General features: G+C 45.1%; 6 protein-coding genes and 4 non-coding genes across 15 annotated transcripts in view; 6 read left to right on the top strand and 4 right to left on the bottom strand.

The window, feature by feature from the left end:
* slc2a6 (solute carrier family 2 member 6) overlaps positions 1 to 3,465 on the bottom strand; it is a 19,281-nt gene extending 15,816 nt beyond the window's left edge. The window contains exons 1-2 of the mRNA XM_063073141.1: positions 3,130 to 3,465; positions 681 to 843 (exon numbers count right to left, since the gene is read on the bottom strand). Of these exons, the coding sequence (XP_062929211.1) occupies positions 681 to 843; positions 3,130 to 3,215 (249 nt within the window). The 5' untranslated portion in view covers positions 3,216 to 3,465. The remainder of the gene's footprint in view (positions 1 to 680; positions 844 to 3,129) is intronic.
* A 28,343-nt stretch (positions 3,466 to 31,808) lies between these two features.
* Positions 31,809 to 43,198, top strand: LOC134359647 (piercer of microtubule wall 1 protein-like). The gene is made up of 3 exons (XM_063073142.1): positions 31,809 to 31,963; positions 42,342 to 42,420; positions 42,889 to 43,198. Exons 1-3 carry the CDS (start codon positions 31,809 to 31,811, stop codon positions 43,075 to 43,077), a joined length of 423 nt encoding a protein of 140 aa, XP_062929212.1. The 3' UTR covers positions 43,078 to 43,198.
* A 1,322-nt stretch (positions 43,199 to 44,520) lies between these two features.
* med22 (mediator complex subunit 22) lies at positions 44,521 to 68,796 on the bottom strand. Of its 6 annotated transcripts, none has more exons than XM_063073750.1 (6): positions 68,723 to 68,796; positions 67,335 to 67,404; positions 64,883 to 65,022; positions 54,074 to 54,154; positions 51,479 to 51,687; positions 44,522 to 46,854 (listed from the first exon to the last, which is right to left on the bottom strand). In XM_063073750.1, the coding sequence occupies exons 3-6, from the start codon at positions 65,003 to 65,005 to the stop codon at positions 46,641 to 46,643; spliced, it is 627 nt and encodes a 208-aa protein (XP_062929820.1). In that variant the 5' UTR covers positions 65,006 to 65,022; positions 67,335 to 67,404; positions 68,723 to 68,796; the 3' UTR covers positions 44,522 to 46,640. The 6 variants fall into 6 exon arrangements, with proteins under 6 accessions (XP_062929818.1, XP_062929819.1, XP_062929820.1 ...); XM_063073746.1 differs by having other exon boundaries at positions 44,522 to 46,860; XM_063073747.1 differs by having other exon boundaries at positions 44,522 to 46,860; positions 67,335 to 67,422; positions 68,723 to 68,768.
* A 4,519-nt stretch (positions 68,797 to 73,315) lies between these two features.
* Positions 73,316 to 81,451, bottom strand: dnlz (DNL-type zinc finger). The gene is made up of 3 exons (XM_063073143.1): positions 81,187 to 81,451; positions 79,622 to 79,761; positions 73,316 to 74,351 (listed from the first exon to the last, which is right to left on the bottom strand). Exons 1-3 carry the CDS (start codon positions 81,400 to 81,402, stop codon positions 74,186 to 74,188), a joined length of 522 nt encoding a protein of 173 aa, XP_062929213.1. The 5' UTR covers positions 81,403 to 81,451; the 3' UTR covers positions 73,316 to 74,185.
* A 7,295-nt stretch (positions 81,452 to 88,746) lies between these two features.
* rpl7a (ribosomal protein L7a) lies at positions 88,747 to 95,451 on the top strand. Its single transcript, XM_063074169.1, has 8 exons — positions 88,747 to 88,840; positions 89,763 to 89,921; positions 91,174 to 91,323; positions 91,684 to 91,824; positions 93,222 to 93,301; positions 94,204 to 94,334; positions 94,788 to 94,857; positions 95,289 to 95,451. Exons 1-8 carry the CDS (start codon positions 88,747 to 88,749, stop codon positions 95,391 to 95,393), a joined length of 930 nt encoding a protein of 309 aa, XP_062930239.1. The 3' UTR covers positions 95,394 to 95,451.
* LOC134360120 (small nucleolar RNA SNORD24) lies at positions 91,497 to 91,570 on the top strand. The gene has a single exon (XR_010021263.1). It is a non-coding gene; the product is annotated as a small nucleolar RNA SNORD24 (small nucleolar RNA).
* LOC134360117 (small nucleolar RNA SNORD36) lies at positions 92,509 to 92,585 on the top strand. Its single transcript, XR_010021260.1, has one exon. It is a non-coding gene; the product is annotated as a small nucleolar RNA SNORD36 (small nucleolar RNA).
* On the top strand, positions 93,697 to 93,775 carry LOC134360119 (small nucleolar RNA SNORD36). Its single transcript, XR_010021262.1, has one exon. It is a non-coding gene; the product is annotated as a small nucleolar RNA SNORD36 (small nucleolar RNA).
* On the top strand, positions 94,640 to 94,712 carry LOC134360118 (small nucleolar RNA SNORD36). The gene has a single exon (XR_010021261.1). It is a non-coding gene; the product is annotated as a small nucleolar RNA SNORD36 (small nucleolar RNA).
* Positions 95,452 to 96,747: 1,296 nt separating the features above from the next.
* Positions 96,748 to 110,581, bottom strand: LOC134359649 (surfeit locus protein 1). The gene is made up of 9 exons (XM_063073144.1): positions 110,264 to 110,581; positions 105,855 to 105,918; positions 104,781 to 104,908; positions 101,794 to 101,876; positions 100,912 to 101,103; positions 100,238 to 100,310; positions 99,310 to 99,472; positions 97,493 to 97,574; positions 96,748 to 96,935 (listed from the first exon to the last, which is right to left on the bottom strand). Exons 1-9 carry the CDS (start codon positions 110,303 to 110,305, stop codon positions 96,869 to 96,871), a joined length of 894 nt encoding a protein of 297 aa, XP_062929214.1. The 5' UTR covers positions 110,306 to 110,581; the 3' UTR covers positions 96,748 to 96,868.
* Between the last annotated feature and the right edge of the window lie 16,400 nt (positions 110,582 to 126,981).

Here is a 126,981-nt window from a genome sequence, read left to right on the forward strand (position 1 = left end):
CACAGACTGTTGTGGAGGCCAGGACTGTGTGTATATTTAAGGAGGAAGTTGATTGTTTCCTGATCGGTCAGGGTTTCAAAGATATGGTGAGAAGGCAGGTGTATGGGGTTGAATAGGATCCGGGATCAGCCATGATGGAATTGCAGAGCAGACTCGATGGGCTGAATGGCCTGATTCTGCTCCTATTTCTTATGGTTTACAGTACGGGTGATCCGGGTTCCATTCCTGACACTGTCTGTGAGGAATTGTACGTTCTCCCACTGACCACATGGGTTTCATCCTAATGCTCTGGTTTCTCCTCACACTTGAAAGATGTACCGGTTGGTAGGTTAATTAGTAACGCTGGCCAGCAATTCCCCCGATCTAACCCTCGCCCGTGATTGGCGGACTTGCTGGCTGGCATTACTCAAAGGGCTGGAAGGGCCTATTCTGCACTGTATCACAACCAATAAATCAATCAATCAATCAATAAATCAAACAATCATGAACTACACAGACTAGATACAGAGTAAAACTTCTCCTTCAATGTCTCATTAATCATTGGCATGGCAAAGATAACACAGGCTAGATGCAGGTTAGAGTTTCACCTATCCTGTCCCATCAAACATTCCTGAGGCAGATACAGCACAGGTTAGCTGCAGAGTAAAGTCCCCTCTGTGATAATCATCGTAAGCTCCTACCTCAAACAGCGATGCTGATTGGGTATTCATTTTAAGATTCAGGTTTGGAGAATGTTCCAGTTCCGGGACCACAGGGGAAGTGTAGACCATTGCATAACCAAAGCTTACATTTCCCAAGACTGCTGTGAATACGGCCAGGAACATCCGCCTGTTGTTGGCTTTCCTGCAAGGAAAAAGTAGATGAATCTCTCAGCGTGCAGTAAAGCATTGGATCTTCAACCTTCCTATTCCAGTCCAGTGAATCCATCTCCAGGATTCATACCAGCATGTTACCCACCTGTCCTGTGGTTTCCTTAAGCGCATGGAAGTCAATTGCATGAGCCACTCATTGTAACAGGTATCTTATCTGTCAACACTCTCCAGTAACAGTGCTTCTCCTGCGCCCCTTACTGAATTGTAAATGACTATTTTATATCCTTTTCCCCTGGTTTTATACACCCATACTTCCTGTACATGGCCCTCAGTAATCGTTATCTCCTTTTGGATGCTGTTGAGGGGGGTGACGTGACAGAGGACGACCACGACAATTGGGTCTCTGGCACTGAGCCTGGTTCTGTGGTGCAGAAGAGAGAGAAGAAGATGAGGACATCCTGTACCCACACTTCCTCTACAGCTTTCTGTCAGAACATTGCATCACCTTAAAGATCTCTATTAGATAGTTTAGTGGTCATTCGTTGAGGAAGTATTGCCGATCTGTGATCTTTCCCAACCTCTTGATTCCCATAAGAAATCTGCGAGTTATTTTTGCACCTTCTCTAGAACCTCTCAATTCCCTTTTTAATAGCAAGTCTAGAATTCTACTTACGATTTCACAAGCGTGCTCTCCCCGAATATCCAGGAATGATCCAGTTCCCTGCTTTTCATAATCACCTCTCCAGAAATGAACCCAATTGCACAGCTGCATCATTATGACTCTATCACGAGGGAATTGTGTCCCCTTCTCCAAGTACACACAGTTCCCAAGGCACACACAGGCTCCCTAGAGCCCTTACTGAGATGTCACCTCACCATCAGCTACACTGTAGGCCACGACCTCCGGAAAGTTTATTTCTGCCAGTATTCTTCAATCAGCTCAGACCTCCTTATTGCTCAATTTCAGATTCTTATCCGGATAGAGAAATGGGGAAGCACAGCATTTCTGCTGGTTTTTTACTTTATATTTCCTTACAATGTAGTAGACCATAAGGACACAGGACCACAATGATGCCATTTGACCCTTCAAGTCTGTTTCACTATTCCACCAAGGCTTATTTATTATACCTCTCAACCCCATTCTCCTGTCTTCTCCTTGTAAACTTTGATGACCTTATTAACCAAAAACCTATAAATATACCCAATGACGTGACCTTCATGGACATCTGTAGCAATGAATTCCACAAATTCACCACACTCTGCTAAAAGAAAAAAATTTCCTCCTCATCTCTGTTCTCAGGTTGTGCCCTCAGGTCCAAGAGCCCACCACAGTAGGAAACATCCTCTCCACGTCCAGTCTATCTAAGCCTTTCAATACTCGATAGGTTTTAATCAGGTCTCCCCTCATTCTTCTAAACTGCAGTGAGTACGGGCCCAGAACCATCAAATGCTCTTCATACATTATCCATTTCATTCTGGATCATTCTTGTGAACGTACAGCCATTCAGCCCAGTGACTCTATGACAGCCACTAGAACATTTTCAATAGGTTTCAAAGTTACATTTAATGTCAGAGAAATGTATACAATATACATCCTGAAATTCTTCTTTTTCGCAAACATCCACGAAAACAGAGGAGTGCCTCAAAGAATGAATGACAGTTAAATATTAGAACCCCAAAGCCCCCCCAGCCTCCCTCACACACAAGCAGCAGCAAAGCAACGAGCCCCTCCACCAGCAAAAGAGTATCTGCCCCCTCCACTGAGCACTCAAGCATGCAGCAAAGACACAGACTTGCACTACTCGTTCACCCGGTAATTCGACATACCACAGGCACTCTCTGTCCCTAATAAGAGAAAAAGAGGTGTCCCCCTTTTCACAGCGAGAGGGAAGACATGACAAAAACAACTCACTAATTTATGATTTTAAAGTTCTTTTGCATTGCTTTTTCCGAGCTCTGTGTCCAAAGAATTCAGGTCTGTGGGCACACAGCCACTTTCGATCTTCCACGTACTCCCACGACACATTAGATACTGCCCGATGGTGATTTGCAGCATTTTCTGGTTATATTTCAGATTTCCAACATCTGCGGTATTTTGCTCTAATGTCTCCTGCAGTCGGGCAAGTACTGAATTTTGTCTGGTGCAGCTTATGTGAAAGTAGACAAGGACATCTTACAACATCAAGATGTAAATTCTTACTCCTTTCCTACTAAATATCCAGTTTTAAAAAATAAACACAACATTTACACAAAGCATATTTTAACTTCAGCTTTGCTTAATTTCATCTGATTTAGAAAGCTTAATTCCAGCTCTTACCCTGTTTGCTGCTGCTGTTCTCTTTCAACATCACGGAAGGTGTTATACTGTGGAGGAGAGGCTTTCGTGATCAATGCGTTCCTCATGCTGGGATGGAGTGGAGTACCTCTTGGTTCCTCACTGGGCTTTTATTCTGTCGTTTCCTCTACGGGTTTCCTCTTTACCCTGCTTCACCAGTTGTTGAAATGACTCATCTTGGATAGCTGCTACAGAATTTATTCTATTTAATTTTTGTCATGAGATGATCAGGATTTCCGTATTGACGTCAGCCCATGGGAGGAGCTTAAACCAGCAAGTAGACCTTGGAAACAATCAGTAGGAGGAAAATGGGTGTATGAGAAAAAGGACTGGTTTAAGCTGGTGATACTGAAGTTGGGTGACAGCTTACTGGTGGTTCATAGATCAAGAAATACCGGGCTTTGAGTCTGCAAGCTGCGCGGCCATTTGCCCCGCTGTCTGATAAACTGAGGCAGGGTGATCTGATAGTTTTTGTGCGAGTGTTGTTTGCAAGTTTTTGTTTCTTTTTCTTTTCGTGCAGGGGGAGATTGATGTCTTTCTTTCAACTACTTCTATGGTTTTGCGTATTTTATGGCTATCTGGAGAAGACAAATCTCAAAGTTGTAATTTGCATACATACTTCAATAATGAAATGAACCTTTGAACCTTTGATCCTTTATACAGTCTTGCAGTCTGATGCCTCGCAATCCCCATACCACATAATGATGACCCAGACAGCCCCCGTACCACACAATGATGACCCAGACAGCCCCCATACCATACAGTGATGACCCAGACAGCCCCCATACCACACAATGATGACCCAGACAGTCCCCATACCACACAATGATGACCCAGACAGCCCCCATACCATACAGTGATGACCCAGACAGCCCCCATACCACATAATGATGACCCAGACAGCCCCCGTACCACACAATGATGACCCAGACAGCCCCCGTACCACACAATGATGACCCAGACAGCCCCCATACCACACAATGATGACCCAGACAGTCCCCATACCACACAATGATGACCCAGACAATCCCCATACCACACAATGATGACCCAGACAGCCCCCATAACACACAATGATGACCCAGACAGCCCCCATACCATACAGTGATGACCCAGACAGCTCCCATACCACACAATGATGACCCAGACAGTCCCCATACCACACAATGATGACCCAGACAGCCCCCATACCATACAGTGATGACCCAGACAGCTCCCATACCACATAATGATGACCCAGACAATCCCCATACCACACAATGATGACCCAGACAGCCCCCGTACCACATAATGATGACCCAGACAGCCTCCATACCACACAATGATGACCCAGACAGCCCTCACACCACACAATGATGACCCAGACAGCCCCCATACCACACAATGATGACCCAGACAGCCCCCATACCATACAGTGATGACCCAGACAGCTCCCATACCACACAATGATGACCCAGACAGTCCCCATACCACACAATGATGACCCAGACAGCCCCCATACCATACAGTGATGACCCAGACAGCCCCCATACCACACAATGATGACCCAGACAGCCCCCATACCACACAATGATGACCCAGACAGTCCCCATACCACACAATGATGACCCAGACAGCCCCCCATACCACACAATGATGACCCAGACAGCCCCCATACCATACAATGATGACCCAGACAGTCCCCATACCTCTTCCTGGAGATGCTACCTGGCCTGTTGCATTCACCAGCAACTTTGATGTGTGTTGCTTGAATTTCCAGCATCAGCAGAATTCCTGTTGTTTACGTTTTTAAATTCACTACTGCGAAGCCTCTTCCGGTGATGCCTACACCGAAGAAGTTTAGATCCTCTCTTCGACGGGAATTCAGTGAAACCATCTCTCACTGCTCCCCATCTGTAATTTCTTCGGCTCTTCAACTTTTCGACCACATTTTGACTCAGACTCGCTATCACAGCCATATATCCTTTCTTGGAACGTGCCTCCGTCGCCAACTTACTCCAGTTGGCTTTAGGATTCGTTTCCGAGCCTCTCAATTTGGACCTTCTGAGGATCCCAGGTACTCACATTTTATTGACTCCGCCTCTCGTCGCTTCTCCCGTCAAGTTCTGAAGGCGACTCTCTCCACCATGAGGAGGTATTTGGTGTCCCTATCCCAGAACCTTCCACACATTTGGGACACTTTCTTCGCCGTCTGTAATGGTCCTACCCGTTATTTCATCCTCTGTCGGATCCACGCCTGCAATCACTGTTTTTTTGACTTTGTCATGTTAGGCAAAGATCGCAAGATCCTACATCTACGGACTCCAGAGCCTGCTGGCCATGAAACTAGCAGGCATGAACTTTAGATTGCCTCTGCCATTGATCTCGCCGGCTGCAACACCTCAGGGCATATTCAAAACCCGGACTCCAGCAACGACCATGGACACCTTCACAGCGATTACACAACCACCAACTGCGACTCCAGCCTTGAACTCCAGGCCGGGTCTTTATGTGCTGCTATTGTGACTCCCGTCTCCCCTTCCCCCACCACCACTCCACAGCCCCGTCTTCCTCAGGTCCCACCGTCAGCTCCTGGGTCCTCAGAGGCTCCATCTTCCTCTCACCCCAACCCTCCCCTCTCCACTGACATCCCCAGCCTCCCCCCTCCCCCCTCTGTTCCCAGCTCTCATCCGTGCCGGGTCTTTACCATCCCCTCCGACCTTCAACTGTCGGAGGCAGAACGCTCTGTTCTCAGTAAGGGCCTCACGTTTGTCCCCCTTCGCCCACACCTCAGCGAGTTCCGTGTTCGCCACGATGCTGAACTTTTCTTCCGCCGTCTCCGTCTCCGAGCCTACTTCTTCAGCAAGGACTCTTCCACCCCCACCGATGACCCCTTCTCCCGTCTTCAACCCTCCTCTTCTTCATGGACACCCCGCTCTGGTCTTCTGCCTGCTCTGGATCTCTTTATTGCCAACTGCCGACGGGACATCAACCGTCTCGACTTCACTGCACCTTGTCCCCATTCCAACCTCACTCCTTCGGAACGCTCTGCTCTCCACTCCCTCCGCACTAATCCTAACATTATTATTAAACCCGCCGATAAGGGGGGTGCTGTTGTAGTCTGGCGTACTGACCTCTACCTTGCCGAGGCACAGCGACAACTCGCGGACACCTCCTCTTATCTACCCCTCGATCGTGACCCCGCTAAGGAGCACCAGGCCATTGTCTCCCACACCATCACCGACTTTATCCGCTCAGGGGATCTCCCATCCACTGCTACCAACCTTATAGTTCCCACACCCCGCACTTCCCGTTTCTACCTCCTACCCAAGATCCACAAACCTGCCTGTCCTGGCCGACCTATTGTCTCAGCTTGCTCCTGCCCCACCGAACTCGTTTCTGCATACCTCGACACTGTTTTATCACCCCATGTTCAATCCCTTCCGACCTATGTTCGTGACACTTCTCACGCTCTTAAACTTTTCGATGATTTTAAGTTCCCTGGCCCCCACCGCTTTATTTTCACCATGGATGTCCAGTCCCTATATACTTCCATCCCCCATCAGGAAGGTCTCAAAGCTCTCCGCTTCTTTTTGGATTCCAGACCTAATCAGTTCCCCTCTACCACCACTCTGCTCCATCTAACGGAATTAGTCCTTACCCTTAATAATTTCTCCTTGCCTTCTCCCACTTCCTCCAAACTAAAGGTGTAGCTATGGGCACCCGTATGGGTCCTAGCTATGCCTGCCTTTTTGTTGGCTTTGTGGAACAATCTATGTTCCGTACCTATTCTGGTATCTGTCCCCCACTTTTCCTTCGCTACATCGACGATTACATTGCCGCTGCTTCCTGCACGCATGCTGAGCTCGTTGACTTTATTAATTTTGCCTCCAACTTTCACCCTGCCCTCAAGTTTACCTGGTCCATTTCCGACACCTCCCTCCCCTTTCTAGATCTTTCTGTCTCTATCTCTGGAGACAGCTTATCCACTGATGTCTACTATAAGCCTACTGACTCTCACAGCTATCTGGACTATTCCTCTTCTCACCCTGTCTGTTGCAAAAATGCCATCCCCTTCTCGCAATTCCTCCGTCTCCGCCGCATCTGCTCTCAGGATGAGGCTTTTCATTCCAGGACAAGGGAGATGTCCTCTTTTTTTAAAGAAAGGGGCTTCCCTTCCTCCACCATCAACTCTGCTCTCAAACGCATCTCCCCCATTTCACGCACATTTGCTCTCACTCCATCCTCCCGCCACCCCACTAGGAATAGGGTTCCCCTGGTCCTCACCTACCACCCCACCAGCCTCCGGGTCCAACATATTATTCTCCGTAACTTCCGCCACCTCCAACGGGATCCCACCACTAAGCACATCTTTCCCTCCCCCCCCCCCGCTTTCCGCAGGGATCGCTCCCTACGTGACTCCCTTGTCCATTCGTCCCCCCATCCCTCCCCACTGATCTCCCTCCTGGCACTTATCCTTGTAAGCGGAACAAGTGCTACACATGCCCTTACACTTCCTCCCTTACCACCATTCAGGGCCCCAGACAGTCCTTCCAGGCGACACTTCACCTGTGAGTCGACTGGGGTGATATACTGTGTCCGGTGCTCCCGATGTGGCCTTCTATATATTGGCGAGACCCGACGCAGACTGGGAGACCACTTTGCCGAACACCTACGCTCTGTCCACCAGAGAAAGCAGGATCTCCCAGTGGCCACACATTTTAATCCACATCCCATTCCCATTCTGACATGTCTATCCACGGCCTCCTCTACTGTAAAGATGAAGCCACACTCAGGTTGGAGGAACAACACCTTATATTCCGTCTGGGTAGCCTCCAACCTGATGGCATGAATATTGATTTCTCAAACTTCCGCTAATGCCCCACGTCCCCCTCGTACCCCATCCGTTATTTATTTTTATACATACATTCTTTCTCTCACTCTCCTTTTTCTCCCTCTGTCCCTCTGACTATACCCCTTGCCCATCCTCTGGGTTTCCCCCACCCCCCTTGTCTTTCTCCCTGGGCCTCCTGTCCCATGATCCTCTCGTATCCCCTTTGCCAATCACCTGTCCAGCTCTTGGCTCCATCCCTCCCCCTCCTGTCTTCTATCATTTTGGATCTCTCCCTCCCCCTCCCACTTTCAAATCTCTTACTAACTCTTCCTTCAGCTAGTCCTGACGAAGGGTCTCATCCTGAAACGTCTACTGTACCTCTTCCTAGAGATGCTGCCTGGCCTGCTGCGTTCACCAGCAACTTTGATGTGTGTTGCTAGTCCCCATACCACACAATGATGACCCAGACAGGACACTCGGTGGTGTTCCTGTAGAAACTTGTTAGATTGGGGGTGGGGAGAGAGGGCCAGTCCAGGACCAGAGGACACCACCTCAGAATAGAAGGATGTAACTTTAGAAGAGAGATGAAGAGGAATTTCCTTAGCCAGGGAGTGGTGAATCTGTGGAATTCATTGCCGCAGACAGCTGTGGAGGCCATGTCATTAGGTACACTTAAAATGGAGATTAACAGGTTCTTGATTAGTAAGGGTGTCAAAAGTTACAGGGAGAAGGCAGGAGAATGGGGTTGAGATGGATAATAAGTCAGTCATGATGAAATGGTAGAGCAGACTCAATGGGCCAATTGGCCGACTGCCTCTCCTATGCCTTATGGTCTTGTGGCAATTTATCTCCCCCACCCGCCACCTACTTCAATTTTATGCAGATGTTAACAAAGGGAAAATATTGTAGAGAGGGCCTTTACATGGCACGGACTGCTTTAAGTCCTGCTGACACAATTGTATTTCTATGTTATATTGACTATCCTGTTGTGCATAATATTTATTATAAATTACTATAATTGCACATTGCACAGTTGAATGGAGACGTAATGTAAAGATTTTTACTCCTCGTGTATATGAAGAATGTAAGTAATAAAGTCAATTCAATTCATTGGATGGTGATAAGCTTGCCTTGCATACTGTTCATGCAGATCAAATCATTACTCAGTGCATTGGGCTAGAATAAGGAAAAACAATAACAATGCAGAATAAAGTGTAAAATCTATCAAAAATGTGCAGTGCAGATTATCGATGAAGTGCAAGATGGTGATTGGTAGGTTGTGCAGACGAGGTAGATTGTGAGGTGAAGAGTCCGCCTCATTGTACAAGAAGTCCTCTCGTAGCTTGGTGGTATGTTCTGTCGGGCCTTTCCATCTTCTGCTCAGTGGGAGAGGGGAGAAGAGGGAATGTATGGGGAGGGTGGGATTTTTGCTTCTGCTGCCTGTATTGCGAAGGCAGTGACAAATAAAGACGGAATCCACAGAGGGGAAGTTGGTTTCCCAGATATGCTGAGCTGTGTCCACAAATGTAGTAATCATGTGCAGAGCCATTACCATACCAAGCCATTACTCATCCAGAAAGGATACTTTCTATAATGCACTGATTAGAAATTGGTAAGGGTTGGGCCAACTTTCTTTAGCCTTCTGGTGACCCTGATTATAAGAAATTCTATGTTTTCAAGTAATTCCCAGATCGCTGGCTGTGGGGGTCGATAGTTTAATTTAATATCAGAGAATGTGTATGGTATCACAAACAATTGAGAAAATCTGCAGATGCTGGTAGTCAAAGCAACACACACAAAATGCTGGAGGAACTCAGCAGGCCAGGCAGCATCTGTGGAAAAGAGCAAACAGTCGACGTTTCGGGCCGAGACCCTTCATCAGGACTGCAAAAAAAGATGAGAAGTCAGAGTATGAAGGTGGGGGGCGGGAAGAAGAAGAAATAAAAGGTAGTAGGCGATGGGTGAAACTGGGAGGGGGGGTGAAGTAAAGAGCTGAGAAATTGAATGGTGAAAGAGATAAAAAGGCTGGAGGAGGGGGAGCCTGATAGGAGAGGGCTGAAGACAATAGGAAAAAGGAAAGTGGGAGGAGCACCAGAGGGTAAGGGGAATGGTGAAGGGGTGGAGGGGGCAATAACTGGAAGCTGGAGAAATCAATGTTTGTACCATCAGGTTGGAGGCTACCTAGATGGAATATAAGGTGTTGCTTCTCCAACCTGAGTGTGCCCTCATTGTGGCAGGAGAGCCAACGGACAGACATGTCGGAATGAGAATGAGTAGCCACCGGGAGATCCTGCTTTTTCTGGTGGGCGGAGTCCAGGTGCTCAGCAAAGCGTTCCCCCATTCTATGTGGGGTCTTACAGGAGGCCACACCGGGAGCACCGGATACAGTAGATGACCCCAACAGACTCACAGGTGAAGCATCGCCTCACCTGGAAGGATTTTTGGGGCCCTGAATGGTAGTGAGGGAGGAGGTGTAAGGGCAGGTGTGGCAATTGTTCTGCTTGCGAGGAGGGAGATCAGTCGGGAGGGATGAATGGACAAGGGAGTCACGTAGGGAGCAATCCCTGTAGAAAGTGGCGGGGGGAGGGAAAGATGTGCTTGGGTGGGATCCCTTTGGAGATGGCAGAGGTTATGGAGAATTATATGCTGGACGCGGAGGTTAGTGGGGTGGTAGGTGGGAACAAGAGGAACCATATCCCTGGTGGGGTGGCGGGTGGATGGGATGAGGGCAGATGTGCGCAAAATTGAAGAGATGTAGGTAAGGGCAGCATTGATAGTGGAGGAAGGAAAGCCCCTTTCTTTGAAGAAAGAGGGCATCTCACTAGTTGTGGAATGAAAAGCCTCATCCTGAGAGCAGATGCAGCGAATACAGAGGAACTGAGGGAAGGGGGTGGCGTTTTCACAAGTGACAGGATGGGAAGAGGTGTAGTCCAGGTAGCTGTGAGAATCAGTGAGTTTATAAAAGACATCAGTAGAAAAACTGTCTGCAAAGATAGAGACAGAGAGATCGAGAAAGGGGAGGGAGGTGTCAGAAATGTTCCATGTAAATTTGAGGGCAGGGTGGAAGTTAGAGGCAAAGATGATGAAGTCGATGAGCTCAGCACGGGCAGCACCAATGCAGTCAGCGATATAGTGTAGGAAAAGTTGGGGAGTGATACTGGTGTAGGCTTGGACCATAGACTGTTCCACGTACAGGCAGGCATAGTTGGGACCCATGTGAGTGCCCATGGCTACACCTTTGGTTTGAAGGAAGTGGGAGGAGCTGAAGAAGAAATCATTGTGAGAGTGAGGACCAGTTCCACCAGATGGAGGAGAGTGGTGGTGGAGGGGGGCAGCTAGAAAGAAGTGGAGTGCTTCAAGGCCCACCCGAAGGGGAATGTATAAGAACTGTATGGAGCTATATTTCCATGGTGAAAATGAAAATGAGACAAACAGGGCCAGAGAATTTGGAGTCATTGAAAAGATTGAGAGCATGTGAAATGTCAGGTACGTAGATAAGAAGGGACGGAACCAGGGGAGACAAAACAGATTCAAGGTATCGGAACCATGGGGGATAAAACAGAGTCAGGTACCTAATGTAGAAAGGGAGACTGCTTCGCTGAGCACCTATGCTCTGCCCACATCTTCAAGAATTCAAGCAATTACTACAAACAAGTAGCAGTGTGAATATTTGAACCCAGGACTTTGTCAGTCAGAAACTTAGGCTCAATGTATTCAGATATATTTGCAATTTTGCTTTTGGGAGAGAAATGTACCTTAAGTTTGAGAGGATGATCAAATGAGGACATGTAATTACCACAGTTTGCTGCATATCCAGAAATAACGTTTTAAATGTGAAAAACTGAACTCTGAGGTGATATGTCAGCCCAATATATCTTTAGTAATGGGAAAAGTAAATAAGGCACAATATACTTTTAGCATCTGTAGGTTTTTATTATCTTCACAAAACTTTGGATATGTTTGCACATACCTGCAATTCAAATCACTCTTAGTAATGTAATGCTTTAATACTTTAGTATAAGTTCTGTAGAGTACTGTTAAAAGTTTCCAGAGCACCTGAATTAAAGAAAATGATAATTTCAATTGTATATTCTCAATCATAAATGGTACTCCACTAACTGGGTACTTTTTCAAAAATATTTGTGAATGTTATTAATTTGCCTGAATAACTGCATGATTCATAAACGGGTAAGTTTGGTTTTGATATCAGTGAGAAAAAGTGTCATTAAGGACAATTCATAATTACTCGAACTGAACAGTTTGTGTCCCTATTTATCAATGACAACATGACCACCATCTGAGTGGTGAACAGAAGCCTTGATCTCCAGTGATTTGGTGTTCCTTTGAAGATCACCTGAAAGCTGAAGGCTGGTTTGCAGTGGATCAGACGGGGGACATGATACTAGGATGCCACAATGAGAGTGCCGAATAAATTGGATGTGAGGGAGACAACATACCGTGGAAATATCAGGTGAATTTGCACTGAAAATTGAGTCTCTGACTTATATATATGGAATAGTTAATATGGCTTCAAAAAGTTATTTGAACTATCAAGGCATTGACAGAAGCCCCATAGACTAGAAGCAGGTGGTATTTTAGTCAAAACATTTTTTAAGAAAAATCGAAATTGGGACGAAGAAAGAGAAGGATGTTTCGAAAGGAGAAGGCAAAGAAGAAACAATATTTTGTAATAAACATCCCAGAGGTGGAAATGTTTAGCCAAGAGCAATGAAAAGTCATTTATGCCTGTGTTTGCAATAGACCCCTGTGACCTTCTATGTTTGCACATCAGTTATAACTTTTAGTTGAGAAAATTAGGAAGTGAACTTATGAACCAGAGGTGGCTAATCCCCGTTGAGCAATCAATAAATATCTATCATGACAATGAGGAACTACATCATAATTAGTTAAGGTCAGTTCAGAAGCATGAATGTCACAAGGTAGGAGATAGAAGTCATTGGAGCCAGTGTTAGAAATTTCCAGTGTAATGTAGATATAGTCTTGGTAAAATGGTGATTGGGACATGAGGAAACACATGGTAACCTTCCTCTGGATTACAATTCAAAGCTTTCAATTGAGAAACTTGGGATGTGAACATATGATCCAGAAATGGCTAATCCCCTCTGAGCAATCAATAAACATCTATCATGAAAACGAAGAACTACATAATGATTAGTTATCTGACCAAGGTAACTAGAGTATCAGTTACAAGGTATCAGAAGCATGAATGTCACAAGGTAGGAGATGGAAGTCATTGGAAATGTCCAGATACAGACTTGGTGAAGGGGGTAGCAACATGTGGACTTTTTATTCTGGATTACAATAGTTTCAGAATTATTGATTATAACCCATGTCACTCAGACACATGATGCATCAAACAAGGTCACAAGTAAATATAATTACAACACCAGTCCTACCAACCACACGAGGTGCAGCTTACAGAGAGGCTGCCTCACATCTCCGGGCAATCCTGATCTCAGTGCTGTCCATGCAGAGTGTGCATTCCCTCCCCGTGAACGTCTGGGTTTCCACATTCCAAGGACGTGCAGGCTTGGTTGACCGCTGGATGGCTGCCAGTACGCTGCTGAGCGAATGTGTGTAGTAGAACCTGGAGGGAGTTGACAGGGTCTTGGAGAGCACAGGATTAGTGAACAGCTAGTGTTTGAGGGTTGGTGTTCTCATGTTCTATGACTCTATGATTCAAAGGTTATAAAATCCCTGCAGGCTGGAACAGAGCATGAGCATCAGGTATACCAGGAGCACGCTGACAAAATATGTTGCCCAATGCAGGGCCAGAACACTGACGCGGACGATGAGAGGAAGAGAACAAATGGAGCGTCGAAACATCCTAGCCAGCATCTTGTTGAAACCAGCAACACTGAGACATAGCTTGAGGAGTAGCCCAGTCTGAGAAACGGTAAATAAGAGAGAGAAAGTATGACTGAAACTGCAAAACAGAGGGGATTGGGAGTAAATGAAATATTAAATGCAACTTTGAAAGGAATAAGATTGTTTGTAGACAACAAGTAAGATAAAAGAGAAATAGAATTTAGACTGTACAGAGAGAGATCGGGAGATATATATAGATAGATAGATATAAATATAAATATAGATAGATAGATATATATAGAGAGAAAAATTAAAAATTAAAAAAAGAATAATTGAAATGAAGAAAAGCTACGATCAACAAGAAGGGGAAAAGAGGAAAAGAGATCCACACCAGGGTAAGTCAAAGGACTGTGTATCTTCTTTATTGAGTTTCGTTTCTTTCAAGTTCAAATCCAGTTGAGTTTATTGTCATGTGCACAAGTAAGGTGAGATTAGAGGACGGGGGAAAAGCTTGCTTGTAGCAGGATCACAGGTACATGGGTACAGATAACACACAGAGTGTAAATTATGCTTAAAATTAGAGCATACAGTTGAAAAAATGACTAAAGGTAAGACAGTGCAAAATAAAACAAAGACAAAATCAAATGAATAATTCATGAATAATTGTTCCACTTATAACCACATTATTCATAACATTTAGTTGAGAAACTTAGGAGGCGAACAGAATGGTTTGTTTAGTCATAGAGTTGGAGTGGCGTAAAGCACAGAAATAGACACTGGCTCACCATAACATACTGATCCCACTTTCCAGTACATGATCTGTAGCTTACCATACTTTGACAATTCAAGTGTTCGTCCTGATACTTTGTAAATATTGTGAGAGTACCTGTCTCCACCACTTTCACAGGTAGTGTGTTCCAGAACAAGTCTTGTTGAGTTAAAATGAAATTAACTACCATTTGGCAAACTTTCATGGCACGTAGCAACCGATGAAGCACTTTCCAGTGTAGTCTACACATGCCCTTACACTTCCTCCCTCACCACCATTCAGGGCCCCAGACAGTCCTTCCAGGTGAGGCAATACTTCACCTGTGAGTCAGCTAGGGTGATATACTGCGTCCGGTGCTCCCGATGTGGCCTTCTATATATTGGCGAGACCCGACGCAGACTGGGAGATCGTTTCGCTGAACACCAACGCTCTGTCCGCCAGAGAAGGCAGGATCTCCCAGTGGCCACACATTTTAATTCCACGTCCCATTCCCATTCTGATATGTCTATCCACGGCCTCCTCTACTGTAAAGATGAAGCCATACTCAGATTGGAGGAACAACACCTTATATTCCGTCTGGGTAGCCTCCAACCTGATGGCATGAACATTGACTTCTCAAACTTCCACTAATGCCCCACGTCCCCCTCGTACCCCATCCATTATTTATTTATATACACACATTCTTTTTTTCTCTCTCCTTTTTCTCCCTCTGTCCCTCTCACTATACCCGTTGCCCATCCTCTGGGCCTTCCCCCACCCTTTTTCTTCCTCCCTAGGCCTCCTGTCCCATGATCCTCTCGTATCCCTTTTGCCCATCACCTGTTCAGCTCTTGGCTCCATCCCTCTCCCTCCTGTCTTCTCCTATCATTTTGGATCTCCCCCTCCCCCTCTCACTTTCAAATCTCTTACTAGCTCTTCTTTCAGTTAGTCCTGACGAAGGGTCTCGGCCTGAAACGTCAACTGTACCTCTTTCTAGAGATGCTGCCTGGCCTGCTGCGTTCACCAGCAACTTTTATGTGTGTTGCTTGAAATTCCAGCATCTGCAGATTTCCTTGTGTTTCCAGTGTAGTTCCTGCTTTGATATAGGAACCCATTTCACACAACAAATCACCCAACCAATAAAGTGAGAACAATCAGATCATTTCTTCATTTAGTGACAGTACCTGAAGAATAAGCATTCATCAGGCCACTAGGGATGAGCACCTTTAAAGCAATACCACAGGACCTTTGATATCACACAAGGAGCAGGTAGCTTCCTGACCTAACATCTCATCTCAAAAAGACTACCTCCAACAACTTTGCAATCCCTTGGAGGAGAGCCTGCCTATATTTGTCAGTTCAATGTCCAAGACGTGGATTTGAACCTACAACTAAGAAGCATAAGAGCTGTGCAAGGAGCCTAATTTCACACAGAGGGTAACGTGAGTCCGGTCTTGCTCCTCCTGGACAGGGCAGTGTTTAATAAGATGCTCACTGAGTGACTCTCTGAAGTGACAGAAGGGGTCAAAACCATTGATAGAGAAAATTTTTGTATGAAATATATTAAATAGCTGATATTTTCTTAAAAATTTAAAATCCTACAGTTCAGATAGAAACCATAAAGCTTAAAGCGGGGCTGAACCTTTCTGGGACGATGTCTGGCAGTTCTTCACAGGATAGTGGAAATCTGGAATTTCTATAAATATCACTGGATACGTGGAAATATTTAGAACATTTGATATTGTATTGGGATTGCTTCTGGTACAGAATATGGAGAAAATGTAGTTGAAGAATGGTGAGATAAGGATCAGCAGCAGCCTGATAAATTGCTTCACTTCGGGTCAAATGCTCCTCCTCTTTCTCTGTTGTGGATGTAGAAGAAATTCACCGGGACCTTGTTTGGACTGGAGCGTTTCAGTTATAAAGAGAGGTTTGATAGACTTGGTTTGTTTTCCCTGGAGGCTGATGAGGGACCAGATAGAGGTAGACGAGATTATGAGGGGGATAGAAAGGGAAAGTAGTAAGATTCTTCTTCCCATGATGACAGTGTCTAAGAGGAGAGCACGTAGTTTTAAGGTGAGAGGTAGAAGGTTTAGGGGGTGATCGAAGAGGATTTCTTCCACAAGATCATATGATATAGGAGCAGGGGTAGGCCATTCAGTCATGGCTGATTTATTTCCCCTCTCAACCACGTTCTTCTGCCTTCTTCTCATAACATTTGACACCCTTATTAATCAAGAACATATCAACCTCTGCTTTAAAAATACCCAATAACTAGGTGTCCACAGCCACCTGTAGCAGTGAATTCCACAAATTCACCACCCTCAGGGTAAAGAAAATTCTTCCTCATCTCTTTTCTAAAGGGATGTCCTTTTACTCTGAGGTTGTACCCTCACATCCTAAACTCTCCATAAGGTCATAAGACATAGGAGCAAAATTAGGCCATTCAGCCCATCAGGTTTGCTCCACCATTCTATCACGACGCTCTCACTATTTGAAACATCTTCTCTATCTGGGACTTTCAATATTCAGTAGGACCTGCTGAGTTCCTCTAGCATTTTGTGTGTTTCGCCAGATATCCAACATCTATAACCTTTCTTGCATCTTCAAGAAATTATTTAAGGACACGTGGCTGTGGTGGCAGGTCTGGGTAGGTACATGGCTGAGGAGCTGGAGAGCTCCAGAGATCACAGAAGCAGAAAAGTGAGAGAAGGTCTCACAGATGAACTAATGAAGTTGTTGACCTGAAATGTTGACTGTCCATTCCCCTCCATAGATGCTGCCTGACCTGCTGAATTCCTCCAATATTTTGTGTGTTGCTCCTTGATCAAATGGCCCTGGGTTACCATGTCTTTGTCCCACCCCAGTATATCATTAAGTCCCTCATTTCCCTTAGATCTGCCGAAAAAAGATCATAAGGTGTCATGGTCTGGTCCGTGACGTCCGTATTCCAGTTCATGGTCCGGTCCATTGACTCTTGCTCCAGGTTTTCCTATCTACCCTGTTTCTGTTCTTGTTGAGCTAATTGAGGCTGCTGATGCTCGTTGGGGCTGGCTGCATAAATACCTTCAGAGACCAGGGTGTGGCTGCTGGATTGTTCTCGTCCTTACTCCTTGTATCCCTTCCCCTGCCTTCTGTTTCCTTGCCTGAAGCCCTGCCTTGTCTTGCTGGTAATTCTCGCCTCACCTGAAGTTCTGTCTTGCCTTGATTTGCCTGAAGTCTTGCCTTGTCTTGCTGTCTTGACCTGGAGCCACCCTGTACCTAGCTCCCTTCCTGTCCCTTGCCTCCGCCCAGGTGAGCTAGGCTGTCTTGCCGTTACCTGTGGTTGGTTCTGTCCCTTCCTGTCCCTTGCCTCTGTCGGGTAAGCCAGGCTGTCTTGCCGTTACCTGCGGTTGGTTCTGTCCCTTGCCTCCGTCAGGTGACGATCCGTGCCCTGCCCAGATGATCCACGCCCTGCCCAGATGATCCACGCCCTGCCCAGATGATCCACGCCCTGCCCAGGAGGAGCCAAGCCTCGCCTCAAGTCTCCTGCCTCCAGCCTCGCCTTACCTCAAGTCTCCTGCCTCCAGCCTCGCCTCGCCTCAAGTCTCCTGCCTCCAGCCTCGCCTCACCTCGTCTCCTGCCTCCAGCCTCGCCTCACCTCGTCTCCTGCCTCCAGCCTCCAGCCTTGCCTCGCCTCAAGTCTCCAGCTTCCAGCCTCCAGCCTCGCCTCACCTCAAGTCTTCTGCCTCCAGCTTCGCCTCAAGTCTCCTGCCTCCAGCCTCCAGTCTCGCCTCACCTCAAGTCTCCTGCCTCGCCTCGCCTCAAGTCTCCTGCCTCCAGCCTCGTCTTGCCTCGAGTCTCCTGCCTCCAGCCTCACCTCGCCTCGTCTCCTGCCTAGCCAAGACAAGTTTCTAGCCTCTTGCCAAACCAAGCCAAGTCTCTAGCCTCTAGCCTCGCCTGAAGACTCCAGCCTCATGCCTCCTGCCAAGCCTTGCCTCTAATCTCTAGCCTCAAGCCTGAAGACTCCAGCCTCGTCCTGCCTGCCTGTCAAGCCTCATCCTTGCCTAGTTCTGGGGTCCGAGCCAGAGGCAAGACCCAGGTACTGGGACCTTGTCCAGTCTCTGGCTCGGAGTCCAAGCCCGGGCTCCTAGCTCTCTTGTCCAGTCCTGTTCCAGGTTCCTGGTTCTCCTGTCCATGTCCTTGCCATCGCCCTGTATCCTAGTCCTGTCCCTAGTACTTCAGTGTCTGTCTCTTGCACTTGGGTCCGTTCCCAGCCACCACCATATGACCTAAGGACCATCAACCAAAGTATGAAATACTTTGCCAACTGTACATCCACAGCTCTGCGTGCTAGAGGACTTCAAGCATTTTCACCCACCTCAGGAAAGGAATTTCTCCTCATTTTAGCATAGCTGGCCAAACTTTCACCTTGAATATCTAACCTCAACATCTATTGCCAAGTCCTTTTTCACACATTTCTGCCAGGTCATCTTATTCTTTAGTAAATGGTCAGGGTTACTTTACCCAAGCTTTCTTCTGAGGAACATTTTCTTGCCCCAACAATCCCTCCTTCAAAGGTTTTAAAGGTATCAAAGGTACATTTACTGCCAGAGAAATGTTTACAATATACAATATACATCCTGAAATTCTTTCTCTTCGCAACCATCCACGAAAACAGAGGAGTGCCCCCAAAGAATGGATGACAGTTAAATGTTAAAACCCCAAAGTCCCCCCCCAGCTCCCCTCCCTCCTGCGCGTAAACAGCAGCAAAGCAACAAATCCCCCCCGCCACCAGCAAAAAAAATTAAATTAAATAATACAACTTTAATACAACTCCTCTGATTCTTCCTCATATACTGGAGACCAAAACAGGATATGATTTTGCCTGACGCCCATCACCAATTAAACCATGAACAAATGTGTTACACTGTATTTCGAGCAACAGCAGACTGTCCACCAGTCAATCACAACAATGTTCTGTCCTGGTAACAGGAGTTTCTCCATCAGATACTTTCAGTTTAAGTCCTGCATAGCTGGCTACAGAGTAACTCCCAGTGACAGTATAGATAGAAAACAACATAAAACCAACCATCAGTGGCATTCTGAAAATAGAAAAGCATTGTGTTCAATGGTTTCAATTAGTATCAGAGAATGTATACAATATACAACATGAAACTCTTACTCTCCACTGACAACCATGAATCAGGAAAACCCAAAGGAATGAATGACAGAAAAAAATGTAAGAACCCCAAAGCCCCCACCCCCTCCCATACACAAGCAACAGCAAAAACATCAACCCTCATCCCTCTTATCTCAATAGAAATCATTAGCACTCACCCCTCTTATCCCAGCGGAAAGCATCAACACTTCCATTCCTTTCCCACAGAAAGCATCAACCCTCCCCCTCTTATCCCAATAGAAATCATCAGCCCTCCCCCTCTTATCCCAATAGAAATCATCAACCCTCCCCCTTATCCCAATAGAAATCAACCCTCCCCTCTTATCCCAATAGAAATCATCAACCCTCCCCCCTTATCCCAATAGAAATCATCAACCTTCCCCCTCTTATCCCAATAGAAATCATCAGCCCTCCCCCTTATCCCAGTAGAAATCATCAACCCTCCCCCCTTATCCCAATAGAAATCATCAACCCTCCCCCCTATCCCAATAAAAATCATCAACCCTCCCCCTCTTATCCCAATAGAAATCATCAACCTTCCCCCTCTTATCCCAATAGAAATCATCAGCCCTCCCCCTTATCCCAGTAGAAATCATCAACCCTCCCCCTCTTATCCCAATAGAAATCATCAACCCTCCCCCTCTTATCCCAATAGAAATCATCAACCCTCCCCCTCTTATCCCAATAGAAATCATCAACCCTCCCCCCATCCCAATAAAAATCATCAACCCTCCCCCCCTATCCCACTAAAAATCAACCCTCCCCCTCTTATCCCAATAGAAATCATCAACCCTCCCTTCCTCTTATCCCAATAGAAATCATCAACCCTCCCCCCCTTATCCCAATAGAAATCATCAACCCTCCCCCTCTTAGCCCAATAGAGAACATCAGCCCGCCCCCCTTATCCCAATAGAAATCATCAACCCTCCCCCCCCATATCAATAGAAAGCATCAGCTTCTATGAGGCTTCTATTTCTTTAATTCTTAAAAAAGATAAAGATCCTACTGACTGTGCTTCATATAGACCTATTTCATTACTGAATGTTGATACTAAGATTCTGTCAAAGATAATGGCCAATCGGTTGGAGAATATTTTGGGTAAAATTATCTTTAAAGATCAAACAGGCTTTATAAAGGGTCGTTATTCCTTTTCAAATGTTCGGAGACTATTTAACATTATATATTCATCCTCTTTTAAAACTCCACAATGTGTTGTATCTTTGGATGCTGAAAAAGTATTTGATCGAGTCAAATGGAAATATTTATTTAATGTTTTAGAGAAATTTGGCTTTGGTGCTAATTTTAATAATTGGATTAAAATAATATATCAAGCTCCTATTGCTACTGTTGTCACTAACAATTGTAGGTCTCCTTTTTTTCAGCTTTCACAGGGGACAAGGCAAGGCTGTCCATTAAGTCCTTTGTTATTTAATTTAATATTAGAACCCCTTGCTATTGCTCTTCATGAGGCTAAAAATATCCATGGGATTTTTGTGAATGAGACCATGCATAAGATCACTCTCTATGCTGACGTTTACATTGGTTTATATATCCAATCCTGATGAATCTGTTCTTGCCTTGCTAAAATTATTCAATGAATTTGGAGATTTTTCAGGGTATAAAATAAATTTCAGTAAAAGCGAACTGTTTCCTTTAAATGATTCTGTCTCTATATATGATAATACTCCTTTTAAAGTCACAGGTTCTTTTAGATATTTAGGTATTATAATTACTAAAAAATATAAGGATCTTTATAAATCCAAATTTGTTCCTTTAGTAGACTCTATGAAGTATTTATTTAGTAGATGGAGTCCACTTACATTTTCACTTGTTGGTGGTATTCATATAGTTAAAATGATGATTTTTCCAAAATGTTTATATTTATTTCAGAATATCCCTGTTTTTTTTTTGACTAGGAAGTTTTTTGATCGGATTGATTCTATTATTTTATCTTTTATTTGGAATAATAAAAGACCAAGAATTAGTAAATGTCACTTACAAAAATTGAAAAAGGATGGAGGTCTTGTTTTGCCTAATCTAAGAATGTATTATTGGGCTGTTAATGTGCAATACATGTCCTTTTAGTTATATTGGGTTGATAAGAGTGATCAGCCAATTTGGGTTGACCTGGAACTGAAAGTTGTAAAACAGTTTTATTTAACCTCGTTATTGGGAGCTGCTTTACCTAGACATTTAGCTAAAGTTGCTAATTTAAACCTATATCCTGTGATAAAGTATTCTTTACAAATTTGGTTCCAGTTCCACAATTTTTTTAATCTTAAAAATTTAAACTTTGTAGATTAATTTATCAAAATTACTTTCTTAAGCCTTCTTTGAGTGATCCAATTTTTTTAATTTGGAAAAATAAAGGTATTAATTATTTTTTGGATTTATTTAAAGAAGATAGATTGATGTCTTTTGAACAATGGATAAATATTCTCTTTCATACTCACACTTTCTGCAATACCTTCAAGTTACACATTTTTTACAAAAATATTTAAGTAATTTTCCTTACATATTGGAGGCTGACCTGTTAGATACTGTTATGAGTATGAACCCTTTGATCAAGGGTTCTATTGGAAGAATTTATAATTTATTATTACAATGGGATAAGCGTCCTTTATCTAAGGTTAAACAGGATTGGGAAAAGGAACTCAATTTGACTTTCATGACGGAGGATTGGACGTGGATTTTGAAGTTGGTTAACTCTTCTATTTGTGCTAGCCATTCACTGATTCAGTTTTAAATTGTACATCATTATCATTTGACGAAGGAGAGACTTTCTAAAATATTTTCTAATGTTGATAGTTGTTGTGATAGATGTAAAACTGAGATAGCTACACTGACACATATGTTTTGGTCTTGTTCTATATTGGAACAGTTCTGGAAGTCAGTTTTTTCAACAATTTATAAATCACTTAAAATTAATCTACAACCTAATAAATTAACTGTGCTTTTTGGAATAATTCCTCAAAATATTCATGGTATTTCTGTGTCTGACCAACATGTTATTACATTTGTTACATTGATAGCTAGGAGGGCCATTTTGTTGAAGTGGAAGGACACATCAGCTCCCACTTTGTCACAATGGTTCTCTCAAATGATGCTATGTCTTAATTTGGAGAAAATTAGAAGTCGAACCTTTGAACCTTTATTTGATTTTGCGAAAAGATGGGGCTCATTTACTCATTATTATCATTTGAGCTAATTGATCGATTCTTTCCATGATCTAATTGTAAATTTTTTGGTGTATTTTCTTTTCTTGCTGGCGGTTTGATGTTTATTTTTAGAAGCTTTTCGTATGACGCATGGCTCTGGGGTTGTACACCTAATGGTTTTTATTCCCCACTTTTTCTGCTTAGTAGGTTTTTTTTGTTATCACAAATTGTTTTTCAATCTTTAAGATAATGTCTTTTTTGAGACATTGTAAGTGTTGTTACTTCAATGTACTCGTGTTATTTCTTTTGTATAATATAACAATAAAGAAAGAAAGCCTCAGCCCTCCCCCTCTTATCCCAATAGAAATCATCAGCATTCCCCCTTATCCCAATAGAAATCATCAAACCTCCCCCCTCTTATCCCAATAGAATTCATCAGCCCTCCCCCCTTTATCCCAGTAGTAATCATCAACCCTGCCCCCTCTTATCCCAATAGAAATCATCACCCCTCCCCTCTTATCCCATTAGAAATCATCAACTCCCCCCATCCCAGTAGAAATAATCAACCCTCCCCCTCTTATCCCAGTAGAAATCATCAACCCTCCCCCATCTTATCCCAATAGGATTCATCAACCCTCCCCCCTCTTATCCCAGTAGAAATCATCAACCCTCCCCCATCTTATCCCAATAGAATTCATTAACCCTCCCCCCTTATCCCAATAGAAATCATCAGCCCTCCCCCCTTATCCCAATAAAAATCATCAGCCCTCCCCCTTATCCCAGTAGAAATCATCAACCCTCCCCCCTTATCCCAATAGAAATCATCAGCCCTCCCCCTTATCCCAGTAGAAATCATCAACCCTCCCCCTTTATCCCAATAGAAATGATCAACTCTCCCCCTCTTATCCCAATAGAAATCATCAACCCTCCCCCTCTTATCCCAATAGAAATCATCACCCCTCCCCCTCTTATCCCATTAGAAATCATCAACTCCCCCATCCCAGTAGAAATAATCAACCCTCCCCTCTTATCCCAGTAGAAATCATCAACCCTCCCCATCTTATCCCAATAGAATTCATCAACCCTCCCCCCCTTATCCCAATAGAAATCATCAGCCCTCCCCCCTTATCCCAATAAAAATCATCAGCCCTCCCCCTTATCCCAGTAGAAATCATCAACCCTCCCCCCTTATCCCAATAGAAATCATCAGCCCTCCCCCTTATCCCAGTAGAAATCATCAACCCTCCCCCCTTTATCCCAATAGAAATGATCAACTCTCCCCCTCTTATCCCAATAGAAATCATCAACCCTCCCCCCTCTTATCCCAATAGAAATCATCAGCCCTCCCCCCTTATCCCAATAAAAATCATCAGCCCTCCCCCTTATCCCAGTAGAAATCATCAACCCTCCCCGCTCTTATCCCAAAAGTAATCATCAGCACTCCCCCCTCATTGCAACAGAAAACATCAGCCCTCCCACCACCCACCATGCAAGCAACAGCAAAGCCCCCAAAGGGAGACCATGGTCCACCACAATCCATCAAAAGCCACCGTTCGTCCCAACAGGTGGACATGCTACAGGCTGTTTCTCCCTCTCTTACCCTGGGGATATCTCCCCTTCCAGAGCGAGAGGGGAGACAAACAGATCACCGTTTCAATGTTACAGTCTGAAGTGCCCGCTTTTATTTTGAGTTCCAAGCACCCCACCTCAATTCGAGAATCAGCAGCAAACCCACACTCACCATTGAGCGATAGAGAGAGAGACAGCAATTGCCCAAACTTCTGACAGCAGACGCCATTTCATTTCCTCTTCAGTCAGCTCTGGAACACCTGAGCAATGAAGGTGCTTACATCAGGATGTTCCTCATTGACATTCAACACTATCTTCCCTTCAAAACTTACCACTAGGCACCGAGATCTGGACCTCGGTATATGGGTCCTCAATTTTTTCTCCGTCAGACCTTACTTAGTTTGGATTAGCAACATCTCCTTCACTCCCTGCATCAGCACAGCTGCACTGCGGGGCTGTGTGCTTTGCCCTCTGCTTTACTCACCTTATACTTAATGATGCGTGGCTAAGCACTGCTCCAAATCCATACTGAGGAGCTGACGACACCATTGTTTTTGGTCGAAGCAGAGGTTCTGACAAATCAGCATATAGGAGGGAGACCATAAATGGTACCACAACAACGGCCTCTCACTCAGCGTCAGCGAACGCAGAGTTGATTATTGACTACAGGAGGAGGAAGCCAGAGGTTCGTGAGCCAGTCATCATTGGGAGAAAAGAGGTGGAGAGAGTCAGAAGCTTTAAATTCCTTGGAATTAACATATCAGAGGGTCTGTCCAGGGCAAAGCACGGAGGGGTCATCACAGGCACAACAGCACTTCTAGTTTCTTAGAAGTTTTGCAGATTCAGCGTGTCATCAAAACCTTTGACAAACTTCTATAGATATACAGTGCAGAGTATCCTAACTGGTTGCATCACAGCCTGGTGTGGAGACGCCAACGCCCAGGAATGGAAAAGGCTACATAAAGTGGTGAATACATCCCAGTCCATCACAGGCAAAGCCCTTCCCACCACTGAGCACATGTACAAGGAGTGCTGTCACAAGAAAGCAGCGTCTCTCCTCAGAGACCACCACCTTCCAGGCTATGCCTTCATCTCATTAAGGGTTAGAAGGTCCAGAAGCCTTGAGTCTCATACCCTGGGTTCACAAACAGTAATTATCAAACAACCATCAGGCTCCTGAACCGGTGTGGATAACTTCACTCACCGATTCTATGACCTACTTTCAAGGACTCTTTCCAACTCTTGTTGTCAGGAGTGTTTCTATTTGCTCAGTTTGTCTTCTTTTGCACATTGGCTGTTTATGTGCAGCTCTTTAGTAAATTCTATTGTATTTCTTTTGCCATGGTAAAATAACTCTCAAGGTAGTATATGGGATTGTGCGTGTACTTCAACAATAAATGTACTTTTGAACTTTGAAAATAGAAATTTGCTGATTCCATTATTGGAAAGCAGGGTTGTGAAATGTTGGGAGGTTTCTGAAACAATTCGTAGCCAAGGGCAGCATTTCTCATTTTGCATCATCCACGTGAATTAAGAAACCTGAAAATCAGCAGCATTTTTTATTGATGAGCATGAGAAAGGGAAATGATATGAAGAAGTGATTGGATTGGCAGGAGTTGTTTTTCCCTTTGGGAGGTTGAGGCTGAGAGGTCCCTGATAATGACAGACAAATCCATAGGAGCAATAATCTTTTTATTTTACTTTTTGCCTGGTGGTGACAATAGGACAGAGGTTTGAGGTGGGAGATTGGAAGTTTAGAGGGCTGGAGAGGAATTTATTTTTTACACAAAGAGTGACTGGGATCCGGAATGTACTGCCCGAAGAAGTGGTAGAAGCAGATAGTCTCACACTTAAAGAAGCATCTGGACAGGCAAGGCACCACAGTGTTATAGACCTAACTCAAATAAATGGGGACTTGTCAATGTGGGGTGGAGAGCAAGTCTGTAAAGCTGGTGGGAGTAAATGATGTTGGGAATGGAGAGGGTGGAACGCCATTCCCTCTTCTTTTCCCAACCATGATTCCCCTCTCCCTGCCCCCTTCCCACTCTCAGTCCACAATGAGGACCCATATCAGATTCAGGTTTATCATCACTCACATGTATCATAAAATTTGTTTTCTTTTGTAGCAGCTGTACGGTGCAATACATAAATTTACTCCAGTACTGTGCAAAGGTCTGAGGGACCCCAGCTATATGTGTCAAAGAACTTTGCACAGTCCTGTCAGCATTGGAACAGTGGGCCAAAGGACCTGATTTTTTGCTCTGTTACCCTGTGACCAAATTCTCAGAATCAGAATCAGGTTTATTATCACCGGCATGTGATGTGAAATTTGTTAACTTAGCAGCAGCAGTTCAATGCAATACATAATCTGGCAGACAGAGAAAAAAATAATAAGAAGAAATAAAATAAAACATAATAATAAATAAACAAGTAAATCAATTACGTATATTGAATAGATTTTTTAAATGAGCAAAAACAGAAAACTGTATATTAAAAGAAGTGAGGTAGCATCCACAGCTTCAAAGTCCAATCAGGAATCGGATGACGGAGGGGAAGAAGCTGTTCCTGAATCTCTGAGTGTGTGCCTTCGGCTTCTGTACCTCCTACCTGACGGTAACAGTGGGAAAAGGGCATGTCCTGGGTTCTGGAAGTCCTTAATAATGGACGCTACCTTTCTGAGACACCACTCCCTAAAGATATCCTGAGTACTTTGTAGTCTAGTACCCAAGATGGAGCCGACTAGATTTACAACGTTCTGCAGCTTCTTTCGGTCCTGTGCAGTAGCCCCTCCATACCAGACAGTGATGCAGCCTGTCAGAATGCTCTCCACGGTGCAACTATAGAAGTTTTTGAGTGTATTTGTTGACATGCCAAATCTCTTCAAACTCCTAATAAAGAATAGCTGCTGTTTTCCTTCTTTATAACTACATTGATATGTTGGGTCCAGGTTAAATCCTCAGAGATTGTGACACCCAGGATCTTGAAACTGCTCACTCTCTCCACTTCTGATCCCTCTATGAGGATTGGTATGTGTTCCTTCATCTTACCCTTCCTGAAGTCCACAATCAGCTCTTTCGTCTTACTGATGTCGAGTGCCAGGTTGTTGCTGTAGCACCACTCCACTAGTTGGCATATCTCACTCCTGTACGCCCTCTCATAACCACCTGAGATTCTACCAACAATGGTTGTATCGTCAGCAAATTTATAGCTGGTATTTGAGCTATGCCTAGCCACACAGTCATGTCTATACAGGGAGTAGAGCAGTGGGCTAAGCACATACCCCTGAGGTGCGCCAGTGTTGATCGTCAGCGAAGAGGAGATGTTATCACCAATCCGCACAGACTGTGGTCTTCCGGTTAGGAAGGTGAGGATCCAATTACAGAGGGAGGTACAGAGGCCCAGGTTCTGCAACTTCTGAATCAGGATTGTGGGAATGATGGTATTAAATGCTGAGCTATAGTCGATGAACAGCATCCTGGTATAGCTATTTGTGTTGTCCAGGTGGTCTAAAGCCGTGTGGAGAGCCATTAAGATTGCCTCTGCCATTGACCTATTATATCGATAGGCAAATTGCAATGGGTCCAGGTCCTTACTGAGGCAGGAGTTCAGTCTAGTCAAAGCTGACCTCTCAAAGCCAACCCACATCACTGTCAATGTGAGTGCTATCGGGCGATATTAATTAAGGCAGCCCACATTATTCTTCTTAGGTACTGGTATAATTGTTGCCTTTTTGAAGTAAGTGGGAACTTCTGTCTGTAGCAGTGAGAGGTTGAAAATGTCCTTGAGTACTCCCGCTCACTCCCTATTTGGGCAAGACTCACCATGCATGCCAGGCAATCAAATTACCCTGCCAACTTTGGGAATAGTAGGCAGCTTACTTTAGTGAGCACAGTGGCCCTATCAGTGAGTTGCTGGACAGCCCCATCATGGGCACTAGCCCCCACAGTATCCAGGACATCTTCAGGGAGTGATACCTCAAAAAGGTGGCATTCACCTTTAAGGACCCCCATCACCCAGAACAAGCCGTATTTTCATTGCTACCATCAGGATGGAGGTACAGAAACCTGAAGGCACACACTCAACAATTCAGGAACAACTCCTTCCCCAATGCCATCCAATTTCTGAATGGACATTGAACACTCGAACACTTCCTCACTAACTTTTTATTTCCATTTTGCACTACTTATTTAAATTAACTATTATATATATATATATATATACTTAACGTAATTCACACTTTTTCTCTTTATTAGGTATTGCATTGCACACCTGCCACAAAGACGACAAATTTCACGACATATACCAGTGAAATTAAAGCTGGTTCTGATTCTGACATTGAGAGCAGCAACAAATAACTCTAAAGTGCAAGGGTGTGTGGCAGCAAATAACCGTTCACCTTCAGAGAGCAGAGATGATGGACAATGTATGACCAGCAGCCAGGGACAGAACAAGATTGACAGCTATTGGAGAGGCATGCATTAAATCCACGACACTATTGAGCAATGCCACATGTCACAATATTGCACTTTCTCTTGGATAATTACTGGCAGGCAGAAGACATAGTCTCAAGGACAGACAGCAGCAGACTTGAGTTTGACAAAATTGGGGAACAGAAAGGAGGAACTCCTGGGAAGGTGCCAAGCAAAGTACGCCCAGTGTCAGGAAGAAATAGCGGAACCCGTCCCCCAGTGTGGTTCAGTGTGCGTGGGACCTGTCTCCCAGTGAGTGTCAGTGTGCATGGGACCCGTCTCCCAGTGAGTGTCAGTGTGTGTGTGGGACCCGTCTCCCAGTGAGTGTCAGTGTGTGTGTGGGACCCGTCTCCCAGTGAGGGTCAGTGTGTGTGGGACCCGTCCCCCAGTGAGTGTCAGTGTGTGTGGGACCCGTCCCCCAGTGAGGGTCAGTGTGTGTGGGACCCGTCCCCCAGTGTGGTTTAGTGTGTGTGGGACCCGTCTCCCAGTGAGTGTCAGTGTGTGTGGGACCCGTCCCCCAGTGAGGGTCAGTGTGTGTGGGACCCGTCCCCCCAGTGAGGGTCAGTGTGTATGGGACCCGTCCCCCAGTGTGGTTCAGTGTGCGTGGGACCCATCTCCCAGTGAGTGTCAGTGTGTGTGGGACCCGTCCCCCAGTGAGGGTCAGTGTGTGTGGGACCCGTCCCCCAGTATGGTTTAGTGTGTGTGGGACCCGTCTCCCAGTGAGTGTCAGTGTGTGTGGGACCCGTCCCCCAGTGAGGGTCAGTGTGTGTGTGGGATCCGTCTCACAGTGAGGGTCAGTGTGTGTGGGACCCGTCCCCCAGTGAGGGTCAGTGTGTGTGGGACCCGTCCCCCCAGTGAGGGTCAGTGTGTTGGGACCCATCCCCCACTGAGGGTCAGTGTGTGTGTGGGACCTGTCCCCCAGTGACGGTCAGTGTGTGTGGGACCCGTCCCCCCAGTGTGGTTCAGTGTGCGTGGGACCCATCTCCCAGTGAGTGTCAGTGTGTGTGGGACCCGTCCCCCAGTGAGGGTCAGTGTGTGTGGGACCCGTCCCCCAGTGTGGTTTAGTGTGTGTGGGACCCGTCTCCCAGTGAGTGTCAGTGTGTGTGGGACCCATCCCCCAGTGAGGGTCAGTGTGTGTGGGACCTGTCCCCCCAGTGAGGGTCAGTGTGTGTGGGACCCGTCCCCCCAGTGAGGGTCAGTGTGTTGGGACCCATCCCCCACTGAGGGTCAGTGTGTGTGTGGGACCTGTCCCCCAGTGACGGTCAGTGTGTGTGGGACCTGTCCCCCAGTGAGTGTCAGTGTGTGTGGGACCCGTCCCCCAGTGAGGGTCAGTGTGTGTGTGGGACCCGTCCCCCAGTGAGGGTCAGTGTGTGTGTGGGATCCGTCTCACAGTGAGGGTCAGTGTGTGTGGGACCCGTCCCCCAGTGAGGGTCAGTGTGTGTGGGACCCATCCCCCAGTGAGGGTCAGTGTGTGTGGGACCCGTCCCCCCAGTGAGGGTCAGTGTGTTGGGACCCATCCCCCACTGAGGGTCAGTGTGTGTGTGGGACCCGTCTCCCAGTGAGGGTCAGTATGTGTGTGGGACCTGTCCCCCAGTGACGGTCAGTGTGTGTGGGACCTGTCCCCCAGTGAGTGTCAGTGTGTGTGGGACCCGTCTCCCAGTGAGGGTCAGTATGTGTGTGGGACCCGTCCCCCAGTGAGGGTCAGTGTGTGTGTGGGATCCGTCTCACAGTGAGGGTCAGTGTGTGTGGGACCCGTCCCCCAGTGAGGGTCAGTGTGTGTGGGACCCATCCCCCAGTGAGGGTCAGTGCGTTGGGACCCGTCCCCCAATGAGGGTCAGTGTGTTGGGACCCATCCCCCACTGAGGGTCAGTGTGTGTGTGGGACCTGTCCCCCAGTGACGGTCAGTGTGTGTGGGACCTGTCCCCCAGTGAGTGTCAGTGTGTGTGGGACCCGTCTCCCAGTGAGGGTCAGTGTGTGTGTGGGATCCGTCTCACAGTGAGGGTCAGTGTGTGTGGGACCCGTCCCCCAGTGAGGGTCAGTGTGTGTGGGACCCGTCCCCCCAGTGACGGTCAGTGTGTGTGGGACCTGTCCCCCAGTGAGTGTCAGTGTGTGTGGGACCCGTCTCCCAGTGAGGGTCAGTGTGTGTGTGGGATCCGTCTCACAGTGAGGGTCAGTGTGTGTGGGACCCGTCTCCCCAGTGAGGGTCAGTGTGTGTGGAATCCGTCCCCCACTGAGGGTCAGTGTGTGTGTGGGACCTGTCCCCCAGTGACGGTCAGTGTGTGTGGGACCCGTCCCCCAGTGAAGGTCAGTGTGTGTGTGGGACCCGTCTCCCAGTGAGGGTCAGTATGTGTGTGGGACCCGTCCCCCAGTGAGGGTCAGTGTGTGTGGGACCCGTCCCCCAGTGAGGGTCAGTGTGTGTGGGACCCGTCCCCCCAGTGAGGGTCAGTGTGTGTGGAATCCGTCCCCCACTGAGGGTCAGTGTGTGTGTGGGACCTGTCCCCCAGTGACGGTCAGTGTGTGTGGGACCCGTCCCCCAGTGAAGGACAGTGTGTGTGTGGGACCCGTCTCTCAGTGAAGGTCAGTGTGTGTGGGACCCGTCTCTCAGTGAGGGTCAGGGTGTGTGGGACCCGTCTCCAGTGAAGGTCAGTGTGTATGGGACCCGTCTCCAGTGAAGGTCAGTGTGTGTGGGACCCGTCTCCAGTGAAGGTCAGTGTGTGTGGGACCCGTCTCCAGTGAAGGTCAGTGTGTGTGTGTGGGACCCGTCTCTCAGTGAGGGTCAGGGTGTGTGGGACCCGTCCCCCAGAGAGGGTCAGTACCTCCACATGACGCTCTCCCATTGGATGGTGCGCCACTTCCTGCCTAATGACGCGTGGGAGGTTGCCCGGTAACGGCGCTTGTTGTGGTTCCTAGCACCATGGACTTGTGTGGAGTGAAGGAGCCCACGGTGAAATATTTGGAGCCGGTGCCGGAGCCCGAGCCTCCCGTCCCGCCACGGACCAGCCAGTATTACCAAGTGCACCCGGGCGTCCCCGACAGATTCGAGCATCCGGACTGTTTCCAGGGTTATAGGTACTGGGAGGCATTTCATTCCAGGAAATCCCGGGATTGGAATTCCGGTGGAAGGGACTGGAAATGGGATCCCCATGGAAGGGTTTTGGACGTGGTTCCGCCTAATGGAGGGCGATCTTCGGAACGATCATCCATGGAATCTGGGAGCGTGATCCCAGCAAAGAGATGTAGTCAAATCCCGAGCTGGGGTTGCAATGGGATTGAATCGGCGGGATCCATTGTATGGAAGGGAAATCAAGGGAGAAAAGGAATGGGATCCCGGGAGAACGGTTATATCAAATGGAATTCGGGTGAACGGGATATAGCGGGAACAAGGGTCTGTAACCTCAGATAAAGAACCCAGGAGAGCATAATCCAAGAAGTGAATAAGATCAGAGAACTGATAATTTGGTGAAGAGATCCACGACAACGCACACAAAATGCTGGAGGGACTCAGCAGGCCAGGCAGCATCTATGGAAAAGAGTACAGTCGATGTTTCAGGCCGAGACCCTTCATCAGGACAGGAGAAAAAAGGGCTGATAACATCGACTGTGTACTCTTTTCCGTAGATGCTGCCTGGCCTGCTGAATTCCTCCAGCATTTTGCGTGCGTGTGTTACTCGGATTTCCAGCATCTGCAGACTTTCTCCACATCGTGAAGGGATCCAGGGTATTTGTTTCAGAAAATGGAATCTAGGGAACATGCTAGCAACAACAGGGAATGGCAGAATGTTCATGCCAAGCAGAATCTGTGGAGGGAGGTCTTGGAGCTGGGAGAGAAATAAATGAGCAGAGACGGTGGGAGGGGAAGGGATGAGTAAGATATCCACGATAGGGTGAATGCAAATGTGACAGGAAAGGTGAGCAAATGTGATTGGTGTGGCGGGATAATGTGAGCAAATGTGATTGGTGTGGCGGGATAATGTGAGCAAATGTGATTGGTGTGGCGGGATAATGTGAGCAAATGTGATTGGTGTGGCGGGATAATGTGAGCAAATGTGATTGGTGTAGATATCTTCCTCATGGTTGGCATGGATGAGGTGAGCTGAGGGGGGCCATTTCTGCATTGTTCCCTTCTACGGTTCTACAGTTCTGTGACTTATTTATCACGTGTACATCAAAAACATACAGTGAAATGTGTTGTCAACTAGCACAACCTAAGGATGAGCTGGTGGCAGTCGGCAAAGTGATCTTTTTTTGTTAGTGTAATGTGCTACTAATAGCAAGGCTGAAGAATGTGGGGGGGGGGGAGAGAGAGGAGGAGGAGGAGGAGGGAGAGAGGGTGAGAGGGAGGGAAGAAAAAAAACACGAGAACCAATATCACAGATTGACGACAAGCAGAAGTGGCCAGTTCCGTTACAGGCAGAGAGTGGGAGCTACCTAAAGTTGGAGACTTTAATACCATGTCTAGAAAGCTGCAATGTATCCAGATCACAGTTCAAAGTAAATTTATTATTAAAATATTTATATGTTACTATATACAGTACTACCTTGAGACGCATTTTCCTGCAGGCATTTACAGGGAAAATACCATGGAATTTTACAAGAGCTATCTATAAATGGCAAAGTCTGACAAGCAACCAATGTGCAAAAGAAGGCAGGCTGTGAAAAGAAAAATAATCCTGTGAACATGAGTTGTAAAGAGTCTTTGAAAGTGAGTCTGTAGGTGGTAGAATTGCGGTGAGTGAAGTTATCCACACTGGTTATACGGTATTGAAAATGAGTTGGTAAGTCGTAGAATCAGATCAGTGTAGTGGTGAATGAAGAGGAACTTGATGGCTGTAGGGTAATTGTTAGAAAGGAGTGGTTCCATTAGACAGACGCAGCATGGATTCAGAAGGGGAAGGTCCTGTTTGACAAATTTACTGGGATTCTTTGAGGACATAATGAGTGCAGTGGATAGAGGGGAACAGGTGGATGTCGTATACTTGGATTCCAGAAGGCGTTCGATAAGGTGCCACACAAGAGACTAATAAATAAGATACGGATGCATGGAGTCAGAGGAAGTGTATTGGCATGGATAGTGGATTGGTTAACCAATAGAAGGCAGAGAGTTGGTATAAATGGGCGTTTCTCCGGTTGGCAGGTCAGTGGTGAGTGGGGTGCCACAGGGGGTCAGTTCTGGGCCCGCAGCTGTTTACCATTTACATTGACAATTTGGAAGAGGGGACTGAGTGTAGCATAGCAAAATTTGATGATGACACTAAACTGAGTGGAAAAGCAAATTGTACAGAGGATGTGGAGAGTCTGCAGAGGGATATAGATAGGTTAAGTGAGTGGGCCAGGGTCTGGCAGATGGGATACAATGTTGGTAATCATCCACTTTGGAAGGAATAATAGAAGAGCGGATTATTATTTAAATGGTAAAAGATTGCAGCATGCTATTATGCAGAGGGACTTAGGAGTGCTTGTTCATGAATCGCAAAAAGTTGGCTTGCAGGTACCAACACACATCAAAGTTGCTGGTGAACGCAGCAGGCCAGGCAGCATCTCTAGGAAGAGGTACAGTCGACGTTTCAGGCCGAGACCCTTCGTCAGGACTAACTGAAGGAAGAGTTAGTAAGAGCTCTTACTAACTCTTCCTTCAGTTAGTCCTGACGAAGGGTCTCGGCCTGAAACGTCGACTGTACCTCTTCCTAGAGATGCTGCCTGGCCTGCTGCATTCACCAGCAACTTTGATGTGTGTTGCTTGAATTTCCAGCATCTGCAGAATTCCTGTGGCTTGCAAGTACAAGAGGTTATTAAGAGGGCAAACGAAATGTTTGCTAGAGGGATTGAATTCAAGAGCAGGGAGGTCATGCTGCAAGTGGTACTGGTGAGACCGCACCTGGAGTACTGTGTGCAGTTCTGGTCTCCATACTTGAGGAAGGATATACTGGTTTTGGAGGTAGTGCAGAGGAGGTTCACCAGGTTGATTCCAGAGATGAAGGGGTTAACCTATGAGGAGAGATTGAGTCGCCTGGGACTATACTCTCTGGAATTCAGAAGAATGAGAGAGGATCTTATAGAAACATACAACATTTTGAAAGGGCTGGATAAGATAGAAGCAGGAAAGTTGTTTCCATTGGTAGGTGAGACTAGAACTAGGGGACATTGCCTCAAGATTCAGAGGAGAAGCTTTAGGACAGAGATGAGGAGAAACTGTTTTTCCAAAGAGTGGTGAATCTGTGGAATTCTCTGCCCAGGGAAGCAGTTGAGGCTTCTTCACTAAATATATTTAAGATACAGTTAGATAGGTTTTTACATAGTCAGGGAATTAAGGGTTACAGGGAAAAGGCAGGTAGATGGAGCTGAGTTTACGGACAGATCAGTCATGATCTTGTTGAATGGCGGGGCAGGCTCGATGGGCCAGATGGCCTACTCCTGCTCCTATTTCTTATGTCCTTAACCTGTTAGTGTGGGACCCAAAGCTCCCGTACCTCCTGCCTGATGGTTGTAGCGAGAACTGAGCATGGCCTGGATAGTGAGGGTCTTTGATAACAGATAATAGTGTGGGCACGTGGCCAAGTGGTTAAGGCATTGGACTAGCAACCTGAAGGTCGTGAGTTCGAGCCCCAGCCGAGGCAACGTGTTGTGTCCTTGAGCAAGGCACTTAATCACACGGTGCTCTGCGACGACACTGGTGCCAAGCTCTATGGGTCCTAATGCCCTTCCCTTGGACAACATCGGTGTCGTGGAGAGGGGAGACTTGCAGCATGGGCAACTGCTGGTCTTCCATACAACCTTGCCCAGGCCTGTGCCCTGGAGAGTGAAGACTTTCCAGGAGCAGATCCATGGTCTCGCAAGACTAATGGATGCCTAATATGATAATAGATCTTGCTTTCAAGTGGCAGAGCTCACTGTATTTTATTGAAGATTTCTAGCATCTGCAGTGCCTTGATTTTTATGTTTTGTTGAGAATAAGTTGCTTATAATGCAATGATTGACATGCAGAGCAGATTCTGAGTCAGATGCAGGGTGGCAGACAGGGGCTGCTATTTTCATAGATCCCAAAGCTTCAAGTTGTGTTCGATCACTGAATGTCTTAGTCTCCTGTTTTCATTATCATGTTTCCAGCTGGACATTACAAAAAAAAACACTGTATTTACTATGCTGGTGTCTTATGCAGCAACTGCAGCTTTGGGATGAGGGAATTCCCGTCTCCTTGCTGTGGCACGCTGCAGATTCACCGAGGCTGTCAATATTTATTACGTATCCCTAGAACTGTGAAAGTCATTGTTTGGGGTTCCCCAGGAGCATGACAGTATCTCTGCAAGGATTTCCACAATGTGTCAACATTTAAAGAGTCTGCCGAGAGTGTGCAATATTCACATGGGACTGTGGGAGGGCATGGTTATGAATATTTGTGGGATCTTCTGCTGCTATGTTCCTATCTTGATACACTTCCCTGTACAAGACAATATTTGGCAGGAAATTCCCAAGAGAAGTTCCCTATTTTTTGTCCACATACTGTGCCTTCTTTATTGCTTGCTATAATCGTATGTTCACCTTTTGTGTCCCATGTATACCTCCATCCCCTTGATCATTCAATACTTCTCAACCCTCACCATTTAAAAACTTCCTCCAATTCATTTTAAAATCAATAAGGACATCCACAATTTTTTCACATTATTTTCCATCTGCCTGGTTCATGCTCTTCCTCTTAGCCTGTCCACACCCCACTCATGCTACCTTCCACTTGCTACCCTCAGCACACTTGGATACATTACACATGGCCGCTCAACCCAGTGGTGGGGATACACTCTAGCATCATCAGTGACTGGGGGGAAGAGAAACTCAGCTGACGTTTCAGGCCAGTGGCTTCAAACGTTGACCGTTTCTCTTCCCACAGATGAGACCTCATTGAGTACTTACAGCACTGTCTGGCTCCTTAGGGCCTGTTGCCCTTTTCCATCAAGTGTCCTTGTGTTCCCATCTGGATAGGGTGCCAGGGCCGCGTAGCGGTTGGCGCCACGCTATTAAAGCTCCAGCGCTCCGGAGGTTGGAGTTCAATTTTGTGAGGAGTGTCTGTGCGTCCTCCTTGTGGAAAGTGTGGGTTTTCTCCGGGCCCCCGCTTTCCTCCCACCTTCCAAAGACGTACCGGGCAGGTGAATTGGTCATTGTAAATTGTCCTGTGATTAGATTGGGGTTAGCTGGGTTTGTCAGGGGTTGCTGGGGTGGTGCGGCTGGAAGAGCTGTATCTCTAAATGAACCATCCACACTTCCCCTAGAGAAGTCAGTCTGACTGAGCTGATGTGCCCTTTCATTAGTGAAAACAAATGTTTCTTCAACTGCCTGCAGCCACAATGATTGGTTCCTACCGAGATCACCACATGCCCACACTCAGGCCGGCCTGAGGCCGTGTCTAATCTCCCACTGCAGGTGGGCGGATTGCCACAGTGTCTATCTACGGAACTTCCCTATCACAGTGTCTTTACTGACATCTTTTGGAGTCCAGAGTTGGGTAATGTCAGAGCTGCAGGAAAAATTTGCCCTTTGCTCCACTCGGTCCGTACCGATCTTCCTGCATCCAGCCATCCACCTGCACTCATCCTACGTTAGTCCCATTCCGTTCTCCCAGTATTCCCAATCAACCTCACCCCTCTCACTTCTAACTCAAACCTACTCACTGTGGGCCATTTTCACTGGCCAGTTAAAAAAGCACACACATCACTGGATCACAAATCTGACCTCTGAATGTTTTATATTGTGGCAACGGGGAAAACTATTCTCACTTATTGATGGGATTAACAAAATGACTTTTATATATTGCACAAACACAAAATGCCGGAGGAACTCAGCACCTACCACCTGCCATCTTGTACTCCTTCCCCTCCCCCACCTTCTTATTCTGGCTTCTACCCCTGGTTTTCCAACCCTGATTGACAGTCTCAGCCCAAAATTGTTTATTTCCCTCCATAGATACTGCCTGACCTGCTGAGTTCGTCCAACACTTTTTTTTGTCTGTAGTTCTATGTATTGCACATCACGATAATAGGTGAACCCAGGTTATACTCGTCAGCAGTCAACACACACACACTCTGCTTCACCCCATTTCCGGCTGAGGTTGTATCCTCATTTGGCCAATCATCCGGCTTCCAGTGACCCGGGCCAGGTCTAATCTGATTCTCCTAGGTGCTCGTCTTTCCTGGGTTGGGGAAGGACCTTTATCTTGACTTCTTTCTTAGGGGATCAAGTTGATCTGGATCTCTTGGAGAGCCATCACTCTCGTTGTATCTACTGCCCCTAGAGGAGAGAGCCTGCCAGTCTTTGTCACATTGTGAGCAGCTGTTCAGAGCACCAGCTGGGCCATCCTGAACGTCAGGGCCACGAATTTGTGCCTCACGCCCTTATTCAAGATTATTTATTGTCATTCTTCAGCGCACAAGTGTAAAGGAGAGCGGTTATTATTTTCTCAAGATCTGATGCCACATTAAAAATCACAACAAGCATAAAGTACACAATAATAAAAAAACACAATAAATAGAAATGCATAAGATTAGATTTTATACATAGTCTGATTGTATGTACAGTACATAAAGTGACACTGGATACAGGAGTATCTGTGCACGAAGAGACTGACAGGAGATGGTAAACTAGTAGTGGTGGTGGGTGGGTTAATGGGTGGGGGTGTTGATCAGACCAAGTAACTGCTTTTGAGTCTGGTGGTCCTGGCATTGACGTTCTGCAGTCTCCTCCCTCACGGGAGTGGGAGAAACAGTCCACGAGCTGGGTGTGTGGGAACCTTCATGATATCGCCGGCCTTTTCCAGCTCCTTTTTGTGTATCTGTCCTTAATGGCAGGTAGGCTGGGGCCGGTGATGTGTTGGGCAGTTTTAAGTACCCGTTGTTGAGCCCTCCTGTCCAGCACAGTGCAGTTTCCATACCACGGTGCAATATGTTAGTATGCTCTCATATACAGGGCCTACAAAAAGTATTCACCATCCTTGAAAGTTTTCATGTTTTATTGTTTTACATTAAATCACAGTGGATTTAATTTGGCTTTTTGTGACACTAATCAACAGCCAAAAACTTTTGTGTCAAACTGAAAACAGATCTCTACAAAGTGATCTAAATTAATTACAAATATAAAACACAAAATAATTGCATAAGTATTCACCCCCTACAGTCAGTATTTAGTAGATGCACCTTTGGCAGCAGTTACAGCCTTGAGCCTGTGTGGGTAGGTCTCTATCAGCTTTGCACGTCTGGACACTGCAATTTTTACCCATTATTCTTTACAAGACTGCTCAAGCCTTGTCAGATTGCATAGGGATCGTGAGCGAACAGCCCTTTTCAAGTCCAGCCACAAATTCTCAATTGGATTGAGGCCTGGACTCTGACTTGGCCACTCCAGGACATTAAGTTTGTTGTTTTTAAGCCATTCCTGTGTAGCTTTGGCTTTATGCTTGGGGTCATTGTCTTGCTGGAAAACAAATCTTCTCCCATCGCAGTTCTCTTGCAGGCTGCATCAGGTTATCTCCAGGATTTCCCCGTATTTTGCTGCATTCATTTTACCCTCTACTTTCACAAGCCTTCCAGGGTCTGCTGCAGTGAAGCATCCCCACAGCATGATGCAGCCACCACCATGTTCCATGATAGGGATGGTTTGTTTTTGATGACGTGTGGTGTTTGGCTTACACCATAGTGTTTAGTCTGATGGCCAAAAAGCTCAATTTTGATTTCATCAGACCATAGAACCTACTTCCAGCTGACTTCAGCGTCCCCCACATGCTACCTGGCAAACTCTAGCCGAGATTTCATGTGATTCTTTTTCCAACAGTGGCTTTCTCTTGTCACTCTCCCATAAAGCTACAACTGGTGAAGCACCCAGGCAACAGTTGTTGTATGTGCAGTCTCTCCCATCTCAGCCACTGAAGCTTGTAACTCCTCCAGAGCTGTCATAGGGCTCTTGGTGGCCTCCATCACCAGTCCTCTTCTTGCATGGTCCCTCCGTTTTTGAAGACTGTCTGCTCTAGGTAGATTCACAGCCAAGCTATGTTCTTTCCATTTCTTGATTATTGATTTAACTGAACTCCAAGGAATAGTCAGTGACTTCAAAATTTTCTTGCATCCATCTCCTGACTTGTGCTTTTCATAACCTTTTTGTGGAGTTGCTTGGAATGTTCTTTTGTCTTCGTGGTGTCGTTTTTGCCAGGATACTGACTCACCAGCAGTTGGACCTTACAGATACAAGTGTATTTTTACCACAATCAATTGAAACACCTTGACTACACATGGTGATTTCCATTTAACCAATTATGTGCTTCTAAAACCAATTAGCACCACCTGTGATGATTTGGTGTGTCATATTATCAATTATTTTGTGTTCTATATTTGTAATTAATTTAGATCACTTTATAGAGATCTGTTTTCACTTTGACATGAGTCTTTTTCTGTTGACCAGTGTCAAAAAAGGCCAAATTAAATCCATTGTGATTCAATGTTGTAAGACAATAAAATAAGAAAACTTCCGGGGCCAGGGGTGCTGTGTATACTTTTTATAGGCACTGTGTAATTGAATCCCCTTAATTTTACAACATGAGCCCACACTTTGAAGTAAGCTGGGCTCCTTGCTGCATGTGTTGTGGTTATGTTTCATCCAGCTTTTTTTTTTAAATCAGGTTACACACCTGAATTGCAGATTTCAGTTAATGGTTACACCCCAAATCCTCCCCTTTTATGTTGTTACTGTTCCTGAAATCATTACCTGTGGCATCTGAAGCAGTTCCAGGGTCCTGTCCTTCCTGTGACCTCTCTGGTCAATTACCCTTCCCACAGGGCCCACTGATTCCTGCCACAGCATCCCCGACTCGTCACCAGCAGAGTCCTGTCCTCCCTGTGACCTCTCTGGTCAACTACCCCTCCTCAGACATCCCACCTCTCCCAGAACTTCTGGGAGTCTCCCACATATTAATAGGGGCTCCCTGATGCCCGCAAATTATATACAATATTACGGAAATCAACTTTTTTGAGAGCAAGCGAGAGAAAAGCAAGAGAGAGCACGAGAGCGACCACGAGAGAGAGAGAGCCAGCGAGAGCGCGCCATGGCAGAGTGTACCAAAAAAATATAAAATGTACGTCACCCCAGACTACACTAAAGTGTACCCCTGTCTAATAGGGGTCAAAATAATGACAGTGTTGCTCGCTGCACTGTTTGCAAGTGATTTTTCTATTGCCCATGGTGGGTTAAGACTGTAAAAGACATGTTGAGGTGAGTTTAACAGGTGTCATTCATTCATTAGCATAGCTAATGTTATTTAAACTAGCTGGCCGGCTGCTAAGGAGCTACTCTATTGCAGACATCCCACCTCTCCCGGAAGTCTCCTGCAAATTGATGATGCTACCTCCCTGAAATGAGTTTTTGCAGGGTGGGATGTCTGCTTCCTACAGGGCCCACTGATTCCTGCTGCAGCTTCCCCGACTTGTCACCAGCACAAATACAGCATGTGTCCACGTCACTCCTCTCATGGCTCTGTAGGATACTGAGCGGTGGTGGCGGTGGGTGTGGTCTCTCGTTGCAAGTTCGTGGTCTCACCTGCACTCCCTTCCCTTTCACACACCCAAACACATAACTTTGCACCAACACACTCCCACAACCACATTTACACTGATACACACCCACACACACACCTACACACACTTGTATGCACACACAGATGCATAGTCTCACACATACCTGCAAAGATGCATGAACTTATGTACAGAGCCACAGACACATACAGTACATACCAACATACACTCATAACACCCTAAAATATACACACGTATACACTCATAGATACACCCACAAAACATATATATTCAAACACATACACAAAATCTTAGTCACATAGACAGTTCACATAAAAAACATTCAAATATAATCACAAACACATTCACAGTCACACATGAGCACATCTATAAACACATATTCGCATACAATATATGCACATACTCTCACACACACACAGATGGGCCAGAAGGGCAGACGTTTACCTTCAACAGAATCCAGAATACAGTAATTCAGCCACTTGGAGGCGATGACAAACATTTCTCCATCCAGTGCCCTGGTGATCCGAAATTCCCTCCACCAGAGTCCGTTGCAGCCGCGAGTGAATGCAAGGCTGAAAGAGTGCCGGGTCAGTACGACAGAGTATAGGAAACAAATGCCAGTGGGGTGGAGTACGGATTCAGATTCTAAAGCAAGGGTTGACAGTTTCGGGGGGTGAATAGCCTCCTCTCCAGTGTTCAACTCCAGCCACAGGCTGCCACAAGGGCAGAAGCCCAGGGACAACATGCAGCCTGAGAGGAGGGCAGGCAGAGAGCATGGGCTGCAAGGATTACAATCTTCAGCAATGGTGTTATGACAAATGGATATTAATATCTTTATAAGTGATAATCAAATGAAACGTATTTCTTTGTTGATTGACAATATATAGATCCCGACCAATTAATCCGATATATCGAACAACCAACCAGGTTTATGGGAGTCAGCGGCCAACTGTCCATGAAATGCCGGTAAGAATGATTTCTGAAATCAGCTGGTTTACTGTGATATCTGCCACTGTTTTAATAACTTGCTGCAATCAACTGTCCAAATTCTGGTTCATTATTTCATAATTTATAGGATGTCCCCCAGTGAGGGCCAGTGTGTGTGGGACCCATCCCCCAGTGAGGGTCACAGTGTGTGGACCCCTCTCCCAATCGAATATTTATCCATGGAATCCAAAGTTCAGTGACAATTAGACACAGCGAGAAACACATTTCTCACTGAGACTCGCCACCAGAAGAACCTGTACCCAGATAAGGGTCAGTGTGCGTAAAACCCAGTTATTATTTTTCCTCAGTTAAGTTTCCAAAAGAGGTAAAATCAGTCCTATCCTGACGATCTAATTGTGATGTTAGGGTCTGCTGATGGAATTGAGAGTGGTTCTGGGTTCTGTCTCTTCCCTTAGACTCATCCCTTCTCACCTCTTTTTATTCCAGACCAGCTACTTTTCAGTATCTCGTAAGCTTTCTAATCACTTAAGTAAATGTGGAATGTACAGAGACAATGGATTCAATGTGGGCCTGGAGAAGTCCCTGGTCACTGGGCCAGACAACCTCATTAGGTTCCAGGACCGTCTGAACTTCCACCGCTCCTACTTTCATGCTGGCCCATCCGACACGGAATAGTGGATGTGATTTCCTCGTGCTCAGTCAGACACTTAATCCACTCCTTACAGCAGTCAGCTGCACTTTCTTTGTATGTCCCTTACACAACAGTGTAATAATTTAAATCTGTTCTATTAAAAAGGATTTGTACAAATTAAGTATAAAATGGTCTTTTATATTGTTAAACCACTGTAATTCACTCAAGTGTGTAACCCGTGCTTAGTGAACAACATTCACCCATACCCCATGACTTAGCTTGTGATTTCAAGACCTGGTCCAGAGACTTGAACACTTAACTCGGGCCAACACTTCTACTGGATTATAGAGGAGACCTGCCTTACGAGGGGCTGTCAGTGCTGCACAACACTGCAGGGTAGATGTCGTACTGGGCCAACTGGCGGTGTAGTGGCATCAGCACTGGACTTTGAGGCAGATATATCTGACCAGGTCCCAACCTGGGCAGGCAGCAGTGTCTGCGCGGAAGAAAGGCCTGGCAATCTACTAAAGTATCTTGGACAACTACACTATCCATAGAGTCAGCATGAGTCAACGGCACTCAACAAAAACAGCTGCTGTACTACTGAAGGGGTACTGCAGAAGAAATGCTTCTTAGTTAGAAAGACAGGACCGAGGGAGTACTGCAGGGTTTAAGGTGTCTTCCCCCCCCCCCAGATAAAACTAATTTACAACCTTTCTTCATTAAAATTTTCCCTTTTCTATACTATTTAATAATTTCTGCCCTTAACTTTTTTCTGTCATCTCAGTGTCTATTCAGCTCGTTGGCCATTGCAATTCCCAGTTTAAGCAGCAGGTGGGTGAGGAGAGGGGCCAAGGTGAGTGACGTCAACTAAAATGGGCCGAGCAGTCAAGCCTCTAGATCAGAGGTCCCCAACCCTTTTTCTGCCAAGGACCAATATCATTAAGCAAGGGGTCCGTGGTCCCCAGTTGGAAACCCCTGCTCTAGACCATCTATCCCCAAATTAACTTAAAATGAGATGATCTGATGTACAGGGGACACTGGAGAGTCTGGCATTTATCACCCACCCAAAGGTGGTGGTCTGAGTTCTTTATAACCTGCCAGCTGCTTTCTGGCTGAGTTCAGAGCAGAAGAATAAAATCAGAAACAAAAGAGCAACACTTTAGGTTTCCACCCTAAAGGGACAACTGAACCAGTTGGAATTTGCATTCATGTTACTGTTATGGTCACTTTTATGATAACAGCTTTTTATTCTCAAATTATTGTTCTGCGATTTAATGTCAGAATCAAAATCATCAATTAAGGCTGGATACTTACACAAGTGGTTACAGGCACAACTCAGCAAGAGATCATTATTTCCTGTTACGTACCCAGTAACTGGGTTGCCAAACCAGCAGAAATGGATCACTCAGTTGGAGTCTGGAGTACTAGAACTAAGAAAGTTTTATTAAAGAAACAAGCAACACAGTAATCGAAAGGATAATAAATGCAACAATTCAACAATGATAACCACACATGTGCACAGAATTAAGATAACAGCATCAATCAAGCTCTATCGTTGTCTAGGGGTAAATGACCAATTTCAAAATGACTCAAAGTTCAGTCCAGTTTGTAGTTCAGTTCGCAGTAATCGTTGCCATGGCGATGGACAAGGTGGGGGAAGAGAGACAGAATAGGAACAACTGATCATTCAGAACACTGCTTCACTCACAGACCAGCGGGATGGCTCACAAACAGCTTTTGGGCAGGTCCTTGGTGATGTCACCTGAGGTCACCGACTGTGACCCCTCCTCCAGATGCGGTCGATCCTCTGCAGTGAACCCGGCACCCAGGCAAGGGCGGACACACACCGGGTTCCCGCTGATCGTACCTTTCCACCCTTGTCGTTGTCTGGCACTTCTCACCCACTCGTGAGAAGCGCACCGCTTCCAGGGTCTCGTTACCTCGGGTGGCGTGTGTGTCTGTCTTAGCGAACCTGTCCCTTTTTATCCCCCTGCTGGGGTATCACCTGTCCATCACTTCAAACAGTTCAGGGTTCAAAGGGGGGAGCCGCTCCAGACAGCTCTTCCTCCCACATCCCTTCATTACACATCTCCAGACGCTGCTCCATTGTTCCTTATCTCTCCTTCCCCTGAGGGCAGGTGGCAGACCAACTGCTGATGCCACTGATGCTAGCCCAGGCCAGCAAACATCTTAATTTTATGTGTATTCTCGTAACATTCCCCATGATTCTGTTAGTGCTAATCGCAAGCAGTTAAGCATCAGCCAATATGTTTAATGTAGCCTTGTTGTGCAACTGAAGTTTAACTTGTTTCCAATCAGAATGGAACTACAATAAGTGTTTCTCTCACTTTCAATGGTACAAAGGTCATGGGACATCCTTTATGTTCTTCTTCCCAGTACGTCCCATGTTTGAAATCAGATGACCTTCACAAAATGAAAGTTTTCAATATCTTTCAGTGTATGAGACAATCATCAAACCATCATTTTGTACGCAGGCTATCAGGGGACAGGAGTAAAATCGCCACTTGTTTCCCTCCACCTCATTCCCCCTCCCCAGGTACGGTGAAACCTTGGCCGAGATCCATCACTGCTAAGGACAGGCTAATACACACCACCACTTTTTAATCTTATAAGGCATAGACTTCACAATCACTTGTCACACCTTGAATGAGAATCTATGGGACAAAAAAAAACACAGAACAACTGCCTCCAGTTGAAATTTACTAACAAATTGAAAAACTACACAGTGTCATTTTGCTGCAAGTTCTTCAGGAATGGTAATACTTTTATTGCGTCAACACTATGACTGCAGCAAGTAATACTGTTGAGGATTACAGTGAGCTTTCAGCTCCAGGCAGTACTGCACAGTCACTTTCACATCAAAGTTTTGTTAACACTTTAACTACTTGCTGTTCTCTTGAGGTCAAACAGTTTGAAGTTAAAAATATATGAAGTTTCCTACCTTGAATTTTCCTGTTTGATTTGGATGTTCGCCCAGATTAGAACTCACAAGCAACTAAATGAAAATGTTGCCATTACATTTACAAACCACATGTCAGACAATGCCGTGAGTTCCAAGTTACTGACCCAATAATGGAGAAAATCAGCCACTTAACCAAACAGCAGGCAAAAGAACGTATCCCTTTCAAAAAGAGGTGAAAATGAACAGTAAGTTGATCAGCGTCAGAAAGAAAAAAGATTTTGGATGGGCTTGGGGCGGTGAAGAGAGAAGCTGGCCTTCGATCAATGGCTAGCCAGCTTTACTGCCCTTGTTTTGTTCGCTTTAAATGGGAGAGACCCGGATCAAAAAAAAAGGCAGGTAAATCACCATGAGCAACCCTGTGCCAGTGCCGTAAGACCAGCTTCACCCCATCCACAAATCCATCTTTCTCTTTCTAATTCCACTGCAGCAACCTCAATTTCCCAGGAGTCCTTTTTTCCATTGACTTGTTTGCCTGGTCAGCAGCATCTCGTAAACAGTGTTAGAGGAGGCACGGCGCTTTTGAATGCATGTTGTGAAACGTTCTCGTCTGTGTTACTGCTCCATTCCAGCAGCTTTGTTCGTTGCGGACATGGCAGCTCAGTCCAAGATCTCTGCTGCCCGTCAGACAGGATCCGGGGTGCCCGCTCTGTGGCCGTTCACCTGCGGTTGCAAGGCTGTAGTGCTCAGCGTTGCTCCAGTGTTAGCTTCTCCAGGGGCCACCACCGAGGCAGAGGACACGATTTCCATCGCCATCTCCTCTTCAGCTGTGGCTGCCCCCTCCTCCTCCCGTCTCCGGTATGCTTCACAGAGTGGGAGGTCAGCACCATCCCACAGGCTGTAGCTTGCCAGGAACAAAGATGACGTAAGAGAGAAGAGCAACGGATATAAGAATGAATCAAGAGTTATGACCAAAAAATATATAAAAGGGAGTTAGTGACAAAGAAATGGAAGAACTTGCATTTCTGTAATGCCTTTCAACAGCTCCGGAACTCCCAAATTACTGAACCACCAACAAAACACTTTTACCAAAACAAGCAGCTACAGTAGGCCATTTGCCCATTCCACCAGTCAATATAGTCATAGCCGATCACACGAATTCAGTACCCTCTTCCTGCTTTCTCCCTTAACCCCTTCATTTAGCCATCAGAACTATATCCAACTCCTTACTGAATACATTTAATAATATGGTATCAACTGAGTATTCAGGTTTCCCCACAAGATATTTCTCATCGCGATCCTACAGGACGTGATTCCTGCTTCCAGACACCCTGCCGTTGGGAACATCTTTCAGCATCTATGCGCTTAGTGTTCAGTAGAGTCCTTCTTACTTTCCGAACCTCCGGCAAATACATGTCAATTTCTCCAATCTCTCTGTGTCAGTCCTGTCACCACAGGATATCCTTCAGCAGCAGCCAGTCTAGTGAACTTTTGCTGCAGTCCCTGCCCAGCAAGAACGTCCTTCCCCAGACAAGGAGACCACAACTGTACATGGTATGCAAGGTGTGGTCTCACTAAGGTCCTACAGAACTGTTTGTCTTCTTAACCACCTGCCGCTAACTGCATCCTTACTTTCATCAACTAGCGCACACAACACCACCAACACCCACGAGTTTAGTAATAAATACTTAGTAGACAGCCAGTTTAAGCCCACAGTGCAATAATGGCCAACCAGCTACTCTATGTTTTGGATTTGTATTGGCCAGACACCAAGGTCTCCTCACTATTCCTTAAACAGTACCTTGGGACCTTTTCCAAGAGGCTTTCAAGGACTCAGTTAAACAACACAGCCAAAGGAAACCATCCCTGACAATGCAAAACTCCCTCAGTATGTACGGACTTTGTTTTGCTCACATCTCAGAAGCAAGAGGCTACTCACAGAGCGCCAGCTAGGCTTGGGAGAATGAACTAGAGGTCTTTGTGCAAGACCAGGTGCACAAACACTCTCGGTGTCTCTTCACCAATTAAATACAAATTCAAATATTTCCCCGTTCTGCTCTCTCCCTCTGTTCCCTGGCCGTGGACTATCCACTTTGTTCCAAAGTTCTCTATGCCACCTATCAAGAGCTGCTATCCATATCCTAAGTCACCCTGTTCTGTTCACCTAATGCTCACTGACTTTACCTGGAATTTTTTATCCTCCAGTGTAGATCCTGTGGTTTTAACCTCTATCTCTGTAACTCTACATTCCTCTCTACGTCACTCCAATTCTGGCTGTCAGTTCAATCCTGATCTAAGTGCTCAGCTATAAACCACTCTCCCTGTGTAACACACCCCTTCAATCTTTTATGGTCAATCCTTTGGTCACCTACCCTAAAATCCCCTGTGGTACTGTGTATCATTTGGAAAATCACTTCCTTGCCTGCTTGGGCACGTTTGGTTACATTAAAGGCACCAAATTAATGCAAGTTCTTCTTGAATAGGGTTCTGTTAGAAAATAAGCTTCAAGACAGCAATCTTCAGAGGTCCCATCAATGATGGGGTCCCATCAAGCACCCCAGTCATATTAGCATAGGTTAACTAGAATGGTAAAGCTCCCTGTACACCAGGAGTTCCCAACCTGGGGCCCAGGGACTCCTTGCTTAATGGTATTGGTCCATGGCATAACCCCTGCTCTACAACACAGGGAAGTAACACCCCAATCCCTATTCTGACAGGTTATCAGTTAACACAGTGAAGTCATGGGAGAAACACTGACTGTTCATCAGTCTCTGTGGGTTCGTTTGTCTTTTTAACCATCTCTGCTTCTGCAGAATAACTTGTATTATGAATAAAAGTTAAATTTCTGAGGAAATTAAAAGAAACCAACTGACAGATGGAAGCTTGGTGGAAATTAAATTAGATAAGGAGTGACATTAAATGGACAACACAGAAATTGAAAATCAATGATCTGTATGTTTTAACTTTATTTAAGTTCTGTATAAGAAGATGAATCTTTAAAATGGGATGCTAGAATATGTAACAAAATTAGCACCCAGTCTAAATTATATATAAATCTTAAAATAAGCATATACAGAAATAAAAACAGCTTTCTTTAAAATGTTGGGAACAGTGAACAAGGCACAAAGTTTAAATGACAATTATTAAATGTAATATTCATTTGGACATCACTCATTACTGGAAGGAGCAGTTAGTTAGAACCATTACAGACCCCAGTGACAAGTAGCTTTAAAATCTAAGGAACGTGTTTCACTGAAAAAGAATCAGCAATGTGGTCACATTGATTCTAAAGAGTATGCAAAGATATTTGGGAAGCTTTCATGTGCTCTTTCTCCTGCATGCAGTTCCCAGACTGGCTGGTTATTTCTCCTCCTCCTTCCCCAAGGGCAAGTTTTCTTTGTGCTGTGGACGAGGGCCGACTACTCTCTGATATCTCACTGTCCCACACGAATTCCAAACAGCCAGGTTTGATAAAGTCCCAGGGCCATACAGGCACAGAACCAGATTCTTTGGCCCTTAACTTCCACACTGACCACCTATCTGACATTGGGTAACACTGCAACTTGGCTAACTGTATGCAAGAAAATGCACACTTTCCAGGAAGGGTCGATCATACTAGCAGTCATCAGAAGAAACTGTGATTGACTGCCCCCCACATCTCCTCTCCAGACAAGGAGCAACTGTGGCAGACCCCATTCCCAGCTCTGACTAAGACTGGTATTTTACAAACACACCACGGATGGAATCCAGATCTGTATAGCTAAGAAAATATTCTAATCCCAATAGTATTCACCATACAGAACAAAGATCTTGGGCTCTGGGGGCCAGTCTCTGGATCTCGGTAGAGCAGGCCTTGACCAAATCCTTACTCACGATGCAACAGAATTACTTACTGAGCACAGGGGCTGCAATTGGATAATGGGAAAAGTAGGTGACTCATGCATGGAATATTGTGAGATGTACAACTCAGTCACAATAACATGACATCGTGGGATTCACGCAAGATGTACAAACAACAGTATATCTGGGTAGGCATTGAACATTTGAGTCTCTACAGCTGGATGAAGACCAAATATTATGGGGTTTACTATTAAGAAGCCACTTTGATATGTGAAACACTACATAAACTAGCAATTTACAACAGTTAAGTAGGCAATTGGCAGAGCTGATATGAGATATATAAGGAAATGCTATGGAACAAAGTGGGTTCACTGAAACAGCAATGCTGGTGATAGTATCATTTCACTGTGGAAATGAGAGGCTCTGAATTACTCAATGCTTCAATTTAACAGTTGCAACTTGTAGCTTACAAGAATATGAAAATATAAATTTATATTATATAAAATATCGCTGCAGCGATCTTTATATACAACATATTTTGCGACGTGAGTTAAATCAAATGCCCTTTAACATACTACTTGTGGGGAAAAAAGGATGTAACTATCCTATCTTTTATGATCAAAAAGTCATTCTACAGCAAACAAATATAGGATTACATCCCTCCCCTAAAAACATGAAATTTGTGTCATACACAGTGTGACTTCTAAATTGTGACAAACAAGGGGTAGTGCATACATGAAATGTATAAGATTATATTTTTGGGGAAATATATAGAATTCCAGTTTATGTTTTATAAAATTATAAAATTTCTCATATTTTCATTGCATAGAACAGGACACTAATATCCATTTAAAAATGATTGTCAAACATAAAAGAAGCATTTTTCCCACCTTACATAAAAAGGTACAATATACTCTAACTTTCAATGCCTTCTGCACAGGGAAAAGCAAACTCCTCTAACAGGCGCTGAAGCAGAGGGAGCTTCTTCAAAACTGCATGAGGGAATGTTTTAGTGACCCTCCTTGAATATTTGACGATGGATTGGCAAACACCTTTAAGGAGGCCATTTGCACCCCACAGTTCCCCCACAAAGGATTATGTTTCATAAGGCATTGTGGAAGGGAGCTAGGGTGCAGAATAAACTACATTTACTTACCATGTGTTTCAGTGAAATGTCAGCAATTTGTTTAACATCAGAGTTGGGACGAAGAGAAACCGTGAAAAACACAACTGTTTTCCCTATCCCTGCATGCAAGTCTCTATGAAAGGCTAATAAGCACTGACTGGTCGGGTTGTAAAAGCAGCTATTGTGTTAGACCAAAACTGTGGTCAGTAGGTGATCGTGTACTGTAAAGGTGCTTTAAACCAGAACACAAACTATCCTCAAAAGAACAATTTCCATTTCTAGTGCATTACACAAGGATATCTACAATAAGCAGCATTATGAAAACAGTTTAAGCAGAAACCCCTTCTCATCTCAATGAAATACCCTGGTGCAATGGAATCAGTACAAGAACCTCAGCTTGTTAAACATGGCAATAGAAGAATATTATGTTGTGGGATTAAAAAAGTCTAACATTCTGAGAAGGTGAAACTGGTTACACTGTGGAGTATGTCAGAACCCGTCGTGGCTGTTCAGACATGTTTGAGGCTGAGGAAGGGCAGTCCCGTGCTATTTGTACCTGGAGGAGTAATATTCTTCTTCCAGCTCGTACAGATCAACCGCGATCTCATCTCGTAGGGTGATCAGCTTCTTGTCACATTCTTCCTGTAGACTCCGAAGCTGCTGCTTTCGCTGGTTTATGGCTTCGTTCACGGAGGGAAAGTCGTTCAGAATCAGGAACTGTTTAAGGTCTGACACCAGCTTCATGAGAGACTCCCCAGCACGCACCTAAATCAACACAACACAGAATGAAAACACATCTATACATCTATCTATCTATCTATACATGCCGGCTAAACCAGGTGAGGGTAGCCGACGGGTCTCAAACCCTCGGTGAGATAGGGAGCTGTCTATCCCAGCATGTGAAGACAGACTCCGGCGGATTGAGCGGACGAGACCAATGGAAGGTCCATTGGTTAAGAAGGCGGTCTCTGCAAGCGTCGTGGAACGTGTAGAGCAGGACAAGGCACAGAAGACGTCCTGGTCATCCACTGCGCCTAGTCCCATCTCCAGCCGTCTTGCCACTGGATCCAGATGGGAATTGGGAAGAGAGAGTGAGGCTGACGCTGCGCAACTCTCCCTCACTTAAATCCAAATCACGCGCTAGTCTCGACACCATCATAATGGTGTTGAGGTCCTCATCGACGTCAACGATGGACGAACAACAACAACATATTATAGATATATATAGAAAACAAAAACACAGAATGAAAACATATATAAACACACACACACACACATATATATATATATCTACTGTGGATTTACAGGTCAATTTCACTGTGCATTACTTAAGTGGTGTTAAGACAAGTGAAGGCCTAAACTAAGAGATGTGGGTGAGAGATGATTGGACCTGGATGAATAGTTAATTTTAAACATTCTGCTCTTGAGGATACAAAAGCAATTTTCTGAAATTATTATATCGAAACAGCCCATACAGCTCCTTGACTCTGCTCCCTTATTCAATCAGATATCATAATTTCATCTAACCACTTTTCTGTAACCGTGAATGTCCTTTATCTAACAAAAATGAACCAATCTCAGCTTCAAAATTGTTAACTGTCTGCCACCTTCAACTCTTCAGGTTACAGGATACCAGAACTCCACTATACTTGTGGGACGGAATGCTTCCCTTCAAAGTTGTTATTTTTTCTTCTATGTACCACTCACTCTTTATTACAAATGTCCATATTTATAAATTACATTCTCCCCTGTAAGATATGAAACAATATCAAAGAATGAAATTTCAAGGTGATAAATTACATTGAAAGCTTCCACTGTAAATGTTGATTTAAGACATTATAACGCATTAGATCATCATGAACTGCAATACCTTGAATATAGCTGTTATACCTCCTCAGTATACCTCCTATCAGCACAGGCATGCCTCAGGGATGAATGCTTAACCCACTGCTCTACTCTCTGCACTCTCATGACTGTATGGCTAAGCACTGTTCAATCAACATCTATAAATCTGCAGATCACACCACTGCTGTTGATGAAATCTCAGATGGGGACATACAGGAGTGAGATGGATCGGCTAGTTGACTGGTGTCTCAACATCCTGATGTTTCTGGATGTCACCATCTTGGAGGACATGTCCTGGGCCTAATACACTGTTGCAAACACAAAGAAAACATGCTAGCATCTCTTACTTATTAGGAGTTTGAGAAGATTTGGTGTGTCACCAAAGGCCGTTGCAAATTTCCATCAATCGGTGAAGAGCATTAGGACTGGTTGCATCGTGGCCTGGTATGGAGGGTCCAATGTACAAGATCGCAAGAGGCTGCCAGGGACTGTAGACTCAGCCAGCCTCATCCTGGGCACTAGCCTCCCTACCATCATCAACAGCATCTTCAAGAAGGTGGCGTCCATCATTAAGGAACCTCACCGTTTGGGACACGCCCTCTAGTCATTCCTACCATCAGTGAGGTGATACAGGACCTACACTCAACAATTCAGGAACAGCATCTCCTCCACCACCACCATCAGATTCTCAAAAAGTCTATGGATACTATCTCATTATTCCTTTCTTTGTTGTGCTCTTTTTTGGGTAATTTATAATCATTTTTATGTCTTTGCCTGAACTGTTGCCATGAAGCAACAAATTTCACATCACTAAGTCTGTGATACAAAACCTGACAGCTATTCTAAACACGGTATGGGTACTGGTTCATGCTAACATTTCTTACCAAATTGCTATTCACTATTATACAAAATGTTTACATAGGAATTTATCAAACTTTAAATGAAGTTCTAATTCTAGTTTCCTAAGTTCCAAAGATGAAAAGCAACTTTATGTTCAGCTGTAATAAAAATAGAACATGCAGGTCAGTCCGCCTGTGTTAAGAGGAATAACGTTAATAATTCACACCAATGATCTTTCAGCTGTGCTGCCTTGTAATCCTCCCATTTGGGGTGTTCTACATATGCAGGGAGGGGGGAAATCATGGTTGGGAAAGGTTGTGTGGGAACACCCCACCCCCACCCCAGCAAGGGTCAGCATATGTGGGACCCATCCCTAGCAAGACTCAGCGTGTGTGGGACCAAGAAGAGACACAGAAAATATAAACTACTCAGACAAAATTGTGAATTTGACCTCCTTGGTACGTACAATATTTGCTGCTCTCACATGCATCTCATAGTGATCTTGTTCACACTGAGTCGCGCGGGAAACCTGCGTCTCGTCTTCAACCTGCAAGACAAGATTGAGCTTCAGATTAATATATCTCAACGTGAAAGGGACTTTACATTAAGCCTCAAACTAGTTCTGTTTCTTCCCCTCCATAGATGCTGCCTTTTTTCAAGGCCATAGGACATAGGAGCATAAACAGGCCATTTAGCCAATCGAGTCTGCTCCAACATTCCATCATGGCTCATTTATAAAACCCACTTGTGCTGCCTTTTCCCTGTAAACTTTGATGTCCTGACTAATCAAGAACCTATCAACTTCTGCTTCAAATAATCCAATGACTTGGCCATCACAGCCATCTGTGACAATGAATTCCACAGACTCACCACCCTCAGGCTAAAGAATTTCCTCCTCATCTCTGTTCTAAATGGATGTCTCTTTATTCTGAGGCTGCACCCTCTGGTCCTGGACTCTCCCACTACAGGAAATATCCTTTCCACATCCACTTTACCTTTGGCCTTTCAATATTCAATAGGTTTCAATCAGATCCCCCCTCATCCTTCTAAACTCTAGCGAGTAAAGGCCCAAAGCCATCAAAACGCTCCTAATGCATTAATCCTTTTATTCCTGGAATCAATCTCATGAACATCTTTTAGATAAGGGGCACAAAAACTGCACACAATACTCCTCTGCAGTCCGATTTATGTCTTATAAAACCTTAGCATTACATTCTTACTTTTATATTCTTGTCCTCTCAAAATGAATGCCAATATTCCATCTGCCCCCTTTTTTGCCCATTCTCCCAATCTGTCCAAGTCCTTTTGCAGACTCCCTGCTCCCTTGACACTACCTGCCCCTCCACCTATCTTCGTATTGTCCACAAACTTGGCTACAAGGCATCAAATCCATCATCCAAATCATTACATATATGAGAAAAGAAGTGGTTCTAACGCTGACACCAGTGAGATACAATTAGTCATCAGCAGCCAACCAGAAAAGGCCCCCTTTATTTCCATTCTTTGCCTCCTGCCAGTCAACCAATCTTCTATCCATGCTAGTATCTTTCCTGAAATACCGTGGGCTCTCAAATTGTTAAGCAGCCTCGCACGCAGCACCTTATTATAGGCCTTCGGAAAATCCACTTAAACAAGATCCACTGACTCTCCTTTGTCTATCCGGTCTCTTATTTCTTTAAAGAATATCAACAGATTTGACAGACAAGATTTCCCCTTACAAAACCATGCTGATTTTGGCATATTTTATCATGTGCCTGCAAGTACCCCGAAACCTCATCCTTGACAATCGACTCCAACATTTTCTCAACCACTGAGGTCAGACTAAATGGCCTATAATTTCCTATCTTTAGCCTCTCTCTTTTAAAGAGTGGAGTGACATTTGCAATTTTCCAGTCCTCCAGAACTATTCCAGAATCTAGCGATTCTTGAAAGATCATTACTAATGCCTCCACAATCTCTTCAGCCACCTCTTTCAGAACCCTGTGGTGTAGTCATATCTACTTTTAGATCTTTCCGCTTCCTAAGCACCTTAGTAATAGCAACTGCACTCACTTTTGTTCCAAAACTCCTGAATTTCCAGCATACTGCCGGTGTCTTCCACAGTGAAGACTGATGCAAAGTACTTAAGTATGTCCACCATTTTTTTTGTCCCTCATTACTAACTCGCCGGCGTCATTTTCCCAGTGATCCGATATCCATTCTTGCCTCTCCTTTAGCTTTTATGTATCTGAAAAAAACTTTTGGTATCATCTTTTATATTACTGGTTAGCTTACCTTCATATTTCATCTTTTCTCTCCTTATAGTTTTTAGTTGATTTGTGTTAGTATTTAAAGGCTTCCCAACCCTCTAAATTCCCACAAATTTTTGCTATATATGCCCTCTCTTTTGCTTTTACGCTGTCTTTGACCTCCCTTGTCATCCTCCTCTCAGAATACTTCACCTTTGCGATGTATCTATCCCGCGCTTCCTGATTTGTTCCCAGAAACTCCAGCCGTTGCTGCTCTGCCATCATCCCTGTTAGTGACCCTTTCCTATCAACTCAGAATTGGCTTGACTGCCGAAGGCAGAGGGTCGTGGTGGAGGGAGTACATTCGGATTGGAGGATTGTGACTAGTGGTGTCCCACAAGGATCAGTTCTGGGACCTCTACTTTTCGTGATTTTTATTAACGACCTGGATGTGGGGGTAGAAGGGTGGGTTGGCAAGTTTGCAGACGACACAAAGGTTGGTGGTGTTGTAGATAGTGTAGAGGATTGTCGAAGATTGCAGAGAGACATTGATAGGATGCAGAAGCGGGCTGAGGAGTGGCAGATGGAGTTCAACCCGGAGAAGTGTGAGGTGGTACACTTTGGAAGGACAAACTCCAAGGCAGAGTACAAAGCAAATGGCGGAATACTTGGTAATGTGGAGGAGCAGAGGGATCTGGGGGTACATGTTCACAGATCCCTGAAAGTTGCCTCACAGGTGGATAGTGTAGTTAAGAAAGCTTATGGGGTGTTAGCTTTCATAAGTCGAGGGATAAGAGTTTAAGAGTCGCCATGTAATGATGCAGCTCTACAAAACTCTGGTTAGGCCACACTTGGAGTACTGTGTCCAGTTCTGGTCGCCTCACTATAGGAAGGACGTGGAAGCATTGGAAAGGGTACAGAGGAGATTTACCAGGATGCTGCCTGGTTTAGAGAGGATGCATTATGATCAGAGATTAAGGGAGCTAGGGCTTTACTCTTTGGAGAGAAGGAGGATGAGAGGAGACATGGTGGAGGTGTACAAGATATTAAGAGGAATAGATAGAGTGGATAGCCAGCGCTTCTTCCCCAGGGCACCACTGCTCAATACAAAAGGACATGGCTTTAAGGTAAGGGGTGGGAAGTTCAAGGGGGATATTACAGGAAGGTTTTTTACTCAAGAGAGTGGTTGGTGCGTGGAATGCACTGCCTGAGTCAGTGGTGGAGGCAGATACAGTAATGAAATTTAAGAGACTACTAGACAGGTATATGGAGGAATTTAAGGTGCAGGTTATAAGGGAGGCAGGGTTTGAGGGTCGGCACAACATTGTGGGCCCAAGGGCCTGTACTGTGCTGTACTATTCTATGTTCTAAAACATTGCCCTTTTGACCTGCATTTTCTAATTCTCGTTATAATTTGTACCCCACCTCCTGGCTACCGTTTGGGGGCCTGCATATAACTCCCGTCATTGTTTTTTCACCCTTGTAGTTTCTTAACTCTACCCACAAAGATTCTACATATCCCAATCCTATGTCACCTCTTTCTAACCAACGCACACAAAATGCTGGAGCAACTCAGCAGGTCAGGCAGCATCTGTGGAAATGAATAAAGAAATTGACATTTTGGGCTAAGAGCCTTCTTCAGGATTCTTTCTAAGAATTTGATTTCATTTTTTTTTTACCAACATAGCCACCCAACCCCTTCTGCCTATCTGCCTGTCCTTTTGATACAATGTGGTATCACATTGTATGTGATGTTCAGCTCCCAACTATGACCTTCTTTCAGGCACAGCTCAGTGATGCCCACAACATCGTACCTGCACTACAAGATCATCTACCTTATCCTGTATATCATGTGCATTCAAATACAACACCTTCAGTCGTGTATTCATCACCCTTTTCAATTTTGCTCTGATTTGCACTTCAGTTCATCTCACTGACTGCAATTTTGCCCTATCATCTGCCTGTCCATCCTCACAGTCACACGACACCCTGCATCTAGTTGTATGCCAACTGCCTCACCCTCAGCTCTATCACTCTGGCTCCCAACTCTTGCCAAACTTAACCCCCTCCCCCACAGCTCTAGCAACCCTGCTCACAACTGAGGTTCTAAGCAACTGAACAGGACTGAGCTGGCAAAGACCAAGTGATGAAAGGGCAGGTGTTTCCATCCTGGGGAAGTCCAGAACCAGGAATCATAAACACAAGATTGGCAGTAATAAATCTTAAGAAGAAATTCAACGAGAAACTTCTTCTGAAGAATGAGCAGAATACTACACGGAGTAGTTCGGGTGAATGGTACAGAGGCTGCATCACACTAGAAGGGAGAAAGAAAGATATGCTAATAACATGAGATGTAACTGTGTGGAGCTATAAGTAAGGCTTAATCCTGGATGGTGGAGATCCTTTGCTTTCCTGAAACACCTCATGGAGATGTGCTTAATGATGGGGAAGGTTTTACCCATGATGGACTGGCCACCTTTTGTAGGATTTTCCGTTCGAGGGTATTGGTACATCTACACTAAGAGGCAGTGATGCAACCAGTCAGTATACTCTCCACTATACAGCTATTGAAGTCTGTCAAAGTTTTAGATGACCTGCCAAATCTTCATAAACTCCTGTAGAGGCACAGCCGTGCTTTCTTTGTAATTACACTTGCATACTGGACCCAAGGAAGGTCCTCTGAAATGATAACACTAGGAATTTAAAGTTGCTGACCCTCTCCACCTCTGATCCTCCCATGAGGACTGGCTCATGGACCTCAGGTTTAACCTCTCCTGAACTGAGTAATCAGCTCCTTGGTCTTGCTGACACTGAGTGAGAGGTTGTTGTTGGGGCACCACTCAGCCAGATTTTCAATCTCCCTCCTATACTGTATGCTGATTAGTCACCACCTTTGACTTGGCCGGCGACAGTAAGACATGGATGAGGCAATTTTTATTTTCCCTCAGGGTTGTGAGTTTGGAACTCGGTTCCTGACAGAATGGTGGAGTAGCCTGAGTAGTTTTAAGGCGGGGTCATTTAGATTGTTGATTATTAATGGAATGAAAAGTTAATGTATGTAAAGGAAAATGTGGCTTTCTTCTGCTCCCAATACGTACATTCACGTGCTGTAATAAATTGTTATGAAGGGAACTGAGAAACGGGAGATGAGGCATAGGGCAGATCAGCCAGGATTATAGTGAAAGGTAGAAAAGGTGTGAGGAGCTGAGATGCCAACACCTGTTGTTGTTTTGCCCAGTTGTGTGGAGCATGGATGGGTTGAGTTGCTGGTTACCCGTGATCTGAGTGAAGGGGTGAGCACCTGTTCCTCCATCCTGCTCCACAATTCATCGAGCTAATGAGCAGATGGAGACATGGGAGACTGCAGTTGCTGGCGGTTTGCAGCAACAATCTGCTGGAGGAGCTCAGGTCGAGCGACATCCATGGGAGGAGAGGAATTGCTGACGTTTCGGGTCAAAATCGTGCATCGTGGCTTCCCGTAGATGCTGCTCGACTTGCTGGGCTCCTCCAGTAGGTCGTTTATTGCTGTAAGCTGCCAGCTGGTCGGAACCACCTCAGATCTGGGAAGCCCAGAGTGTGGGAGGAACTCAGCAATTCAAAAGAGGGGAGCCGGGCAGTTGGGACGTTCTGCGTGCCACAGTTCCCAAGGACACATTGGATTGCACAACAGGAATGAGAGAATTTAAAAGAAGTGAGCAGTGGCAGTCGGGAAATTCTGCATGTCACAGTTCCTGGGAGATATTGGATTGCGCTGTGGGAGAGGGTTCAAAAGCGGTGAGTGGGGCCAGTCAGAACATTCCACCATTTCCGAGGAGACACTGGATTGTGCATAATTGAGCATTCTGCAAGGGTCAATAAAAAGTTAGGTTTAAGCAGAGCAGCCATTCTGTGAGTGGGCAAGTTTCAGAGTGGAGAGCTCAAGCTTTAGCTTATAGAGGCTTTCACGAGAAGACATGAAGGCTGCAGGTAGATTCTTTTGTTCAAATTTTCTTTCTTTCTTATTGCATAGTTGGAGCAGTGGGGATGCCAGGTATGATAGTGGAATGCTCCAAAGATTTGGTTATTTCTTCAGCAGTTTGATTGGGGCACGACTGCGCAAGCGTGTGGATGTCAGCCACTTAGAACAGCGAGTAGAGTTTAAAAGGAGACAGCTTTATAGAGTGGGCGTCAGAGTAGAGGGAGACAGAGTAGGAAGGCCTTGGCTCAACAGAGCTTCGGTGATAACAGGTCGAGGCCAGGTAGGTTAACTGTGTAGAATATAGACAGAAAGTATGTGTGAGAGGCCGGTTTTCTATGCTCGGTGTCAGATGTGGGACACTGGGGAAGACTCCCAGCCTCTTGGACGGCCACATCTGCGCCAGGTGCGTTGAGCTGCAGCTCCTTAGGGACCACGTTAGGGAACTGGAGATGCAGCTCGATGACCTTCATCTGGTCAGGGAGAGTGAGGAGGTGATAGAGAGGAGCTATAGGCACTGGGGCCTCGGGAGACAGATAAGTGGGTAACAGTCAGGAGAGGGAAAGGCAAGAGGCAGATACTAGAGAGTACCCTTTTGGCTGTACCCTTTAACAATAAGTACTCCTGTTTGAGGACTTTGGGGGGGGGGGATGGCCTACCTGGGAGAAGCAACAGTCGCCGCACCTCTGGCACAGAGTCTGGCCTGGTGGCTTAGAAGGGCAGGGAAAGGAAGAGGAAGGCAGCAGTGATCGGGGACTCTATAGTTAGGGTGTCAGATAGGCAATTCTGTGGACGCAGGAAAGAAGCATGGATGGTAGTTTGCCTCCCAGGTGCCAGGGTCCAGGATGATTCTGATCGTGTCCATGATATCCTGAAGTGGGAAGGAGAACAGCCAGAGGTCATGGTACATATTGGTACCAATGACATAGGCAGGAAAAGGGAGGAGGTCCTGAAAGCAGACTACAGGGAGTTAGGAAGGATGTTGAGAAGCAGGACCACAAAGCTGGTCATCTCGGGATTACTGCCTGTGCCACATGACAGTGAGTACAGGAATAGAGTGAGGTGGAGGATAAATGTGTGGCTGAGGGATTGGAGCAGGGGGCAGGGATTCAGATATCTGGATGATTGGGGCCTCTTTTGGGGCAGGTATCACCTATACAAAAAGGACGGGTTGCACGTGAATCCCAGGGGGGCCAATATCCTGGCGGGGAGGTTTGCTAAGGCTATTGGGGAGAGTTTAAACTAGAATTGCTGGGGGGGTGGGAACCAAACTGAAATGACGGAGGAAGGCTCACAAATAGAGAAAGCTTGGAGACAGCGCGAGAGGAGAATGGGCTGGTGAAGGAGAAGAGATGCGCTCAGACCGATGGTTTGTGATGTGTCTATTTTAATGCAAGAAGTATTATGAACAAAGCGGATGAGCTTAGAGCGTGGATCAGTACTTGGAGCTATGACGTTGTGGTCATTACAGAGACTTGGATGGCTCAGGGACCGGAATGGTTACTTCAAGTGCTGGGTTTTAGATGTTTCAGAAAAGACAGGGAAGGAAGCAAAAGAGGTTGGGGTGTGGCACTGTTGATCAGAGATAGTGTCACAGCTGCAGAAAAGGTGGACGTCATGAAGGGATTGTCTACGGAGTCTCTGTGAGTGGAAGTTAGGAGAAAGAAGGGATCAATAACTCTACTGGATGTTTTTTATAGACCACCCAATAGTAACAGGGACATCGAGGAGCAGATAGGGAGGCAGATTCTGGAAAGGTGTAATAATAACAGGGTTGTTGTGGTGGGAGATTATAATTTCCCAAATATCGATTAGCATCTCCCTAGAGCAAGGGGCTTAGATGGGGTGGAGTTTGTTAGGTGTGTTCAGGAAGGTTTCTTGACACAATATGTAGATAAGCCTACAAGAAGAGCGGCTGTACTTGAACTGGTATTGGGAAATGAACCTGGTCAGGTGTCAGATCTCTCAGTGGGAGAGCATTTTGGAGATAGTGATTACAATTCTATCTCCTTTACCATAGCATTGGAGAGGGATAGGAACAGACAAATTAGGAAAGGGTTTAAATGGAGTAAGGGGAATTATGAGGCTATCAGGCAAGAACTTAGAAGCATAAATTGAGAACAGATGTTCTCAGCGAAATGTTTGGAAGAAATGTGGCAAATGTTCAGCGGATATTTGTGTAGAGTTCTGCATTGGTATGTTCCAAAGAGACAGGAAAAGGATGGTAGGGTACAGAAACCGTGGTGTACAAAGGCTGCTGTAAATCTAGTCAAGAAGAGCTGAGAAGAAGAAGAAAAGGTTCAAAAAACTAGTTGATAGAGATCTAGGTTATAAGGCTAGCATGAAGGAGCTTAAGAATGAAATTAGGAGAGAAAGAAGGGGCCATGAGAAGGGCTCAGCAGATAGGATTAAGGAAAATCCCAAGGCGTTCTACAAGTATGTGAAGAGCAAGAGAATAAGACATGAGAGAATAGGACCAATCAAGTGTGACAGTGGAAAAGTGTGTATGGAACTGGGGGAGATAGCAGAGGTACTTAGTGGACACTTTGCTTCAGTATTCACTACAGAAAAGGACCTTGGGAATTGTAGGGATGACTTACAGCAGACTGAAAAGCTTGAACATGTAGATATTAAGTGCTGGAGATTTTGGAAAGCATCGGGACCGGACAAGATGTACCCCAGGCTACTGTGGGAGGCGAGGGAGGAGATTGCTGAGCCTCTGGCGATGATCTTTGCATCATCAATGGGGACGGGAGAGGTTCCGGAGGATTGGAGGGTTGCGGATGTTGTTCCTTTATTCAAGAAAGGGAGTAGAGATAGCCCAGGAAATTATAGACCAGTGAGTCTTACCTCAGTGGTTGGTAAGTTGATGGAGAAGATCCTGAGAGGCAGGATTTATGAACATTTGGAGAGGCATAATATGATTAGGCATGGCTTTGTCAAGGGCAGGTCGTGCCTTACAAGCCTGATTGTATTTTTTGAGGATGTGACTAAGAACATTGATGAAGGTAGAGCAGTAGATGTAGTGTATATGGACTTTGGCAAGACATTTGACAAGGTACCCCATGCAAGGCTTATTGAGAAAGTAAGGAGGCATGGGATCCAAGGAGACATTGCTTTGTGGATCCAGAAATGGCTTGCCCATAGAAGGCAAAGAGTGGTTGTAGATGGATCATATTCTGCATGGAGGTCGGTGACCAGTGGTGTGCCACCGGGATCTGTTCTGGGACCCCTACTCTTCGTGATTTTGATAAATGACCTGGATGAGGAATAGTAAATTTGCTGATGACACAAAGGTTGGGGGTGTTGTGGATAGTGTAGAGGGCTGTCAGAGGTTACAGCGGGACATTGATAAGATGCAAAACTGGGCTGAAAAGTGGCAGATGGGAGTTCAACCCAGATAAGTGTGAGGTGGTTCATTTTGGTAGGTCAAATATCATGGCAGAATATAGTATTAATGGTAAGACTCTTGGCAGTGTGGAGGATCAGAGGGATCTTGGGGTCTGAGTCCATAGGACACTCAAAGCTGCTGCGCAGGTTGACTCTGTGGTTAAGAAGGCATACGGTGCATTGATCTTCATCAACTGTGGAATTGAGTTTAAGAGCCGAGAGGTAATGTTATAGCTATATAGGACCCTAGTCAGACCCCACTTGGAGTACTGTGCTCAGTTCTGGTCGCCTCACTACAGGAAGGATGTAGAAACCATAGAACGGGTGCAGAGGAGATTTACAAGGATGTTGCCTGGATCAGGGAGCACGCCTTACAAGAGTAGGTTGAGTGAACTTGGCCTTTTCTCCTTGGAGTGACGGAGGATGAGAGGAGACCTGATAGAGGCTTATAAGATGATGAGAGGCATTGATCACGTGTATAGTCAGAGGCTTTTTCCCAGGGCTGAAATGGCAGCATGAGAGGGCACAGTTTTAAGGTGCTTGGAAGTAGGTACAGAGGAGATGTCAGGGGTAAGTTGTTTTATTTTAAAAAACGCAGAGAGTGGTGAGTGTGTGGAACGGGCTGCTGGCAATGGTAGTGGAGATGGATGCAATAGGGTCTTTTATTAGAATCCTGGATAGGTACATGGAGCGTAGAAAAATAGAGGTCTATGGATAACCCGAGGTAATTTCTAAAGTAAGGGCATGTTCGGCACAGCTTTGTGGGCCAAAGGGCCTGTACTGTGCTGTAGGATTTTTTTATGTTAACCCAGGTCACTGGAACAGTGAGGCAGAGTTTCAATGACAGTGTCATTGTGCCATTCTGTTGCAGTAGTTCATATGGTTTATAATACAAAATGGGCAGAAAACTCAACCCCAGCACCAGGTACAGGCATGGCTTTCACAGGAAACTTGAGAAATTAGGTGCTGCCAATGAATGAGATTGACCTGACCACATGGCTTTGAAATTTAAGACACTATGAATCCCTAAGGCAAGAAAGAGAAGAACAATTTTTTTTAAATCACAAATGAAAGATAAGTTGAACAAGTTTCTGGAAAAGAAACATTTAAGGTGATGGGGTTAGTCTGCAAGACATTGAAAGCTGCTGGAGCAGTGAGGCAAAATGCAGATCAGGGTAAATGACTGGTGAGCTGGAGACTGCAGGCACACTCTTAAAGGACCAAATGAAAACTCACTGGCTGAGTAGAGACTGGTATCAGGACGTAGAAAAATTGTGCTTTTCCAGACTGAGTAAGAAGGAGCAGTAATATTTTTCCTTCCTACCCAAAAATAACCCATTTGCTTCTGTTTCTTACAACAGAATCACTGACCTTCACATCACAGTAAACTTACATAGCCCGATCTTCCTACAATCTCTTCACCATGCAGGTGGAAACCTAACTTCTGGTGTAGTCACTCCTGTACCACTCCCCACACAACATGGACCAAACCTGTCCAATCAGACTGCTGGAAAATAATGCATGCAAACCCAGAGTCCATGCACGCACATTCCCTGACAACCATCCCTGGAAATCCTGCCGTGGTAAATTTCAGGGCCCAGATGTACAATTGAAAAAATAATCTTCTTAAATGATCAATGTTAGGAAGATGAAAGCTCTCTTGGAGACCAGCTGTACTTGCTTCAGATTGGTTATCACATACCCGAGCACTTTTAATGATTTCCGTGAAGTTATCCAGAATAGATTTGATGTCATCTTTCAGTCTCTTGTTGTAGGATTGGAGCAGGATTTCCTTACTTTGAGGCAGAGTCCGTTGCTGGGACATTCTGCTCTTGTCCTACACTGAGAGAAGTCACAATAAAAAAGGAAGCACGTGATTAGAGCATTTTCAACACTTTCTCTGCTATCTTGTACTTTTGTTAGGTCAAACACTCTTCTACGGAGTGAGGACACTACCTTTTAATTGCTGGTGAGATTGCTCTGCTACAGAGGGGAGAATGTTGTCCATGTTTTCTGCATTGTGGATGTGGACTTGGACTGTGGGCTTTTATTTTCAGTCTTATGGCCTTTTTTGTATTCTGTGTTTCCGTCCGATCCTTCTCGTTTTTTTGTGTGCGGGTGAGGGGAACTTGGGGGTCACTGTGCTGATTCCGTTTTTGTTAGTTTTTTTTGTGTGGGGAGGAGGGATTTGGGGGTCGATTATCATGCTGCCGTCCTTTTCTTACTTGGTTTCGTGGCTATCTGGAGAAGGAAAATTTCAGACTTGCATACTCTGATAATAAATAAACCTTTGAAACATAAGTGCCTTTCACAGATGCAAGATAAGTGATCACGATTCTTGTATAGTCATGGTCTAGAGCTGCTGACAATTGGTCACAGTAAAACTCTAGGGATGGTAATCAATGTAATAACCTAATTGCTGGATTTAATGAGTCTAATTTCAAAGATTGTAGGTTCAGTTCTAGTCTAGAGGTTTGAGAAGAGTATTCAGAGACTGCTGTGACTTCTTATGTATTAAACTGGGGTGTTTTTTTTCCCCTCTCATGTGGATGTAAACAATCTAGCAGCATTGTTTGAAAATAAGTAAGTTACGTCTAGAGTCCTACACCAGTATCCATCTCTCACACAGCTTCACTTATAAATGTGATCTGGTTATATTACAGCAGCGTTTGTAGAAACTTACCAAATGTAAATGGCTGTCATGAATAAGCTCTTCTTGGGCTTCCAGCATGTCCAGGTCTCAACTATAACCGATGTTTCTATAACAAACTCTGACATCTTCATCAGGGTTGATGCCTGGGCATGTCTATTCTGGTGGTACTTATACCCAGTAGTCCATCCCTCCTGACTGGATGAGGGCCGACCAACCAGGTTTCCGCTCTCCCATCTTGTTTACAATTTATCATATAACCATATAACAATTACAGCACAGAAACAGGCCATCTCAGCCCTTCTAGTCCGTGCCGAACTCTTACTCTCACCTAGTCCCACCGACCTGCACTCAGCCCATAACCCTCCATTCTCTTCCTGTCCATATAGCTGTCCAATTTAACTTTAAACGACAACATTGAACCTGCCTCAACCACTTCTGCTGGAAGCTCATTCCACACAGCTACCACTCTCTGAGTAAAGAAGTTCCCCCTCATGTTACCCCTAAACTTTTGCCCTTTAACTCTCAACTCATGTCCTCTTGTTTGAATCTCCCCCACTCTCAATGGAAAAAGCCTATCCACGTCAACTCTATCTATCCCCCTCATCATTTTAAATACCTCTATCAAGTCCCCCCTCAACCTTCCATGCTCCAAAGAATAAAGACCCAACTTGTTCAACCTTTCTCTGTAACTTAGGAGATGAAACCCAGGTAACATTCTTGTAAATCTTCTCTGTACTCTGTCTATTTTGTTGAAATCCTTCCTATAATTTGGTGACCAGAACTGTACACAATACTCCAAATTTGGCCTTACCAATGCCTTGTACAATTTCAACATTACATCCCAACTCCTATACTCAATGCTCTGATTTATAAAGGCCAGCATACCAAAAGCTTAATTTAACCCCAGTTCTTACTTAGAGCGAGAACTTCCATCTTTGTTAAAAACCTTTTCCTCTAAAAATTAAAGTTTTTTCAACAAAGACAGAGGTCTCGCTCTAAGGACGAACTGGAATTCAGTTGTAAACAAGGTGGGAGAGTAGAAACCTGATTGGATGAGGACTAACCAATCAGGAGGGACAGACAACAGGGGTATAAATACCACTGGACTGGACATGCCCGGATATCATCCCTGAAGAAGATGGCAGAGTTTATCGAAACATCAGTGTTTATCGAAACCTGTACCCGGCTGGAAGCCCGAGAAGAGTTTATTTGTCATATATGGCGGGAAAGCACAAGATCCTTTTTCAAATGGGTGCCATGTTTCCCACATTACAAAACTGGCCATGCTTCAAAAGTACTTCACGGGCTGCAAACTACATTGGAGTAGGCTATAATCCTGACAGGTGCCTTACAAATGCTTTTTTCTGTTGAGAGGAAAAAATGGGAAACCAAGCAATGCACTGAAAGTGAGGGAATGGTGCTAAATCAGGGTTGTATTATTTGCTATAGTGCCTTGAAAATTCTCAGAATGTCCCAAAGTGCTTTAAATCCAGCAAAATACCTTTTGAAGTGCTTCAAGGTTCAAGGCAGCAGGGATGATACCCCTGTTCTGCAAAATAGTGCCATGGAACCTGAAAAATAACAGATTACTGCAGACAGTTAGCAGATCAGGCTGCATATATGTGGAAAGGCAAACAAGCTTCACATTTCCAATTCGAGACCCTTCATAATGGCACGTTGCCTGAGATTATGTCCATGCCTCTGCACACAGGTCTTTACTGTTCTATGAAGAACTAAGCAAAGTCAGTAGTTGACCCATGACTGAGGCTCAGTCAAAGGCCACAGAATACATTCAGGCTGGAGGAACTATACAAGTCAGGATGCATCTATGGAGGGAAATAAACAGTTGATATTTCCAGCTGGACCTCTTCTTCAAGACCGGAAAGTGATAGAAGTCAGAATAGGAAGGTGGGGGGGGGGGGAGGGAAGGAGTACAAGATGGCAGGTGTTGGGTGAGACGAGGCGGGGTGGGATATGTCAAAAGTTATAGGCACAAGAGCTAACGGGCTGGAGGAGGAGGAGGAATCTGATAAGGGAGCACAGTTGACCATAATATAAAGGTTAAGCATCTCAGCTCTGTGCACTTTTCAGTCAGAAACTTCCTGTGGCCACCTATTTTTGATACCATTTCCCATTTCCACACTAAACCATAGCCTCCTCTACTGACAAACTGAAACCAAACCAAGGCTGGAGGAGAAGCAATTCATATTTGGCCTGGGAAGTCTCCTTCCCCTGGTCTCCCCTATCACCTACCAGCTTGTATTCCTCTGCCTCCCCTCCCTTCTTATTTTGGCTTCTATCCCCTTCATTTCCAGTCCTGATGAAAGGTCTCAGCCCGAATTAATCGAATTATCAACTGTTTATTTCCTTCAAAAGTTGCTGCCTGGCCTGTTGAGCTCCCCCAGCGTTTTGCTGAGTGTTGTTCAAAACTCCCAGCATCTGCAGAATCCCTCATGCCATCTTCAGTTCAGTTTCTGAACTTACTACCCAAGCGTCCGGTGGATCAGAATCATTTTCATTTACATAATAGTGAAATATGTTGTTTTGCAGCAGCAGTATAGCGCAATACATAAGAAAATCACTGTAAATTGCAAAAGCAAAAATAATAAATAAATAAAGCAGAGTAAATAATGAAATTGTGTTCATGATTTCATGGAGCATTCAGAAATATGACAGAGGGGAAGAAACGTACTTAAAATATTGAGTGTGTCTGATGGTAGTAATGAGAAGAGGGGCACCCATATCCATCTCCCCCTTTTTTCGCTAGCTTCAGAGACAGATCTCTGGTTCCCAACACCACCCGCCTTTCCCAGTGTTCACTCCCCGCTCTTAGGCCCGCTCACGTCGATGCGAAACTAAACACAACCCCATTACTACGGAACAACTCACCTCGGCCCCCGCCACCACACTGCGACCACCACCAAACCTTGCTGCCATACATCCCGCCTCCCGACGTAGCTGATTGGCGTTGGGCGCTGGGTGAACCGGAAACATCGCGATGTCTATCGCTAGCCGAGCTGCCCGTTAAAAGTAGCGCGAGGTATCAAGTTCGGTTGCGCCCTGCGTGACGAACTTCATTTTGTGAAGGTCACACCATGTTGGTAAGGTCCTTATGAAGGAGATGGTGGGGGAAAGAAATCTACAGATAATTGACTTTATTTCTTACATCCCTCACGTACATGAGGAATAAAAATCTTTACGTTACGTCTCCCTCTGAATGTGCAAGTTATAGTAATTTGTAATAAATAGTAGGTACAGTAAAATATACAGTACAACAGAACAGTCAATATAGTTTAGAAATACAATTGTATCAGCGTGAATTAATCAGTCTGATGGCCTGGTGGAAGAAGCTGTCCTGGAGCCTGTTGGTCCTGGCTTTTATGCTGCGGTACCATTTCCCAGATGGCAGCAGCTGGAACAGTTTGTGATTGACTTGGGTCCCCGATGATCCTTTGGGCCCTTTTTACACACCTGTCTTCTGTCCGCACCACTCTCTGCAGAGTCCTGCGATTGAGGGAAGTACAGCTCCCATACCAGGAGGTGATGCAGCCAGTCAGGATGCTCTCAATTGTGCCCCTGTAGAAAGTTCTTGGGATTTGGGGACTCAAGCCAATCTTCTTCAGCTGTCTGAGATTGTGTGTTTTTCGCCACACAGCAATACTTAAAGACCAAGTGAGGTCCTTGGTGATGTAGATGCTGAAGAACTTAAAGCTGTTCATCCTCTCAACCCCAGATCCATTGATGTCAATAGGATTTAGCCTGTCTCCATTCCTCCTGTAGTCCACAATCAGCTCCTTTGTTTAAGTGACATTGAGGGGGAGGTTGTTTTCTTAACACCACTGTGTCAGGGTGATGACTTCTTCCCTGTAGGCTGCCTCATTATTGATGCCTCTCAACGGGGCTCCCAAGGTGCAATGTCTTCTGGACATTGTAGTCGCTGTCGGCAAGAGTTACGGGGGCCTGGTGGTTTGCACCACCTGTAATATGACTGAAGGGAAATTCAGACTTGCGTGATAGTTTGGAATGGATTTTGGCATAATATAAAAGGAAAATGAGTCGGGGGGGTGGTTGGGGAGGAGGAGGGTCGCCGGCTGAAAGACATTCGGACTGGGGTAGAAGATGCCGTACGTTTCAAGATAATGATTACTTTCATGTCTAATTGTGACAAAAATCTTTACCTTGACAAAGTTTACGCAGAAAGATTGGGGAAAGTAAAATTAGCAATATGTCTTAGCAAGGCTAGGGTGTTGATTACACATGCTGATATAAAACAACAGGAGAAAATACTGAAAGTGAAGACTCTGGACCAGAATAAAATTGTTAGTAGGGGGTAAAATGAAGGCTTGGGGTGTTCTTTCAGGTGAACCTCTCTGTGTATCTGTGGAGGATATTAGGGACAATCTGGTCCCTTAAGTTGTTTTGGCAAAGAGATTACAGGCCTGGGGGTGGGGGGGAAATGTGATAGCTAATCTGCTCTGTTGAGTTTTTCTGGTGAAGTGCTGCTGTGAAAAAATCTATTTCGGCTGTATCAGTTATTCAGTCAGAAAGTATGACCCTCCTCCGTTGCGGTGTTTTAAGTGCCAACGAGTGGGACACGTTGCTGCTTCTTGCAGGCGGAAATGTGGAAGAGAACGTGAATATGGGAATTGTGAAGTTGGCGTTGGGGCAAGATGCGGTGCTCACAGTGCTGCTTATTTAAGATGCCCTGTTTTACAAAAGGCTTTGGAAATTCAGAAGGTGAGGTTAGCACATAACATTTCCTACGCTGAAGCTGTGAGATTTGATTCCTCTACATCTGTAGGGTGTTGGGTTAAGACAGGCACTTACAAGGTTTCAGATGGGGGAAGATCATGAAGTGAGGTTCTATAGGTGGGGAGTGGGGGAGGTGAAGTATCTAGTGAGGTATTGATTAAAAGATAGATTTTCTTGCATTTCTGTGTGCTGTGGTTAATGGAACACTACTGGTAGGAAAGAAGTCTGATAAACTCAGGATAGTGGTGGGTAGAGCGTCAAAGTATTTGGGTTAGTGGGAATTACTCCTGAACAGGTAAATGAATTGCTTAGGAGGGAAGATTTGGGGAATGACAGTAAAGGGAATGGACTGATGGTGAACAGTGATTGTACACAAAGTGCTACACAGTGATCTTCTCTGTTAAACTTACAGTTCTTCATTGGAATGCGAGAAGTCTGTTCACCAACAGACGGGGACTTAAAGAGTATGTCTTAGGTTTTGGTATTCCCTTGAGTGGTACTTGTGTGCAAGAATCAATCACAATTATCGTTTGAGATTCTGGGTTATGAGCTGAGGGAGGAGGCTGTGCCACCTTTGTGCAGGACGGTTTGTTGTACAGAAGCTTGTCTTCTCCAGAAAATACCGAATGTGTAATTATTGAATGGTTGTATTTACAGGGTGGGAATTGTGAACTTTTATAATCCAGGTCAGGAACTGTCTGTGGAAGGATTGGGAAAAATGGCAGGAAAATATTCTGGTAAAATTATTTTTTGTGGTGACTTTAATGCAGAGTGATTTGCAGGGCAGTAAGATTACAGTGCCAGTGAAACAGTAGTAGAGGAATTTTCGGAAGAATATAATTTAATTTGTTTAAATGATGGAAGAAAGACAAGGATGGATATTGCTAAAGGTGGGGGCTCTTGTCTGGACTTGACTCTTATCCCTGCTCCACTTGCAGTTGTGATGTAATGACTGATGGTATGGGGAATGATCATTTCCCAGCCCTGTGTACTGTAGGGATGAAAGTTCACTGTCAGAATTTGGATTCTGGTACTAAATGGTGTTTTAGGAGGGCAAACTGGGAAAAATTTCTGTTGAGTGGAGAAACCATTTTATCAATTATCTCCAGGAGACACCATTGTCACCCAGTTCGGATAGGGCCCAAGTGCAGAGTGAGAGACACTGACGCGGGTCAATAGTTCACAGACATAAATGCAAACAGTGTTAAAGGGAAAATAAAACAATAAACACTAGGCCAAACAGGGCCATCAACTAAAACTCTCAAATGGAAAATATAACCTATACTGTGGCTGAAAAGAACAACTAGGAATAAAACGAGTACCACTAGTCTTCAGAGTCAGTTGACTCGACAGTCTAATTTCTCAGGGAAGACAGAATGCAGGCACCAAAGCGTTTCTGTGTCCAAGTGTCAACAAATACTACGACGGAATGAACGGAGTTAAATACTATCACAACAAAATAATAATTAGCTGACATGTGCATATTCACGAGTGCAACTGCCAAATCTGCGGTTGCATCAGCCATAGAAGGAGACTATCGGAGTATAATTTCTAGTTCGTGTGGGGCAGTCCATCAGGCCATTCCTCTGGTGTCTCAGAGAGCTGGTAAGAAATGTGTTCCTTGGTGGACACAAGAATGTACTAATTCTATCAGAGACTGGAGATGGGCTTTTTGCATTTTGAAATGTAGATTAACGCAAGAAGCCTTGAAGAACTTTCAGAAGAAAACAGATGGCAAGGAGAGTTATTAGGAATGCTAAGAGAGCAGCTCAACAATTGGGAGGGAAACTGGTCTGACGGTGCTGTGGAGAATCTAAAGAAAATAAATGGTGTCACAGGTTACATCCAGATTCCAGTGTTAGTGCAGAATAGAAACTTGGCTACAACGGTCATAGAAAAGGAAAACATGTTCGCAAAGACATATGGACTAGTCAATTTAGGGGATAATATATTCAAATTCAAATGCAGAAAAACTAGTAACACTTGGCCATCATAAACTATAATGCTCTCAAATTCGTACGGCTGCAATGGTGAAAGTGCAAATAAAGTATTAGAATACCAGAATTAAATGCTCAGAATCAGGTTTAGTATCACTGGCATATGTCGCGAAATCTGTTGTTTTGCAGCACCGTTAAATTGCAGTACATAATTTTAAAAAGCCATCAATTACAAAAAGAAATATATACTAAAACTTAAAGTAAGTAGTGCAAAAGAGAGCAAATGAAAAACAGTGAGGTAGTGTTCATGGGTTCATTGTCCATCTGATAGCAGATGGGAAGAAACTATTCCTGAAATGTTGAGTGTGTCTCTGCAGGTGTGTGTGTTCTCCCCTCTGACAGCAGCAATGAGAAGAGGGCATGTCCTGGGTGATGACGGTCCTTAATGGTGGATGCCACCTTCTTCAGATGAATACTTTATACGTTATTGTCGCCGAACGATTGATACTAGAACGTACAATCATTTCAGCGATATTTGATTCTGTGCTTCCCGCTCCCTGGATTACAAATATTAAATACTAAAAATATTAAAAAGATTTTCCTCATATGGGTTAAAATTCCAATATCGAAATCCAAGTATGTATCAAAGTGGAACTGTGGGTAGGTACAATCCTTGACAATGGATCCTAAAGAAGATATTTATCCCACAGATTAATACTGGTTGGAAACTATCTATCTAGCTCAGAACTTACCAGAGGAATAAATGAATGACAAAATTAAGTTGTATTTGATGTTGTTTTATTATAACTCTACAAAGTAATACAGGTCCTGTAGTAACAAAGTCTGTCCTTTTACCTAAAACTGACTAGAATGACAAAATCCACCAGGAACAAAGATTTACAAACATTATTTACAATCAGCCTGAAAAATAATTGCTTCACTTAGCTAGAAGGATTACTTTGTCCACGCTGCAACCTCTCAATCTTTTATGTTCATTTTAAAGAAACTTGGAAACAGTTGCACCATTCTATCCTGAATTTGTCCATTTTTTTCTCTTTGAATGGCTTCTGTAGAATGATTTCAGACGATTACTCACCGAGCTAACCTGCTATCCATTATCTTTCTATGAATGAGGTGCCTATGTTCTGAAGAAAGGATTCTACACAATTACAAAAATATATCTTCATAGTTCTTCTGAGGCATCTCTGAAGTCTACTGGCTACCAGCTTTTATCAATCAATTTGCAGATGTGAATGCATTTGGCAGGGTCCATCCCTAACTCACCCCAAACAAGCTGTTAGATGGCCAAGCTGGTAGGCCTGTGTAATGTTGCTGCTTTGACTCCAGGATGATGACATAAGGACAGAATATTTTCAATTACGATGCTGTGTGGAGGTGGACTTTCAACTGGTATTTTCATGGACCTGATTACCCGTGTCCTTTTTTGGACCAGAGAAGGTGTTGAATCATTTGCCAATTTCTTTACTGTATCCTGTAGATCATACAATCTGCAGCCTTTACGTGCCATCTGCAATTTCTTAAGCTTGTTAGTGTATAATTTGTGAACTTTCCCCTCAAGTTCAGCCAAACTCTTATAAAATGGCAACTGCAAGGTCCCGAGTGCTATTCTCCTTCAGCAAAACGTTGCACTTTGGCAACAGTATCAGGATTTCAGTTGCTCTCCAGAGCTCGTTGTGTCCTTAGAAACATCTCCTTCAGCTGGATCTCCAGGTTTATCATTCACTACTTCTGTCAGGATTTCCAGAGAGCCATCACCAACCACACGCTGAACCTTTTCTCCTCTCGCAGCCAGTATTTCTTCAATATTCCTGATGGCATCAATCAGAGGGAAATTTGTTCAAAATGGTGCCTATTAATACATTTAATAATAATATGTGCCAAGATAACCTTGAGTGGGGCTAGAAGGTGAAAGATAATTGGGCCACATTGAGTTTGGATTGCTTTAAAGTTATACTTCAATTTTATATTTATCAATTGAATAGTAAACTGAAACAGAACAAGATTTTATTTTGCATTTCAGACAAAGAAACTGGGTTATACAAAACTGTCACTGCCTCCAGGGTGTAATTAATAGGTGATTTGTTTCCAGTACTTGTCAGCAAGGACATAGAGAAACTAAGAGTAAATCATCGATAGATGCCTTGCGTTGGACAACAAGACCCTGCAGAGGATAGTAAAAACTGCTGAGAGGATCATGGAACCTTCCTCCCCCCAATTTGTGACAGTTACCAGGAGCACTGCAGACGAAGGGTCCAAGACATTGTTGAGGATCTCACCACCCATCGCACAATCTCTCTGACCTGCTACCGTTAGGAGGAGGTATAGGATCAGCAGGACGAGGACTGACAGACTGGACGGCAACTTCTTCCCCCAGGCTGTGAGACTAATGAACACCCTGCCACCGGTGAGGTCATATCACTGTTTACTGTTACCTGTGCAGTGCACTTCACATGTACAAACCCCATTTCCAGAAAAGTTGAGATGTTTTCCAAAATGCAATAAAAACAAAAATCTGTGATACGTTAATTTACGTGATCCTTTATTTAACTGAAAAAGTACAAAGAAAAGATTTTCAATAGTTTTACTGACCAACTTAATTGTATTTTGTAAACATACACAAATTTAGAATTTGATAGCTACAACACACTCAACAAAAGTTGGGACAGAGGCATGTTTACCATTGTGTTACATCACCTTTCCTTTTAATAACACTTTTTAATCGTTTTGGAACTGAGGATACTAATTGTAGTAGATTTGCAACTGGAAATTTTGTCCATTCTTGCTTGATATAAGACTTCAGCTGCTCAACAGTCCATGGTCTCCGTTGTCTGATTCTCCTCTTCATGATACGCCATACATTTTCAATAGGAGATAGATCTGGACTGGCAGCAGGCCAGTCAAGCACAACGCACTCTGTGTCTACAAAGCCACGCTGTTGTAGCCCGTGCAGAATGTGGTCTGGCATTGTCCTACTGAAATAAGCATGGACGTCCCGGGAAGAGACGTCGCCTTGATGGCAACATCTGTCTCTCTAAGATCCTGATATACGCCTCAGAGTCAATGGTACCTTCACATACATGCAACTCACCCATGCCGTGGGCACTGATGCACCCCCATACCATCACAGATTCTGGCTTTTGCAGCTTTCGCTGATAACAATCTGGATGGTCGTTTTCATCTTTGGCACGGAGAACTCGACGCCCGTTTTTTCCAAAAACTAGCTGAAATGTGGACTCATCTGACCACAGCACACGGTTCCACAGTCTTTCGGTCCATCTGAGATGAGCTCGGGTCCAGAGAACTCGCCAACGATTCTGCATAGAGTTGATATATGGCTTCCTCCTTGCGTAATCCAGGTTCAAGTTGCATTTCTGGATGCAGCGACGGACTGTGTTGAGTGACAATGGTTTTCCAAAGTACTCCCAATCTTGCGTTGAGAAATGTTCCTTTTGAACTGACTAACAATTCTCTCACGAATTTTGGCACAAAGGGGTGAGCCACGACCCATCCTTGCTTGCAAAGACTGAGCCTTTGATGGACGCTACTTTTATACCCAGTCATGATACCTCACCTGCTACCAATTAACCTGCTTAATGTGGAGTCTTCCAAACTGGTGTTACTTGAATATTCTGTGCACTTTTCAATCTTATTTTAACTCTGTCCCAACTTTTGTTGAGTGTGTTGCAGCCATCAAATTCTAAATTTGTGTATATTTTAAAAAATACACTTAAGTTGGTCAGTAAACTATTGAAAATCTTTTCTTTGCACTTTTGTCAGTTAAATAAAGGTTCACGTGAATTAACATATCACAGACTTTTGTTTTTATTGCATTTTGGAAAATATCCCAACTTTTCTGGAAATGGGGTTTGTATTTTGAATGATATTTTATTAACTTATTTGTGGTAATATTGTATTTTAAGTACCATACATAATATGTATTTTATGGGTGCACTGTGGTCTGGAGGAACTTTGTTTCATTTGGTTGTATACTGTATATGTACAGTCAGATGAAAATAAACTTCAACTTGAAGCAGTCCAGGAGTAAATTTCTGCCTCCAGTAATGGTGAGCTCCTCAGGGGCTCAAGTGTTTGTAGATAGTGATAACTGTATTTTAATTTGAAACTGTAAATAGTGTTATGAAGTTGTGCGTGTGTGGGATCCATCCCCCCATTGTGAGTCAGTGTGTGTGTGGGACCTGTCCCCCCAGTGAAGGTCAGTGTGTGTGGGACCCGTCCCCAGCGAGGGTCAATGTGTGTGTGACCCCTCCCCCAGTGAGGGTCAGTGTGTGTGGGACGCCTCCCCCTAGTGAGGGTCAGTGTGTGTGTGGGATCCGTCCCCAGCGAGGGTCAGTGTGTGTGGGACCCGTCCCCCCAGTGAGGGTCAGTGTGTGTGGGACCCCTCCCCCCAGTGAGGGTCAGTGTGTGGGTGGGACCCGTCCCCAGCGAGGGTCAGTGTGTGTGGGGGACCGGTCTCCCCAGTGAGGGTCAGTGTGTGTGTGTGTGTGGGACCCGTCTCCCAGTGAGGGTCAGTGTGTGGGGGACCCGTCTCCCAGTGAGGGTCAGTGTTTGTGGGACCCGTCTCCCAGTGAGGGTCAGTGTGTGTGTGACCCCACCCCCAGTGAGGGTCAGTGTGTGTGGGACGCCTCCCCCTAGTGAGGGTCAGTGTGTGTGTGGGACCCGTCCCCAGCGAGGGTCAGTGTGTGTGGGACCCCTCCCCCCAGTGAGGGTCAGTGTGTGTGGGACCCCTCCCCCCAGTGAGGGTCAGTGTGTGTGTGGGACCCGTCCCCAGCGAGGGTCAGTGTGTGTGGGACCCCTCCCCTAGTGAGGGTCAGTGTGTGTGGGGGACCGGTCTCCCCAGTGAGGGTCAGTGTGTGTGTGTGTGTGGGACCCGTCTCCCAGTGAGGGTCAGTGTGTGTGGGACCCGTCTCCCCAGTGAGGGTCAGTGTGTGTGTGTGGGACCCGTCTCCCCAGTGAGGGTCAGTGTGTGTGTGTGGGACCCGTCTCCCAGTGAGGGTCAGTGTGTGGGGGACCCGTCTCCCAGTGAGGGTCAGTGTGTGGGGGACCCGTCTCCCAGTGAGGGTCAGTGTGTGTGGGGGACCCGTCTCCCCAGTGAGGGTCAGTGTGTGTGGGACCCGTCTCCCCAGTGAGGGTCAGTGTGTGTGTGTGGGACCCGTCTCCCCAGTGAGGGTCAGTGTGTGTGTGTGGGACCCGTCTCCCAGTGAGGGTCAGTGTGTGGGGGACCCGTCTCCCAGTGAGGGTCAGTGTTTGTGGGACCCGTCTCCCAGTGAGGGTCAGTGTGTGTGGGGGACCCGTCTCCCCAGTGAGGGTCAGTGTGTGTGGGACCCGTCCCCCAAGTGAAGGTCAGTGTGTGTGGGGGACCCGTCTCCCCAGTGAGGGTCAGTGTGTGTGGGGGACCCGTCCCCCCAGTGAGGGTCAGTGTGTGTAGGACCCGTCCCCCCAGTGAGGGTCAGTGTGTGTGTGGGACCCGTCCCCCCAGTGAGGGTCAGTGTGTGTGGGGGACCGGTCTCCCCAGTGAGGGTCAGTGTGTGTGTGTGTGTGGGACCCGTCTCCCAGTGAGGGTCAGTGTGTGGGGGACCCGTCTCCCAGTGAGGGTCAGTGTTTGTGGGACCCGTCTCCCAGTGAGGGTCAGTGTGTGTGTGACCCCACCCCCAGTGAGGGTCAGTGTGTGTGGGACGCCTCCCCCTAGTGAGGGTCAGTGTGTGTGTGGGACCCGTCCCCAGCGAGGGTCAGTGTGTGTGGGACCCCTCCCCCCAGTGAGGGTCAGTGTGTGTGGGACCCCTCCCCCCAGTGAGGGTCAGTGTGTGTGTGGGACCCGTCCCCAGCGAGGGTCAGTGTGTGTGGGACCCCTCCCCTAGTGAGGGTCAGTGTGTGTGGGGGACCGGTCTCCCCAGTGAGGGTCAGTGTGTGTGTGTGTGTGGGACCCGTCTCCCAGTGAGGGTCAGTGTGTGTGGGACCCGTCTCCCCAGTGAGGGTCAGTGTGTGTGTGTGGGACCCGTCTCCCCAGTGAGGGTCAGTGTGTGTGTGTGGGACCCGTCTCCCAGTGAGGGTCAGTGTGTGGGGGACCCGTCTCCCAGTGAGGGTCAGTGTGTGGGGGACCCGTCTCCCAGTGAGGGTCAGTGTGTGTGGGGGACCCGTCTCCCCAGTGAGGGTCAGTGTGTGTGGGGGACCCGTCTCCCCAGTGAGGGTCAGTGTGTGTGGGACCCGTCTCCCCAGTGAGGGTCAGTGTGTGTGTGTGGGACCCGTCTCCCCAGTGAGGGTCAGTGTGTGTGTGTGGGACCCGTCTCCCAGTGAGGGTCAGTGTGTGGGGGACCCGTCTCCCAGTGAGGGTCAGTGTTTGTGGGACCCGTCTCCCAGTGAGGGTCAGTGTGTGTGGGGGACCCGTCTCCCCAGTGAGGGTCAGTGTGTGTGGGACCCGTCCCCCAAGTGAAGGTCAGTGTGTGTGGGGGACCCGTCTCCCCAGTGAGGGTCAGTGTGTGTGGGGGACCCGTCCCCCCAGTGAGGGTCAGTGTGTGTAGGACCCGTCCCCCCAGTGAGGGTCAGTGTGTGTGTGGGACCCGTCCCCCCAGTGAAGGTCAGTGTGTGTGGGGGACCCATCTCCCCAGTGAGGGTCGGTGTGAGGGACAGCTCACTCATCTTTGGTCCCCACAGACACTCAGCTCTCAGTTGTGACTCCAAGTAGCTCGAAGCTGTTGCATGTGATAGGGGCCTCATACCCCAGGGGGAAAGGGACATGCCCATCCTCGCGTGCAGAGTCAACTCTGGCAGATTGGGTGGATGAGATCAACGGTCAGGAAGGTGGCTCTGCAATGCCCCGTGGACAGCGAGTGACATGATGAGGAACAGAAGTAAATGTGGTCATCTGCTACAACCGAGGAAGGTGCTTGTTTGCATCACTGGACCTGGATTTCTAAGACAAAGTGGAACTGCCCTAGTGCAACAGCTTTTCCACTTTACAACTCCCGCGCACATGTTTCCTGTCATCGGACATGACGGACGCTCACATTGCTGAAATTTTAAGTAGAATTCCACTAGTTAAATTAAATTAATCAGGACTTACTTTTTCCCTTCGAGGTCTGAAAACCATCCCAAATTGTCAGCTATGATATGATGATTGCTACACCCCGGGCACTTCACAATAACCACTCCATTGTGATAAGCAAGTTTGGAAATCCGCTTGGCAGATCTTTCATTACACACCTGAAAGAATATAAAATACTCATCAGCGTTGTATGAAAGGTCAGGTCCTTTTTCTATTTGACCTTAACCTGCCTCCCCACCTCAAACCCCTAAATTTGTTTCTGAGCCAGCACTGGATAATGAACAGAGGTGAGTGACTCTGGTCTCCGAATACCAAAGGTTAAAGAGCAACTTCCCTGTATCTTTGTTCCCGACATAAGTAATGCCGTATTCTCATATACCTCACAACATACAGTCTTTGAGGGTAGTACAAGGGTATAGACAGGTGAGTGGCTCCCTCAGTTCCTATGGTGTTGTTTGTGTGGGGTTTGTGTGTTTGCTTTGTGACTGGGGTTCCTCCCACATCCTATAGAAATATACAGATTAAAAAATCTAGTCCTTTCCCGGCGTGTATGACGAATAAACTCTTCTCAGGCTCCCAGCCAGGTACAGGAATCGATTATAACCGACGTTTCAATGACAACCATTGCCATCTCCATCAGAGACGATGCCCGGGTATGTCTAGTCCGAAGGTATTGTTACCCCCACCGTCCTTGTTAAAATAGAGGAAAAGAACTTTAACAAAGGCAAAGGTCCCACTCAAATTGGAATTCACTTGTAAACCAGGTGGGAGAGTGGAAACCTGATTGGATGAGGACTAACCAATCAGGAGGGATGGACAATGGGGTATCAATACCACCAGGCCAGACATCATCCTCATGAAGACGGCAGAGGTTTTCATCGAAACGTCAGTTATAACTGACAGTTGTACCCGGCTGGAAGCCCAAGAAGAGTTTATTCATCATATACAGGTTGTCAGATAACTTACCACCAGTTGCCCCTCATGTAGCTGAGTAGTGGAATCTGGGATGGGGGGGTAAGGGGGTGATGTTGATAGGAGCACTAATTATTTGTTTTTATTGTAACGTATAGTAACTTGTTATGTATTGCACTGATGGCACAACATGACAAATTTCACAACATATATAATCCTGATTCTGGGGTTATGAATAGCACAACATGGGTGCTTGGTGATGGAGACGCAGTGGGTTCAGTGGATGTGCTGTGTCTCATCCATTCTCTCTCTCTCCATTTATGTCTAATTTAAATTTCCCGTGTTGTCTGAACCTAACCGCCTTGATATGCTGCTGCAAGTTTTTCCTATTGTACCTGTACCTCACACATTTGTGTACATGACAGTAACCTCTATCTGACCCGACCCGACCTGACCTGACCCTCCTGCAAGTGGTATGTGGAAACCCTTACAGCATGAAATCAAGCCCTTTGACCCATGCGTCTCCCTAGGCTATAGGGAGAACGTGCACGACCCTGGGTTGAGATCGAACCCTCCTTGCTGTACCCCCACTATACTCTGAACAGTCATTGCAAGTGTCCCGGAGGCTCCGGAATGCAGATGCGGAGGGGCAGAGCCGTCCTCCCGCTCACCTTGCAGGTGTAGACCAGCTGATAGTGGGTGGCAGCGGCCTGGCTCGCACCGACGGCAGACCGCCTGTTCCGGCCGCTCCAGAGGCTTCTGCCGTGGGGTAGAGGCCGACCGCCGGCAAGGAGTATCCGGCGCGGACACCTGGAGGCCGCAGCAATCAGCCGGGAGGTCACCGCTCCCCCTAAACGAGTAAAAGCGAGATGGAGACCCTGAGCCATCACTCCCACCGCGGCTGCAGCGCAGTTACTATGGAAACTCCAGCACACGTGTCCCGACCGGAAATACGTCACTGCCGCTTTCTCCGGGACCCTCGGGAGCCACTTGTCCTGTCACGTGACACTGGCTGGTTGGTGCTGAGAGTTTCAGAAGCTGAGAAAAGTAGGGAAATCTCCCTCCGTTAAAAGTTAAACGAATACTTAAGATAACTGGTACCAGTTTAACATTATTGAAAGTATTTACATTTTAAACACAAGAGATTCTGCAGACCCTGGAAATCCAGAGCACAACTACTGGTGGAACGCAGTAGGTCAGCCTGCAATTTTAACAGTTGAGGACATTCCAGGCCAGACCCTTCACCAGGACGCTTCATTTCTTTACATTTGTCTGCATTAAATTGGAATTATTATGTGACTGGCTATTGGTTTTATGATAAACCGGTTGCTATGTTCAAAAATGACAGATCAACTCTTTTTCCACAGATGGTGACTGAGCGGCTGTGTGCTTCCAGAACGTTCTAGTTATAGAAATAATACTATTTTCTGTACTGCCGTCTCTGCAAAACCCATCTGCTCACAGAGCTATTATGTGGACCCAAAAAGCATTTGACTGTTTGCAAAATAAAATAGTGAAGATCTATATGTTGACTGTAATAGGCAGACACTAACATTTGCAATTTAATGCAGGCAAGTGTAAATAAATACGAGGTCAAAGATAGGTAGAGGGGATAGTGAAACTCGTTGCTTGGGAAGGAAGTTTACAGATAGAATTTATATATACGATACTTCAAACGTGACAAGTTGAAATGCAATTGAATGATTACAAATAATTATGACCTTAAATAATATTTAGGGCCTTCATTAGAGGATTGATTTCATTATTGAGTATTGCACCTTCAGAAGGACAGCTTGACTTCACACATTGTTGTTGGATTATGAATAAGATTATAAGGAGCAGAAACAAATTTAGGATATTTGGCCCTTTGTACATGCTTCTGTATTCAACAAAGCCATAGCCAAATCTTTCACTTTTTAAATCTTTTTATTAATTTTCCAAAGTTATAAACAGAATAACAATGTTGATACAGAGAGACTGGAATAATCTGGATGTGGCCTTCTATATGTTGGCGAGACCCGACGCAGACTGGGAGATCGTTTTGCTGAACACCCACACTCTGTCCGCCAGAGAAAGCAGGATCTCCCAGTGGCCACACGTTTTAATTCCACATCCCATTCCCATTCTGATATGTCTATCCACGGCCACCTCTACTGTAAAGATGAAGCCACACTCAGGTTGGAGGAACAACACCTTATATTCCGTCTGGGTAGCCTCCAACCTGATGGCATGAACATTGACTTCTCAAACTTCTGCTAATGCCCCAACTCCCCGTCGAACCCCATGCGTTATTTATTTATATACACATTTTTTTTTCTCTCTCTCTCTCCCTCTCCTTTTTCTCCCTCTGTCCCTCTCACTATACCCCTTGCCCATCCTCTGGGTCCCCCCCCCGTTTTCTTTCTCCCTGGGCCTCCTGTCCCATGATCCTCTCATATCCCCTTTGCCAATCACCTGTCCAGCTCTTGGCTCCATCCCTCCCCCTCCTGTCTTCTCCTATCATTTTGGATCTTCCCCCACCCCTCCCAATTTCAAATCTCTTACTAGCTCTTCCTTCAGTTAGTCCTGACGAAAGGTCTCAGCCTGAAACGTCGACTGTACCTCTTCCTAGAGATGCTGCCTGGCCTGCTGCGTTCACCGGCAACTTTTATGTGTGTTGCTGGAATAATCTTATTGTTAATAAGCATATACAAAAAAGATTTCAAATAATACAAGTATAATAGACTTCCAAACTCATGATGTAATTAATCATAGAGAAAAAAGAAATAAAAAGAAAAAAATACAAAGAAAACCCCCAAAAAGAAACAAAAAAAGAACTAAATACTAAACCCAAAAAAGCAAACGGAACAAAACAAGGCTAGACCATTATCTTAAATCGAACACGTTCAATGATGTTGTCAACTCTGCTCCTCTATTCATATATTTTAAGTTAATAAGAAGGATTCGGAAAGGTCAAATTACATCATATGAAAATGTTGAATAAATGGTTTCCAAGTCTCTTCAAATTTAACCGAAGGATCAAAAATGTCACTTCTAATTTTTCCTAAATTTAAACATGATATAGTTTGGGAAAACCATGCTAAATCTTTCACTTCTTTTATTTTTGTTTATTTATTTACTGAGAATCGTTTCAGAATAGCCTCTTGCAGCCACGCCACCCAGCAATCCCCCATTTAATCCTAGCCTAATTGCGGCGCAATTTACAACGACTAATTAACCTATCAATCGGTTTATGTCCTTGGATTGTGGGAGGAAACTGAAGAAAACCCACGGGGAGAACATATAGGCAGCAGTGGGAATTGAACCCATGTCGCTGGTACTGTAAACTGGTGTGCTAACCACTATGCTACTGTACAACTTCTCTGCAGTATTTCATATCCTTAATAGCCAAAAATCAATTGAACTCTGAAGAATCTTTGTGATTGAACCTCCACAATCCCATTGGATATATCTACTTCCCACTGGGTAAGACATTTCTTTTCATCTCTTTAACCCCTATGAAGACTGTGACCCATGGTCCTAGACACATCAACCATCCTCTGCATCAACCCTGTCAAACCTACGAAGAATTTTGCATGTTTCAATGAGATTATATTTCATTTGTATAAATTCTAGAGAATATAAACCCAGACTGCCTAATCTCTCCTCAAACGACAAATCTGCCACCCGGGAATGAATCTAGTAAACCATTACTGTTTTCCCCATTAGCCTTCCTTAAATAGAGAGGCCTATCTTGCAGGAATGCTCTTACCAGTGCACTATAAAGTTGGGGTAAGATTTCAAATCCTCTTGAAATTAAGCACAATACCACATAACTTTATAATTGTTTGCTTCACCTGCATGTTAACTCTCAGTGTCAATTGTACAAGAAACATTTAGACGTTCCTCTACACCCAAAGTCCCCCCCAGCTTCTCCCTCCCGCACGTAAGCAGCAGTGAGCAATGACTCCCCCTCCCCCCACCAGAAATAAACACGCATCGGTACCATCGCCGAGCCCAAGCGTGTGCTGAGCAATAGCAAAGATACAGACCAAAGTTACCCCAATGGCTTCACATTTCATCCGATATTCGACAAACCACAGGTTCTCTCTCTCCCTGGCAAGGGGGAGGGAGGTGTCTCCCATTTTCACAGTGAGCGGGATGTTATTTGCACATTATATTCCATGTGCAATTTCATTGCCATTTTATTAAGTCTGTTTGTATACCTTGAAGCCTCTTTGTATCCTCCTTACAACCTACACTGACACCTAATAGAACATTACCACCCTTTGGCCAATGATGTTGTTCCAGCCTTTTAACCTTCTTTGAGATCAATCTAACTCTTCCCTCCCATATTGCCCTCCATTTTTTTCTTAATCCTTGTGCCTGTGTAAGAGTAACCATCTCTTGTAAGTGTATGGGGTGTCAGGGAGGGTTAGCACCTCTGGTGGGGGAACATGTCGCGTCCTTTTCAAGGCAGTTAGTCCACCTTTGGTCCCCACCTGGCACTCAGCTCTCACCTGTGGCTCCCTGTAGCTGTTTGCATGCGACAGCGGCCACACCCCGGGCAACGGCTCCGACAAGCCGGCTAAACCAGGTGAGGGTAGCCGACGGGTCTCAAACCCTCGGTGAGATAGGGAGGTGTCTATCCCAGCATGTGAAGACAGACTCCGGCGGATTGAGCGGACGAGACCAATGGAATGTCCAACGGTTAAGAAGGCGGTCTCTGCAAGCGTCGTGGAACGTGTAGAGCAGGAGAAGACACAGAAGACGTCCTGGTCATCCACTGCGCCTAGTCCCATCTCCAGCCGTCTAGACTCTGGGTCCAGACCACTGGATCCAGATGGGAATTGGGAAGAGAGAGTGAGGCTGACACTGCGCAACTCTCCCTCACTTAAATCCAAATCACGCGCTAGTCTCGACACCATCATAATGGTGTCGAGGTCCTCATCGACGTCAATGATGGACGAACAAGAGAACCATCAAGAAAACTGGTTATGCAGTACTGTGCAAAAGTCTTGGGCATATATATTTAGGGCCTCAGTTGGAGGGTTGATTTCAATATTGGGTACAGCACTTTCAGAAGGATAGCTTGACTCTACACATATTGTGTTGTTGGATTATGAATAAGATTATAAGAAACATAAGCAAACTTAGGCTATTAGGCCCTTTGTACATCCTTCTGTATTCAACAAAACCATCACCCGATCTCCCTTCCCCTTGTACCAGCCATGATTCCCCTCTCCCTGTCTCCTTCCCACCCTCAGTCCACAATAGAGACCCATATCAGAATCAGGTTTATCACCACTTTCATATTTCATGTTTTTTTTGTGGCAGAAGTACAGTGCAATGCATAAAATTATTGCAATACTGTTTGGATTCCTGGATGTTAGGAAGTTTAGGCAAAAAAAAAGCAGGTGTTTCATTTCATCAGAAAGTTCAGATGAGAAGGGGAGTGGTTGATGGAGGTGGATGATCTCTTGAAAATGCTGAGTCTTTCCTCCTGCCATCAGATTTCTGAACATTGCATTAAATCATAAACAGTATTTCATTATTCCTTTTACTTTGCACAGTTTACAGTACTGTGTAAAAGCCTTAGACAGCGGAGATTTTTATATGGTTTCAGAGGGTATGGCCTCCACAGGGCCCTGATCTCAACATCATCGAGACTGTCTGGGATCACCTGGAGAGACAGAAGCAAGCGAGACAGCCAGAGTCTGCAGAAGAACTGTGACAAGTTCTCCAAGATGCTTGGAACAACCTACCAGCTGATTTTCATATAAAACTGCATGACAGTGTACCTAAGAGAATTGATGCGGTTTTAAGGGCAAAAGATGGTCACACCTTTGATTTGATTTAGTTTTTTCTAACTGTATTGTATTTTTTGATATTTAGAAACTGTCGATTTCATTATTTTGAAAGCATCTTTACAGATTTTTTGCTGAAGACTTTTTCACAGGACTGCATTTATTCCGTAATTCACAGTATTTTAAATTATTTGCACTAATCTGCTGCCACGAAGCAACACATTTGATATATAAGTGGGTGATAATAAACCCGATTCTGATTGTGGAAGATGGGGAAGGGGGGGATGTGCATGTGGCAGAATTTTGCTGAAGTTGGTGGAAATTAAGAAGGCTGATTTGTTGAATGTGGAGTGGAAGGACAGGATCTTGGGAACTATCTGTGGGAGGAGAGAGGGTTAGAGCAGACATAGGGGAAAGAAATGAGACAGTCAAGGTCACTTTCAACTATAGATAGATACTTTATTGATAAAGAAAATTACACTGTCACAGTAGCATTACAAGTGCACAGATATACAAATATTAGAAGAGAAATATGAAAGAATAAAAATTACCTCAAACGGTCTAACAGGAGGGGAGTCATCATGTCCCCAGCTATAGGTTGACTCATAATAGAGCCTAATGGCTGAGGGTAAGAATGAGCTCATATAGCGCTCTTTGGATCAGCACAGTTGTCTTAGTCTATCACTAAAAGTGCTCCTCTGTTCAGCCAAGGTGGCATGCAGAGAGTGAGAAACATTGTCCAAAATTGCGAGTATTTTCCTTAGGGTCCTTTGTTCAGTGTCAGCCTCCAGTGTGTCCAGTTTGACTCCTATAACACAGCCAGCCTTTCTAATCAGTTTATTGAGCCTGTTGGCATCACCTGTGTTGATGCCATTGCCCCAGCACACCACCACATAGAAGATTGTACTGGGGCCAACAGACTGGTAGAACATGTGAAGGGGAGGCCTGCGTACTCCAGAGGGCCTCGGTCTCCTCAGGAGGTAGAGGCGACTCTGGCCCTCTTGTACACAGCCACTATGGTGTAGATAGAAGCTAGAATTAAGGAAAGCAATGAAGTCAGATGTACCTGTGTGAAAAGAACTTGCAAATGAAGCAGATATAATGGGGGTGGGGGTGGTGAACTGGGAGAATGGAGAACCTGTAGCACTGGCCAGGGGTATAGCTGAGAGTGCCCTGGGAGTCCGTGACTTGCAATGGCTAACTTATCCTCTGAGAAGGAGATGGAGGAAGAGAAGAGGAAAATCACAAATGGACCATGTAAAACTGTGGGCAGGGTGGAAACTGACAGTATAAACCCGAAGGGGTAAGATAAAGGAAATAGTAAATTTTACTGCTGAGAGACAGTGACCTAATTTTCTGTGGTGGGGTCAGATTCAGAATCAAACTGGTTTAATGTCATACACACCAGGGTGTAATGAAATTCCTTGCTCGTCTGAAGCTCACGGTGTACGTGTTAATAATAAGTACAACAATCTCAGCCTCCAGAGCAGAACAACAGATTGGCGCAAAGATAGCGGTGCAGTGAGAAATGATAATATGACAATAACCGAATTACCGAGAGAGATAGAGTTCGAGGACGTGGCAGGTGGACGAGGGGAACTTTGGCCCACGCGAGATCGAGGTAAATTAGTCAGCCCGCCGCAATCCACCCTTTTCAGCCTTTTTGACGACCGCTGAATGAATGGGATGCTGGAAGTTGTGTGTGTAGGAGGTCAGGTCAGCAATTGACTCCTGGGGCGATGGAGGAACACAGCAGGTCAGCCAGCATCTACAGAGGGCACCCTGCCTGACCTCCTGCGTTCCCCCGGCGTTTTGTGTTTTACTCCAGATTTCCAGCATCGACAGTACAGTATCTTCATCAGCACTTCCGCCTTGTGCCTTTCCCTTTAAATTGAACTCTCGCAGCGACATTAAGTAACGCGAGAGCAGGTTCGGGTATTACCCGGCATTCCGCGCTCTCGCCCTCTCTCTTTCTCTTCCCCCCGCCATGGTGAGGCCGCGATCTTTCTTTGTACCGTTCCGAATCCGCCGCCATCGGCGCTTCCTTAGGCGCGTCGCCCTGTCTGGTGCCCCGATGTCCATCGGCAGGCTTCCCGCTCCACCCGCAGTCCGAAATTAGGACGCGATGGTGTGGTGAAGATGAAGTTTGAGGGAGGTTTATGTTTAAATCGGGTTAGGGGGTACCGCCATTTTACAGTTGCGGATGGCCGGCTCCTGCCTGGAGCCCGGGGAAGGGTGGCTAACTCCTGCCCCAACCCGAGGTCCCGGAACGACCGTCTTATTTCCTTGCAGCTGTACCGCGTTTAGTGCAGGTCGAGTCTCGGTGTTTGCGCCGTGTCAGAAACTCCAAGCCCGCATTGCCCAGCGAGAGGGCCCGACGTTGCGGCGATAAGCAATTCAATTTAGTTCACGGTGAAGGGAATAGTTATAAAGTGGGAATGGTTCATGGGGCCTGCGGGTCTGGTGCGTTGCACACGGGGAATCGCGTTGCACAGGTTCCTGGCAGCGGAGGGTGTTGCCACAGGCGGTTGTTTCTCTGGTGAGGTGCCGCATGACGAGTAGAGTTGAATTGGATGGCATAAACACTGGTATTGTTAGTTTCTGGTAAGTTATCAGCTACTGTGATTTGCTTTTGATTGAGGAAAGGTTAATAGATGGCGTCCGGCAATTGGAATTGAGACCATTGGTATTTTTTGATTTTATAGCAATTGTCCAGCGTTGAGTGTAGGCCACAACATTTCTAGACTTGCTGGTAGTCAAAAATGCCATTGTGAACAATGTAGGTAGGAAGGAAGTTAATATCAACCTAGCGAAATGGACAGAAACGCATGAACTTTAATGCGTTTTGTACCAGTAAGCTAAAGCAATATGGAGGCTGCTGTTGTAGAAGGTGCAGGAACAGAACAAGCTGGAGGTCTGAGTACACGATGGTAAAAGTCAGGAGTGTGGTTGAGGAAGCAAGTGATAAGACGTTCAATTTTGGGCTTGTCAGCATTTATAACATCTTGTAGAGGTTTTAAAATTTTGGTCTGGTATCTGGATTAGTGTTTTAATTTTGGTTGCTGCACAGGAAGGATGTGAAGGCTTTAAAGGTAATGCAGAAATGGATTTGTGTATCGTTCCTCCAATGGTTAGATTAGAGGGGCTGGTGTTTATTCTTCAGAATAGATAAGACATATGTTATTTGAGCAGTGGACCGAATGCATTATCTGAGTGTTATTATCTTTGGGCTTGTAAAGAACTAGTGATAGGTTTCAGGGAACGAATGAAGAGAATAAGTGGGGGTGCAGTATCGGGTTAAATTTGGAATGCATCAGCTTCCATTGTGGTCTCTTGAGGGGGAATTGTGATAAACAGTGCACCAGAATGTATTGTGGTTGACTGCTGTGCTGTAATCGCTCCTAATGCCTCTGGAAGTCAAAGCCAATGAGCTGATTTGGATGGCTTTAGGTGTTGGTAAGCTTGCTGTATCATTATCTGTGATTTCTGCCTTTTTCAGCCAAAAGGGAAGAAAGCCAAGGGCAAGAAGGTGGCCCCGGCCCCTTCAGTTGTCAAGAAGCATGAGGTGAAAAAAGTCGTAAACCCTCTTTTTGAAAAGAGGCCCAAGAACTTTGGGATTGGTGAGTTCTGCATTCAGTCAAAAAATCTTAAACACTGGGTAAGATTTGGGTGTGAATGGGAAACTTAAGAGCATTGACAGTGTTGAGCCAACCAAGATTATTGCTTTTTAACCCATTTAGGCCTGTCTTTTCTGAAATCACCAATGTTTAATTGGGTTACCCGAATGGGATGCTTCTTTCTACTGAAGGTGGGAAAAGTTTGCAACTCATTCTGTGAATAAAAACTAGTCAGATTATGTTCTGGGCTGTTTTTGGTTACCTTGGTATTACAGGAATGAGCAGGTTAAGTAACACAAAATGTTGGAGGAACTCAGCAGGTTAGGCATCACCTTTGGAAATCAATAAACAGTGTTTTGGGCCAAGAACTTTCTTTGGGAGGTGCCAGTTTAAAAAGCTGGAGAGGATAGTTAGGAGATGATGTGGGTAGGAAAACAAATGGTTGGAGGGGAAGGAATCTGATGGGGAGAAGAGTGGTCAAGTCCTTATTGACTGTTGGAATAAACATTCTGCTAGTAAAGCTGCTGGCTTTTTGGTCACACCTCCAGTCTTGGAAAGCGCCTAGTTATTGGCAGGGGTTAAATTGTAGTTGGAGTTAAGGGCATCATTCAGTTTAAATTGAAATTTCATAATGTATATTTGCAGTAGTTGAAAGCTCATTGTGTCCTGCTGAAAGGTTTTGGCATGAAACATAGACTGTAATCTTTTTCAAGATGCTGCCTGGCCTGCTGAGTTCCTCCAGGACTTTGTGTGTGTTGCTTGGATTTCCAGCAGCTGCAGATTTTCTCTTGTTTGTTTGTCATTATAATTTCTCCATGTTTTGATAGTAATTTGTTGTCTGTAAAAAGTTGCTTGTAAACCGGAGACATGGGTGGGTGAGGATATCTGAAACTGAAGACATTAAAGGTTTGAAGGCTTGTACTGATTTATTATTATACTGAGATACATTGAAAAGCTGGTCCATGCTGTTCGTACAGTGCAGTGAGATACAATGTGGTAAAACAATGCAGAATAAAGTCTACAGAGAAAGGTAAATAAGGTGCATGATTGTAATTGGGTAGATTGAGGTCAGCTATCTCATCTGCTGGAGAGTGATGACAGGACAGAAGCTGTCTCGAGCCTGGGTCAGATAATGCCTGACGGAAGGGGGAGAAGAACGAATGTCTGCGGTGGGTAGGAGGAGCAGGGGTGTTTGTGTGGGACACAATTACAGCTAGAATGGAGTCCTGGAGTTCACTTGCCATTCTTTCTGCAGGTCAGGATATTCAGCCCAAGAGGGACCTGACGAGGTTTGTGAAGTGGCCCCGATATGTCCGTCTTCAGCGCCAGAGGGCAATCCTGTATAAACGGCTGAAGGTGCCTCCTGCAATCAACCAGTTCGCCCAGGCATTGGACAGACAGACTGGTGGGTCATAGTGTTATAAAAGGCTTTGAAAGATGCCAAAATGAATCGTGTCTGCTGCACATTGCTCTTCCCTTGCCTCAACGTGTGAATTGTTTCTGGGTCTTAAGGAAATTCTTTTTCCTGTTTTCTCAGAGCATGAGGGGAAGGGTCAGTAGGTTGGGAATCTCGGAGTTTGCAGATGATGTAAACAGAATATTTGCTATCTGAGTTTAACGGATGACATTTATCCACCAAGATCGCTGATGCACTCGAGTCCCTCTACCAGCAGCAGCTTGTGAAACTAACACTTGCTTCCTGCCCCCACATTCTCTGCCCCACTCCACCCAAAATATCCTGGTTAATGACGATTCATTTTTGCAGCCACCCAGCTCTTCAAATTGGCACACAAGTACAGGCCCGAGACTAAACAAGAGAAGAAGCAAAGGTTGCTGGCCCGGGCTGAGCAGAAGGCGGCTGGGAAAGCTGACGCTCCCACAAAGAGACCTGCTGTTCTCAGAGCCGGTAAGATGGGTTCCCTGCTTGCTTAACTTGAACTGGCGACGCAGACTCGATGGGCCAGGTGGCTGCTATATCTTGTGGTCTAACTTGTAGTTGACATTGGATATAGAAGTGAATGGCATTCTTGACTAAGGTGTGAGAGGATTGACACTAGTTCACTTGCCTTTCAGTTAGAATAGTTAGAGGGATATTATTGACTAGTATTGGGTATGGTGATGCGATTTCAGGGAGTTGCTTACAGTTAATAGCCATTGTGTACCTTTTATGGTGGACCTGACTTAATTCTTTGTAAGCTCAGCTTCTCGTGCAGCTTCTCTATTATTCCCTGACAATTCCAGTGCACTCTTCCGCTGGTTATCTTCAGTGAGCTTCCTCATTTATTTGTTCTTGTGCCCTAATCTGTATTACTGTGTTCAACCACCACCTCTGTGCTTTTGGACTTGCTCTGGTTGATGTTCTTAATTTTGTTAGGATCCCTCCAACACCTGTCTCTGGTCCTCAACCATTCTAACTTTGTCTCTGGTTCTCTAAATCCACCAACTGCAGTGCATTTACTATTGATGACTTGGGGTTGTATTCCTAGGCTCTGCATTGGTGCTAAGGAAAGTTTACTGTTTTAATCTTTGCTTTTAAGTTCTGTTGCAGTCTCCCTCCAATCTCATTCTTGTGATAACAAATTGGCTAATGTTGCAATGATGTTTGAATTTCTTCACCTGAAGTTCAGCATGTAGATCAAACAAACGAGCTTTTTAACACTGAGCAACAAGCCATGGGTCTTCTCTCTCGCCTTCCTTGTGGATTGAGGATTTTTGTTTTCTAAGGGATTTGGGGATACAAGCAGCAGTTAAATGTATACGAGGGGTGATTGAGAAGTTCATGGCCTACAGTAGAAAGAATGAATTTTAGAAAACCTAGCACATTTATTTTTCAACATAGTCCCCTCCTACATTTACACACCTAGTCCAGTGGTCGTGGAGCATACGTATCTTGGACCTCCAGAAAGTGTCCACGGCAGGGGTGATTGATAGGTTCGTGGCCTGGAGACGAGTTATACAGCTCTTGTTACAGGCATGTGCAGTTCAACTCTTTGAGTGATTATGCAGAAAGTTTGAAGTTAAAAACTCATCTCCTTCTACCTTAGGCCACGAACTTATCAATCACCCCTGCTGTGGACACTTCCTGGAGGTCCATGATCCGTATGTTCCATGACCACTGGACTAAGTATGTAAAAGTACGAGGAGACTATGTTGAAAAATAAATGTGCTAGGTTTTCTAAAATTGACTCCTACCTTAGGCCACAAACTTGACAATCATCTCTGGTAACTAATTGGTGCAGAAAGACTGGACGATTTTGTTGTATACCTGATTCTGTAAGTGTTGCCTTGTCTGTCTTTGTGCAGGTGTGAATACTGTCACCACATTGGTGGAGAACAAGAAAGCTCAGCTGGTGGTTATTGCGCACGATGTTGATCCTATTGAGGTACGCGGTGCACTCCTCGCTCCCTAAATCTAGACCCAATTTGGGCGCCAGGCATAACTATACTGATGACTTCATGCTGCTGGAGATTTTCCCATCTGAGGTGATGGCAAAGCTGTTTCAGAGATGGGCAATCTTTCATTATTTACGGAGGGGCTTTCTTCGATCATCAAGGCTGCTCTGCCCTACACAAAGGATGATCTTACTCCTTGTGTCTCTATTTGTTGAGACTGGGATGAAGATGTTCTCAGTTTTGTTCCTTGTATTTGACCAAGCCAAATTCATAGATTGTGCATACTGGGAGCTGGAAGGTCATCATTGTTGGTGTGGCATGGGGGCTTGACTGGGTCATCAAAATCTCTGCTTCCCTATTCATCTGTTATGCATCAGCCTGGCTAATGTGATGATGAATTTGAATTTCTTCACCTGAAGTTCAGTGTGTAGATCAGAGAAACGAGCTTTTTAACCCTGAGCATCAAGCCAAGGCTGTGCTGTATATCTGATTCAGAGGGACCTTCCCTTTCTTCCTAAACCTTATTTGTTCAGTGTTCCTTCCAGTAGTTTGGAATGAGAGAATTTTCAATTGAAATAAATCCCAGACACTTGTAGCAATGTGTGGGTGAAATGAGAAGTGTCAGTGTGTCAACTTGGTGCTTAAATTCCAAATTCCCACATGGTTCCTGCCTTCCCTGTTCCCAATTTCTTGTTCCTTTATTGCTAGGCATTTCGCTGCCTGAGCCTTGGGTGTAGCTTAAGCTTAATAGCTGAGTTCACTTTAAAACACACCAATTACGCTAAAGGGTTTGACTTTGATAATTTTCTGTGAAATAGAATCTTTTGTGTAAGAGTTGATTAGTCAAGCCAGTACTAATCTCCATTTTCCACTTCCCTGATGCCGCCTCCAGTTGGTTGTGTTCCTGCCTGCCCTCTGCCGTAAGATGGGAGTTCCTTATTGCATTGTCAAAGGCAAAGCCAGACTGGGGCGTCTTGTGCACAGGAAGACTGCCAGCTGCCTCGCTTTTGCACAACTAAACCCGTGAGTAACCTGTCTATTACTGACGATTGGGAGTGGTGTGTCACTTGATCTGTTTACTGTGTTTTCATGTTGATCAGTCAGCAAGAGCTGATCTAATAGTATTTCCAGCATTTGGTGTGATGGTGGGGTAGAGTCCTTTGCAGTTCTTGACCTATTGGTAATGAAGTAAAAATGAATATTGAAAACAATGCCAGAAGGCTTCTTTGAGGGCACCGGCTCTTTGGGGTTTGATTCTCCTCTCCGTTGGCATATAGTACATTAAACCAGGGTGTACAGCTACTTCCTCTAGCTGGGCTGAACCAAGAATGCAATGATGTGCAATGAATTTCTTCACCTGAATAACCATGTGGTATTTTGAGCTTTTTAACCCTGAGCATTTGGTTCATTCAAATGCCTTTCCTAGTGCTCTCATATGTTCCAGAAAATAATGTTTATTTGTCTTCCCACCCCCAGTGAGGACAAGGGTGCAATTGCCAAGCTGATAGAGGCTGTGCGGACAAACTACAATGAGCGATATGATGAGGTATGATCCTGGCTCTGCATCTTTACATTTGGTTATTTTCCCATGGGAAGTTGTCTCCCAGAATGCATTGAAGAGACAAATATTAGCTGAATAATCTTAAACTACCTGTAGGATGGGGATGATTGAGTATCCCTGCCTTGTGTGCAAGGGTTGCAGATAAGAGAGTCCTGGAATATAATGGTTGGAAGAGGTGTGATTGTTAGGAGCCCAATTACTATCAGCTGAGTAACTGGGACATGAAAGACTATCTTGTCTTTTGGACAAAGTCAGACTTTAACTGTAGACCCATAAGAGGGGTGGTGGTTATCCTGTGTGAATCCTGATAGATCTCTGGATCTTTCTGGGATGATGAGGCTAGTAGGACCAGTGTAGTGTCTGCAGAGAAGTTTGGTGCATGATTTGCTAACAATGGCTTCTACCTTCTCTTTCAGATCCGTCGACACTGGGGTGGTGGGATCCTTGGACCTAAATCTGTGGCTCGTATTGCGAAGCTGGAGAAGGCCAAAGCCAAGGAATTAGCAACTAAACTTGGCTAAATTGTGTCGACTGTGCCCATTGTACATAAATAAAAGTAGTCATATTTTAACTTTTGAATTGAGACTATCTTGTTGAACTGAGCTCAGTCTTGGGTATACTATAACTATACAATTTGCCTACTTTCCCTTTTTACACCTGATTAATGTTTATGAAGATTTGTGGTTCATTGTACTGTTGCATAAACATTGCAGCCATCTGCACTTTCACCTTGGTCTTAATCAGGTCAGTCATCAAGGAAGCCTACTTCCTTAGCTTCTGTTTTTGCTGTTTGTGTTCCTACTTCAACTGAAGTTGAAGCACATTTTGATGAAGACTCAAGTTTAAGTACATTTTGGAAGTGTTGAGGAAACATGGCATTTTCATAAGAGTATTTGAATACTAGAGACTTGGATTAAATATCAACACTTGAATAGGTTTCTTTGTGATTGATTTTGTTGCAGGTCTAATGAGTTGACATAACTGCATTTAGCTACTTCATACTGGAGTACCAGATTCAAAAATTTTACTACTGTAATTTAAAGGATATTGGCATTATGGCAGGTAAACGCAGCACCGGCTATTACCCTGCCCAAAGTTCTCCAGTTACGTCACCATTCCTGGTAACTAGGTTTCCTTCCATGTAGCAAAGATGTGCTGCTGGGTTAATGGGACTAATAAAGGATGTTGACATTGCTGGGAATGAACAGTGGATGGAATGATTTGATACATTTTCCTATAGTTTTTGATCCCTGATGTAAACTTTGGAGTTCTGTGCCAAATAATGTTCAACTAAAAGGTAGTCTGATGCATTGATGTCTATCTTCAAGGCATTGGGAAGATGACACCAATTCTTGCCAGTGCAAATCCTTAGTCCACTACCAAGTTGGATTCTTTTTGGTGTGTGCATGCATCCGTGATGATGTCTTTCATGACTTACAAGGCACGGAGAGAGACTGGCGTGCCACTCCTCACAGACATTTTCGCAGTATTTTCCCTTTATTTTACGAGGTCGAGTTGCAATCTTGACACTCAACCCAGCACAGATGGAAAGCGGACCCGACTAGTTTTGAACCTGGGAACCTCTGCTCCTGGGTCTGGCACTAATGTCATTGCGCCACCAGCTGGCTTAGGGTTGGATTATTCTTAAAATCTTACGTGGAAAGATTACTAACAAATATCTACTTGAAAAAGATACCAGGATGGTTTTTTTTTTGTCAAATTTGGACTCGGTGATGCCTGGAAATTGATCTTTGGCTCCTTAAAAGAATTGGTTGCTGTTCTGGGAGCCTCCATGTTACCTAGCACCTTTCTTGTCCATGGTTCCCACAGTTGCCTCATTAGCCATCTTAATCAGTTATAGTGGAAGCAACTCATTGACAAGCCGGAGGGTAATTGCAGTTGGAGAAACTAATTTTATTGGAAATATTAAGTGTGATTAATTGTAACATTTCCATTGGAAGAACCTGGCAAGTAGAATGGAATGCCAAGCCAGCTCTTAGGCAGGGATTTTCCGGATGAACTTCTGGAACCACATATAGGAGGTAGCTGCACAAAGTCCATACCTTTCAAATAAAGAAAAGATTGATAGAAATGAGAGGACAACAGGTTGAAGGTCTAATGATGGATTACTGATGAGGTGTTTAACGGCACAGACATGGAGATGTTCCCACTTGTTGGGAAAAGGAAATTTAAGGAAGAAATATCAGTCAAATCAATAGTGAACCTAAAAAGGAACTTTCTTTTCTTCAACACATTGGGAAAAGGAATTTTCTTTTCTTCAAACCACCCCCCCCCCAAAAAAAAAGACTAGTAAGAACTTAATGACAAAATGCTGGAGAGACTCAGTAAGTTAGGCAGTGTCTGGTGGAGAAATTGATCTTTTGGGTCAAAACCCTTCATCAGGACTATGGGGGGCGGGGGAAGGAATGCAAGCTTGCAGGTTATAGGTGAAAGGTGATCCTATACCCTAAAAGTCAGACCTCCCAGTAACTATTCTGGTAACCTCTGTACTTTTAGGCCATTCAGTATCTACAACTGAAAAGATCAGCACTTGCAATATCTTTGATTGAGATTAGCCCTTTGATGGAGACTCAACCTAGGCTAACAGTCATGGTCTTACCAGGTTAGTATGTACTGCAGGTGTTCATTCCTTAAGGTGACCCGGGTCTGCCCGCCAACAGGGCCTCCAGGGACTGTGCTGTCTGTAAGAAACAGTGTTAAATGTACAAGGACACATATTTCTGCATTATGTGCTCAGATCATCTTAGGTGCACCACCAGCCATCAAGTAGTCTTTAATTTCATCAGAGACTGACTGAGAAAGGAATCCTGCTGCCCCTGGGCTGCCACCATTACTGTCACCCACACCATCCTGCTGGGCTGTTTCCCATCCCACCAGTCAGTGATAAGTTCACGTTGGTCCATTTTGTGAGGAGGAACAAAGAGGCCCCATTTGCTTTTAATAGTGATGGGAAGCAGAGGTCCTCCAAGTACAGATACACAAATCATTAAATGAGCAAAGCAAGGGCTTAAAGGGGCATGGGTTCCTTTTTTAAGAGGGATATAATTAAATAAGGGAAAAGTTATGTTCAGTCAGTACAGAATCTTGGGTGAGATTGCAGGAGTATTTTGAAAAGCTGGCCATCACAATGTTTAAAAAATAAGAGAAACTGGAAAAAGTGCAAGAGAGATTTATTATGATGAAGACACCAGCACTGACAAGAGTTCAGGATGCACTGAGATTACTTGGACTCTCTTCTCGCAAAGACTGATGGTATTACGATGGTGGTCTTAAAATCATGAAGTAATTTGTGGAGATGTTGGAGGCAAAGGTTGTCTTTACATGAGTGAGACGAAACAAAAATAAAACATCCACCAATCCCACTGGTGATGTAGAAGAACATATCTTCATCATTAAATGAAGGGAATGTGCAAATCTCTACTTCCCAGACTGGGTGAGGTGAAATGCATAGATGTATTTGGGTGCTTTATAGGGGAAAGGAAAAGGACTTTTTGATGTGATGTGGAGCCGAAACTCTGGCAAGAACCAGTTGAGCTAAATGGCTGTGAATTCTATGGTCCCACTTGACAATTCCATTAGATGCAGGATGAAGCAAATGTGGGGCCCATAGCGCACAGCAGATTTAACAGCAAAACAACAAGGAAACATAGCCGACACACATTCACACCTTGATACCCATCACAATCTCGCTCGCAGTTGAAGAATAGGTGGCTCTATCTGTTCAGGTGAAATGACTGGCAGGGCTTTTGATGGGCGAGGTGAGTGGCAGCAGGGCTTCTACATCGAGGGGCAACCGCAAAGGTAGACTGGAGCTGATCAGGCCTGGTACCTACCCACCTAGGCCATTCACAGCCAGCGTAACTGTGTGATCAGCCGGACGGAGGAGGAGGAGGGGGTGTTCTGTGCTGCTCTCAGCAATATCAAAGACAGCCACATCCCAAAGGAAAAACATTAAAGGAAGAAAATCACGTGTCATCAAAACTTAAGGCTACCCGAAGCTCTTGTGAATGTCATTTTTGTAAAGTAATTGGTGCACTGCAAGCTCTGACAAACATCAATATCAGAATGACAAGGTCGTTTGTAGGGATAAATAGTAGCCATGGTCTCCAAGAAATACTTGTCTCTTGAATGTGGAGTCTGGGCAACAATAGTGAATACCTGACATTAATACTTCTGTCTAGGCTGAAGCTCTCCCTCAGTCCACCTCCCTTTGACAGTACAGCACTGCCTCCTTTTACCTCTTTCACAATCTGGTGCTCCCTTCAGACTGTGGTTCCAACAGGGCAGCATTCACACAAAACTCCACTCCCAAATGCGCCTTCCCCAACAGAAAGCAGAGAAGAGCTCCCCGAGTCCTGCCCCAGTGACAGACAACACTGAGAGATTTGCCTAATAGCTCGTGACCAACATGCTTACCAAAGTCCGCATCAATGAGGATGGGCTCCGTGTTAGCAATCCGTGCCATTGCCTCTAAGTCCCGGTAATGCCAGCAGTTCTTCTCAACGTCGTTCTGAGGGGTGAACGGTTTGCGCGTTTCAGACAGTCGAATGACCCCAACCAGATCCACCTCATCTGTAATCTGGCAGAGTCAACACATGAATTCCTGAGGATGTGCTTCACAGCTCTTCATAGTTACAGAGCCAAGCTAATGATTTTTCACTGCCGCTGTAGAGAGGGTCCCATTAATAGCCACCCTGTCCACCGGCAGTCTACAATTTGGGCCTAGCTTCCTTGACCTCATGGCCATGCAAAGTCCTGTGGGGAAGGACAGTAGTCTGGAGTTCTGCTACTGGACTTTGAAGGGCTCTGTCTGTTGGGGAAGTGTCTATCACCCCAGGGGGCATCACGAGTGGCACTGGCAACGCCCAGCAATTCCCCAATTGAACCCTAGCCTAATCTCAGGACAATTTACAATGACCAATTAGCCTACCAACTATGGGAGGAAACCAGAGCACCCGGAGGAAACCCACGCGGTCACGGGGAGAATGTACCCAATCCTTACAGGCAGCGGCGGGAATTGAACCTTGATTACCCATGCTGGAAAGAGTTGTGCTAACCACTACGCTACTCTGCCACCTTGACGTAAACAATGTTAACATTACTTTATGTATTGACACTAATAATATTTTGAAATAAAAATATGGTCACAAAAAAAAATCAAACTTTATTCATAATAAAGGAGAAATAATTCCCAAATCTGGACTCTCTCTGCTGGCCAGAGGGGACCCTTTATATCTCCACTGGTTAAAGGTCCTCAGCGGAGTCCATCGACCCACTGAATCCCCTCCCATCGAGGTTTCTACCCAGCCCCCGATACTCCTTTAACGCTCCACCTGCTCCTCACCTGTCCTTTTGTCCTCGTGTCCGGATTGATCTTCCTCTTGGGTACAAAGCCCCTGTTCACAAGAATTCGCACTCTGAAAGGTAAAAAGCACAAGCCCGGTTCAGTTCAGGACGTTCTACTGGCCGTGAGCTCTGCACGCGGTCTGACGCCAAGTGTTCCGTCACCACTCCTGCCGTCCCAGGGCGGAGGAGAACTGTTGGACGGGAAACTTGTACTCGCCACAGTCTGAGCATTCCAGTCAAACTGTGCTAACCCTCTTCGGAGGGTTTGATAGAGGGGGTGCTAAATATACCACATGGGGTCACTGAGCAGCAGAATTCTAATAAAGAAAAATCCCATTACGTGGGCACGACCCTGGCATTGAGCAATCATGAACTGGATACCAGCTTTTCCATAGTAAAAGTTGCCCTTAAAATATTAGATGTTCAATTTTCTCTTAAACTTCCATATAAAATACAAATGATCTCAATTTGAGTTGTGGAAACTTGGAGAAAAACGGAGAGCGTTTGTGGCTTCTGACCTCTTGGACTCGGTCTGAGGGTCTCCTCATGTTCCTGTGCAGGGACAGAGGGTCTTCCTGCTGTTGCAGTTTAATAGATTCAAGGGGCTACATGGCTTCCCCTTGCCACTTCCGACACTTGGGAGCACGGGGAGCAGCTGTCCCTCTGACCTACCCCAGATCTGTGCAGTCAAACGGTGTGATCACGTTGGCGCCGCTTTCTCCGCTGGAAGTCAGGCGCCCCGCCTCCCGTGCCTCCCTGTCGGGGTCCACCAGTGACCGGGGCATGATGTAGAGCTCCGTGGAGTGGTCAAACCTCCCGCGTACCCGCACCCGCCGGTACTCCAGCTTCTTCACTTCCAGTCCGCTGCGGGGCACAACGCACAACGGTGAGAGCTCGTGTAACCACGGAAACAGCACTAATAAAATAAGCCGCAATTCTAAACCTGGGACCCAACCAATTACTCATCAGCACAACAGGTCAGTGCACTCTCTCTGGTCCTTTGGATTTAGAGATATTGAAAGAATAATTAACGTGCGAACTGTTGAAAGTCAAAGTTACTTCAAGGGCAAAGGGTCAGAGTTCACCCCTACTCAAGGGCAGGAGATGGCGTTACTCCCTGTCACAACTCAGAATTACTTAGTGGGCAAAGCATCAATCATATTTTGGGGTCGAAGGTTAGTTAAGTGGAAAGCATAAAGCTACAAACCTGAAATAATAAGAGGTGGTGCCTGAGATAGTCAGTGGGCCCAGCAGCTTCTGGGGAGAACAGAGTTGCCATTTCCTGGTTTTTCTGACGGAAGGTCATCAACCTGAAATGTTCACTGCTCCTCTCCCCATGGTTGCTGCCTGATCTGCTGAGTATTTCCAACATTTCCTGTTCTCAATTTCAAAGTCAAGTTTTCCTTTCAGCCAGGGATGGGGAGGAGCAGGGTAAGTGTTACGCCAGGGAAGGGGCAGCATGGGTCAGTGTCACTCTGGGGGTGAGGGCAGGGCGATGACGGGGGAGGGTTTAGTGTTCTGTCATGGAAGGAGGATGCTGTCCATTTTACTTACTCCACGGGAAGAGGCACGGGGTCCGAGTGGCTTCTTTCTTTCAGTTCGTCGATGAGCTGCAGCTTCCATTTCCGACGTTGAACCTACGGGAAGGGAAGGGTGAGGGTGAGGGTATCAGAGAGGGACGTGCAACCCCATGCAGCAAGACAGGGGCTTGGTCGCGCACAGGGAACCGAGTGGAGTGGGGCAGTGACGCTGGGACAATGGAACATCTCAATACCCTTCTCTGGTTGCCTTCCAGCAGGGGAATGTCAGCAGGAATTAGTCATACTGTTCGACCCAGATCTTCCACCTCCACAGTCATCCTTAATCACAGCTGGCCTCACAGTCACCGAGACTGCACGCAGAACACCGAACCCCATCCCCATCCCAGACACTTCACAATGACTTCCTGCTCCAGTCTGCTCCCAGGTTCCCACAATAAGCACAGACTCCTGCCAATCACTGCCGACACCCACCCCAATCCTTGACCCCCTCACAGTAAGAGCTGACTGGCAATTTTTTTTTAAAACATAGTGGGATTCATCAATACCTGTGTGTCCTTGCACACAAAACCAAACGTGCAGATGCAGACAGCAATTAAGATCAATGGCAGTGCTTGTAAGAGGATTTGAGTGCAAGAGGAGAGACACTTCCTGATGAGGCTGTATACATTTCCTATGCCCTGCCCCAGAAGGGCTCCATTTGTGATCGAGCAGGGGATCGCAACCTGGGGTTTTCACAGCAGGAGGTGAAAAAGGCGAATGGTATGCTGGCATTTATAGCAAGAGGATTCAAGTACAGGAGCAGGGAGGTTCTACTGCAGTTGTACAATGCCTTGGTGAGACCACACCTGGAGTACTGTGTGCAGTTTTGGTCCCCTAATCTCAGGAAAGACATTCTTGCCATAGAGGGAGTACAAAGAAGGTTCACCAGATTGATTCCTGAGATGGCAGAACTTTCCTATGACGAAAGACTAGATCAACTAGGCTTATACTCGCTGGAATTTAGAAGATTGAGGGGGGATCCAATTCGAAAGGGATTGGACAGGCTAGATGCAGGAAGATTGTTCCTGATGTTGGGAAAGTCCAGAATGAGGGGTCACAGTTTAAGGATAAAGGGGAAGCCTTTTAGGACTGAGATGAGGAAAAACTTCTTCACACAGAGAGTGGTGAATCTGTGGAATTCTCTGCTACAGGAAATAGTTGAGGTCAGTTCATTGGCTATATTTAAGAGGGAGTTAGATATGGCCCTTGTGGCTAAAGGGATCAGGGGGTATGGAGAGAAGGCAGGTACAGGGTTCTGAGTTGGATGATCAGCCAAATGGCCTACTCCTGCACCTATTTTCTATGTTTCTATGACCCCTTGCTGAATGGTATTGGTCCAAGGCATAAAAACAGTTGGGAACACCTGACAGAGGGAGGGAAGTTAAGATTCACTGGACTGATTCCTGAGATGGCGACGGAGTAGTGAGCAGGTCCAGGCCTGCACTCTCTGGAGTTTAGGAGAATCTCAGAGATGATGCTGTTGAAACGTGCAAAATTACTGTGGGGCCTGACGGGGAGGATGTTCCCCTGGTACCGAGTTCCCAAGTACCTGGTCTCAACTGGGAGAAGATTTTTCTTCATCCAGAAGATGGTGAGTTAGTGGAGCTCTCTAACCGAGAGGGCTGCGGGAGTGCAATCACTGAGAATGATCAAGGTAGAGGTTGACAGATTTTTAAATTTTAAGAGAAACAAGGACTAAGAGTGCCGAGCAGTGGTAAAAGATAAGCTATGCTCCACAGGATGAGTGTGAAGGGCCAGAGCAGAGAATGGGAGCCATTCTAGGGCAGGAGGGTCAGGGGAAGCAGTGTGGGTGTTAATGTCCCTGACTGGTGAGGAGAAAGGGTCGGGAGCTCCTCCTGATGAGGGGCCCGAGATCTGATACATTAACCTCCTCTTTCCACAGAGGCTGCCTGAGCTGCTGAGAGTTTCCAGGTTACTTCAGGTTTCCAGCATCTGCAGTTGTTCGACTTTTGTCAGCCATGATCTGATTACACGGTGGAGCAAGGCTCCTGCCTCTATTTCTCATGTTTTCTGACCCGCCACCTCAGCACTGCCACCAGCCCAAACCCAGTGTCCCTGGAACCATCCCACAGTAACAGCAGAAACCTCCCTCAGCTCCATTCAGGGCCCCAAACAGTCCCTCCAGGTGAGGCAGCGCATCACCTGCAAATCTGTCGGGGTCGTCTATGGCGTCTCACGCTCCCGATGAGGCCCCTCCTCACCGGTGAGACCCCTTGCAAGTTGTGGGACCACTCGATCGAGCAGCTCCGCTCCATCTGCCAAAAGCAGAACTTCCCATTCCCATTCTGACGTGTTGGTCCATGGCCTCCTCTCGTGCCATGATGAGGCCACGCTCAGGGTGGAGGAGCAACACCTTATATTCCGCCTGGGTAGCCTCCAACCTGATGGCACGAGTATCGGTTTCTTCTTTTGGTAAAAAAAAATTCCCTCCCCCTCCCTTCTTCATTTTTCCACTCTGGACTTTTTACCCTTTCTCACCCGCCTATCACCTCCCCCTGGGTCCCCTCCTCCTTCTCTTTCTCCTACGGTCCACTCTCCTCTCCTATCAGACTCCTTCCTCTCCAGCCCTTTACCTTTCCCACCCACCTGACTACACCTTTCACCTTCCAGCTAGCCTCCTTCCCCACCCCCCTCCTTTTTATTCTGGTATCTTTTCCTTCCTTTCCTGTCCTAATGAAGGGCCTCGGCCTGAAACGTTGACTGTTTATTCATTTCCATGGACGCTGCCTGACCTGCTGAGCTCCTCCAGCATTTTGTGTGTGTTGCTTTGGATTTCCAGCGTCTGCAGAATCTCTCGTGTTTATGAGAAACTCCACCTGATTCCTGACCCCCGCCCCAACAGCTGCTGAAACTCAGCCTAAACCACAAAGAGTTTCCCTTAACCCCCGCCCCTTGTACACCTGGCCCAGACCGTGAGCGTACACCAAGCTGCTGTGATACCTGCCAGGTTCCAAGACCAAAGGTGGCAACCGGGATCAGAAGCAGGGTCCACTTCAGGAAGGAATCCTCCGTGCCCTCGGAAATGGTTTCCGTGGAGCTGTGTGCCACATGATGCCTCACGACAGTCCCTGAATGATAAACACAGTCCAGGGTAAAAGCAGTGTCTGGGAACTGAGCTTCAACAGCTCCAAAACTGAACAGGTCTTCCCAAGATGAAGGGCTCTACGGAAAGGAGTCATGTGCTTGGGATAACGGTTGATCGACTGAAACACACTACAATGCAGGAGCCCATTCGGCCTATAGAGTTTATGTCAGCCCCCCCACCAGTCTCATTTACCCACTTTCTTTCCCCTGCAGTAGATTTTCTCTCACATGCCCATCAACGCCCCAACACTCTTATCATTTACTTTGGCTGTGAGTTCTCCCTAACCTATTTCCCTTCCAGTATGAACACGTTTGGGAGTCGAGAACCCAGAGCAGCCTGGGAAAAGCCATACTGTCACACGAAGAGCATGCAACTGCACGGAGACCGCACTCGGGGTCAGGGTCACGGGCGGGGCTCCTGGAGCGGTGGGGCAGCAGCACTACCCGCTGTGCCACCCCATCGAAGGGACGCAGAGCAACGTCCCTCCGGGAGGCTGGTGACTGATAGGAACTCATTGAATCTCTGTGGTGGTGCCGGGCTCTGGGGGAAAGTGGAGCTGAAGTCAGTGACCGGGGGAGCTTGGCGAATGGTCAGGCTGGCTCAAGAGACCACAGAGCTGACTTCTGCCTCTACTTCTTGATGTACCCTCCTCATCCCCATTCAGATCCACCCCCCCCACCCCCTCCCCATCTCCCACCTCCAGCCTCACAGCCCGTGGAGATTCTGAAAAGTTTTAGTCGCTGCATTCTGCTGTTATTTACCTACGCCCAAAGCCCTGGAGTTACCTCCCTAAATCCCTTCACTTTAAGATTCCACTTAAACACGGTGTCTGCACTAACATTTGGTCATCTTTCCTAACTCCTCTGCACTATGTTAGAAGCAACACGTTACAAGACTCCTCCTTGCTTGGATGTATGGTGCTTGCTTACCTTTCGCCTTCCCCCTAGCAAAGTGGCCATTACTGATGGCTTCTGCTGAGCGATTCTTCAGTACCTGTGGAATAAAAAAAAAAGAACTGAAGAAAGCCTGAGACCAGTACCTTTGCTCAACTCTCCATCCTCACGCTCATGGTCGGTAAGACCAAAGGACTGGTTGAGGACTTCAGAAAGGGTAAGGCGAGGGAACACCCGGACCGAGTGAGCAATTTCAAGTTCCTGGATGCCAACATCTCTGAGAATCTAACCTGAACCCAACATATCGATGAAACTATAAAGAAGCTAAGACAGTGGCTATAACATGGAAAATGAAATACAATGTTGGAAAATGCATGCTCATGCACTTTGGTAGAAGAAATAAATGTGCGGACTATTTTCTAAACGGGGAGAAAATCCAGGAATCTGAGATGCAGAGGGACTTGGGACTACTTGTGCAGAACACCCCAAAGGTTAACTTGCAGGATGAGTCAGTGGTGAGGAAGGCAAATGCCAGGTTAGCATTCATTTCAAGAGGTCTAGAATACAAGAGCAGGGATGTGATGCTGAGGCTTTATAAGGCACTGGTGAGGCCTCACCTTGAGTATTGTGAACAGATTTGGGCCCCTCATCTTAGAAAAGATGTGCTGGCATTGGAGAGGGTGCAGAGGAGGTTCACAAGGATGATTCCAGGAATGAAAGGGTTATCATACGAGGAACATTTGATGGCTCTGGGTCTGTACTCGCTGTAAGTTAGAAGGAAGAGGGGCGATCTCATTGAAACCTTTCAAATGTTGAAAGGCCTAGACAGAGTAGATGTGGAAAGGATGTTGGGGAGGTCTAGGACAGCCTCAGGATAGAGGGGATCCATCTAAAACAGATGTGGAGGAATTTCTTTAGCCAGAGGGTGGTAAATTTGTGGAATTTGTAACTAGAAGGCTGCTGTGGGTGTATTTAAGGCAGAGATTGATTGGTTCTTGATTGGACATGGCACCAAAGGTTACGGAGAAAACGCCGGGGAGTGGGGCTGAGGAGGGGAGAAAAGTATCAGCCATGATTGAATGGTGGAGCAGGCTCGATGGGCCTGATGGCCCAATTCTGCTCCTATGTCTTATGTACTGTGGACAACATTCTGACTGGTTGCATCACCATCTGGTATTCGGGGGGCTGGGTGGAGGGCTACTGCACAGGATCAAAATAAGCTGCAGAGAGTTGTAAACTTAGTCAGCTCCATCATGGGTACTAGCCTTTGTAGTATCCAGGACAAGGACATCTTCAAGGAGCGATGCCTCAAAAAGGTGGCATCCAACATTAAGGACCCCCATCACCCAGGACATGCCCTCTTCTCATTGCTACCATCGGGAAGGAGGTACAGGAGCCTGAAGGCTCACACTCAGTGATTCAGGAACAGCTTCTGCCCTCTGCCACCTAATTTCTGAATGGACATTGAACTCATAAACATCATCCAACTACTTTTTTTTGTTTTTTTTGCACTACTTATTTAATTTTACTATATAATATACATTCATTCACACTGTAATTCAGGTTTTTTTTCTCTATTATGTATTGCATTGTACTGCTCCCACAAGTTAACAAATTTCACAACATGCGCTGGCCCTGGTGATATTAAGTCTATCCTGATCCTTTCCTCTCATACTGATTCCACGTGCTCGAGTCTGGAAAGAGGCCATTCAGCCCATCATCGTGGTGTGTCTCTTTGAAAACCTGCAGGACATGAAGTGGTTCAAGTGGTAGAGTTGTTGTGTCACACCTCCAGTCCCCCTGGGTTTCAACCCTGACCTCCTGTGCATCTTGTCACTGTGACTGGACGGGACCCCCTCCCCCCAGCTGTTCAGCTCTCCTCTCAATCCTTGCTTGACATAAACTGTCCTTAGTGGGCGGGTGAGAGTTGGGGTCTGGGTGGGTTGATGGGAACGTGGGAGAATAAACGTGTGGTTGTTGATCAGGGCAACTCAGAGGGCCTGGGGTTTCTATTTCCACACTGTGTTTCTCCATAGCTACTTACGGCACCAAAAATGTCACATTGGGAAGCTTGGAAAGCTAATCACGTTCTCCCAATGAGAACCTTTCACCAAACCTGGAGGAATACAGTGACAACCCCAATGACACAGCTGAGCCCTGATGGTACACAGTGACGGATCTGTCCGCAACAAGTCTAGTCTAGTGGCATGCAGTGACAGACAAGTATCTACCAGAGCTGCATCCATGCTGTGAAACGTCATCAAGGCTGTACCCCTGTGACATACAGAATCAAATGTGTATCCATCCCTGCGACCCCTCATATTGACTGGTATGGGAGCACCTATGCCCTGAAACTGAAAGTCCTATAAAAAGTAGTGGCTACGGCCCAGTCCATCACAGGTAAAGCCCACCCTACCACTGAGCACATCTACACGGAGCGCTGTCGTAGGAAAGCAGCATCTATCACCGGGGACCTCCACCACCCTGGTCATGCTCTCTTCTCTCTGCTGCCATCAGGACGAAGGTACAAGACCCCACACCTCCAAGTTCAGGCACAGTTATTTCCCTTCAACGATCAGGCTCTTGAAGCAAAGGAGATAACTTCACTCACCCCATCACTGAACTGTTCCCACAACCTATGGACTCACTTTCAAGGACTCTTCAGCTCATATTTGCGATACTTATTGCTTATTTTTTGTATTTGCAGTTTGTTGCCTTTTGCACACTGTTTGTCTGTCCTATTGGGTGTGGTCTTCCATTGATTTATTATGGTTATTGGATCTATTGAGTATGCCTGCATGCAAATGAATCTCGGGCTTGTATATGGTGACATATGTACTTTGATAACAAATTTACGCTGAATTTTCATATAAATTTGCTGATGACACAAAAGTTGGAGGTGTTGTGGATAGTGTGGAGGGCTGTCAGAGGTTACAGCGGGACATTGATAGGATGCAAAACTGGGCTGAGAAGTGGCAGATGGAGTTCAACCCAGATAAGTGTGAAGTGGTTCATTCTGGTAGGTCAAATATGATGGCAGAATATAGTATTAATGGTAAGACTTTTGGCAGTGTGGAGGATTAGAGGGATCTTGGGGTTCGAGTCCATAGGACACTCAAAGCTGCTGCACAGGTTGACTCTGTGGTTAAGAAGGCGTACGGTGTATTGGCCTTCATCAATCGTGGGATTGAGTTTCGGAGCCAAGAGGTAACGTTGTAGCTATATAGGACCTTGATCAGACCCCACTTGGAGTACTGTGCTCAGTTCTGGTCGCCTCACTACAGGAAGGATGTGGAAACCATAGAAAGGGTGCAGAGGAGATTTACAAGGATGTTGCCTGGATTGGGGAGCATGCCTATGAGAATAGGCTGAGTGAACTCGGCCTTTTCTTCTTGGAGCGATGGAGGATGAGAGGTGACCTGGCAGAGGTGTATAAGATGATGAGAGGCATTGATCGTGTGAATAGTCAGAGGCTTTCTCCCAGGGCTGAAATGGCTGGCACGAAAAGGCACAGTTTTAAGGTGCTTGTGAGTAGGTACAGAGGAGATGTCAGGGTTAAGTTTTTTTACACAGGGAGTGGTGAGTGCGTGGAATGGGCTGCCAGCATCGGTGGTGGAGGTGGATACGATAGGGTCTCTTAAAGAGACTCCTGTATAGGTACATAGAGCTTAGAAAAATAAGGGCTAAGGGCAACCCGAGGTAATTTCTAAGGTAAGGACATGTTCGGCACAGCTTTGTGGGCCGAAGGGCCTGTATTGTGCTGTAGGTTTTCTATGTTTCTATGTAAGTATTAGTAAAATGCAGGAGGCTGGGAAGAATGGATTTCACCTGGGGAATTTAATAAAGTGAACTCTTGCACTGTGAAAGCAGCTTTACACCAGGCAGTGAACAGTTCAGCTCTGTGTAGGAGAGGATGCCCGACATAGTGGTCACTGTGTACGTGAATGAAGTATGTTAGGCGTTTCAGTGAGATACAGAACATACCTACCTACTTTGTACATGCTATCACTGCAGTGATGCAGAACGCACATAGGAGTTTTTGGTTCAAATGAGTAAATTATAAACAGATGTAGAATGGGGAGCCAGGCTCCACCATCTGAGGAACCATGACAGGCCTGGACAAAGAATACTCGGTGTTACTAACAACACACACACAAAAGTTGCTGGTGAACGCAGCAGGCCAGGCAGTATCTATAGGAAGGGGTACAGTCGACGTTTCGGGCCGGGACCCTTCGTGTGGCGGAGTGGATGAAGAGTTTATTAACCAGCACTGGGTGTAACTGGGGCGACAGGTAATGAGAGCCCCTGGGGACAGTGAGTGAAATATTCAACGCCGGCAACAGTCACACTGCGCAGCGAGGAAGACCTCGATGATGGGCGGCAGGCAGCTCGCAACCCGAGGTTCCCCACCCTCACCCCCAGACACAGGACAGGACAGGACTCACCACGGACCCGAAGAGCCGCGACCTCCGGAGCAGCAGAAACATCCTCTCGAGGAACCGGAAACACGGCCACGGTTCCGGGTTGCAGCCGCCGACCACGCCGGGAGGAGCTCCGTGTGTGCGGGAGGCAGGGACCGGGACCGGGATCGGGATCGGGAGCGGGAGCAGCCCGGCCGTCTCCGGAAACAGAAATACTCCGTCTCGGGCAGCGTTCAACAACGCCTACCCCTCTGCCCAGTTTAAATCCCAACCCCGGGGCTCTGTTAACCACGCTTTGTCCATTTTGTAAATTAATGAGCGTCGCAGTCCTGACATTTAAGAAGTTCATCCGGACAGGAGATGCAGCCTGGGGTACATTATTTTTTAACAAAAGGAGTTGATACCTAACCACGGACAACCAGAGGACGCTCAAATCTCAGATCAGATCCTCTAAAACAGAATGAGTGAATCAGGCACAATGCTTTCTATTGATCATTGTTCGATTCCCATAGCGATCCAGTGTTCAATGATCAAGTTCAATTGCTTTTTCACATCCCGAAGTGAAACAGAGGGGACTTTGACAGTTGCAGACAAGGGAAGAGGCAGTTAAGTTACAATTCTAATCACTGTTCCATCACCTCTGCTGGAAGTGGTAATGTGTGCAAGGCCAAAAGCTCGGTGTTATTGGCCACACATCAAATACTCGTCTTTGTTTGGGTGAAGTCCCAGCAGGCATTAGATGTCTGTAGGTTAATCAGACATCAAAAAGGAGGGAAAGTAATGTACGAGAATTCTTTTCCGCTTTCCTAAATATTGCTGGATGGTTAATATACATCCTTCATATTTTCGTGGTCATCTCCCCTTCTCAGTGTGTAGTTTTGATTTCCTTTATCCAATGTTAAAGGCATACCTGTCTTAGAGACCTATAGCGAAGGTTCATTGTATTGATTCCTGGGATGAGGAACGGACAGTATTTTCTGAAATCTAGTTAAATGAGACATGATCATTTTAAAATATAAAACAAAATGTTAAAGGGCTTGACAGAATAAACTTCTTGGATAGAAAGGATTTTGTACATTCTCCCTATGACCGCGTGGCTTTCCTCGGGGTGCTCCAGTTTGCACACACATACGGGTTCAGGTTAATCGATCACCCGGGTGTGGCCGGGAAACACAGGCTCATTGGGCCTGTTGCCGTGCTGCTTCTCCAAGTGAACAAATAAAGTTTTCCACTAAGAGTCAGGTTGTCAGGGGTTAGGGATTAGTCATTTACGGCACATAACAGGAAATATTTCTTTACTTCAGGTGGTGTAAATTTTTGACTAATATAATGCTCTAAGGGTTAATTAAAACTATAGAATATTGGAGACCCTCAGCAAAACAGGCCACAGCTATAAAGTGAGAATCAGTTTCAGCAGGTGAAAAGTAACTCACTTTGAACATTTCTTTGTATTGTATATATTGAGATACAATGCAGAACAGGCCCTCTGTACCTTCAAACTGCGCCACCAGCAACCCCCGATTTAACCCTATCCTAATCACTGGACAATTTACAATGACCAATTAACCTACTAACTGGTACATCTTTGGACTGTGGGAGGAAATCAGGGCACCTGGAGGAAACCCACACATGCCGCAGGGAGGACGTACAAACTCCTCACAGAGGGTGTTGGGATTTTTGCTATATTTACATTATCAATAATAACTTACAATTAATTCAAGTGTTAATCTTTTTGCAACTGTTGTCAAACCTAATTATACACATGTTTTTATTTGTGAGCCACTGGGATTTTCAAGATTCAAGATTCAAGATTCAAAAAACTTTATTGTCATTCTAACCATACATCAGCTCTGCAGGGCAGAATGAGACGGCGTTTCTCAGGGGCAGTGCAATCATAACATAACAAATGCAACACTAAATAATAAACATAACAATAAATAGTAAAACACAACAGCCACATGTCAGTTAAAATCAGTTTAAGTGTCCAGTGCAAGTTAAAAGTGTCCAAAAAAAAGTGCACACAAAGACAGTTTTTAAGTATGTTCAAGCCTGCTGAGAAATACTTTGCGTATCAGGGGAAACAAGGCTTATGGGAAGATGTATGATATTGAAAACTAATCCAATTTTCATGTAAGTATGAAGGGCAATGTGACCCACTCTGCAGCCAGTTAATTTTTTCTTTTCTTCCCAATGATTGCATAATATATTAAAATGACACAATGTTTCTGTATTTATGTACTAAATTCACCAAAAATCAGTGAAATGAGAAAAAAATTGAAATGAAAGGTCAAGAAAATATGAAATAAAGTAGGCAAATCACTGTCAACGTACACGTGTATAAAATGGATCTAGGGAAAGGGAAAAAGTGCAAAGGAAAGTTTACACACTTCTCTGCCACTTTCACAAAATAATCATAATGTGTAAAATCACATCTCTTCGTGGTTCAGTAGGTGGAGATAATCTGTTTCCATCTTCTCTTAATTAGTACAAATTTTCCTTGTTAAATACTGAATTCATGCAACCCAGTTTACACGTGCATCCAAGTTCATTTCACATTCTTTCAGTCTGTTTGGTCATGGTATCTGTTGCTGCTTCCTCCATTCACCTGTCTCACAAGATGCACCATCCTGTTTCCACTTTGCTTGGTCAACAATTTGTAACTTAACATACACATAAATGGAAAATAAAACACTTCGTACTAATGATAGGGTCTATTCATTGCCCGTCATGAGATAATCATTATATATACCTTATTCATAATAACCTCCAACTACTCCAACCAACATGTTTCTTTGACAGTCCTATTCTTCTCATGGCCTGATAACGCAAAATAAGCTTTCTGTTATGTTATGGCTGGGATGAAACAATAAGATAACAAGCATAACCTCAACGGTATTCTTAGAACATTTGTTTCATTTTCAGTACGTTGTTTCATCCTCAAGACATGTACTTGCTCCTGCTCTTCCTTCTTTCATCACAGGTTGACTAAGGAGAAATTGTCCAACAACCATCATCAGTGAAGTTATCGCTCTGTTTGACTGCGGGAATGCTGGAAGAGTTGAAATGTTATCTCGTCTTCCCAGAGTCTGCATTTAGAATGATTGAGTTCATGGTTTTAGGTATCTTCAGTTTGGGAATTTATAGCTTTTATGATCTACAAAATTTTAGAATTACAGCTCTGGGAGCTGACAGTGTTTTGATTCACAATATTTCAAATTTGTAATATTTCTCTGTTTCTTTCTTGCCCTTATCAAAGAATAATTATCTGTGGGAACGGAATCTACTTGCACTCCACTTCAGCTTTGTTTTATTTTCTGCTTTTGACTCCTTTTGGTCTATTTGCATTTTTGTTAATTGATTTCAAGGGAAACAAAAAAAATGTGTGCAATATTACTGATGGGTGACAGTCTCAAACGCAACAGTAGGTCTTTAAACTCTTTGGTATATACATTTCTCATTGAAACCTACTGAATGTTGAAAGGACTAGATAGGGTGGAAGTGGAGAGGATGTTTCCTCTGGTGGCTGTATCCAGAAATAGAGGGCACAGCCTCAAATCTGAGGGGCGACCCTTTAGAACGTAGGTAAGGAGCAGTGAATCTTTGGAACGCTCTGCTACTCTGCTGCAGACTGTGGTGGAGGCCGAGTCTGTGAGTATATTTAAGGCGGAAGTTGGTTGTTTCCTGATCAGAGGATATGGTGAGAAGGCAGGTGTATGAGGTTGAGTGGGATCTGGGATCAGCCATGATGGCCTAATTCTGCTCCTGTGTCTTGTACTAACAAAGGAAGTTAAATTTCACAATTCCGGGGGCATTTCCTCTGCCGTGTAATGCCAAGGGAGTGCAGTCATGTGCAATGTACATTAGAATCATTAATTCTGAAACCACACACCCATTGTTATGCCATGGAAAAGCACAAACCACAATATAGTAAAACTGCAATATTCCATGGCACTTTTGGGTCAGAAATTTAATTGGTCCTGCATTTGCCTCACTCTTTAATAAACTAAGTTCATCTGTCTATAAATGGAACTGGGAACAGCATTGTGAACATTGTGTGGTTAATTCTGTAGCTGGATTTAAAAGTTGAGGCACATGCATGCTTTGGCTCTGTTTAAATTCACTGATTTTCCTGAAAAAAATCTACTGTGTGACATGTGTAAGTAGTATAACTATACTATTAAATAAATGTGTTGAAATAATACGAGTAACTTTCCCCTCCTTTCCTCTATTCCCCACTTTGACCTTTTACCTCTTCCCACCTGCCTATCATTTCCTCCCTTCTCCTATGGTCCACTCTCCTCTCCTATCAGATTTCTTCTCCTGCAGCCCTTGACCTTTCCAACCCCTCTGGCTTCACCTATCACCTTCCAGCAAACCTCCTTCCCCTCCCCTCACCTTTTTTATTCTGGCATCTTCCCCCTTCTTTCTCAGTCCTGAAGAAAATCCTTGGTGTGAAACATCATCTCTTTATTCATTTCCATAGATGCTGCCTGCCCTGCTGAGTTCCTCCAGCATTTTGTGTGTGTTGCTTTGGATTTCCAGTACCTGCAGATTTTCTCGTGTTCATGAGTAATATTTGATAGTTTGGAAAATCTGCTGCTGTAGTACAATCAAAGTGCTGAGGATGATGGATTATCAGAACATAGAACAGTACAGCACAGTACAGGCCCTTCGGCCCACAATGTTGTGACAACCCTTAAACCCCACTTCCCATATAACCACCCCCACCTTAAATTCCCCCATCTACCTGTCTAGCAGTCTCTTAAATTTCAGTAGTGTATCTGCCTCCACCATTGACTCAGGTGCATTCCTATATCCTAATTTGGGACTAATTTGGTCTTCAATTCGTGGGGGTAATGGAGTAGACATGTTGAGACACACACCTTTGGGTCACCAAGCAACATGAGGTGGGTAGGCTGAGTCGGGATCATGGTGCACCTTGTAAGGAATGAAGCATTTACCATCGAGATGAGATGCCGGGTATTGGGTCTGAGATGATTCATGGCATTGCCTTCTTGCAAACTAACCAGACCCCACAGCTGAATGGTGTAATTTAAACAGAAATAGGGCTGCAAACATGAGACTCTCCCCACTGATTTCCCTCCTGGTACTTTTCTTTGCAAACTGAACAAGTGCCACAGCTGCCCCTACACCTCCTCTACCATTCCTCAGCGTCCTCACCTGGACTGACCTCACCTGGACTGCCCATATCTCTCATCAGGTGGGGAAGGCCCAACAGAGGCTCTACTTCCTAAGGAAGCTAAAGCACGCTCTCCTCCCTCATCACCTGCTGATCAACTTCTATCGGACAACTATAGAGAGCCTACTGACGTATTGCTGTGCAGTGTGGTTTGCCAGCTGCACAGAACAGAACAGGAAGGACTTGCAGCGGGTGGTGAGGGTAGCAGAGCGGGTTATTGGCACAACATTACCCTCCCACAGAGACATTTATACTGGCAGACTTCAAAAGAAGGCTACTTGTATTTCAAAGGATCCCACTCATCCTGGACATCACCTGTTTTCCCCTCTACCTTCTGGGAAGAGATACAGAGCATTAAGGACAAAAGCAAACAGACTCCTTAACAGCTTCTACCCACAAGCAGTGAAATATATAACACCCCCTTCCCTTCTCCTGCCCCCCTCCTAAGACAGCGGCAGCTAAATGCATCACACTTCCAGGAATGGCAGGTGTGCAATAGTCCTACCCCCGCATCCATATATTATTAATTTTGGACGCACTCCTGAGGTTTTAGAGTTTATTTTATGTATATATTCTTTGTCATGCTGCAAAACGTTGAGCTGCTAAACTGTGTTTCATTGCTCCACAACAATGACAATAAAGATATTCTTCTTCTTCTTCTTCTCCTCACTACTATTTCAGGTCCCAAACAGTCCTTCCAGGTGAGGTGAAACTTCACCTGCAAGTCTGTTGGGGTCATCGACTGTATCCAGTGCTCCTGGTGTGGCCTCCTGTACATCGGTGAGACCCGACGTAGACTGGGAGACCACTTCACCAAGCACCTTCATTGTCCGCTACAAAAAGTGGGATATCCTGGTGGCAACCCATTTCAATTCTACTTCCCATTCCCATTCCCATTCCGACATGTCGGTCCATGGTCTCCTCTACTGCTGCAATGAGGCTACACTCAGGTTGGAGGAGCAACACCTTATATTCCATCTAGGTAGCCTCCAACCTGATGGCATGAACACCAATTTTGCGAACTTCCAGCAATTGATGACTATCTGTAATCTGTCAAGTAGGAGGCCGTGCACAATTCTGATTTGATGGAGGCAGACGTGAGAGCACGGAGGAACATCTGGTGAAACTTCTGAAATGCCTGTTTCGCTGCCGCCACTACTGTATGATCCGAAATCTCCGGAGGGGAAGGCCCCGAATCCTCGGCTTTGCCTGTTGCTTGGCGGCCGGAGTCGAAGCACTCGGAAGAGATGGTGCTCAGTGCTTGGTGTCGAAGGGCTGGTTGGAGGCTCGAAGTTTTCGGACAGACTCACGAATCGGACTGTGGTCAGGTGCTTCCAGGGTGCTGCATCGGCAAGTTTGCGGCGCTGGAAGCTCATGGCAGGGAGAGTTTCTTCCTTCCACTGTCTGCATTAGATGATAAGTCGATCGGGACTTTGAGACTTTTTTTACTGTGCCCATGGTCTGCTCTTTATCAAATTACGGTATTGCTTTGCATTCTTGTAACTATATGTTATAATTATGTGGCTTTGTCAGTTTTAGTCTTGGTTTGTCCTGGTTTTTTTGTGATATCATTCTGGAGGAACATTGTATCATTTTTTAATGCATGCATTTCTAAATGACAATAAACGAGGACTGAGTGTCCTCATAATCTAACCTAAATTGCACCCCACTTCATCATTCCCCCTTTCCTATTTCCTTCTCTCACCTTATCTCCTTACTAACCCATCACCTCCCTCTGGTGCTCTTCTCCCTTCCCTTTCTTCCATGTTCTTCTGTCTCTCCGATCAGATTCCCCCTCCTCCAGCCCTTTATTTCTTTCACCAATCAACTTCCCAGCTCTTTACTTCACCCCTCCCCATCTTCCAGTTTCACTTATCACCTGCACCTGGTACCTCTTCCTCCCCTCCCCCCACCTTCTCCCCTTCCTTTCCAGTCCTGATGAAGGGTTTCGGCCCGAAACGTCGACTGTTTACTCTTTTACATAGATGCTGAGTTCCTCCAGCATTTTGTGTGTGTTGCTGAGGAATAGGGCTGATCGTGAGTTGTCTCAGATATATATTCATATCAAAACACTTCAGCATCTTGCCAGTCTTAGCTTGCATGTGCTGTATGCCTTGCGTTTTCTGTGTTAAAGTCCATCGACCACATGGTGGAGTGCATTGCAATTTACCAAAGCGAGCTCTGCGTGCACAAAGTTTCCAATCAGCAATTAGCTGTCAAATAACAAAAGGCGGTGTGTCAATTTGCTGCAGAAAATTATAGGACTTCCAGTCCCCAGTATCTGTCCAACCTCAAACTCACAGCTGACAATCACCTACTGAGCTGCAGCTGACAAAAATTAAGCCTCATTTTTGCCCTATCAGATGGTAATATATAGAAAGCCACTGTTTTGAAGTAGATTAGGGAATAAACTTTTCACTTTCATGCTTTAAAAATTTTGGGATGAAATCCCAAACTTTAAGGCTTTAATCAAATAATTGTACAGTCAGTTCCAAACATCTTCAGATATATCAACATGTATTAGTGATTCAGATTCTTCATTTATTAATGTAGAAATATATGAATTAGGAGCAGGAATAGGTTACTTGACCCCTCAAGCCTGGGTTTGGGAGTTTACTTGACCCCTTATGCCTGTTACATCATTCCAAGGCTGCTCTAAACTCAATTCTGCATTCCACCTTTGTGGGTAACCTTTCACCTGTTTGCTTATTAAGTATCTACTGCATCTATTGATCTTCATCTTCAAAGGTTTTGCTTTATTATCCTTTGAGAGAAAAAGAAATGCCTTATTTGTCTTAATTGAACGACTCCTTACTTTAAACAGTAATTTCTAGTTCTAAATTCTCCCATAGGAGGAAATCTCCTTTTCTCAGTCACCCCTCAGGACTTTATATGTTTCAATCGTGTCCTGTCTTACTCCAGTGGATATAAGCCTAATCGGTCCAACCTTTCATCAAAAGACAATCTGCTCATTCAAAGTTCAAAGTACAGTACATTTATTATCAAAGTATGCATAAATTATACAACCGTGAGATTTGTCTCAAAACAAGAAACCTGAAAGAACCCGTTTAAAAAAGGCCAGCAAACACCCGATGCGCAGAGAGGGAGGGGAAAAAACAAATTGTGCAAACAATAAAAGCAAGCAAAAGCACTTGGAATGAAAGTGAGTCCATAGACACAAAGCCTGGAGCAGATCGAACCGGCCAACAGCTTCAGCCCCAGTTCATCACTTTCATTCAAGGTACTGGTGCAGAGAATCTCCGAATTGCTTCCTTCCTTAAATAAGGAGACCCATACTCCTCCTTTAAAGAGTATTAATACTCCAGTACTCCATAAATGGTCTAGCTGAGGCAAAACCTCGTTGTATTTGCATTCAGTTCCTCAAGCAACACACATTCTGTTAGTTTCCCTCAATACTAACCTCTTGTGAATCACCATTATGTAATAAGCTTTTTAAAAAATCTCACTGTAAGTACTAAACACCTGAGAGCAATGCAATTATATTTTGTTGGGAGTGATGGTTAAGTTGATCTCATCTCAGAATCAAAATCAGGTTTATTATCAACGGCATGTGATGTGAAATTTGTTAATTTAGCAGCAGCAGTTCAATATAATCTAGCAGAGAGAGAGAAAAAAATAAACAAATAATAAATAAACAAATAAATCAATTACATATATTGAATAGATTATTAAAAATGTGCAAACACAGAAATACTATATGTTAAAAAAGTGAGATAGTGTCCAAAGTTTCAAAGTCCATTCAGGAATCGGATGGCAGAAGGGAAGAAGCTGTTCCTGAATCGCTGAGTGTGTGCCTTCAGGCTTCTGTACCTCCTACCTGATGGTAACAGTGAGAAAAGGTGCTGGAGGTCTTTAATAATGGATGCTGCCTTTCTGAGACACTGCTCCCTAAAGATATCCTGGGAACTTTGTATGCTAGTGCCCAAGATGGAGCTGACTAGATTTACAACCTTCTGCAGCTTCTTTCGGTCCTGTGCAGTAGCCCCTCCAGACCAGACAGTGATGCAGCCTGTCAGAATGCTCTCCACGGTACATCTATAGAAGGTTTACTTTTTCATTCTGTGTAAAAATTGTGTAATTAGACAAAAATCACTTTTCATTTTTTCTATAATCTAGTAATTAGCTAATTGTTCTGACATCACATAGAAATGTTGTAAAATCATACAGTACTGTACAAAAGTCTTATATATATATATATGTAGAGCTAGGGTGTCTTAAGATTTTTGCATAGTACCATAGTAATTTTATGTATTGTACTATACTACTGCTGCAAAAAATAAACAAATTTCAATGACGTGCAAGTGATGATAAACCCGATTCTGATGTGGGTCTCTATTGTAGATTGAGAGTGGGAAGGGGGCAGGGAGAAGGGAATCACGGTTGGGAAAAGGGGAAGGGAGAGGGGAGGGAGCAGAAAGCACCAGAGAGACATTCTGTAATGATCAATAAGCCAATTGTTTGAAATTGAATGATTTTGCCTGGTGTCTCAGGGCTGAGTGTGTCTGTACCCACACCACCCCAGGCCCCTGGCAGTCACTCTGTCATTTGCCCCTCAACCCTCCTGTGGCGCTCCACCCTTGTTATTCCCAACATGCTTTGCTCCTGACAGATTTACGAACTCGCTCTCCATTCCACATTGACAAATACAAAGACCTGTGCAAAGGTCTTAGGCACCCTAACTATATATATGTGTCAAGCAAGGGGTCCATTAAAAGCACTGTTCAATTAGTTCTCTTTGCTTACCCTTTCCCTCTATCCCTAGAAGTTGTGGTTTCCTACCTCTCTGGGGGTGGGTTGTTAGATTATTTACAACTCCCATTCCACGCCCCCCCACCCCTGGGCTGGAAAGACTATTATAATCTTGTAAAACCCAACTGGTTTGCCAATGCACCTTCAGAAAAGTAATCAGTAACCTTTCCCTGTTTTGGCCTGCATAATCCTGACATTAGCAATAGGCTGACTCTTAACTCCCCTCCAAAATGTCCTAGGAAGCTAATTGTTGGCCTGAAAGGAGATTTGGATTAACGGCATACATCTTGAGTTACGTTGGAGATCAGCCATGATTTTACACAAAGATGGAAGAGGATTGTGAGATCCAATGCCTCCTCTTCATTCTCTTATTTTACATGTTCTTAATCTATGCTTATTAAACCTTCTGTTAGGGGAAATTCTTTCTCCTTATCTACCCACTTTTAAATCTTAATTTTGTTAATAATCTTCACTTAACCTTCCCTACTCTGAGGAAAAGAGCCCAATTGAGTCTCTCATTGACACCCACAAAGAGCCTAACAGCTGTTGAAAGGGTCTGTCTAATATCTATGGGTTAGAGAGCATGAGATGACTGGGCATGTGTAATATTCTGACATTTTTCATCATTCCTATTTTAATACTGAAGAATGGGTCAAAGCCTACCCCTGTTTCAGTGACTAATAGCCTCATGAAGAATAAGGAGAGTCTAATGTAATCTTGGATCAGTAATTGTGGCACTGTATGTTTACCCTGGCTGCATTTCGCTCTCTTAAGTGAATATCTGGCAGAATGTTTGCAGAACAGCTTTTCAGGGCTTAGAACAATGTATGACTCGATATTTAAACCAGGTTCAATGTATGAAGACAGACGCATCCCGAAACAAAAGTGAAGAAATATACAGCTTATTGACAAGTTGAGCAGTGTTAAAGACAACTGTGATCTAGGGCTTTATAAATAGATGCCTTGGGTGAGAATGCATAAGTATCCTAAACTTTTTTAGATCATTGCAGTATTGTAGGCATTCCCACTTGGCTGGATAATGCAATAGGAAAGTGGTGAGGTCAGTTATGACAAAGTCTGTAGGCAGGTCAAGAAAATTGATAAGGGAAATAGATACATTTGCTTAGGATGTAATTTCTCAATTTAAGGGCATTTCAATGCTGTGGCAGGTGTGGATAGCTTAAAGGAGATTTTATAGGAAACCAGGATTAATTTATGTTAAGTAACATGTTCAACAGTGGAGGTGGACATGTATTAGTTCAGCTCAAAGAAGTCAAGGATGTTTTCCATTTTCCATGAAATGTCCTCAATTTAACACAAGACCAGAAAGTTAGGGTTTTATAGTACAATTTTAAAACTGAATGGGAGTGGTTGGTTACAATTAAAGAGAATATACCAGAAAGTCAAGGAAAGAGGTTTGGCTGATACATCTGCACTCTTGTCCATAAACTTTGGATGCCTTACTCTCAAGTAGCTGGCCAAGTTGTGTTGTTTTTCGAACTATTTACGGAATCAGTGTCTGCCACCTTTCGATATGTACTGTTACAATCATGAAGACCATCTAAGTGAAAGAAATGAGCTCATTTACCCTTTCGATTTTAAATCTGTGATACCTGATGGTGACCTCACCAGAGTGAATGGTTATTAATGAGGAGAGTATGTTAATGCAAGTGGATCTGAGGGAGCGAGTTGTTAACTCATGAGAGAACTTTAATGTTATGTTCTACAAATAGCTGACTAAATGCCTATCTTAGTGTTGTTCCTGAGCTGCAGCTGGGTTAGAGCTGTTTGTTTGTGTAATCTCCTGGTGCAAATATTTCAGATTCTGCCTGATACAGTCTCAGCTTAGTGCTGTGCCTGTGCAATGCCAAGAAATGATTTTAAAGTATATATTGTGCACCATGATCTCTTTGAATGGCAGAATAGTAGCCCAGAGGACCTGAAAGTCCTGTTGCTATGTACCTGATAATGAAGTGGTGTCTCCTAGAAATTAATTGAAAACAAGAGAGGAACCTGTTTCATTGAGTTTACAACACAGTGACCCCCAATCTGACAATCTCTGCAATTCAATGCTGATAATAAAGAACATATAAAAAAATTAATTCATAAGTACAGTGTGATGCAAGCAAAACTACAAATAACTTATATTTGTATTGTACATGGCAAAATATCTCAGGGCACTTCATAGGACTTGGTGCTGGTAAGACATGGGCGGTGGAATTCTACCAAACCTTACAGAGAGTAGAACAATGGGAGACTGGACATTGGAACAGTGAAGTCCATAAGTAACACAGGCATGATGAGATTTCAGCAGCTGATTCGTAATGCAAAAAGTAATCTGACCTGTGTTATTTTTCTCACGTCTGGATTGGTGGTAAATCACAAACAGAAGAAATTTTGCAGATACTGTAAATCCAAAGCAACACACACAAAATGCTGGACGAGCTCAGCAGGTCAGGCAGCTTCTATGGAAATGAATAAACAGTTGACATTTCAGGCCAAGACCCCTCTTCAGGACCGAACAGGAAAGGGGAATAAACGAGGTGGAGGGAGGGGAAGGAGGATAGCTAGAAGGCGATAGGTGAAGCCAGGAGGGTAGGGAAGATAAAGGGCTGGAGAGGAAGGAATCTGTTGGGAAAGGAGAGTGGACCTTAGGAGAAAGAAAATAGAAGGTGATAGGTAGGTAAGAAGAGATAAGAGACCAGAGTGGGGAATAGACGAGGGGAGGGGGAGGGATTTTTCTTTATCCAGAAAAGAAATTGATATTCATGCCATCAGGTTGGAGGCTGTCCAGACAGAATAGAAGGTGTTGCTCCTCCTCTTGGCACATGAGAAGGTCATGGACCGACATGTTAGAACGGGAATGAGAACTGGAATTAAAAAGTTTGGGCACCGGGAAGTTCGGCTTTTGGCGGTAATTTGTATCATACAAATGGAGACCTTGACAAATGACAGGAGACAATCTGGGACCTTGGAGACCACCTGAAGGACTGAAGGCTATTGGGTGTCAGCCTAACAGATATTCAAGTATCAGCAAGTATTTTGCCATTATATACACATGGGTGTCGCAAAGGGAAAGAAAATGTGCATTTTATTGGCATATTTCATTTTATTAAAAGTCATGGCAAATAAAGTATTTTTGAAGTGTTGAAAGTGGTTCAAGCAACAGGCAATTTGCACTCAGCAAACTCCTTCAGACAGTTCTGATTTAGATGACCATATTATCAGCTTTAGTGATGTTGATCTGAGGATATACATTGTCAAGAAAACTGAGAATTCTGCTGCACTGCATCTTCCAGTATAGCCAAAAGGACTTTTTTTTTCAAAGTTCCCAATCGAAAGGGCAGACAATCCAACTGAAAGGTGTCAGCTCTGATATTGCAGCAATCCCTTAGTTATGTGGAAGTACATCAGCCTTGACTCTGTCTGCAGATCCTGGAAGTCAATAAAGAAGCTTAATTTTGAAAATGTTTCGAATTAGTGTTGGTCTCTCGGGGAATCCCACATCTAATCCCCTGACTGTTGACGGCATGCGCCTTCAATTCTAGGGCAGCTAACCTCTCCACTGGCTGCAGGGGGTACCTTCCTCTTGAGCAGATCCTCAGAGTCGGGGATGACTTATTACTACTCTGGCTTTGTGAGACCTACACAGGATCTAGTGATCCTTACACAGGTGGGCCTGGTGGTGGCCCATGAGATGAGTGAGTAGTTCATTTCCGAGGTGATCCGCTCCTTCTATTGTTTGTGTAAGGGTTTAGTGTGCTTCCATAGCACAGAATTGAAAAAGCTTGGAATAATAAGTCTGTTTTGGAAGTCTGATATCATGTATATAAACTTTATGGCTTCCCCCTTATAGATGCTGAACAGGGAGCGGTGACAGATACCGATTTGCTTGTCCTTGCGGTAAATTTGGAGGATTCTGTGAAGGAATTGCTGATGCTATTTTTTCCAGTACCTGAAATGCCTTCCCTAGGTGGCCCAAGTCTCAGAAATATTTAGAAGGGCAGGGATGAGTTTTGTGCCAAGTCTGAAGACTTGACCTTCAAATACTTATTCCTGAATTGACCAAAGGCAGGCACATTGAAGAATGTACTTTCTATAATATGTAGTGAAGTGTCTTCTTCAGCAGCACCTTCCTCATGGCTTCCAACAGCTGGGCGCAAGATATATCAGGTCAATGCCGCCCCTGTGAATTATATAAATCCCCTTGACGTGGAAATATACTCCATCTCTTCACCGACAATGATTCAAAATTCTGGAATCTCCTTCACAAATGCATTTTAGAAGTATCTTCACCACACAAACAAAAACATCAAGAGGAAGATATTGCACTTGGGACTTCTCAAGAGTCAGTATGTGATGAGAAATGAATGCCAGTATCCCAACAATAAATAAATCATAAGAAAGGGGGTGTTTACAAAGTACCTGGATGATCTGGGTGTGCTGTTATAAACTTTCATTGCAACTCTAATCTTATATCCTTTTCATTTGCTGATTTGGTATTAGTTGGTATTTTGGGGCAACTGCAGGGAGCATACAGAAGGCTGGCGCAGAACAGCAATGCAAATATTATGTTTTAGTACAGATTTAGAATATACGTGGAAAATTGCAGCACAAATAGATCACAAGCATTTACCTCCAATGATGTGAAGAAAAATCACCACCCAGGCAACACCCCAGGACATTGTTTAAATAGGTTTCATTGTCAATCAGGGCTACCACCAGCAATGCAGCTAAACATAAAATCAGCAAATAGCATGAATCAGCTGCTACTATTTCCAGCTCTAATTTGGATGCCCTATCTATTTACGTATGAGAAACTGCAGGTTTTACGATCTCCTGTTGGGACGCATCCTCATTACCCTTGCTTGAAATGGCCATCTGCAAAGTTGAAGTGGGATAGAAGGCGTCCAAATGATATTGCAGGATTAGACTGAGATATTCGTAAACGAAAGGAAACAATGATCAAATTCAATTCCCTGACAAATTATGAAGCACGGAAGGATGATTTAAGCATACAATATTTATCTGCTGTTAGAATCTGTAAGTTGCAAACATGAAAGGTTAACCCCTCAAGTGAAATTCTGTTAACTGGGTGGAATTAATGGGATCTGTACTGAAGTATTAAACTTGGTCAGGCTGAATTAGATTTCATCCTGAATCTGTGGGAGGGCACTGAAGCCAACTCCAACTCCGGTATCTGAACTGTGAGCAGCTTTTGTGGCAGATATGTGTGATTGCCCTGTCTATATGACTCAGTACCTTGCCAGATGGTATCTTTATTTAGTAAAGCATTAGATCATGAATATCTTGCTCTCAAATGAGCATGATAATTTGTACGTAATAGCAAGTTACAACTAACTGACCACAGCTGTTGGAACCACGGCTGCTCCTGCACTATATTTGTATGTTCACATGAGTTAAAGTGTGATAATTATCTCATATTCACACCTCCAATTACAGTAAAGTGGAAGTCTTCCCAGCTATGCTTGTGATTTATTCCCTACTGGATTCCAAGCCAGATGGGATAGTTAGAATGCACAAGGTAGGTGATAGATAAATTGGAATCTCCCCAGCATGCCTAGGAACAGGAATTGACATAACACCACTGTATCGTGAACACAAATATAATGCTTATATAAAGTCATACTCCTCCATGCTGACCGTGAAGCCCAGTGAGGTAATCCCATTTTCCCACATCTGGCCTGTAGCCCTCTAATCCTCTCCTATCCACATATTTATTTATTGGGATACAGCACGGAATGGGCTCTTTGAGCTGTGCTGCCCAGCATTCCGCTGGTTTTATCCTAGCGTAATCATGGGACAATTTACAAAGACCAACAGGCGTGTCTTTGGATTGTGGGAGGAAACCACAGCACCCGAAGGAAACTTACGCAGTCACAGGGAGGACGTATAAATCCCTTACAGGCAGCAGCGGGGATTGAACCCGAGTCACTGGTACTATCCTCCGTGACCTGGATCGACACGTTGACGTGTGTGGAGGCTTGCGTGCTTCAAGAACTCAATCAGATGATGCCAACTCAGGGTCACCCATATTGACCAGATGCCTCACGAAGATTGATTCAACCCTGGCTCCTGAATGGACCATGTCATACGAAACAACAAAACTGGTACTATAAAGCATTGTGCTAACCATTGTTGCTTTAAAATGTTGCTAATATGCCTGCCTCAACCACTAATTCTGACAGCTCATTCCAAATACATATCAGCCTTTACCTGAAGAAGCTGCTCCTGATATCCCTTTTAATTCTCTCGTCTCTGACCTTAAACCTATGCCTTCTTGTTTTTAAACAACCTCGCCCTGGGGAAAAAAGACTATGTACTTTTACCTCATCTATGCCCCTTCATTACTTCTATCAGGTCACCCCCTTAATCTCCTATAATCCAGGAAATAAAGACCTAAACTACACAACCTCTCCTAGTAATTCAGGCCCCCAAATCCAGATACATCTTTTCTACTGTTTATACCATGCTTGTTCATCGGATGGCATCCCTGTAGCCCAACTGCTATCAAGTGTGCAGTGCAAATCCACCTAACAAGAGGTTCGTACATAAATATCACATTTGCTCTGCTGTAGGTAACACCAGGTATTCAACTCGAGCCTCACGAACTGACCAGTATTAGATATGGTACCCAAGGTTTGCTCAAAGTGATGTCTGACCCAAGGCACACACACCATTCTGAGCAGGAACCTGTTGAATGTAGTAGTGATTTTCATATTCTGTAATTTAGGACAAGGGACTAAATCTA

The sequence above is a fragment of the Mobula hypostoma genome, chromosome 21, assembly GCF_963921235.1.
Source record: "Mobula hypostoma chromosome 21, sMobHyp1.1, whole genome shotgun sequence".
Classification (NCBI taxonomy): Eukaryota; Metazoa; Chordata; class Chondrichthyes; order Myliobatiformes; family Myliobatidae; genus Mobula; species Mobula hypostoma.

What these genes read in the sequence shown, in the direction of transcription:
- LOC134359647 (XM_063073142.1), top strand. Translation starts at nt 31,809, where the DNA reads ATGGACTTGTGTGGAGTGAAGGAGCCCACGGTGAAATATTTGGAGCCG. An exon ending in GACTGTTTCCAGGGTTATAG is followed by an intron (nt 31,964 to 42,341) that starts GTACTGGGAGGC and finishes GACAATATATAG; the next exon opens with ATCCCGACCAATTAATCCGA. An exon ending in CAACTGTCCATGAAATGCCG is followed by an intron (nt 42,421 to 42,888) that starts GTAAGAATGATT and finishes TTTTTATTCCAG; the next exon opens with ACCAGCTACTTTTCAGTATC.
- med22 (XM_063073748.1), bottom strand. Translation starts at nt 65,005, where the DNA reads ATGTCCCAGCAACGGACTCTGCCTCAAAGTAAGGAAATCCTGCTCCAA. An exon ending in AAATCATTAAAAGTGCTCGG is followed by an intron (nt 54,155 to 64,882) that starts GTATGTGATAAC and finishes CTTGTCTTGCAG; the next exon opens with GTTGAAGACGAGACGCAGGT. An exon ending in ATGTGAGAGCAGCAAATATT is followed by an intron (nt 51,688 to 54,073) that starts GTACGTACCAAG and finishes GTGTTGATTTAG; the next exon opens with GTGCGTGCTGGGGAGTCTCT.
- dnlz (XM_063073143.1), bottom strand. Translation starts at nt 81,402, where the DNA reads ATGGCTCAGGGTCTCCATCTCGCTTTTACTCGTTTAGGGGGAGCGGTG. An exon ending in AGCTGGTCTACACCTGCAAG is followed by an intron (nt 79,762 to 81,186) that starts GTGAGCGGGAGG and finishes ATATTCTTTCAG; the next exon opens with GTGTGTAATGAAAGATCTGC. An exon ending in TCAGACCTCGAAGGGAAAAA is followed by an intron (nt 74,352 to 79,621) that starts GTAAGTCCTGAT and finishes TGATGCCATCAG; the next exon opens with GAATATTGAAGAAATACTGG.
- rpl7a (XM_063074169.1), top strand. Translation starts at nt 88,747, where the DNA reads ATGGGGCCTGCGGGTCTGGTGCGTTGCACACGGGGAATCGCGTTGCAC. An exon ending in ACCTGCTGTTCTCAGAGCCG is followed by an intron (nt 91,825 to 93,221) that starts GTAAGATGGGTT and finishes GTCTTTGTGCAG; the next exon opens with GTGTGAATACTGTCACCACA. An exon ending in ACAATGAGCGATATGATGAG is followed by an intron (nt 94,858 to 95,288) that starts GTATGATCCTGG and finishes CTTCTCTTTCAG; the next exon opens with ATCCGTCGACACTGGGGTGG.
- LOC134359649 (XM_063073144.1), bottom strand. Translation starts at nt 110,305, where the DNA reads ATGTTTCTGCTGCTCCGGAGGTCGCGGCTCTTCGGGTCCGTG. An exon ending in TGCTAGGGGGAAGGCGAAAG is followed by an intron (nt 104,909 to 105,854) that starts GTAAGCAAGCAC and finishes TTTATCATTCAG; the next exon opens with GGACTGTCGTGAGGCATCAT. An exon ending in CCCGTGCCTCTTCCCGTGGA is followed by an intron (nt 101,104 to 101,793) that starts GTAAGTAAAATG and finishes TGTGCCCCGCAG; the next exon opens with CGGACTGGAAGTGAAGAAGC.